Source organism: Toxotes jaculatrix, chromosome 5, assembly GCF_017976425.1.
Source record: "Toxotes jaculatrix isolate fToxJac2 chromosome 5, fToxJac2.pri, whole genome shotgun sequence".
Taxonomy (NCBI): domain Eukaryota; kingdom Metazoa; phylum Chordata; class Actinopteri; family Toxotidae; genus Toxotes; species Toxotes jaculatrix.
The window spans coordinates 17627683-17747628 of record NC_054398.1 but is presented as its reverse complement, the minus strand read 5'-3'; the positions used below and the strand labels follow the sequence as shown (position 1 = coordinate 17747628).

At 40.0% G+C, this 119946-nt stretch overlaps 9 protein-coding genes across 16 annotated transcripts; 4 read left to right on the top strand and 5 right to left on the bottom strand.

The window, feature by feature from the left end:
- The first annotated feature begins 2775 nt into the window (after positions 1 to 2775).
- Positions 2776 to 14660, top strand: LOC121181845 (anoctamin-9). Of its 3 annotated transcripts, none has more exons than XM_041038027.1 (25): positions 2776 to 2916; positions 3127 to 3175; positions 3857 to 3931; positions 4058 to 4180; positions 4268 to 4404; positions 4562 to 4611; positions 4700 to 4758; positions 5561 to 5640; positions 7174 to 7308; positions 7390 to 7483; positions 7564 to 7624; positions 9010 to 9092; positions 9202 to 9306; positions 9516 to 9680; positions 9762 to 9798; positions 10906 to 11017; positions 11167 to 11224; positions 11320 to 11417; positions 11530 to 11726; positions 11810 to 11962; positions 12087 to 12234; positions 12328 to 12450; positions 12710 to 12803; positions 12897 to 13009; positions 13900 to 14660. In XM_041038027.1, the coding sequence occupies exons 2-25, from the start codon at positions 3155 to 3157 to the stop codon at positions 13913 to 13915; spliced, it is 2337 nt and encodes a 778-aa protein (XP_040893961.1). In that variant the 5' UTR covers positions 2776 to 2916; positions 3127 to 3154; the 3' UTR covers positions 13916 to 14660. The 3 variants fall into 3 exon arrangements, with proteins under 3 accessions (XP_040893961.1, XP_040893960.1, XP_040893962.1); XM_041038026.1 differs by having other exon boundaries at positions 3124 to 3175; XM_041038028.1 differs by lacking the exon at positions 2776 to 2916 and having other exon boundaries at positions 2943 to 3171.
- Positions 14661 to 15264: 604 nt separating this feature from the next.
- On the top strand, positions 15265 to 22226 carry sigirr (single immunoglobulin and toll-interleukin 1 receptor (TIR) domain). The gene is made up of 10 exons (XM_041038043.1): positions 15265 to 15500; positions 16591 to 16857; positions 17155 to 17362; positions 17471 to 17598; positions 18578 to 18718; positions 18822 to 18965; positions 19103 to 19205; positions 19386 to 19536; positions 19700 to 19877; positions 20763 to 22226. The coding sequence occupies exons 1-10, from the start codon at positions 15431 to 15433 to the stop codon at positions 20930 to 20932; spliced, it is 1560 nt and encodes a 519-aa protein (XP_040893977.1). The 5' UTR covers positions 15265 to 15430; the 3' UTR covers positions 20933 to 22226.
- On the bottom strand, positions 22157 to 39917 carry pkp3a (plakophilin 3a). 2 transcript variants are annotated; one of them, XM_041038025.1, is made up of 14 exons: positions 39789 to 39917; positions 37218 to 37395; positions 32765 to 32856; positions 31526 to 32274; positions 30126 to 30249; positions 28997 to 29201; positions 27520 to 27694; positions 26213 to 26327; positions 25905 to 26069; positions 25624 to 25806; positions 25374 to 25527; positions 24742 to 24937; positions 24537 to 24624; positions 22157 to 23159 (listed from the first exon to the last, which is right to left on the bottom strand). In XM_041038025.1, the coding sequence occupies exons 1-14, from the start codon at positions 39795 to 39797 to the stop codon at positions 23118 to 23120; spliced, it is 2475 nt and encodes an 824-aa protein (XP_040893959.1). In that variant the 5' UTR covers positions 39798 to 39917; the 3' UTR covers positions 22157 to 23117. The 2 variants fall into 2 exon arrangements, with proteins under 2 accessions (XP_040893959.1, XP_040893958.1); XM_041038024.1 differs by lacking the exon at positions 39789 to 39917 and having other exon boundaries at positions 37218 to 37549.
- Positions 39918 to 42800: 2883 nt separating this feature from the next.
- Positions 42801 to 53347, bottom strand: LOC121181864 (CD81 antigen-like). The gene is made up of 8 exons (XM_041038060.1): positions 53181 to 53347; positions 51204 to 51318; positions 45610 to 45707; positions 45391 to 45465; positions 45076 to 45189; positions 44821 to 44919; positions 43774 to 43857; positions 42801 to 43598 (listed from the first exon to the last, which is right to left on the bottom strand). The coding sequence occupies exons 1-8, from the start codon at positions 53244 to 53246 to the stop codon at positions 43533 to 43535; spliced, it is 717 nt and encodes a 238-aa protein (XP_040893994.1). The 5' UTR covers positions 53247 to 53347; the 3' UTR covers positions 42801 to 43532.
- A 1971-nt stretch (positions 53348 to 55318) lies between these two features.
- kcnc1b (potassium voltage-gated channel, Shaw-related subfamily, member 1b) lies at positions 55319 to 65318 on the top strand. Of its 3 annotated transcripts, none has more exons than XM_041038036.1 (4): positions 55319 to 55882; positions 59691 to 60606; positions 61230 to 61403; positions 65209 to 65318. In XM_041038036.1, the coding sequence occupies exons 1-4, from the start codon at positions 55319 to 55321 to the stop codon at positions 65316 to 65318; spliced, it is 1764 nt and encodes a 587-aa protein (XP_040893970.1). The 3 variants fall into 3 exon arrangements, with proteins under 3 accessions (XP_040893970.1, XP_040893969.1, XP_040893971.1); XM_041038035.1 differs by lacking the exon at positions 65209 to 65318 and adding an exon at positions 62498 to 62637; XM_041038037.1 differs by lacking the exons at positions 61230 to 61403; positions 65209 to 65318 and adding an exon at positions 62473 to 62637 and having other exon boundaries at positions 59691 to 60584.
- On the bottom strand, positions 56068 to 75647 carry sergef (secretion regulating guanine nucleotide exchange factor). Of its 2 annotated transcripts, XM_041038050.1 has the most exons (12): positions 75585 to 75647; positions 75165 to 75303; positions 74543 to 74695; positions 73629 to 73723; positions 73402 to 73462; positions 73204 to 73317; positions 73016 to 73078; positions 72310 to 72468; positions 72037 to 72203; positions 70560 to 70596; positions 62251 to 62377; positions 56068 to 56194 (listed from the first exon to the last, which is right to left on the bottom strand). In XM_041038050.1, the coding sequence occupies exons 1-12, from the start codon at positions 75624 to 75626 to the stop codon at positions 56149 to 56151; spliced, it is 1203 nt and encodes a 400-aa protein (XP_040893984.1). In that variant the 5' UTR covers positions 75627 to 75647; the 3' UTR covers positions 56068 to 56148. The 2 variants fall into 2 exon arrangements, with proteins under 2 accessions (XP_040893984.1, XP_040893985.1); XM_041038051.1 differs by lacking the exons at positions 56068 to 56194; positions 62251 to 62377 and adding an exon at positions 64831 to 68056.
- A 1408-nt stretch (positions 75648 to 77055) lies between these two features.
- Positions 77056 to 82566, bottom strand: tph1a (tryptophan hydroxylase 1 (tryptophan 5-monooxygenase) a). 2 transcript variants are annotated; one of them, XM_041038044.1, is made up of 11 exons: positions 82377 to 82566; positions 80305 to 80439; positions 80007 to 80190; positions 79811 to 79911; positions 79646 to 79713; positions 79359 to 79555; positions 79091 to 79226; positions 78872 to 78998; positions 78675 to 78770; positions 78154 to 78287; positions 77056 to 78013 (listed from the first exon to the last, which is right to left on the bottom strand). In XM_041038044.1, the coding sequence occupies exons 1-11, from the start codon at positions 82464 to 82466 to the stop codon at positions 77839 to 77841; spliced, it is 1443 nt and encodes a 480-aa protein (XP_040893978.1). In that variant the 5' UTR covers positions 82467 to 82566; the 3' UTR covers positions 77056 to 77838. The 2 variants fall into 2 exon arrangements, with proteins under 2 accessions (XP_040893978.1, XP_040893979.1); XM_041038045.1 differs by lacking the exon at positions 80305 to 80439.
- Positions 82567 to 89472: 6906 nt separating this feature from the next.
- On the bottom strand, positions 89473 to 96804 carry saal1 (serum amyloid A-like 1). Its single transcript, XM_041038048.1, has 13 exons — positions 96671 to 96804; positions 95645 to 95844; positions 95335 to 95436; positions 94793 to 94876; positions 94577 to 94656; positions 94419 to 94478; positions 94227 to 94342; positions 93880 to 94054; positions 93504 to 93586; positions 93190 to 93375; positions 91210 to 91367; positions 90953 to 91045; positions 89473 to 90170 (listed from the first exon to the last, which is right to left on the bottom strand). The coding sequence occupies exons 1-13, from the start codon at positions 96672 to 96674 to the stop codon at positions 90093 to 90095; spliced, it is 1419 nt and encodes a 472-aa protein (XP_040893982.1). The 5' UTR covers positions 96675 to 96804; the 3' UTR covers positions 89473 to 90092.
- A 3475-nt stretch (positions 96805 to 100279) lies between these two features.
- LOC121181978 (mucin-2-like) lies at positions 100280 to 118112 on the top strand. Its single transcript, XM_041038226.1, has 46 exons — positions 100280 to 100355; positions 100478 to 100733; positions 100836 to 100950; positions 101434 to 101524; positions 101618 to 101748; positions 101853 to 102069; positions 102251 to 102376; positions 102482 to 102596; positions 102689 to 102839; positions 102955 to 103050; positions 103139 to 103208; positions 103307 to 103444; positions 103728 to 103892; positions 104038 to 104132; positions 104208 to 104334; positions 104420 to 104675; positions 104850 to 104902; positions 104993 to 105096; positions 105242 to 105393; positions 105524 to 105662; positions 106353 to 106463; positions 106598 to 106777; positions 107073 to 107312; positions 107417 to 107573; positions 107793 to 107921; positions 108090 to 109855; positions 110147 to 110557; positions 110951 to 111841; positions 112973 to 113090; positions 113242 to 113418; positions 113522 to 113769; positions 113941 to 114124; positions 114215 to 114425; positions 114534 to 114709; positions 114870 to 114939; positions 115123 to 115223; positions 115315 to 115346; positions 115445 to 115622; positions 115730 to 115834; positions 115924 to 115964; positions 116112 to 116234; positions 116339 to 116431; positions 117320 to 117448; positions 117534 to 117573; positions 117653 to 117776; positions 117902 to 118112. Exons 1-46 carry the CDS (start codon positions 100280 to 100282, stop codon positions 118110 to 118112), a joined length of 8919 nt encoding a protein of 2972 aa, XP_040894160.1.
- Positions 118113 to 119946: the final 1834 nt, after the last annotated feature.

Here is a 119946-nt window from a genome sequence, read left to right as displayed (position 1 = left end):
GACGGTTCGACACCTGCCAGCCAATCAGAAAGCAGTATTCTGCAGCCCATGGTTTCTTGAAGCGATGACCTGTCAGTAAAATATAGTAAATGTTAGATGCAATATAATAGTGCCAGAAAAAAAACTATATTTACAGATTCTGTGTTGTATTATGTGAGAGTGGTTTATACAGGATGTTTTACTGCCACTTCCTAGTTTCAGATTGATGAGTCACTCAGCATAAAGGATATCTAAACTATTATTAAATCATTGATCAGTGGTCCTAAAATAATCCATCAAGTCTACAGTTGCAAATGTGAATAAACTGTTTATATCCTCATCTTGCTCTTGATGGCTTAACTGGGACCTGAGTACCAATTTCGTACCATAACATGCAAATGTCCTGGTATGACAATAAAGTTCCTTGATCCTTGATCCTTAATAAGTGTATTTTGGTGCAGATATTCTTTTCTAGAATTTCGGTTGTCAAACAGTTAACTGGAGAGATCTCCCTAATGAATTAAATAACTACCTAAAAAAACAAAAGTGTCATATTGGAGGATGATTTTCCACAACCTGGAAATTCAAATGTTGTTCTTAACAATGGCTTATAAAGCTAGAAAGATGTATAAAACATAAGAACACCCTGGCTCAGGGTGGTGGCTGGTTTGGCAGAGTGTGGGAGCCGTCCCTTCTCCCAGCATACACCACCAGCATATGCATACAGCACCCTGACTACTGGATGTACTAATAAACCAAATGAGGCAATATTAAACAAAGAGAGACACCAAAGATTTGGATTTCTTGACTTTTGGTGCCCTGTCACTGTTCCCTCAGATAAGTTACTCACTCAGGTATAAATTCAATTTGTTTGTCCAGAGTAAGAACTTCCAGGAATTCCCTCACAACCAACCAACATTACTGTGTTAACTCATACTTTTCCAAGACTGTTTTATATCAAAGATCCCACAAGAAATGTATTCAATCTCAGACCTGAGAATTGTTTACACAGCTAAAGAGAAACACCCTTTCCTGTTAAAATGGGATAGTGGACCCTCAGTGATCACGTTATGCTCTCAGGTTATAACTGTCAGAGTCTTTAGTAAATAAAAAAAACAACGGTAAATATTCAGCTCCTTGCTGCAGTGCCCTTTCTAGGCCCCAGACCGTTTACTGTACTGTGTCTTTCAGCAGTCACTCGGGTGTTTAGTTTAGTGTTTTGCTTTGTTTAAAGCAGCTTGATGTTTGCTTTTCTCCCCAGTCGTTCACACATCTGTATGTCTGCGCCTCCATGACAGGAAAGGGTCTATCAGCAGCTGCTCCTCCCAGCCGCCTCTCTACTCTGTACTTCCACTCCGGTCAAATTTAGTAGCAGTGGCCCCCTCTGTCGCCCTTCAAGTGGTTTACACAGTCCTGTGCCGGTGTAATTATGTTATCCTACTCTGTGGGGTGTGGCCGAGTACAGAAATATAGCTGCTTATTTTCGCGACCACTTTTTCTTCAGCCTCATATCGCCTCTCTTCCTTGACATGTGGGTCTCTCTGGGTGTGCACTCCTTTTCAAGGTTTCCAAGACTAATGGTAAAAATCATGTTTAATAACAGGGCATGGTGGGCCACCCGTTTGACATGTTAGTTTTTCTTTCTTTACTGTCAAAGAGAAAGGATGAGAAACAGAAATAGGTCTGCCTTACTGTGCACTGGGATTCACATGTTAGATATGCTTTTAAAAAAATCAAGCCAGAAGTTCACAAAATTATAAAGCAGGTCAACTGTATAGAGAAGTCTCCTACTGCAAGTGTCAGTATGATTTAAAACAGATAAAAGCTAGAATTTATTCTTTAGAAATATGTAAACATATAACCACGTCAAACAGCAAGACACCAGTGTAAAAATGACTTGAAAAGTAACAGTCCTGAATTTGTCTCTTATGTTTCATAACTGGATTATTAACAGTTATGCATCAAGCATCCTTTCAGTGTAGTGGTGAAGGATAAGTAAAGTTTTACATACTGCTGGGTAGTTTATTCTGTCACAGTGCATCATATTTATTGGTTGGTCATATGTTTTGTATGTGAATTACTGATACAACACTGTAAAAACCTTTACCAAAACAATAAATATTGCTCAAATAAAGTATTGGAGTATTGAAAAAAGGGAATTGGTAGTAGAAGTACAATGGCTGAATCAGCAGTTTGGAAATCCAGTGTCACACTGTGAACTTTGTGGGAAAGAGATTTACATTTGTAAAGCTCCCACCACCGAACATCTAACAAGGTGAGTTTAATATTAATATCAAATGTTAATTTAACATGTAAGTTGTGTGCGTTTAAACTGATGGTAGTTTAATAATGGCTTCAAGGAATTATCTAACTCTAAACCTTTTGTTTATGATGAATTTAAGTTTTCATATTGACAACGAATGGGCTTTTATTTACTTGTTTATTTTCATGTTGGTTTGTTCTCTGAAGCCTTAATAGCCTGCGGGTATTCTGCTGTGAATAGTAATGAACCTGTTCAGTCGTTCCATTATGGACCTCGTGATGCTTTCAAACTGTAATTTAATGACTCAAAAGAGCAGAAGTGATGTTTTTTAACAAATGTCACAGCCGGTGCTGCCTGGTAGGTGTGGGATGATCCAGTCTCAGCCGAGCTCAGTGAGTAACAGGCGGTGGAAGTCAGTGTGTCTGCCTCCATCTAGCGGTGGCTAAATGCCATTTTGCATCAGTGAGGAGGAGGCAACAAAAATATGCCATTCCACTGCACCTGACAAGCCATCTCGAGGTTGTCTCCTGTTTGAATGCAGCTGCTGAAACATACGGGAGACTCTGTTTATTTGTTGACTCTCGCCTCGCTGAAACTGACTGAACGGAGGATTAAAAAAAAAAAAAACAAATAGGTGGAGGCTGGAAAGATACATGCTGTGACACCAGCAACAGGTAGAGTCGCTTTTACATTCCTTAGCTAGTAATACGACAAGCACGCTTGTTCCTAGAGGAAGTACGGAAGTTATCCGGTGACTGCTCAAGAGCCCTCATGTCATTATATAGTTTGACATATCGGTGAGCTTGACGAGCAGCTTTGGGGTCAGTGAATGGTGACAGAAGCTTTTATTATTATTATGGTTTTTTTTTTCTAAATCCGAGAAGTCGCATCTGCATTTAGCACCTCCTCATCATGTCCGGCCACAAGAGGCAGGTAGGTGATCTTATTCTTAAGTACTAATACAGAGATTGTATCTATACATAATGGAGCTGTCCTGAGGCAAGCTCCTACTTTTGTAATGTTACCTTAGGCCTGTCGTCTTTAACCCTGCACTTGTCTCAATAGCTCCAGCAGAGTCTAATCCAGTGCTGTACAAGACCCACCCTTACACAAATCAAGACTACATATGAATTTATTCGTCAGAACTAGGACTGAGCCTCATTCAGTTTCATAATGTTCAGATTGAATTTCTAGATGTGCCACACCTTCACTGTTCGGGCCTACATTGTGTGCGCTTTTCTGTGAGTGAATAGCACAGGTTGGCACGACGGTGAGTGCACATCAACATGCCATGCGGTTCAGTCAGGTTAGATTAACCCTCTCCTCTGACGGTCCTGCACAGTGAGTCAGGATCAGCACAGGTTTCTGTCACACCTCCATGTTATAGTTGGACAGGATTCTTTTGGAGATCATGACCTTTCGACACATTTTCACGTCTATTATTACATATCAGTGAAACCTAATTATCTCTGATAATAAACTCATTATACGTCACCCAAGCTTTCCATATAAGTTTAAAAACAAAACATATTATTCTCGATGTGTACATTTTCTGCAATAGCGTGGATGAGTTCTCCTTGTATTATTTTTATTTTTATTTTTTTTGTTTTCTAGCCCAGTATTGAGCTACTGGAATTCATGGGAGTGGTAAAAGAGAATGGTAATGAACAGACATCAATTCCTCCTGTGGTAAGATCATTTAATGTGTCCAATGTGAAACTATGCAGACTAGTTTTGGGCAGCCTTAATTTACAGATGAAGATTCATAAAATGTTTTGAAAGTCTGACTTTGTTGTATAATTTTTTTATACACAGCACACGCCATTATCATATGACTATGTCCTGGTTGCCAAAACAATTGATAACCAGGAAAGAGAGGCTTTCAAGAAGCAAACTGAATACATTGAAGAACTAAAAAAAAAGAACATGAGAGTCACAGTAAGTCTTTTATAATAAGCAAAAACGTGTCTTTAACGTTGCAAAGGATACACAATTTATTCATTCATATTGTCTTTTTCTGGTTAGAAAATTATAGATGATGATCTTGTCTTCTATGGGATACAAGCGCCTAAAGAAATTTTTGAGAAGTACAGGTACCTGCTCAAGGTGTCTGATGCTTGTAACTGGAGCTCAGATCAGAACTCTGTGCCTCTCAGCACCAGGTAAACAATACAGCCATAGCTATTTTTGTCATTTCAAACAACCACTCATGCTATTTGAAGCATGTGTTTTATATGATCTTGTCATTACAAATGCACTTGCTGTTGTGCAAAGGATTTTTAAAGCCTGTACATTTAGACAATACATTTCTGTTTTCAGGATAAGGATCGTCCACTTTATCTTGAACCACACCCCTATCCATTCAGGAGGTGAGAAAGACTTATTTAAAAATTCTGATCCTTCTCTTTTATTCTTCTAATATTTCATATTATTCCTCTTACCTGTTAATCTTCTCAGAGGGTCTGCGGGATCTCATGAAGATGAAGGTTTTTGAAGCGAGGTTCTGTTTACATGAGGTAAAATTCCTGAAATCTAAAATGAAACTGTTGTCTTTAAAGACTTTTCCTTGCTCAGCATCAATGTATTATCTCAGACTTTTAGAGATGTGATACTGTCACTCTATCTTTTTACAGCAGACAAATGAATAAATTAAGTCTTTAAATGAGACTTGAATCAAATTTTCCATAACATGAGATGTGAATGATTCAGTTAAACCATTATGCACCATTGTTTTCTCCATGGGGATCCACACATACTTATGCTAAAGGTAGTGACACTATTATCTACTAATACATCTTTGCTTTTCATCTGCTGCTAAAGTGTTTTGCTATTCTTAAGACCTTCCAACGTAATGAAGTGAAACTTGGCAGTGGCCTTCCAAAACAATACAGTGCTGCCAAATAAGTATTTGTTCACAGAAATCTTACACAAGTCATATTAATGCAGTGAGTCATCCAATACTGGGAATAAGTGGGCAGGCATATGTGTGTGATGGTACTGTACATTGCTTCATATGTACACTGTACATGTGGTTTACTTTATAACATCAAGGGTGAAGTCCTTTCACAAAATCAAATGTCCAGGAAATTAAAATCTAAAGAAGGATTACTCCAAATACGAGACAGCAATAATTTGGGGTATTTTTAATAGTATATATAAGCTAGTAATCTCTGTTATTATTCTTTTAATTTCTTTAGTATATATTTTTACATTGTAAGGTTCTGTTCCCAGAATCACTGTATTTTGTGTTAACCAGTTCATATAAAGCTCTTCATGTTGGTGTTTTCCTTTGATTTTTTTTTTTGCTCCTGCTCTCAGAAAAAGAAACAGCGAGAGCTGAAGGAGAACTGGGCACGATGGACAGCCTGTCTCCAAGGGCAACCCATAACTGCTGTCAGGTTTGGACTGCACACAACAGCTTATTCATTATTCTGCTTTGTATACAGTTGCAGATATTGCAGCTTTATTGTTTTCCATGTCATCTTACTGTGAAGTAGGTTCAAGGATTAACAAGACGGCAGCAAAAATGTCAACCCCCACGCATTATGCAGTCATTGTTTGGAATCATCATTTATCATTATGTACAGTACTTAATGCTGGTACTGATGAGAGTTGTCTGTGTCTTTAGATTCAGTTGAATACTGAGCAAGCAGCGGGACACAGTGCAAACAGGCATCATGCATCCATCCTTATTAAGTAAAATCTATGACATTTATGTTGTAAAATGTAAAATTTATAGATCTGTTATGTAGGAGTAGATGCTAATGTCCCTTAATTGTACACATGGGATGGTCAAATTGAATGGTACACTGACTGCATTTATAGCGCCTTCCTAGTCTATTGACCACTCAAAGTGCTTTACAATAACGCATTCATCCATTCATCCACCCTTTCATACACTGATGGCAGAGGCTGCCGTGGTGCAAGCTGCCCGCCTGCACAGTAGCAGTATGGGGTTCGGCATCATGTTCAAGGAGGAGGTCTCTGGAGAAGGTTGTTTCACTGATAGGTCCACAACACTTGCTGAGATTCATGGGAGATGTTAGGACAGCCTTGATGGTGAAGATCGCTCTGAATGCCTCCATTTCCCACGTCTCCAGGAGAACTTTCTCTTCTGCACTTCCTCCTGTCTCATCTTTTGCCCCTGTCTTGCCTGAACAAAGGGCTTTGCACACCTTACTGCTTCCTCCTGCGTCTCTGAGACAGAGTAGCCTTGTTCCAGACTGGTGTGCTGGCTCCAAGGCCAAGACATGGAAGGAGATACTTCTTGACTTGTTCGGCTTGATCTTCACCCATGCCAGCTCGATGCTCTCTTGAAGCCTTCTCAACAGCCATACAGTACACTTCCAGATATTGCCACGCTGTGGTGTAGTTTGCGCTTGTCACGTATAGCTGCATGTCCTAGAAGTGCTTGTGGTGGCCATTGGGACCCTGAAGAAGTCAAAAGCAGTTGGTAAGATCCCTTCTCTCCGGAATAACTTGTCAATCACAAGGTTTATTTGCAGATATCCTGCAAGCTTGTGAGCCACCATACTAAAGAAGACTTTGCCTTCAACGCTTAATAGGCTGATCTGGCGGAACTGGCCACTTTCTGATGAGTCCTTTTCCTCTGGGATCAGGATTCCTCCAGGATGCCTAACTTTACATATGAAGATACAGTGTGTTTGTTTATGTGTTAAGTTGTAAAAGTACAGCGTCATGTGTATGTCAGACACACCATAAAATACATGCATACAGAATACACAGAAAGTAGTACTTAATACATAATGTTACATGCAGGGTATGTGTATAATATTTGCAATATGAAATTGGCCAGTATTTATAAATTGTGTGTTTTTTTTTGTGTGTGTGTGTGTGTGTGTGTGTGTGTGTGTGTGTGTGTGTGTGTGTGTGTGTGTGTGTGTGTGTGTGTGTGTGTAAACGGATGTCAGGAACTACTTTGGGGAGAAGGTGGCCTTGTACTACCTGTGGTTGGGCTGGTACACATATCTGCTCATCCCTCCGGCTCTCATAGGAGTCGTTGTCTTCCTCTATGGCCTTGCCTTCTTCAACAGCTCACCCCTCATGTAAGTTTCTCCACAACTCCACAGTATCTGTGTTATTACAGAACATTTACACTGTAATAACTTAAGTTCATCGTGTTGTAGAAAGGAGGTTTGTGAGGCTGACACAATCATGTGTCCACTTTGTGACAAGGGATGTAAAGTTTGGCTGCTCTCTGACACCTGCACATATGCTAAGGTACATCATTGACTCACTATTAGACAGTTTAATTGTGTACTTGTCTGTTGGTCTTCACTGCTGCTAATGTCTGTTTACAGGTGAGCCAGCTGTTTGACAACAATGGCACAGTGTTTTTTGCGATGTTCATGGCAGTGTGGGGTGAGTTTTGTTTCTCTATATTAAATATTTACCCTTGTGTTGAAATTATGATATATTTTAAATACTCAGATCTATGCTTAAGATAGAACAGTGTGTTTTATCACAGCCATTAAAACTCATGCAAAAGCCACATTTAATGAAACTGAAAATGAGGTTGCAGAACTCTTCTTCAAGACTGTTTTTTATTCGCCTAAATGTCTTTGGCTACACGACAGCTTGTACAAACAAGTCTTTTATCTCCCTTTAATATATTTTATGCAACTGCCTGGATGTTTTTATTATTACTGAGAAACTGCCAAGGAGATGCCACATCACTGAGAGAACCTACTCGTCCTGGCTACTTTCATCCTAATCAGCCTGGACCATCTGGCAGTGGAGGTGGTCGAGCAGTCATCTATAAGAAGACATATAAATGCTCAATCATTTTGTTGTTCAGCTTTTTCTCTCTTGAGTACATCTGTGTTTGGTGGATTTTTACATTCTGACTGTCTGTTTTCAAATCTATTCACATGTCAGATTGTTACCATTTTTAGAAAAAGAGGATTTGGGAAATGGTGAGTAAAGTTTACTGGCACAGATGTGGGATGAGAGCAGTTAATCAGAACAGCCACTGCAAGAGGTGATTGCATTAGTATAGTGGAGGAAGTGTGTAAGGGAGGGGTGAGATAAAACCAAAGAATGCATCAGGGACAGAAAAGTGGAACATTGATATTACAGGACAGAATTTCCACAGCTAAATGGAAGTCCCCTGCCATAACTGTATGAGTTGAAAAACAATAAGAAATACCCCACAAGTTTGCATTAAACATGTGAAAGAAAATCAGTCACATGGTACAAGTCACCATCAACTGTACGGAAGTAGGGATCAGTTCTTGATTTTTTGGCAACCAGTTGAAGCTTTTGTGGACAAAACTGAGATAAAACTATTGGATCAAACTTCCCAAAACTTAACCCACAGTTGTTTCAGCACAATTACAGTTTTTTTGATTGGCCCTGTGTCAACATGATATAAGCAATAATTTTGGTTAAGGCTAAATAAGTTCATTTTTTCACATGTTCACTGAAAGAGTAATGCAAAACTGCTACCAAAATAAAATACAAAGAGGTGTTTCTGTTATTTAGCTTACCCTCAATGATATACATTAAATGAGATGGACAAAATAACAGAAACACCTGTCAGTTTACTTCAATATATTCAACATCATCACAAACTATGTCCTTCTTCAGTTGAATGAATAACTATGAAACAGTTTCAACTCAAACTGAACGTCATGACTTTCATGGAGGTAGGGTTTATTGCAGTGCGGTTGTACTAGACAACATTAGTTTTAGCTTGGTGTAAACTAATAATCTGGTAACTGAGCATTAGTCTCTTTTTTTCACAGCAACACTGTTTTTGGCATTTTGGAAGAGACATCGGGCTTCCTATGTGTGCGAATGGAAAGTGTCTGATTGGTGTGAGGAGGAGGTAGGATAACTGTTATATATTATGTTCCATTTCAATAATACCAGGTCAGTGCCCACTGTGGAATTCATGGCTATGTGTTTTTTTTTTTTTCTTTTAAATTCAATTGTAGGAGGAACTGATCCTGGAAATTGTTAACAACGTAAACTGTGAACCCAAGAAACATAAGCACTCCTACCTGCGCAGCACTTTAGTTTTGATCTGTGTCACACTTATGGTGGGTGACCGTTTTGCCACTCTTCACATATTTTAAACATATTTATAACAGTGTCAGAACTCTTATCTTAAGTGAGGTTAAAAATAATATTTTAACTAAGGTTAAAATAAAAATCAATATGAAGTGGGGCATGGTTCAGGTTTCAGGTTAAAAAATGTAATTTAGTTAATGGCATAGCGATACAAATGAATGTTTCTGTGTTTCCACAGATAATGGTGATTATTGGCCTGACACATGCCTTGGTGGTGTTCAGGGTGATTGCAGCAGTGCTCTTGGCTGAGGGATCATGGGAGTTCCTGAGCACCAACTCCAGCGCTGGAGCAATGATGCTGGGGGCCGTCCTTCATTACCTTATCATCACTGTCATGACACGGGTACACAGGTCTCTAAATGTACACCTCTGTGCCCTTTCAGTAGTGTTCTCTTTGACACTGACCTTGTCTTTGTCTCTGCAGATTAACAGGATTGTAGCCATGAAGCTCTGTGAAATAGGTTTGTTTCAGTTTTCTGTTTATTTTCAAATTTCAAATGGATGCTGTTAAACTCATGTTCAGGGGGATTTAAATATTGGCTCTAAAGCATCCTGTGATGTACAGCTTTTATGATTTTATTTAAAAATATAATGTGTTTGAGGGTAGAAATGTCTAAATGAGTGCAGCAGGAAGGCAGGTAATCAGGAAGCAGGAGAACAGACACTGATTTAAGACAGACTAGCTGCAGGTTCACACGGACAGTTTGGGTCTAGTGCACTACACCAGCTTGGCAACATAAATGATGTGGCAAAGAAAGATTGAAAGCTGTCCTCTATTCAGTAGCCTCTATCCAATGTTACAGAATCACAGACTTTGACTCACATACCTGATAAGTATGGCAGGTGTCAGGGTTGTCTCATTGTGAAAGAGTCAGCTGCTTATTTGTGTCATTTCTGCTAAAAGCAAATTATGTTTTAAAACAATGGCAGGAGAAACCCCAAATCATTTAAATGAACACTCAAAAAATAGCTACATATATGTATATGAACACTAAGTTTGCATATACAGAGCAGCAACTGCAGTGTCTTTATTATGCAGTATAAAGGCATTGTTCATGAGCAGGCATCTGGGTTCAGGGCTTAGGGTGGACATTGGAACTGGGTCACCATATAAGAGCAGTTGTAAAGATTTGTGACAGGTCAGGTGATATTCAGAGGAGGGAAGCATATTGAGGGCAGCTACAGGTCAGGCGGGGCATGACAGAAGGTAATCTATTACAGAGGATACACTAGAAATGTGAGACTCAATACAGCTGTGCTTTATCGTCAAAGAGCTTTATTTGATGGAGTGAAGTTCCTGTAGTTCATTGACTGGAGCTAATAAAAACTGACAGTAAAGATGACATAATTTTTCAAATGACATTAGATTTCAACACTCAGACAGTTTATCTTAATATTTTCTGCGCCAAACATACAATATTTAAGATAAATTATATGTAAACAGAGGAACTAACTATTTGAATTAGAAATTCTGTGTAGTAGAGCTCCAGTCAAGTGTGTGACACTGTGCCATCCACTGGCCAAATAGTGAAATACAGACACACTGACATGAGATCTGTTTTCACCAGAGAAAACAAGATCATTTGCTGCCACAGAGAAGAGTTTCACTGTCAAGATGTTCACTTTCCAGTTCTTCACCTATTTCTCCTCTCTCTTCTACGTGGCCTTTTTTCTTGGCAGGTAAGGACTTGAGACAGACAGGGCTGGCCAATACTTCAATATTAGTGTTTAATGACTTTTAGTGGTGAAATAAATGGTGATGTAATCACATTATTAATATTTTACAACAACGAACTAAAAGTGTCTTGTTTTTGTATCATACCTGACAGGATAAATGGTCATCCTGGTGGTTATGTACGAATCGCAGGGAAGTGGAGGCTTGAGGAAGTGAGTAAACGTTAATCTCTCATCCCACTTGTAACTGCTAAATTGCCAATTCTTTTACAAAAATATTGTATCTGATTTTATTCTCTTTTGTGCAGTGTCACCCTAGCGGATGTCTCACAGACTTGTTCATCCAAATGGCGATTATAATGGTACTCAAGCAAACCATCAGCAATGTCTTTGAGTTCACTGGCCCGTAAGTAGAAAACAGATTTATCATTAAATCATATACATGTCCAGTGTTTAATCCACTTTCCTAACACTGGGTTCCAGGCGTGTAGGTGAAAGCTGTCTCTTGTTTGTATCAGCTGGCTCTGCAGGTGGTTGAAGAGGAAAAGAACCCAGAAGCTCCAGAGGAAATGTGCCCACTGTTACCTGAAAGATGAATCAGAGGCCAAACATGGAGCTGAACTGTGTGATAATTGCAAACTCCGAGACTGGCTCAGCAACTACCGCCTTAATGATGTTGACTCCTTCAGCTTGTTCAATGAGTTCCTGGAAATGGGTATTTATTCTTCAGAATTCTTTAACAACAAAAACAGTAGACTGGTGTCAGCACATAATATTTTTTATTTGCTCTCTCCTCAGTGATCCAGTTCAGCTTTACCACTATATTTGTGGCAGCGTTTCCTCTTGCTCCTCTCTTAGCCCTTATTAATAATGTTATTGAGATACGTTTGGATGCCATTAAGATGGTCACTCTGGAGCGCAGACTGGTTCCCAAGAAAACCAATGACATTGGTGAGAATCACTGACAAACTAAGATAAATTAGTGTGTTAACTCTTAGTTGACAAAATGGCAGTTAAATAACCTGCAGGTCTTGTTTGCATGTTCGCTCTTCATAACAATCCTGCTTTCCCTCAGGCGTGTGGATAGAGGTGTTGGAGGCTATTGGTGTCTTAGCTGTCATAGCAAATGGGCTGGTCATTGGTGTGTCCTCGGACTTCATCCCTCGACTGGTCTACCGTTACCTCTATGGCCCATGTGCCAATGGCACAGTGACAGATATTGAGTGAGAATTTGCACTCTTTTAGAAAATATATTTGTCTTGCCATGTTATGCACAACTTTCTCTTTAAATAAATTCTTTTTTTTTTTTTTTCAAGCTGCATGGTTGGCTACATCAACAACACTCTCTCCATTGCACGAATGGGCGACCAAAACCTAAACAATGAGTTTTCATCTAATCAGATCCTCACTCCTGATGGTGTGAATGCCACTTACTGCAGGTTTGTTCTATTTTAATCATATTTTTGTTTAAAGCAGTGTTATCTTCTTTTGAGTGTTCACAGTACTCTCAGATGTTCTGTCATTATTCTGATAGTATTGCACTTTTACTGTTTCTGTGTTAATATACAAATAAAGTTTACATTCTTCCTAAAAATGGCTGCCCCCATTTGATCCCCACAGTTATCCACTGTTGATAAAAAAAAAAAGACATCAGCTAAAGGAGAAAACATCAGCATTCTTCTCTGTTCCTCTTCACAGCTATAAAGACTACAGGAGTAATGAGGACTACAGTCTTACCCCACAGTTCTGGCTAATATTAGCTATGCGCTTTGCATTTGTCATCCTCTTTGAGGTAAGCCATTTTGCACCCAGACAAAATAAGACACCGTAATTTTATGCAGCGAGAAAGAGACTACACTCAAAACATTTACCTCTCTGCTTGCAGCATGTCGTCGTCATATGCAAATTCATTGCTGCCTGGTTTGTACCGAGCGCTCCCATGCAGGTCAAGAATGACAGACTCTTTGATAAACTCAACAGACTAAAAGAGGAACTCAGGTGAGTGACAAATAGTATGTTGTTAGACTGGTGTGGCAGCTGGTTGCTAAAATAAGTTCAGTCTTGCTCATTAGTTCTCACACTGTGATACCATAACATAGTACATATATATGTAAATTCTCTTGCATTAGTTTCTGCTACTGAAAATGCAAAGTGAAGCTTTGCCTTTAGTGCCAGTTCTAACAAACTTTTGCTATATTTGTAGTGATCTTAGGGACAAAATAGGCTTAATCATATTTTGAATTTGGCTGATGTCTTTGGTTGATTAGCACTACTTACTTCCCAGTTAAAAGCCTATCTGTCCTTTTTTCACATGCCATTTTACTGTCTGTAAAAATCTAGCTAAGCTCAATCTTGATAAACCCTTCTAACGCTAGGAGCACTTAGTGTTCCCAAACAAACATTCACATTTCTTGTCAGAGCAGGAAATGCACAGGTGGAACTAATAACATTAATGATGACTCATGTCACATTAACCACTGCAATGCAGTGCCGCAAATTAGTGCTATTCTTAGTCGCATCTTTATTTAACAAGTCAAAATGTGTGCTGTAAAAAATGTTGTCTCAACACATTTTCAGTTGCTTCATTTGTCATATGAGCACACATACACATAATAAATGGCTGCACAATAGATATACATTACATCCAGAGTCCAGCATTACTCTAGAAAAACAAATAGAGAATAGTACTTTAATTTGAAACCAAATACTAAATGCCTGACTAAATGATGATTCATAAATATCGATGTGGTATTTATAGTTTGTAGCTCTTGTGTTTTTTCATATGAATGTAGCAGATTCATTTTGAAAAGTCTGTTTACTTCACTTTGGTCTTAGGCTCTTTGACAGACATGCTACAACTAACAAATCCTTGCTTTTATTTCTTGCAGGTCATTTGAAGTGTGACAGCATTCAGACACTTCAATGGGACACAGTTTTCCCTGAGAACATGAACCCAGTGTTGCCTTGTGCATTAAAGTGTCCAGACTATCAAAGTGTTGAGTCAACTTCAAAGTCATTAATTATCCCTGTGAAGAGTTCAGACAGAGGCCTCTCACTCTCTTTTATTGTTTGCATTCAGATGTTAAGTGCTGTCTATCTGGATTCTTATCCATGAAATGGACTTTGAAGACAGACTTCTTTTTCTTGGACAGAACAGGTGTACAGAAACTGATTTTACTGACCACCTCTATTTTCTATTTTAAGAATGCACTGACAACTTTCTGTTGGACCTCTATATTTGTGAATTGTATGTGAGTGTTTTTATGGAAAGCCTAAGGATAATTTATACTGCTACTGCAAATACAGTATCGATTGTGTGTTATGATGTTGCCTTATATTGTAAAAAGCGCTGTGATGATTGTTGCATTATTGCAGGTAGAATCTGATGGTGTCTTTTGTAAATCAGACACAGTGTTTTGCATTATAATATTTTATATTAATGAATAAATGAGGAAACTTTTGTCCTCGTGAAATGTCTTTTAAACTGAATTTGCCAAAGTACAGATTTCAGAGATTCATGCTGTAGCCATTTTGTCAAGTTTGTCTTTAGGGCTGAGGCTATTGAGGACACTGAGGTCGTGAATTTGGAGGATTTTATTTCTTTTTGTTTGCTTGTTTGTTTTTCTATAATTACATGGAAATCAGCTGATTCTTGTGTTTCTTAGTGTGATTGTTTGCACAAAATATTATAATAGTAAAATTTACATTGTAACCATTTATAAGGACACATTTGGGTTTCCTGGTTGTGAAAAAGCCCTTCAGCTGATTGGGCCGTTTGACTTACTTTCTGTAAATGGGCTGTTTGTAGTTTGGACTAAAATTCATTCATCAAGAACCTTCTAACACTAACAGATACAGACTTGATGATTAAAACCTTTTCTTAATTACATATTAACATTTATATCTGCAATATTCATTAGTTATTAGAAAGTGAGAAACACATGAGTACTGTCAAAAGATTAACAACATATTTAGCTGAATTTTAACCAAACAGAATAAACTCTAAAACGAGCCAACAGAATTTTTTGGCAACATTTTTTTCTTAATTTTAATGATTTCAGGTGTAACTGAACTAAAGCATTAAAGAATTACGGAACGATGTATCAACTATTAACAAAGCATTAAATACAACTTAGATAAACCCTTTATTAGAACATCATACCTTTAAATAATTACATTACAAAAAATAAAAGTTTCACTGAAACGCAGGTGAAAGCTCGTGCACGCGTCACGTGACCACGGGGAGCCTATAGCCAGGAGACTTTTTCCAGGTGAAGCAGATCAAGCGGAAGGCGGACGTCGCTCTCTCAGCTCTACGGCTCAACGCAATGTAACTAAACTGTAATAAAGTAAAACACTTTGTCTCATTGGAAGTCTCATGTCTCACCTGAGGACGGATTAAGAGGAGACACACAGCTCATGGCTGTGATTGTAGTCGCCTTCATATTGGTGTGCACCGGGTCATGGGACAAGAGTTTCTTCACTGTCGGTAAGTATGTACAAAATTAAACTTAACTGAATTAACCCTGGTGTAGAGGTGTATTGGATATGTTTAAAGCTGTAGGAGCCACCTTATTATTCTTGGCATATTTGTCCATTATTTAGTCATTGTCAGATTTACGGGTTGCTGGATGGGTAAACAGATCAGAGTACTCACAGTCACTGTGGACTGGGTCACAGTATGTGTCACGCGCTCACGTGCTGTTGCTTGGCAACATGAGGACCAGACACGGACTTTGGACCCGGATGTTTGTCCGTGTGTTTGAGAAACAGCTAAAACAAGACAGAGAGAGAAAAGAAAGAAAGCAAATGAAAAAAAGTCAAACAGGAACCAGTGAAAGCAGTTGTGCAGGTTAATTGTGTGTTTTTGTCCTGTGGTCTCAATGGGCGCATGCGCCGAATAGCTTGTGGAACAGGTTCAGATTTAATAGGGCAGTTCTCTTTAGTTAGTTTGATGTATTTTGGCTCTTCCCAGACAGAAAATCAATGAATAGGGCTCCAGAGAACATGTCCTCAAACTTTTTTTTTAAACCACAGTCAGCAAAACACCCATTTGCTCAGAGTCTGCCAGGGTGAAAAAGTAAACAGGTTCACCTTCATGCTCCATTGGACTCTCACTCTTTGCCAAAAGCTACACTCAAGCTGAGCAGTCTTCTGCAGCTCCATGGAGTTAATGCAGACTGTTCAAATATGCAGACTGTATGCAAAGTGTTTTCTCAAAAGGAAACAAAGCCACTTCTAGGAATTTGCATGGTGCATGTATTTGATCACATGACAAATTAGAGATGCCTCTGCCCCGATACTGTCCTTTATGTCCCTGATACTTTGTTTTATCTGTTGTTTTATCAGTTTTTAGTGGCACAGTGGTAGCTGATCTCACATAAAAATGATTCCAGTGACTTCCACACAGTTGGGTTTATGGATTTGAAATTTGGGAAGAAGATAGTCTCTTGGTGTGGGGTTGGTACTCAGATCCCTCATCTGAGGGATCAGAATCAATTTTGGGACAGAAAAAGTTGGATTGTTACATCCATAACCTAAAGAATACTGAGTAAACTCCCTCTGTCTCTATTTTGTAGCTCAGACTTGTGTGGATGAAAGCAAGTTTAAGGAACAGGTGCTCTACGTGGGGCAGCAGGAGCCTCCATATCGGCTGAACTGCCCTCTAGAACCTTTTCAGTCTCGGATGACCTGGCAGAAGGACTGTCAGGAGCTCCACAATCAGGTGGGGAAGACCTACCTGGAGTTTGCCAACCTCAACTTGGAAGACCAAGGGAATTACACCTGTGTGCAACAAGGCAACAGCACAAGCACAGCCTCCTTCACTGTGCGTCTCATAGTTAAGGGTAAGTGTTATTTATAGCGTAGTGTAATAGTGTAAGTGTAATGAAGTCACTTAAAACCTGATACCGTAATTGTGTGGCTCTTGCTGCAAGCTATTATTTGGCCATGCAGTAAATTTAGAGTGTGCGTGGGGAGTGAAGGGGCTAGTTGAACAGAGTGTCTACACCTGCAAGGAGGCTTTTTGTTTCCACGTGTGTTCCAGCAGCAGTCTCAGGCTCTACCTGGCAGTGCACATGAAGGCCTCTATTGTCTACTGCTCTTGCAGTTAACACAGATAACAGTGGTATGTCTTTACACAGAGTCTCAGTGCTCCAAAGCCCCAGAATTTATACCTAATGGAGGCCTGAACAGACTGTGGGGGAAGGTGGGATCCACTGTGAAACTGAACTGCACTGCTCTCCTCCTCTGGGACCAAAATGAGAAGCAATGTGACACCACACTGCAGTGGAGCAAAGATGGCCAACCCCTCACCAACCTCACACTTCACAGGCAGAATACCTCTTCATGGTGATTTTAAGCTTTTAAAACAGTAGATTTCCATTATTTATCATGTTTGTGCTTCAATCAAAGCATTTGACAGTGATGTAAGATCACATTTTCTGCCCTGCTTATCAGGTCTCCTGCTGCTGGCCAGCTGATGGTAAACAATCTGCTGCTGATTACACTCAGGGAGCTTGAAGATTTTGGGCTCTACAGCTGCACAGTGAGGAATGTTTCAACTGACTTCAGCCTACAGAGTTCAAGTAAGACACCTAAGGATATATGCTGAGTCTTCAGTGTTTTGTCCTGCAACTTCAGTCATTACCTAAAAATTGACCTACCAAAAAATAAAAATGCACACAAAGCTGACAAAGACACGCTTGGTACACAGACTCTGACTTGGCAACAGGCAAACTGAAAAGGACAGGGGATCAACAAGACTTAAATACACTGGGGCTAATTGACAACAGGTGACACAAATCATGGTGGAGAAGACAATCATCAAAGGCGTGGAACAAGACAAAGGCAGGGAAGTAGTCTAAGAACAGATACAGAAGGAATAGGACATTAAAATAAAACAGATACATAAGTAGCAGGACTTCACACTAACACAGGAAATACAGAATAAACTCAAGAAACCAAAACAAGAGCCCTCAGATTGTCCATAAAGAAATCTACAAAAGTTCAGAAGGAATTCAACATTCACCAAGGGCTGATCCAAACAAAGAGTCCACTACAGTCCAAAACCAGTTTAAAAGAACTCACAAAATTTAGACAGTCCAGAAAGAATTCCAAAACAATCCATAAGCGTTCAAAAAAGTCCCCCTTAGGGGCTCATAATAGCAGGTGGGAGAAAATGGGGCAACAGAAGACTCCATAAATAAAATGCAGTACAGAATATGTCCCTGTATCTACATCAAAAGTTATATAAAACTTTACTTGACATGATCAGTGTATATCAAAACCTTTTTCACAAACTCGGAGTAGGAAGGAGTCAGCCATCTCCATACAGTGTGTCTGTTGTCTCACACTGGTTAGATCTAAGAGAATTTTAAACAGGGATGCACCTTTTTAATTCCACACACAGATACACACAAAAAATGTGTTTTATTTGTTTTTTTTTTTGTTTTGTTTTTTTAGTTGCAAGGACCCAGTTGTACAGACACATATAGCTAATAGAATGCATCTGTTGGTTGTTGATTTTATGTTTATATTTTATTGTTTCTCTGTGTGTGTGCTCAGACGGACCCAGCCACACAGCTGCTGTTATTGCAGCCATTGTCCTTCTCCTCTTCCTCGCTCTAGCTGCTGTCATATACTCCAGGTGTCACCTGAACATCAAACTCTGGTACAGGAACTCCTACGGAGACTATGAGCTCAATGGTGAGACTGCTGTTGAAGTACGATAACATACTGCAGCCATAAACATGCGTAAGAAAATGCAGCAGTAAAATCCAATGGTATGTTTCTGTCTCTCTGTCTTCAGATGGTAAATTATATGATGCCTACATCTCCTTTGTGAACAATGACTATGACAGGAAGTTAGTCAACTTTATTCTCAAACCTCACCTAGAAAATAAAAATGGGTACAAGGTGCATCTCAATGACAATGACATCCTTCCTGGTGGTGGTAAGTTCACATTAGCACATTATAATATTGTAGCAGAGGCAGTTTGTTCTAATTTTTAACTATTACACGAACATTTTACACATTTTTTTACCTGTGACTTTGTGTTGCCAATTAAACAATACACAATGTGTCTCCAGAACCTTCTGCAGAACTGCTAATGAACATGAGTCGTTCTCGGCGTCTCATCGTGTTGCTCTCCCATGCTTACCTCGAGCAGGACTGGTGCTCCAGTAACTTCAGGTCAGACTCACACAGACTAATTGAATTTACAAACGTGGGAACAACACTGAACACATTACAGGCACTATAAACCTGGGTACAGTGAATGTGGTGTCATTACAATCCACCACTTGAGGTCAGTGTTGCTGCCATAATTGTCTGTGTGCTCTCATGACGTACTGTATCTGTGTGTGTTTTCAGACAGGGCCTTCTGCACCTATTGGAGTTAAGTCAGCGGCCCATCCTTATCATGTTGGAGGGTCAGTCCAAACGCATGGGGCCTGAGATAAAGCAGCAGCTCAGTGAGCACCAGCACTGCCTCACTATACTCACCTGGAGACACAACTCTGTGGTAAGATCCACTATAATGCTTGAAAGAGTGAAAGCTCTTTCAAAAGAACATCCTTATATAGTGCTTATTAAGTGTTCAATACTCAGCTAATCTGCTTCGGCCTGAGTCTAACAGCGTGGTGTAATTGTGTTGTGTTTGTTCCATGTGTGTTCGGTGTCCACAGACTCCCTCCTCAGTTTTTTGGAAGGAGCTGGCCTTGGCAATGCCTCGCAGGCTCGACTTCCACAGAGAGCATGCAGGCGACCCACAGACTGTGCTGCAAGATGACAAAGACCCCATGCTGACCCTTGAACCCGACTACCTGGACTGCCGCTCAGACACTGACCCCGCGGGAGATCTGGGTAAGAGCAGCAGTCACTGGACTTTAAAAGTACTTTTTGCAAGTAAAGGAAATACATAATAATGTATTTAAAGGTTTGAAATTCAGTACCCACAGAACATACTGGGGCAAGTAAGCTCATGTTTAACAACCTTCTGACACTGACTCTGATCCAGATGTGTAAATTCTTGTCTAATGTTTGCCATTTATTCAACTTTTTCTCACATGCATTAGAATAAAGAAAATTACTGCCAATATGCAAGTCTCAACTGATAGAGATGCCTTTCTCTCTTTTATCAATGTGCAACTGAACCCTACTGTACTGGATCTAGTTTGAGTCAACACTACAGTTAATCTTTAACTAAGAAATCATACCCCATGATGAACTTGTACATATACCAGCTTGTCTGTGATGTTTTGTATCAAAACATGACGAGCAGATACGTTAGATCAGAGGTGTCCAAACTGTTCCACAAAGGGCCGTGTGGCTGCAGGTTTTTGTTCCAACCAAGCAGCAGCACACCAGACTTGACTCATTTAATCAACCGATCTCAGTCTTCAGACAGTTGATTGGTCAAACTGTGTGCTCTTGATTGGTTGGAACAAAAACCTGTAGCCACATGGCCCTTTGTGGAACAGTTTGGACACCTCTGCGTTAGAGGAACAGTTCAACATTTTAGGAAATATGCTTATTTCCCTTCATGCAAAGAGTCGGATGAGTAGATCTTTCTCTCTCTCAGCTACCTTTCAGCAGGAAAACCTTTAAGCATAATTCCTAAAATGTTGAATGAACTATTCTCTTAATAAGTAAAGGTTTATATGAAGGTGTGGTGTCTTGTCACTGTATAGTAACAAGTATTCTTTTATTTTTTAGATAATTTTTCCACCTTTTCTCTTTCTGTTGCAGGACTTCGCCTCCCTGTGTACAAGGCTCGGGCCTGTAAAGCTCCTGTCCTTCCTGCTGCTCCCATCGCAGCCCCTGAGCCCAAACCCTCAGACATCGACGTGTCGGACTTGGGATCCCGCAATTATGGAGCTCGCTCAGACTTCTACTGTCTGGTCACCGAGGACATTTGAGCCCCACTCGCTGCACTTGTGTTGCTCTTTAAAAATGACCACCTACATGGACATCCCCACTAACGTTGCTCTGTATTTATCTGTGTTAAGTATCTAAATATGTTTGCTTCTGTTTTCTTTCTCTTACAGCGTGTTGTTAAAATCTAAATGTTAACTTTTTGTATTTCAATTGACCAAAGACTGATTTTTGATGTTTTTGTATTTTGTGCTGATATGTAAAATATTTTATGGGAAATTTTACAAAAAATTATCTGAAATGTTTGTTAATTAGAGAAAGAAGTCACTTACAGTATATAGTATATGATCTCACAGCAGTCTCCCAGCAGAGGGCAGAGTAAAATCAGATAACATGAAGGAATCCTGCTTTTTTTTAAGCGGTTTGTTCGCTTGTTTGTTTGTTCGTTCATTTGGCAGCTCACAGTACACAGATGGTTTGGAATGACAGAGAAAATACACAACACAGTCCTAAAGTCTAATCTGAACCTTGAAAACTTGTTTGCAGTCCAGTCATCTGAAGCAGCAGTATGCCCCAGACTGAAGAGCTCACAGTTCTTGGCATTTCTTGTGTGATGAAAACCGACTGATAACAAGGTGGCGGTCATGCTAATAAAACACTTTGACAAAATACCAGACCGTTTCTCCCTGTAAGGACGGATGATCTCTGTCCTCATGGAGTAATGATTACCTGCAGTGAAATAAGAGCACAAATAAGGGTGCAGTAGGGAAGGTTGGGCATTGTTCCTGTCTGAGCAGGAGCAAATATGTAAACAGGGAGCGGCCAACTTTTTACTATGCTAGTGTCAGTCCGCAGTCACACAACAACAAATGCTGCAGCACACACACGAAAAATGCTTATAGAATGACATTTCATTTCCACATCCGTCGCTTTATTAGCTGAAAAATATCCAGATGATACATCTGCCTGTATACAACACAAAAGCTAATATGAAAAGTCAGTGTTTTTAAACACCCACACAGACACACAACTACCATTTATGTTACAATTCAGTAATTTTTTAATTGAACTGTTTGAATACTAACAAGTTACACAGGTAGATTTACAATATTCAACTCGCCAGTCTATATGAGTTCAATCTGGTCACAACAGTGTTAAATTTTGCAACTGGTCTCAAACACTAAACAAATATTGTAATATATTTTCTGAAAACAAAGTCAGGACCATATCCTTTCACCTCTGTGTTTCACACTCACACTACAACAATGGCATGTTAAAAAAAAAAAACAAACAAACAGACACAACAGTACTTTATGAGTTCTCTTTGACAAAGTGATTCCTCTTTGACAAAGTGAATCTCCCTTGTCATACAAAATGCTGTGTGCATTTTGTATGACAAGGGAGATTTCGCAACTTTAAAAAGCCCATAACTAAATACAAAAGTCAACTTTGGAGGCACAATCATAATCCCCACGTCTAAATCAAAAGTATGAACATCCAATTTTCTTTAAACTGTATTTCTAGACCTCTCCTCTGGTGTGTATTCAGTTATAACTACATGTTATAATTTTGACTTGCATATAAACGCATTTATTCATCCAAAAACTACAAAAAAAAGCACATAGCTACAGTATATAAAACATTTAGTTTGATTTCTGTGTAAAAGAGAAAGCAATATTTACAAAAAATGATATCCTTTCTAGTCTACACTATGCTGCATTTATCCTGTAAATGAAGTGCAACAGTGAGAAGATAAGGCACAAGTGTCCACCATGTTGTCCATTAACAGTCTGACACTGTTTTTATATGGCAGAAACACAAACAGCTGCAGCTTCATCTGGATATGTGTTGCTCTGACAGAAAAGAAATCCCTGATTTCACACTAAACACACGCAGAAGTTCAAACAGAGAGTTAATGGTTAAGGTGCACACATTTGTATCAGAGTCCATCAACAGTCCATCATAGTGGATCCATGTTTCTTGCACTGTATTAATGTCCATCAAGTTTTAAAAAACAAAGGAAGTCCTTTTTTCCCCGATCAAGTCAATCCTGTGTCACTTGTGTGTTCATGTTCTTATCACAAAGCATGGCAGGTAAAGACTTTATTTGAGTAGTATAAAAAGTATATTTACTCCTGCAGACCTGAAAACATTTCTTCCACAGGGTGCTGGTACTGTACAGGACTGATGAGTGTTTTAGAAGTGAACTTGTACTACATTACCTTTGTTTTACATCGTCATGTCTGTAAAATCTGTTCTTGTAAACCCTTTCTGTAAAGCAAAGAAGAAAAAGGGAAAATGTTATGACACTGTATGGACATGAAACAGAAAAAATGGTTGTGTGTTATTTATTTAAGGTTTTATTCATTTATTAGTTATAGTGCACATCAGAGCGGTGTCTTTAAGTGTGAGCTCACTCAATGTTGAAATTTGACCTCTGACTTGACCTTTGAGTCACTCTCTGAGCTCACAGTACAATGTAATCCATTTCAGAGGTACACTAGTCAGCAGCTTAATTTCTGCATATGTGCACATTTTTTGAAACACGATGTCATGCAGGAATCTGAGTATTACATTCAAAACTGTATGTAAGACAAGAATTAATGCATTTTTGGTTGTGTTGTGACATGTTCTTTAGGAAACAAGCTGAACACCACACCTTTGGGAGGGGCAAGTCGTCATCTGCAGAAGGCAGTAAACCTACTTAGTCCCAGCCCAAGACATGAACCTGCTTGACTGGGTGTGTATGTGTTGAAAGAGCTGCAGTATGAGGAGTCAGAGATATATGCGTCCCAAACATGTGCCACTCAACTGGCGAGGGAATTGCAAAGCGCGAGGAATGTTATCAGTCACACATACGGTACATACACACACACATGCACACACACACAGTCTCTGTCACTCTCACTCTATTTTGCACTTTAACACACACACACACATACATGTAAGTATAACAGTGTGGGTGGGGCTCTTTCCATGGAGCATTGACTTTTGTGTGTCTGTCAACGTGCAGAATCTAACTCGTTCCTCGCTGTGAGAGGCCAGTCGACTTTTGAAAAAGAGTGTATGTTTAGGACTAAACTGAAGACACCGTCATTAAAAAAAGTTGCAAAATAAATTAAGACAAGGACATAAGACTTATTCTGGCGTTATAAGGGCAGAACACTTTGGTGTGGCTTTCTTTTTATGTTGATCTGAATGTGAGAGTTTAGTCAGAAACTGAAGGAAGTTGTTTTCTGAGAAAAACATGGATGAGAAAACTTCCCTCGATAAGAGAGTAGTTTTATATAAATGCCATCTGTGCTTTCAGAAAGTTTTCAGTGAGTTTCCTAAAACCACACAGCAAGAGGGTTGTGGTTGTCTGTCTTTGTGTGTCAGCCCTGTGATTGACTGGCGACCAGTCCAGGGTGTACCCCGCCTCTCGCCCATAGTCAGCTAGGATAGACTCCAGCCCCTGACGGATCAAGCGGCATAGAAAATGGATGGACGAACATTCAGAATTTGAGAGATCCTCTAGCTGGATGGGATCTGTACTTATGAGAGTACTCTCCTAAGACTTTTGTTAAATGATACAGTATTGATTTTTTTTTCCATTTGATTTTTGGCTGTGTTATCTTTAGTCATGCTTTTAGTCATACAGTCTCTTACCTCTTTGTACTGTTTGTGCAGTTTCTTGTAGTGGAACATGTTGCTGAGAACTGTGGCTGCTGCTTTGGAGGTTTTCATCTTCCCAGGGCTAGAAAAAAAAAAGAGATCCATCTTAGGTTAACACTTGATACAACGACCACATGTGAGCATGTTTGGTGTGACATTCAGCATCAAATGTCATGTAAATGTGCAAATGTCCACTCACCTGGAGTCACCTGAGTTCTTGATGGCGACCAGTTTTGTCAGGCCATCAAAGAAAGCGATGTCTCTGGCAGCTAAAGAGCTGCCGGTCACCAAGTTATTGAGAATACCACAGATGTTGAGCACCACATCGCTGGAGGGCTCCTTCTCGTGTGCATCGGCAGGCAACTTAGTCACCAGGTGGCTTACCGTCTTGGTCGCTGAATAAACCAATATGTATTGTTAGGCTAAAATGTCAGGCCCTTGTTTGGCCCTAAAAAACATTTTTCACACTCAGCTAATTACTATTAGCAATGGTATTTTACATGCACACACAATTTTCTGCCCAAGTTTGAACAGTTCAAAGTATTAAGTAATCCAAGTAATAAATATTTTAGTATTGTAGACTGATGAATAATTGATCCCATTATCATTCAATCAACCAATACCTACAGTCAAGTTTTTGAATTTGTACAACTTAAAATAGGACATTTTCAAGGGGGCAAATCACAACTGAAATCAACACTGATGAGAAGTGTATCGTCTCAGAATACATCAAGCTAGGGTTTGTCTCAAATACGACAGAACACGTTTTTTACACACACAAGCACACCTTTTTTTTTTTTTTTTAACAGGAAAGAAAAATGAAACACTAACCCATGTCGCCCTTATCCCTGGTATGGCGGGACAGATTTCGGAGGAAGCCTGTGAGGGAACGCAGCTCCAGGTCATTGGTGGTACGCAGGAGGTCCAGCACCACCGGCAGCATGCGCTCCTGCTCCAGAGCCACCCGGCTCAGCACTGATGCCCACTGCAGGACCAAGAGAGAAACAATTCATATCTGACACAAACTGAGATTATTGCATTTGAATGCTTTTAGGGGAGAACTGATGAATATGCTCCTTACCCTCTTGTCTCCAGCTGTGATGTTCTGCAGAGCTCCAGCAGCAGCCTCACGGGTGGTGGAGTTGATCTCACACTGATGCAGCAGGCGGTTGTACAGCGCAACAATCTGAGGGTGCCACAACCATTCCGCACCCTTTGGCACCCGAGCAACCTCGGTGAAGGTGGAGAGATCCTGGTTCTTGCTCTGTCAGGGGAGGGAACATAGAAGAAGACTGTTGAGATGGATGATCCAGTCCTTGCACACAAAATGCCTGCTGGAGGATGAGTTTGATGTGTGCGTACATTTTTGGCTTTCCTGCTCTGAGGCGTAAAGCAACCAATGGCATCTCCCTTCCCTGAGCTCTGAGCTCTGGTTGGTCCTTCCAGGCGCAGCAATACAGATGGAGGCATCTCACTGTAGAGCTGGTAGGAGAGGTTCCTCAAGATACATGCAGTATTTTCCACCCCCTAAGAATGAACACACACACACACACACACACACACACACACACACACACACACACACACAAATTAAAATACACAGTGAAGGTAAGACTTGAGTTGAAATAAGTTTAACAGTTTAAATTAGGCTCAATCTCTTCTTGTCTCACCTTGTCTTCTGCTCTGTTGTCATCAAGGGAGGCTTTGATGTAGGCCACCAAAGAGTCCACCAGACACGGTGTTTGTCTCATCTGCTGACGGACCTTGGTCACAGAGCTCAGATTCCTGAGCACACACAGAGCAAGTGAGATGTCAGATCGTGATTTCAAGAAAAAATCAGTCAGGAATCATACACTCCTTTAGTGGTGAAGACGAGGGAGCTCATTATAGACAAATTCCTGGGCCTCCACATCACATCCAACCTGAGCTGGTCAGAGAACACTGTTGCCACAGTGAAAAGGGCTCAGACTATAGACTATACTTCATCCGACTGCTCAGGAAGGCTGGGGTGAGCCCGTGCCCCCTCACACAAGCCTACAGAGGGCTCGTGGAGAGCATCCTCACTACAGGCATCACCATCTGGTATGGGGACACCACCCAGGCAGAGAGGAAAGCTCTCCAGAGAATAGTTAAAACAGCAGAGAAGATCATCAGAACTAATCTTCCATCCATGGACACCATTCACACAACACGCTGCAGAAAGAAGGCACTGAACATCTACAAGGTCACAAACCACCCAGCACATTCCATCTTCAAACACAAACACACACCATACAACCTGAGACACTGCACTGGTACCAAGTACCTCACTGAGTTTTCTCTACCCCCACCCCCCCCCCCACCCCCCATGTGAACTATGCAGCCTCATGTGCAATAATGTGAAGAACCGTATGGTTCATGTGCAATAATCTAAAGTGTCTATCCATGTGCAATACATAACCTATGTGCGATAAGTATAGGCATCACTGTGTATCTATTCCTGAGAAATACACAAGAAATCCCAAGAAATCCTATGTGCCCAGACTGTTTGAGTGTTTGTGTACAAATGGCAAATAAAGATCTTGAACTTGGTGCAAACGGAAATGGCAGTACAGTTTGGCTTGGCGGTTTGTTTCCAGTCCTGGCACTGTGCTGCAGCAATACATGATTAAAGCTTTGATTTCACAATGACATGATTAATGTCATGCAGAGAGCATTGTAAATATTCCCCAAGTGGTAATTCACTTGGAGATAAAACGCCTCCAAAGTGTACACAAACCAAGCAGAACCAAACTGCAAAAAGTAATGGGTGTGGTAAAAGCTGCAGTAGCTGTCAGCTGACACATGTGTTCCTGGTGGAGTGTCCTGCCAGAACAAGTTCTCCAAATGCAAATGTGGTCGTGGGAAAAAAAGCAGGCACAGAGGAACCAGAAAGAAATACAGTTTAATGAAGCAGCACGCTGCAAACAGAGATAAGACACAGATAAATGAGGTGTACCTGAGGCATCCTGTGGCGTTGTAGAAGATGTCTGTCTGAGAGGGAGACTGACTGATTTCCTCAGAGTCTACCCCGCCTGTCAGAGGAAGGAGGATCCACTCAGTCAGGTCAGACAGTGTCTCTCTGGCCAGTTTCTCCTTCAACTGGTCTTTGGATGAAAGGTTCCACAGGATACCTGCACACACAAACACCAGGGACATGTCAGCAAACATTTTAACTTAAATCTTGGTGATTTTTGTGTTTTACAGTAACCTCAGGTTAAAAACACAGTTCAGAATTTTTGGGAAACACACTTAATATGGTTCTTGCCAAGAGTTAGATGAAAACACTGGCACCACTCTCATATCTGTCCATTCAGTAAGAAGCTGGAGCATTTACCATAAAGACATGAGAATGGTATCAATCAATCTTCATCCAACTCTGGACAAGAAATCAATAAGTGCATTCCCTGAAATGCTAAACTACTCATCTAAGGAATAACTGTCCAGCATGAGTTGAAAAGAGTAAAACACTTTGACAGGAACTCAAAGAGCAGTGAACCTAAACTATTAGTTGGCACTTCATGGCTAAGATAAGACCTCTGTGTCACATTTTGGCAAACTACTCAGAAATAAAAATCACACAGGTACATTTGCTCTGATATTTATCACTTTCCCCCAGTTTTGTATTGAACATGAGACGCTGACATGAGCTTCTTAGTCATCCAACAGTTTCAAATCAAAGTGTAACGGCTCAAAGGTGACGAGGCCTTCAATCATAAAAGGGAGTGGCAGATACACTGTTCTCTCACAGGCCCAGACAACTCCCTCACACTCCTTTATCCCCCTCTTCACACACCCTATAGAAAAGACAGCAGCTCCACCTCCTGCTCTTTGTGTACTCAAACTCACTACATGTCTTACAGATCTCCACACTATGGAGTCTGGGTTGCAACATCCATTTTTCTTCCCATTTTCGAGAAGTAATGTAACAAGAAAGCATGACTGTCAGTTCTGCTGACAACAGATAATGACACAATGACAGACTCAACTGAAAGCTGAGCCAAAAGGAAATTAAACTTATTTAGACTTGAACTGCGAACGTCTGCCAGACATGAATCAAGTACTGGAGAAATGACAGCACACTGACTACAATTAAAGAATACTGTGATAAAGAATTTGGTTTCTTACCATTCCCTCTTAAAAATAAAACTAACCCAAACTATAATTTAGTTACAGTAAATACAGACAATCAGGATTCTCCTGCCATTCTCTTGGTTACAGGCTGCCATCTTCCTGCTATTTGTTTGGTTGGGAAAAATACCAATTTCAAAGGCTACAGATTGTTCGAGGACACCACTGCCAAGATCATGTTGCATCCAAATACTAACCAATGTGCATTCATTTCCGCTTAAGGCAAAACGTTGCTGCCTCAAGCAACAAAGTGCTTGCTGTGTCATGTTTTGTTATTGTAATGAATAAGATTGGGGATTTCCTACCTGTGATGTTTTTGCGGACCTCATCGTCTGTCTCCTTAAGTGCCTCGACCAGTTGTGAGATGCCATCCTCCTCAATCAGGGCCACTTTGTTGTCCATATTTTCATAAATAAGGTTGCGTGCGGCTCCGGTGGCATAACGCTGCACTTCCAGGTTTTCACTGTTGAACAAGCGCACCAGGTCATGAATGCCCTTCAAGCGACGCACCTGGAGAGGAAAAAAAAAAGGTTTTCTTAGAATTTGTGCATTTTTTTTTTTTTTTTTGTGGATTTTTTAAAAAATTCTATTAGGATTCATTACCCTTTTACAGAAACTATAATTTAAGAGATGTACATTTATTAGCATTCTAGAGAGCTACATTCACAATCACTCTCATGTCTGTACAGTAAATATTTCTGAGATGATTTGGATACCTTTGGCAAGCAGTTTCTATGTTTCCAGTCTTTATGCTAAGCTAAGCTAACCAGCTGCTGGCTGTACCTTCATATTTACTGCACCGTAGAACTACATCATCCTCATCACCTAACTCAGCAAGAAAATGAATAAGTGTATTTCCTAAATTGTCATTATGTTAGAACATTCTTTCTTAATATAAAATCATCTGGATATCTTTTCAGAGGACACATTACACAATGATTCTGAACCAGCTCACAAGAGTCTGTATCCCTAGAAGCTTAAAGTGCTAGGCCAAACTGAATCATGATAAGAGTTTTAATCTCTACTGTATGGCTGCCTTTCAACACCTATACAGGGCAGGGTTCAGATAGATTTACAGCAATGATAAAAATTAAGCAACATGTGGAACAACTGGAGCACATCAGAACAGAAGAAAAGCTGTTGCTAACTTTAAGGGCTTGTTCGTAGAATAACTGGTAGAGTTTGAGTTTCATCCCATTCATCTCAGTGTACCTGGGCTGGATCCATGGTGCACAGGAGTGCACTGATGTCAGCAACAGTATTTATTTTTTATACAACTAACGCTACTTTATGCCAACAGAAATGGAGAAACATCCATCAATGGACGTCTACACTTGAAGGCAAACAATTTTCATGACCGAGTTTCTTAATAGGGACTGCAGAGAAGAAAGACCCACAGGAATTCGAACCACAAGTTTAATCTGTTTGAAGTACCTCGTTTTTGGCCTCATTGTCATTGTAACACTCATGCTGAATGTAGGCGGCACCCAAGACCTGCAAATCCTTGTCGCTCTCTCTCAGGTGTTGCACTGCTGTGGACATGTCCAAGGAGTGAATCCTACCAAGAGAGACATTTAACAAATGTGTGAAAAGACAGTATGTCATGACCCCGCTGTTGTGAATGATAGCACAAAATATGTCTTTTAGATGTTGAATGAAAAGCAACAGAGTAGCCACAGTAATTGCAGTAATTATTCATAAATGATTTGTTTGTCTGAAAAATTCAGCTTGTTGAGTTTCCTCCAAATCACATAGTGGTCTGCAAATCCGCTCGGCTAACCACGCAATGTGGGATGTGTGAAATGCGAGGACTGTTGCCACACCCAAAACCAGTCCTGCCACTATGGAGCCACCTCCCAATCCACTGCGCTTAGGAAATACACTGCTCACATCACACACTCCCCCCACTAAAACCTCCTGGCACACAGTAGTTGTGACACCACCATACTGATATACTGAGCTCACTCAAATGTGAATAATACTCAGACTAGAGATGTCATCTCTGTCATTGAGTAGTATAACCTAATTTTAGGATAAGGTGTGCATTACTCTATATCTTTCGTAATGCCAATAAATTCCCCATGAAAAGACCACAACCAATAATACTTTAGTACGTCTGTGGCCCTCAATCCAAAATCCATCCAATAAGCCTAAAAATGCTCTCAAATATCAGGTTCCATTTTCAAAAGAGTTTAAGTAATTTTCTAGAATATCTGGGCATTGGAGTTTTTAACAGACATTGCTCAAACAAGGGTAAAAAGAGCTTTTCTTGGGAACTATTTTCAGCGGTGGATCAATACATATTTGGTGCGCGAGTGTGCATCTGTGGCAGCAGGGTGGTTCAGAGTGGTGAGCAGGATGTGGGACTGACAAAATTAATGAAAGTGCCCGTGTCTATCGTAATAAAGGAACATGTCACCCAGTGCAACAGCGTGGCTCTATATGTTTTTAGTCATTTTGGAGGTGCAGAGGATTAAGTTACTGTATATATGATGTTGGACACTTAATATTTGCAGTTGGATTGTAATAGGAATGATTCACTCTTGTTTTTGGCCTTTATCAAAATTATACAACAGGACCAGATTTTTTTAATCTCATCATATCAGTCAACACCAACATGTACTCAGGTTGGTTGTAGAGGTTAAAGAGGTTGATGAGTTCTAACCAGTCAAATGTGGACATTTTGCTGATACTGATTTGCATGAACAGCCTTTCATTACACACTGAACACCTGTCAGTAACAGTATGAGAACATACAATTTACCCAGTGCTTCAAATGAAAACATTTTCGTGAACGTGTGCAGAAAAAATGTGTAAGCATGTGAGCTTCTCACCCGCTGAGGTTGCTAATGCTGGCTCCTAAATCCATCTGCCCCACACTGTGCATGCTTTTGATTGACATGGCACGAGAGAGGGTCCCCGGACGACTCATTACTAGGTTCCCCTGGGAACCAGAGGACAGCCCGGCTGAGATGAACCCCCTGTCCACCACGTCCCCTCCCCTACCATAGGCACACCCAATTGCGGAAACTGGGCGCTGCAGGGTCCCAGACACGGAGCCCATGCCAATCCGGTTTCGGTTTGCAATCCTGCTGATGGTGCGGTGGGCTGGGCCTCTGAAGGATTGTTGCTGGATGATCTCTGTCTCTCCTCCTGTCATCCCTCCGCTGCGGGAAAGAGTGCCACTAAGGGATCGGCGAATGGGAAAGGTCATGGAGCCTCCTCCTTGCCTTGCCTGGCTGGTGTAGCCGTTGATTGTGCTCTGAGCATACTGGCGGCTGTAGGTGGCGTCCCGCTCAGAGACTAGGCTGCCAACATCACTGCCATCGACCATCCAGGGATTCACAGGCACTGTCTGCAGCCGCATTGAATGTACAGAGAGGGTCTCTGGGTCCATTTCTCTCTGGTGTCTGGTGTTTCCTTGGTAGTTGCCCATGCGCACTTCTTCTCGATAAAAACCTCCACCACCACCAACCCCACCAGCTCCAGCTCCTCCACCTGCAACACTGATCCCTTGGAAATGGGCCAGGTCTGGGCCAGCAGACTGGCAGCTGAAGCCCGACCTCTGGGATACACGTGGACCCTGAGGATGCAGAGAGGAATAACTGTTGCAGTCAAAAGTGTAAGCACACTTGCACATTATGTTCTAGTGAACTGAATTTGTTGTGAGTCACTGCATATCAACAAAAGCGGTTTATAAATTGGATCACAGTGATGTAACTACCATGACGGGGAAACAAAGGTCATGGCCTCAGTGTGTTTGTCAACTTCATTTCAATTTCTCATACAAAAATGCAATTCATCTGGGAGTGGACAGTATTTAGAAATCTACCATGTAACTTCAGGTCTCTCTTACGTTCGAAGCCAAAACTGTCCTCTTGAATCAATAAAATGAAGGAATCTAGAGGGTAGACTTGAAAACCCTGAGCTGATCTCGTCACAGCCTACTGTGAAATACCACACATGCTGAGTCCTGAATGACCCAATGTGACACTAGCAGAGGGTCAGTGATGATGTTTCCATGATATGTGCAAATACATGCTGAAACAGTGAGATAATGCTATTGTACTCACCATTGTTCTGGAGCCTGTGTACACATAGGATGATTTAGAGCTGAAACTTGGGTTATAGGTTTGATATTTCAGTGTTGAGGAACCACCATAGTCTGTAATAGAGAAAGAAAACAGAATAACACATGATTACTACAGATATCACATGTACAGCAGTGATACATCCGTAAAATTTTGTATAACTTTCCTGAAAGACTAAAAACTGATTGCAATTCAGCCTTTCTGCAAAAATACAGTTATACATTTAATAAATAAATACAAACATGGGACAATAGCCTGGCACTACTTGTCAAACATAAACTAAAATCTGTAAAATTACATTCCAAACGGACAGAGTAAAGTGTTTTTGCCTGGAAAACTGCAGATGCCAGCATGATTAAAAAATAAAAAGAAGAAGAAGAAGAAGAACATGCCTACCCTTAATTCTTTTCAAAACCTCCTGAGTTTCATTTTGATTTCAAATGTTGAGATACTTCTTGCTTACAGGAAGAAGCCCTTCTGAGCCTATGTTAGCCATTCGGTACTTAATTAATCAGCACTTTCTGGAGATTTTATGACTAAAGAAACTCATGAAAAAGTTTATGTGTTTATTCATTCTGTACGCTAAGAAAGCTGTAAGCACTTTGAAGTGTTGTTCTGCTTGAAATCTGTTACCCACATTTCCCACAGTATGTTAGAGCCACTCCATTCATCTCCTGTTGTCTGAGCACTTTTGTTGAAATGAATGCATCAGAGGCGTTCCTCAATATTTTCACCTTTTGCAAGCAAGGAGTTCCCAATTGTCTTTATTCTGAAAGCAGACTCAGCCTTACTCAGCTGCAGAGTTGTGTTCCTGCACCTCCTACTAAGACGTCAAGTTTGGACGGAAAATGTGACAAATGCCTTTTCTCTAGTTTTACACTTGTGCTGAGGTCACCAATCAGCAATGACAAATGTAGGGACATTTTTTTAATCCTTTTAGATTTCTAAAAACACTGATCAATGTTTTTTTTTTATTTTATTTTATGAAGAAGCAGTAATGCTGGCTATCCTGGAAATGCCTTGGCCAAGAGAATAACGTCAAGTCCTTCACATGAACACTGGTAATGGTGTTTGCTCTGTCAGCTGATTACTAAGCTGTGCTACACAGAAATAATACAGAATTAAGTCAGCTTTGACCTTTGAAATTAAAAGTAAACAAAAAAAAAAAAGATACCATGAAATAAGCAAAATTATCAACTATAAAATTATCACAGTGAAGGATTTAACCACAGCTTGGAGGCCACATCACATCTCTTTAATTTACAACAGTGATTTGCATGAAAGACAGGGGGTTTGAATGGCAGGTGTCGTGTTGCACTGAAGACCGAAGGTTCGATTGCACACACAGTCTGTAACAGAAGGACGTGACCAGTCACCGGGTCTGATGTCTCTGGTTACCAGTCGCTTGGGAAACAGTTTACATCTGGCACACAAACACGTTTTGTTCGTCTCTCTCTCAGAACAGAGAGCGTGTGAATGTTTTGCTCTCGTTACACTGACGGGACAGGTGAGTGTAGCAAAGTGTTCACTATGGCAGAAGCCTTGAGTGGCAGCTCATTAACTCAAACATCTGGGACAACTGGAACATGAATACTTCTTATTATGGGGTTTGTATCGTCTAAGTGCGTAAATATGTTTGTCATTTCCTATCATATGCCAAAAGATTATTTTAGAAATTGTACACAGTCATTTACTTTGAAAGAATTAATCTGTTGTTCCAGGTTTAATGCAGTGACGCAAACAAACATTACACAAGACCAAGAGTCTACACCCATGTGAATCTGTACAGGCTGTACACCAAAATCAGTATGATTCATCCCCTGAGGAACATTAATATCTCTGCAAAATTCCACAGCAATCCATCAGACAGTTTTAAAGATATTTCAGTCAGGACCAAAGCGGTAGATTTACCAGCTTTTCTAGATTCCTAGGGCCACACCACTACTCAGTGATATCAGACTGCAAGTAAAAGAGCCAAAAAATAAAAATAATTTTACATAAAAAATTATTTGTACTGTGAGCAGAAGGGAGGTTTGCTGACACCCATTTTTATAGAGCACCAACATACAACAAACCAGGTGGAATAGCAATAACCAGGAGAATGACTGATATGTCCCTTGGCATGGCCCCAACCCAACCCCGGCACCACCCAACACACCTGAGAGTCACAGCCTTTACAACACACAGGAAACACGCCCTGAAAACTCCCTCGCTAAGGAAACTGAACTTTTTTTTCTTCCTCTGTTGTCTTTTGAAAAGTGAACTTTGATCATAAAGCCAACACTCAACACACACACACACACACACACACACACACACACACACACACACACACACACACACACCCTGAAGATATACTCTTTTTTTCCACTCTCACTTTCTGCTGAGGCTTGTCCACCTATAAAACACCAGTATGTCATTGTGATGAAAGCACAGTTTATGCAGCATTTAGATACGGAGGCAGAGGCGTTCTTGACATCGTCTGGATGTTTTCCTCATGTGTGAGCACTCATACATTCATAGTGAACTTCTCTAAAAACCACAAACCACTGAAATGGCAGCATTCCCTGTTTTGTTGTCAGGAATTCTTCTCTCTTTCTTGTATAGGTTTCAAAAGAGGAGTGATGTGATATGGCAACATTTTATGACTGTACATTGTCCTCCTTGCAAAGTCCCCGGGCAAAGGATGGGCAGAGATACCAGCACAATCCTAATTTTCCAAACAGCGTGGTTATGTTGGACTTAAGTGTTCGACATGTATAATGTAGGTAAAAACAGACTGACCCAGTTAGCAGATGAGTTATACCTCCCTCAGCATTCCAGCCATCAAAAAAGGGACATTAGCATGTCTTTCTGTTGAGGCAGGTATTGTTGGCGCCTCGGGGAAAAACAGAAACTAGAAGAGTGAGAAAAAGATTGTTCTTCTAACACCACACAACCCAGAATTTAGAGGTCACGTTAAGCCCTGACGTAAAGCTGCTCTACCTGCTCCCTGTAGTTTGGTTTAACACAATGAATTATGGGACTGGAAGGAACGCGTAAGGCAGTGGCAAACAGGTGCACAAGTTTTAGTCCACAGATTTCTAAAACAACACAAGACAAGCCTGCATCCCTGTACATTTGGCAGCCATTCTGCTTCTTAACTGCATCCGCTCATCAAACGTGTCAAAACAACTGACTAAACTAATTCCCAACTGTCCTGGAAACCTTTATTTCCCCCCTGTGGGAGTCTCACTACTGCTTGCGTAACAATCCCACCTCAACTCTGTCTGTGTGCCAAGACGACGCAGACAGACACCTTTTGACAACATGACGTCTTTGAAAAGACGAGACAACAGCTGGTTCTCACGACACTCCTGTCATCTCCTAGGTATCTCTTGAACCCTCAGCTCTTAAAGCTGAGTAAGACCTGAAACCCAATCCCACAGAGAGAGGCTTTCACCTCAGTCTGCTATCAGGCAAGTTCATGAAAGCAGCTCTTGTTTGGGCCTGTTACACATTAACCCTTTCTCATGTGCAGATACACGACAGACGCTGCTGGATGAGGCTTTGGCTCATTTGCTATGAACCTGCAGAGCAGCTGCATGGACAAATTTGCTGGTGCGAAACAAATCCACAGGAACACAGCAGGGACAAGCAAACACACACACACACAGCAAGAGCATATTAATACATGCACACACTTGAACTTGAAAGTAAAAGCTACTCATCTGATCTGAGTAAGGTTGGGAAAATTTGACGTGGGTTCCAGTTAAGTAAGAGGAAAGATAAAGTAACTTCCAATAATCTCAAGATCTGAAGGCACTAAATCAATCAGTCGATCAACAGAAAATTTATCCTTCATCTCTCTTGAAACTGGATTAAGTGTTAGTTCCAGCCCCTTAAATGTGAATAAATTCTGGTTTTATGTACAGACACACAGATATTGAAAATATTCACTCACTCTCACCCTCATAATCCCCATGTTCACAAACAATGAATATGCTTGTGTGGTGTGACTCAAAAAGGGGAAACAAGTTTTGAAAATGTAAACAGGAGCAGAACAGTTCTGGCACATGTGGTGTCCAGTATTTAATGCTCAGTGTCACAGCTCCTCACTCGGTTCAAATTAAATGTGTTATAAAATTTGGAATAAGGCCAAAAGAAATATGATTATAGGGCTGACTGGTCTGATAAGGGCTTCCATTCACCGCCTACAGCACAGACAGGTGACCAAATATGTTAGGCCATAAACACAGGACTATTGTCAGACCGTGCCAACTGCACCTGTACCTGTACCTGTACCTGTGAGGTGACTTTGAGTGTTTTCCTTTAACTCCCCCACTTCAACCCAGACCAGCTCATGGCGCTCAGCCGTACGGAAATATTACAAAGCAGAACATAAATCCGGTGAAGTTCTTTGTGGAAATGAGTAAAGAGACTTGTTGCTGTTTACCTGACATGGCGTAATGTGAAACTGATCCATTCTGCCGCGGAAGTGTGGGCTTCTCGGCCAGTCTCATCTGGACTTGCTGCTGGACGCGGCGCGCTCTGCTCACCTCGTCCGACACGGAGCACCCGTTCCCGAGCTGGATGTCAGACGGGAGGGCGTAGGTGGTGACCGTGCTGTTGGGCTGTAAAGCGGACAAAAACGCGTTCTCTGAGACCACGGCACTCATGGTGAGAAATTATGAAGCGAGACGCTGGTGCGGCGCCTGAACGGAACACTGGCGTGAACCGGTTGTTTTGCGTCGTGGCAGCTGAGTGTCTGCACAGAGCCGAGAGAGGAGCTGTCCTCTCGGTAGGTGGAGTCTCAGAGACCACCTGACTAGCAGGTGAGTCGTCTGCTCTTAGATGAGAATCACATCGCGCCCGACTGACTCAGTTAAAGTCATATTAAATCATGAGCGTAGATCTCATAACCTGAAAACGAGTCATTCAGTCATCATTTGTTTTATCAGAAAATGAATCTGCCTCTGAAATGAGTCACTAAAACCAGTCTTGAAAGGTCAAGTCATATGTTGGGGGTTTTTTTTGTTTTTGTTTGTTTGGTTTGTTTTGTTTGTTTTTCTGTCGCTGCATAAGGTTTAGGAGAAATCCCCGAAAACACACTTTCCCACAGGTATAAAATTTGAAATTCGACTTCAAAACGGTTTTGTTTTGTTTTGTTTTGTATGTGTGTGCCTGTGAGAGTGCGGAGGGAAAGTTTGTTTCACTTTTACTTTTTTTTAAAACGTTTTGTTTGTTATTTGTTGTTTTTGTTTTGTGTGTCTGTGGGTGTGTGTGTGTGTGTGTGGGGGGGGGGGGGGGGGGGGGTTTGGTCTTGTTATTGTTGCTGTCTTATTGTTTGTCCTTGCAAAATAATTTTAATGCCTTGAAAACTGAGGGCTATGCTATACTATGCTATACTACTATGCTAGAAAAAAATATATATATTTATATATTATTGGAATAATATTAATTGAATAATAATGTTTGTGTACATGCAAGCAGAGTTTTTTAATCTTGTCAAGGCAGAGCAACACATGCTGGCGGGTATAATGATCCATATTTTAGAAACTTATGATATGTTTTATTGCTTTATAAACTGATCATATGATCTGAGAGAAGCTGGCAACTAGAGCTGAGACATAAAACATAAAAATGTTTTCTTCTGAATTATTGTGCAGTAGAAAATGGAAACACTCAAGTAAAGTCCAAGTACCTTAACACTGTACTTGAGCACTCAGTTACTTTCTGCCACAGATTTTATGTTACTCATACTTATATTCATCACAGTTCAGCGGGAAATATTCTTCTTTTTACTCCACAACATTTATTGGACAGCCTTAGTCACTATCTGTTTCTATTTTTCCACAGCAAGAACTTTTACTTTTGATACCTTATGTCCCATTTTGCTATTTTGCTAATACTTTCATATTTTTACTCATGTAAAATCATGTAAAACAGCTCCAAAATATATTTTCATGATATCTTAAGTTGACATTTGTTCCATCTTTGCACAACAGAACAGAGGGCTTACAAATCTCTATAGTATATGTATTAACACCTATTCTCAGTTTCTACAGTCTTGCAGAAACATAATGGAATATATTTAGCTATGTTTCTACAGTCTTGTAGATATATATTTCAACGTGTACTGTATGTGGAATTATTTTTGTATGTTATTATTACCATTATTTCATTGCACAGCTGTTCTGTTTGCAAGTGCATCCCACAAACTCAACACTTCAGTACGCAGCACAGAAGGCCTTTGAACTCAAAGCAGTTCAAGAGCTTTGTCTCTAATGTCTTCACAAATTGGCACAATTCTAAGTTCAGTCCTGCAAACAAAGCTAAATATGAATGGAGAACTGTTAAAAGGTGTGGCACAGTCTCACTCTATTATTAAGTCACAGCCACACCAAAGCTTTATCTGGTTTGTTTTATTGGAGCTTAGCAACTGTGAGTCATTGTTGCCAATACAGAAGTGATATAACATGTGGGAACAACGCATGTTACAAGCTGCATGTCTGCGGTATCTGTCTACCTGTCTGGATAGAGACAGGATGCAGACAGGCAGACACTACAAAGTTTGAAAAAATCATCTAACTGGATCAAACATCTACCCTAATCATTTTGTTTCCTGGATTCTTGACTGCCTTCCTTTGTTTAAAAACTTTTGAGCAGAAAAACAAGACAAAACCTGTCAAAAGGTTTATTGAATTCTCCACAAGGAAAGCTGGGAATTTAATGTCCCCAAAGCTGATCAAAATCAGTAGATTTACACTGAACTAGATGCAGCAAGAGATCTATAGAAATGTGACATCTTTTCTCAGCTTATAATGAAGATTTCAACGTCACAGCATATTTGTGTCTGGAAACAATCAAACACAGCTTTTGTGCATTTCACTAAAAACATACAGACGCTCAAGGAGATTGTGATTAACGTTCTCTGCGAAATTAATTCTACTTTATAATCCAAATAGCAATAAATATATTTATGTGGTAGAAATATCTCTAAAAAGATCAAAAAATTCTGACTCACCTGAACCATTGAGGCTGAGTTGATGGTGGATGTTCTCCTCCCTCTGAAGTGGAGTACCTGCTTGTCTGATCAGGTGGCCCGATCTGGTGAGATATTAGAAAGCATTAAACCTTATAGAATATTTCAGCAGTCGCCGCCCTGAAAATTACAGTTCTCTCTCTTTTCACTTGCAGGTGAACATGGGGCATATGAAAAAAAAAGAGAGAGATGATTCAAAGAGTATGACGCCATAGGGTGTGTTACAGAAGAGGGGGGCAGACAGGATGACTGTGACAAAAAGGATGAGAGAAAGAAGACAAAACAATTTTTAGTCGAACTGTTGCTTTTCTACTGAGACAGAAACACCTCTTTAGAAGTGAGGGGAGTTTTTTATGTTTGCAGAACACAGTATTTTATTTACTGTATGGTGTGGGATTCGATGTCTGTGCTGATTTTTTTTTTTTTTTTTTTTTTTTGGTATGTTGCAACATTTCGTTGATGACTCAATCTGTCGCCACAGTAGCATCCGAGCAGCTGTTTTACTCATCTCCCAGCCCAGTTCACGATAGCCGAGTGACAGAAATGAACCTAAAGGTCTCTGACTCAGAGCAATGTGTTTGTGAATGTGTGTGTGCGTCAGGGAAAGGGATTGCATGAGAGAGTGAGAGTGACACCCTTGTTCTGCCTGCTGTCTCATGCATCAAGAGTCAGCCGTCTGTCTTTCTTCAGAAAACCACACTACATGGCCAAAAGTATGTGGACAACCAAACGTTACAAGAAGATAAAAAAAAAAAATACACAGGAACAACACCCTCACCCTGAAGGCTTGGAACTTGTCCTCACAAAGTGAGCTTGCATATTTGATGGTGACAAAATACAGAACTGAGTATAAAGCATTGTTTTGACACCAAATAGGGACTTATGTCATGTATCATATAATTTATATATTATACACAAACAAACATTCAGAAACAAAGAAAGGGATTCAGAAACAAAGAAATGTAAGAATATTATTCTATAATGATGTTAGGTTCTCTATGTTAGACATCCAAATAGATTTATTTTGGATTAGGTCAACACCAATCACAGATGTAGCGCAAATAAAATAATTGTATTCAACCCTGTTTTATGGCTGATTGTGATAAACTGTGTTGAATCATGTTCTGTAGTGGACTTCTGAAATAAGACATTAGTTCAAAATCCCACTTACAAGCAATTCTCTTGAAATTAGAAAAAAAGTCATGCAGTATCAAGTGGCAGTGTGAAATGAGGCCTGGTGTCTCCAGGAACTCAAACTGATCATAGGGCAAAGGCCTAAAAATTATGGCTAATGCCAAAATATACAGAGTTGCAGTAATCGAGGCAGGTGGATATGAAGGTGTGGCTCTGGAGCTGACTGAGTCTGGATTTGATGGCCTGATTTATTGGTTTGCCGAACTTTAGTGCTGAATTGAAAATGTTTCCAAGATTCACAGCCCATATGCGACTGATGATTGCTGATTACAGCCATATGTGTGCTGAATATTTCATGGGGATTAGTGTGCTGCTGTAACAGCCTCCACTCTCCTGGGAAGACTTTCCACAAGGTTTTGGTTGCAGGGATTTTCATAAACTCAGCCTCATGTGTCCAGTGAGGTTGGACACGATGTTAGGTGATAAGGCCTGGTGGCTTTCAATTAGTGTTCCAGTTCTGGGCTGACTCCTCACTTTGTAAGTCTAAGTGTAAAGTGTATCAGGAACCCAAAATACAAGAAACTTGGAACTGGTGCCTGTAAAATTTAAAAATCTTTAGTAATTACATTATTTTAGAACAGTTTAAGGTTGTACAAAATATTGTTTCCTTATTTATACAAGTAAAGAGTGATCTTTAACAACTGAATGTTGCCCATTTTTTAAAAATGCTTTCTATGAATTACTGAAAATATGAATACTTCAAAGTGTTAAAAAGTTCTTTAAAAAAAACCTGTTACAGTCTGCAGACATAAATGATATACTGTGTGAAAGCCCCACATCAGCACTTTCTCAGCTTGTCTCTACATGACTTATAATAAAGTCATGTTCACTCCAGTGGGTTACACCAAATAAACTCTGTGCAAAATCTTAATTCAAATCAACACTCAATTGCCAATTTATTAGGTACACAGAGCTAAAACTAACGAAGTCTAAAACAACAGTCCTGCTATAAATCCTCCCTTCATGAAGGTTATAACATCCAGTCTTTCCTGAAGCTTTTTAGAAAGGTGTTGATTCAGTTGCAGGCTGTTGAATTGCATTGCACTATACTGAGAGTTGGTTCTTATATTAAATCTGTATTAAGAAAGGAACAAACAGGCATGAGTGAGTAAATGAGAGAAAGTCTCATATTTATGTGTTGAGTGGCATTTTCTTTGATTTTGATCTGACAAAGTTTTGTTTTCAAATTATCTTTCCATCATAAAACATATAACCAAACATGCTGGAGCATCCTGTATGAAACCTAAACTTTCTCACAAGTGAAATCAATAAATAAGTGCAGTTTCCTCTGTTGAGCAGGTAAACCTGTTGGCAGAACATACGTTTACTGGGTGTGTCTGCATCGACAGTGCCAGAAATACAAGTCAGGTGAGTTATTAATGTGTTCAGCTCTGTGCTGTGGGAAAAGATTGTGCTGACTGAGCAAGAGGGGTGGAGATGTCACACTGCCCCCCCGTGGTGACACAAGGCAAAGGCAAAGGTCTGCACTGAGTGTAGTTTTGAAATAAATGAATTATAAGGGGGAAGCTGAGAGAAACACACAGTTGAAGTAGCTTACTGTAAAACAGAGGACTGATAAAATCCATGCATCACAAACACTGAACCTCATCCCGTTTTTCAAACAACTTCCACTGAAAGGAAACAAAATTTATTTGAAGGTTTGGATAATTATGTGCAGTCTCAAGGTTTGTATATTTAACTCCATCTGTGTGCCACAGAGGTTCCCAACCTGGGGGTTGGAATCATGAGATGATTGCCCCGATTGAAAAAAAAAAAAAAAAAAAAAAAGAAACATGAAACTTATGATAAGAAACTATTTAACTGAAATAGATCACAAGCAAAATAAGATTGGAAATCAATGGTATAAGAGAGGTGACATAATTTATTAGAATTATTAAAACAGGTTAAGTAATAAAACCTGACTGTTTTTGTTTTATTTGAGGAGGGGTGTTTCATGTGTTAATAAAGATAAAACAGCATGAGATGGTTCATTGGGCACAAAGAAGAGACACAAGGTTGACTAAAGAACACAGACTAAATCATCATCTGGAAAAGTACTAAAGTAAGACAGAACATTACCTTAGATCACTGAAACCCTGCTTCTTAAATTATATTGTAACACTGCAGCAAGATGCATCTACAAACAATCAATCAGGGAATACATGGACTCTCCTAAGAGTTATTGACATATGACAAGTATATATATATACAATTTATACATCCATAAAAACAGCATTAAGTTCAATGACTTCAGAGAAATATTTCACATACATACTGTAAATATAAAAGATTCATATGAAGTGTTGTGTGATAAATAAAGGACATCTGACAGATAGAAGCTAAATTGCTGTGTAAGAAAACTGAGTGATGATAGATTAGCAATGTTAAAAACAATTTATAGTTTCTAATCTAAAATAAAAAGGAGAGATTTCCATCTTGCGTTACAGTCAAAAAGGAAAAGGAGCTGAACCATAGAAACACGTAATAAAATTATAGGCTGATGTGGACTGTTGCTGCTTGTTGGCTAGATTCCTAATATACTCCAGGACTGTTACGGATCCCACAGCAGAGCACCATGGTAAAGATCATCTCGAAGATCTAAATGGGAAAAAGGACAGAACAATTTATTTCAATGTGTCTCTGTTCCAGTATCTGCATCCTTATCACAGCTAAAGTGATAAAAGGAGTTTCGGGGAAATGTGGGCCACGTCATCAGCCTTTTTGCACCACTGCTGTGTGAAATGTATGCCTGCGATTCCCATGTGACACTCACCATGATGACAGCAACCACCAAGGCGGCCAGACCAATCAGGTGGAGCTTCTCGGAGAACAGCTCAATCAGTTTATCATGACAGCTCTGCGAAGGAGACAAAGGCAGAATAAAGATGTCGAACATGCTGACATGATGAATGAGAACTTTTTACCCTTCACACTGTGCAAATGCTGCAATGAATTACATGTAAAGCTGAGCTGGGTCTGCTGTCAAAACAGGGTGCTGAATATCAGCTGGTTCTGCCCACACATCAGGATAATTAATTATGTTATATTTTATCAAATACTAAATAGGAGCTGAAAAGGATAAATGTCTTTATTGCTTGTATAAGTAGTTTGGGTCAATTGGCACAAAGACAATACCAGGTGAACTTTACCCAGCACTCTCGGGCAGTAAACCAATCTAGACAATGTGTGTTTTTATCACCTAACCTAGTGTTATTTTTTTATATTACCATTGCAGTGCAAAGTGTCAAATGTTTGGACATTGTTTTGGCAATACACATGATATTCAGTGTGTAGTAAAGTCAAAATTATGTGAGAAACAAATAAAATAATTGGACAGGAATGGCTGATTCATCTGACATATGAAGTTACATCACCGCATCAATGTGTACATCATATAAAAATCTAATATTGTATAATATAGATATACATAATTTAATAATGAACATGGGAACTGTCCTCAATTTTCCTTTCCATTCCCCCTTTCTTAACAGCACTGGCAAATCCATTTCACATCCAGACATATTTGTTTAATAGTGATATGTTTAGATGCTGTAATTAATCAATCAAAACAATTTCTTAAAATAATAGAGATGATGCTAAATTCAAATTATGTCATAAAACCTGAAATTTATATGTATCCCTCTGTCTAAATATATAACTAAACAGTCTATTTCCTGTCTATTCTTCAGCTACTATTAAATATTTTAATTTACATTTGGATGGCAAACAAAGCCAATAAAAACATTTATATTGCAGGTATTCTAGTCTCCAGCTTAATCAAGTGTTTATGTTATCAATTTTAGTATGAATTTATGTGTACCTGAGATGTCAGAAAATCTTCTGGGGACTTTCTTGGACACAAGGTGGTGGCAACTTGTTTGAAGAGTGGAGTGTCATCCCCTTTACCACAGCAGTCGAGCTGAAGAAGAAACAAGAGGTTACTTACTCAACAAACTGCTTGGTTCAAATATATTTTATCTCTTATAAACACATAATAAAGCAACTGTGTATGCTAATACCACATCACCAAACAAGAAAAGAGAAGAATTTATCATATATATATATCATAACATACTGTAGTGTGGAAAACATCCAGGATCTTGATGGCGGCGTCTTTGCTGGGAGAGCCAGAGACGTCCACGGCCTTGATGTACGCAGAGTCGTAGAAGTTGATGAGTTCTTTGGAGATCTGTGGACAGCAGGGAGTCGAGCAGGTTGGTTTAGAGACACAACAACAAACAGACAGAGCAGGTTCACTGGAGCAGAAAATCAATGCAAACATCGGACGTGCAGGGCTGCATTGAGCTGTGTGTACGTGTGTGTTTGTGTGTGTGTGTGTGTGTTTGTGTGTTTGTGTGTGTCCAAGTCTGCATACGTGCATATTACTTACAGTGTCCCTGTTCATGAAACCCCAGATTGCTGCAGCCACTTCACAGGCAAAGAGGATCACCAAAAAGAAGAAGAACTTAAGAAAGAAAATGAGGAGAAGTGTTTGAATCTCAAAGTCTCTGGCAGATTAAAATAATTTAAATGTAAGAAAGTTTAAAGTTCCTGTTGGATAAAGTTCACAGGTGCGAGAGCTGCAAAGTCAAAACATAGGGACGCTCACCGTCCCCAGCAGACACTGAGATTCCTGAATGGCACCGTAACATCCAAGGAAGCCAACAAGCATCATCACAGCTCCAACAGCTATCAATATGTACACACCTGTAAACACACACACAATAGAAAACTATCAAACATTAGAGTTTAAAGAGATGTTGTCCATCTTGTCAGCACTGTGTCCTCAGCACCACTAGAGGGCAGCAGTGTCAGTGCAGCGTGTGCCCGCTGCACATTCATTGATCAGCACATTGTTTGGTAATGGACTTCCAGGATGTTTCTCTTGCCTTCCATGAAGGATGACATGACATTATTGACATCCTGGAGATAAACAACTCCCAGATGGGTGAGGGGGGGGTGAAGCTGGCTCTGTGCAACTGCAAGGCCAGGAAATGCCTCCCGACAAAAAAAAATACCCTCAGCACTGACCTCTGACCCCAAGCATTATCCTTCCCCAGGAAACAGGGGGAACCATGTGAATACACAGTCAGCCACCCACATAAACACACATCTTTGTGTGATAAAACTGATATAAAGAGAAGGCTAAAATTATTTATACTGAAAGCTCAAGCAATGTATTTACCTTTAAAAATCTATGTTTGGTCATTTTCTATGGTGATGACAAAAATACACAGTTTCACATGACTTTTAAAGGCAAACAGTAATGTGCAACAGGCACCAGAGCAGGTAGTGCTGTTACAAGAAAAAGCTGATGAATAGCAATAAAGTGCCAGTTACAGCAGAGTCCTGAGATATATTTTATGCCTTAAAAAAAGTCATTCATTAATGGATTAAGAAAAGTATTGCAACATGCCACCTATCTGCTGCAGCCTCCTCTAAATGTATCTGTCATTGGGCTTAAAATGTTAAATGTCTTAAAAGGATCCCATAACATACAGTTTTAATTATTTTTTAAATTTGCAATAGTGGAAGAAATATTCACACACTTAAAAGTAAAATCTCAGCACAGACTCCACAACAGCAAGGCAAACAAGTAAGGAAATGAAGGAACAGGAAATAACAGGACATTTAGTTTAGTCTATTTATATGCAGCATATGTATTGTGAAAAGTTTGTGTGTAAATGAAAGGCAGGGGCAGGTGAGTAGAACTACACTGAGCAACTGACAAGCAACAGCTCTACTTAAAGGTCCATTTAGTGGCTGTTTTGAAGCTTTTGATCATATTTTCCCACATTTGGCAACTGTCAATGTTCCAGGGCGAGGGCAGAATTTTAAAACTCAATTTTCAGTAATGATCTTTGAATGTGTGGGCTGTATAAGGAGGCCAAAATACAAATTTCTGAATCTGGGTTCTTTTTGTTTCATCAGAGTCATAACAGGAAAGGTTGATGTGGCAGATAAAAGGGGTGGGTGGTGGGTGGCTCAGCTACAACATGAATTGATAAACATAAATAACCTCCATAAACTGCAGTTTGAGAATAATCTAATGACTTCAATCCATCCCTCTCACTATCTCTCAGTTGTAACACTAAAAAAGTAAAAAAAGACATTTATTGCTACTTTGTACTTCATTTCTATTTGCTAGTTACTTTTAGGATTTTGCATAATCAAATATATTGATTAAACTAGCAGTTCTCAATAGAGTCTCAGTTTAGTTCATGACACCTTACAAAGAAGCTTTGTAAGGTTCCCCTCATCATGTTTCAGACGTCTCTGAGTAGAATCACCAAACAGACATAACTTTTTTGTTATTTAAAATCTTGTAACCCTTTGGAGTGGGCCTAAACTACCTAACACTGTATAAAACAGTGGTACTTTCCTGAAGTAAAGGATGGGAATATTCCTTCTACTGCTGCTTTTAGCAAGACGGCCTGGGAGCAGCCTGTTTCAGGGTTTTCTATTCTTACACACACGCGAACAAAAACACACGCAGCCTCTAATGTAGGCTGACAGAGCGGTCTGAAATGGACAGACAGTAAGAGACTCTGACTCTGTTGCGTCTGCAGGCCTACAACCAACACCTCACACCATACCCCAAATATCACGCACAACCCTTCCTCATACTTACATCTACACTCTCTTTTCTATCTCCATCTCAACTCAGCACCCTCCTCCTCTATCCTCCCCCCTCCCTTGTTTCTCTTTCTCTTTCAGGACTTGATGTTTTTGTTGTAGAGAGAAACGGCTAACGGGGCCAGTAACCCGGCAATGCGGCAAAGCAGGCATTATTTCCACTGCCTTCCATTACTATGGCAACACCCTTTGAGGTCTGAAGGCTATTGAGACTTTAAGGGAGACAGGCAATTTTATACCACCGGGGAAGTTCATTTATTTCTTGTCTCCTTGTGTAATCTCCAGAGGGGCAAAAAAAGGGAGGTGAACACCAGCTAAAAGCCCCACTTGGACTTCTCCCTTTTCTTCTCATCCACCATTAAAAAACAAAAAAAGACAGGAGCTGTGAAGCCATGTCCACGCTGTCAGAGCTTGACACTAATAAACTGAGATGAACCCAATAATAATGTACATGGATAAATGATGAGGTGATTAATCAGTGACAGTAATGTAAATGTAAATGTAACTTGAGATTTTGGGGAAAAATATTCATTCTCTTTTTTTTGCCAAATGTTAGATGAGACGATTGCTATCCCTCTCATGTCTGTACACTAAACATGAAGTTGGAGCTGGGAGTCACTTAGCTTAGTTTATCATAAAGGTTAGCCATGAGTAAATAGCCTGGCTCTGTTCAAAGGCAAACAAAAACTACCAGCACACTAGCTAACAGACTGTTTCATTTGTTCAATCTGTACAAAGCCCATAGTGTAAAAACAGCCCTTTGTGAGCTCAAGAGGTGCAGGGAGATAGATTTTGTTACTCTCAAACAAAGCCAGGCTAGCTGTTTCCCCGTTTCCAGCTCTTTATGCTAAGCTAAGCTAACCAGCTGCAGACTCCGCTCCCATACTGATTCCATTTTCACATCTGTCTGTTAAATATGAAGCTGAAATCTTAGCTTAGCATAAGGACTGGAAACAGAGGGAAACAGCTAGCTTAGCTCTGTCAAAAGCTACTGTAATAAAATCCACCTACCTAGCACCTCTACAGCTCACAACTTCTCATTTTTACACATTTCTCTAGAGCTTAAACACATTAGATATAATGTGTTAACTGGTGAGCTTTAGATGTACTGATGGGTGGCTTTAATGTTGGAAAAAGCCAGGCTAGCTGTTCACCCCTGCTTGCAGTCTTTATGCTAAGATAAGCTAAGCTAAGCTAAGCTAACCTTTCCCTGAATGTAGCCACTATTTACCTAAGAGATATGTGTGGTATTGAGTTTCTCATTTCTTTCTTGTTAAGAAATGTAAAACTATTTATTTAAATGTCCTTTAGACTAGTTGAAGTGCCAGACTTTAAGACTAAAAACAGTAGAACAGGTAAATACCAGCTGCAGTGTTAAATAGATGAAGCGCAGCAATTAAAGTGGTTGAAGTTTCTGCTGCAGAGGAAGCGCTTCAGATAGTTGAAATATTTGCACTGAAAGCAGCTGAAGTTTCTGGTAAACACTGAGAGCAGATGAAATCTCAGCCGAAGACTGACAGAAGAAAACAGCACTCTCATTTACACACAATGACTGAGAGAGAATCAGAGCTACTGAACCACTTAAGTCTTTGGTTTGAACTTGCATAAACAGCTTTATTGCTGAATAATACAGCAAACAGAGCTGCAATAAATAAGACGTTAAAACCCAGCAGATCTTGGTTTATTGCCATTTTCATGTGGGAGACATTAGAAATTTCCTGTTTAGACAAAGTGGTTAAAGTATCAACAGAGCAGGTTTCAGTAGCTTTTGTATCCATGCAATTTCATGCCAGCATTAATTTTGCCTTCCTTCACAGCCTGCTCACCCACAATGTGACCTTTATGTATTTTTTCAGTTATGAAATATTGCAGAAAAGCTACAGTATTCAGGCCAAGGTTCTGCATTAAACATACAGAATAAAGCAACTGAAGTGCTGTCTACTTGTGTAACAAAATCTGTCGGCCTTACTGTATCTCCTACAGTATAAGAGGCTGTAGCACTAACCAGGCACTGGTTAAGAGGTAGGAGACAGTGTATTTTCAGCCTTACATAAATACCACTTTGGTGTGCCAGCATGCTAAAAACATCCACTCCAAACTCTAATTTGAGAGGTAATGTGCAGATGTACAAGGTTATTTGAATTATGCAAGGGCGTATGTTCAAGGGAAGGAAAAAAGAAACATTCCCTTGATCTCGCTTGGGTGGGCCTCTCTTGCCGCCCTGCCTTTAAAATCATGAGTGTGCCTTTCCTCTATAAAAAGCAAGGCCTTGCCTTCGCTCTGTATACTTACTGAGGAGTAAGTATGGGAGAGCAGCAAGAGCCCAAATCTAAATTAATGGGCTCACTAAAGTTCACCACCACAACAAACTGAGATGATGGACCTTTGAAATTTTTCAAATATCATGTATTGTAGGTTTTAGTGCCAATCTCTGGACTGCTGAGGGCAGTGAAGGGAACATGATGATGATTTATGACTTTTGTCCATGCAGTAAGCACAACATGAGGCACACACTGCGCTTTCTGGGATTTGGTTGAACCTTCAAGTTTTCTGCACAACTATGCACTGCATTCACACAAAACTCCAGAAAATTTCTTAGGATCAAATACTTTAAAGTGTGTGAGAGAGAGAAGGCACATGATGGCTTTATTTGTGCACTGTGCTCACGGACTGTTAGTTTTCTCAGAGCCCACATATGTCTCAACATCTGTCTGAAGCATCTGCTCTCTCTCTTGAAAGAAGCTCGGGGCTGGGACTTTCAGAAGTTCATCAACATGTATATTTATCTGATTTAGAGATCATCACCTATATTTCAGAGTGACAGCTGAACAAAAACACTGAGGTGTAGATGCTGGCTGTGCGACTCTTAAGTCATGCAGATTTACGTATTTCCTATTTCCTGGTCTTTTCTTAGAGGTCACAATGCCTACTATTTTTGGACATTACTCACTTGGTCCCAGCTGAATGTGGTAGACAGGTATTTCTGTGAATTTATTCATTTCCACCTCTCTGTTAACTGTGAACTTCCTCTCATGTGGAGAACAAGGTATGAGGATGGAAACACTGAAGAGGCACAGAGGAAGAACAACTACTGTCTCAGTTAGCTTATAGGGAATAAGGTGGGACACAATATGATGACTGAGCAATTTACGGGAAGTGAACAAATTAGTTAATTCTATGCAGCATAATGAAATTAAATTTAGTAGCACTGCTCCTTTTCAAAGACTGGAATTTAGTTTTTTTTTTGTTCAGACTGTGACAGTGAAAAGGCCCTTTTATGGTATTTTTGAGCCCATAGATTCATAATGTTGTAGTAGAAAAATAAACAAAATGTAATGTAATGAAATTATAAAAATACTCTCCCTATTTTTAAATCCACTTTAAATTAGATATATTTTTTTTAATTTTAAAACAAAATGATGACGAACCACAAATAAAAATGTACTTTTACTTGACCAACTCCGAAACGTAGATTTATATTAGCTCTGCTTCAGGAAAGACTCGCTTTTTATGCTGTTTAAACACTGGTGTGATTGGGAAGCTCTAATGTTAAAGGTTTATACTCACTGATATAGAAAGTGGCCGGTGCCTGCTGGCCTTCAAACTGAAGTATGAGGAGGTTGCTGGTTTGACTGTCATGGCGGAGCCACAGGGCCACTCCTAAGATCACACCTCCAGCCAACTGTCCCAAGGAGAAAAAAGTTTTAATTATTCTCTTTCATGTTTCTTTGGAAAAACACTGGGGAGAATCAGAACCATTCAAAATGGCTGATATTCAGGATAGAAGCTGGTATGAATGTTCAAACAAACCTGTAGTTGTAAATTTTTAAGGCATTTTAAAAAGACACATCAATGTGTTTTTCATATGACAGCAACAGAGAGTGCTGTGACATCTGGGACGGCTCAAAACCCGACTCTCCTAAGATCGAATCAGTGTCCAAACCTTTCTGCTAATGTTTCTTGCCCTGTGTGTCGAGCTGTGCCGTGAGGCAGTGAACTGTCCGCTGTCCTTTAAGAGAAGTGATGAAAGGATATCCTGACACCTCAGTGACCTTTGGCACAGACTGTGTCCTCACAACATTGTTTAAAGCTAACTCAACAACTTTGTTGTTCAGCTTTATCTCCCTCAATCTCACTTCTATTTTATATCTAATAAAGCAAAAATATCCTGATTGTTTTATCATGTAAAAGCTTATAGCATAGGCCTAACTACTGAGGGATCACATCCAGAGCAATTTATTGTTGACATCCTGATGCCTTTTTTTTTCTGTCAGTGTTTATATTAAGATATCGGCACATTTAGAGCCATGATTTCACTCTATTGTTCTCCAAGAAACAGGAAACTGAATCCTCAACAAGAAAAACAGCAAAATGAGGAAGAGAGGGCTCAGAGTTTTCACAATGACAGGGACAGGAGCAAAACCAACAGAGGAAACACTCCATCAAGTGAAGCAGCTGCAGGATATGGTGACTCTGTGCTAAGCCTACCCGTGGAAAGATGAGTGTTCTGTACAGACGAACCAAATGGAAATTCCCAAAAAAGTGATCAGATTGCGTAACACCACAAGTGAATAGAAAGAGTGTAAGACACATCTGTAGAAAGTCTGATGTGATGTAATGAAGCGTAAAAGGCAGACAGTTGGATTAGGCCACTGAACTACTGTGGCAAGTCCGTTATTACTGAAATAACTTTTCAGAAGATGAGATGGACTTGGGGAGAGGCTGCAGGTTCAAAGGACAATAAATAAATTAATATTAAAACTACACATCGGATGAGGTGTTTCCTGAACTCTTCAGGTTCAAAGGCAGCAAATCCTACAGTCTGGTGACCAGGTAGGAACAAAGGAAATGTCAGAGAGAAACAGCTTTCCCCTGTCCCAGAAACTCTATTGGCTCTGTTTAGTCTCTCCCTTTATGTGTTTTTAATTTGGGGAGAGCCAGACTCCTCTAAACAGCTAGAAATCACCCACTACTGAGGTATAATTTGTTCAGTTTCTCCCCCCAAAACAGCTGCAGAAAGCAGACTTTACCATGTGGGTTTTTGAAGAATAGGAGCACAAGTTCATTCAATGAGATGATGGATTTGAAGCAAAGTTAATGTCAGATATGCTACAGGAAAAAAACAAAACAAAAAAAAACACTCCTTTTGCAGTGAGATGCCCCCCCAGCCTAGAGTGCTCTCCTCTCTTCCTCGCTCTGTGCTCGGCCACGCAGAAAATTACTGTTGATGAAGGGTAAGAACATTTTCAGCTTTGCCTGGCCGAGCTTTTGTGTGCTGTGCCTCCTCCACTGATGCTGTTCTCCTAACTCAGAACAGCCGCAGACAGAGCAGCATAATTAGTACAGCTGGGCGGGAAACTGTGAGTCTCCTCCAGGATTTATCATTTAAGAATTTAAAGCCCTGAGCTACACAGATGAGCAACTGTTAGGCCGCTTAATCAAACAAAAAGAATTAAGAAAGCTTCAGGAAAGCAGAAGTATCTTACTGAAACAACAAAGGCGCAAAATATAAATCTACTTAGGAATAAAATGTGTTCAACTCACCCAGAAAATAAAGTTAAAGAAGAATAACATATATTTTATGCATTTCGTGCAGCCTGCCACAGCCATGTTGCCAGTTTTTATCAGCTCGTCCTTTTGCCCTTTGTGAGGCCAGTCTACTGTCAAGGATCACACAGTCTCTGCCAGACAACTCCGTTTATTCAGGCCAGTTGGGGTACGAGCGTTTCAATGCTGGAAACTCCTCCTTTATAATCAAGAGTGAAAACCGAGACGAAGAACTGCCCACCGAGCGAACCGGACAGGAGGAGGAGAAAGAGGGGAACAGAAAGCTCTCCATCTGCAAGGGCGAAAAGGGAGCCCTACTTTGTTCCACAGCAAGTCTAAAAATGTGTTTTGGTCAAATTAAATGTTGGACGTATTCTTATGGCTTTCCTGAGAAATAAATAATATAATAATAAAAATAAACAGATAGATAGATAAATTGATAAATAAATAAAGAATCCCACCTTTTCTCTAATAATAAAACAAGTTTAATTTTTTAAAACCGTGCGTCACCGTGATAAAACATCATGGCGTATGTTTATCTTTTCTTATACAGGCAAGTGCTTCATTTGAAAACATAAATGAAGCTATAAATCTGGTAATATTAAAGACTCCTTCATCCTGGATCCGTATATATACACTAAAAGTACACTCGCTCTTTAAGATTATGGCTCAGTTTTCAACATTTTCTTATCCTGCTGACAGGTTTTTGAGATGTCACGATAACCATCAAACTTTAACAAACAATTTTTTTTCAGCGAACAATGGCGCCCTCTGCTGATATGTTAAACACAGGTAGAGGCCCTGCCTATTGGCTAATTATTATACAGATCAAGTGCAGAACGCTGAGCTGCGCAAAAATTCAATTCTCTCAACCCTTTGTTTCAAAAATATTTCCACAGTCTGTGCAGTGGCACACACGCACAGTGTCAACAAGGCGATTATCGTCTGAATTCTTACACCGCAACAAATCACGACGCCATAAGAAACTATACGATCAGACTGCTCTTGATCTTATGGGCGGATGTGAGCGTTCATGGCTCAAGGGTCACACCTTCCTCAGCACAGATGTGCATGGAGACGATGAGTCCCCAGTGACCTGTTACAGCCGCTGACCGACCGTAACCCTCCGAGCGACGACGTTAAATGAGGAAAAGAAGAAAAATTGGGCAGCGATGACAATTTCAACAGCCTTAATTGGAGAACTTGACAGTGCGTTTTAACAAATGCAGGCGCCTCCACTGGGCATGCTCCATCTGATAGGAGAGGGGAGATAGGCACGGTGTGAATAACAGGCAGTTTGGGCGTTTTTGAGGAGGGTTGTCGCCCTCTCATCTCTGATTTTCTTTCTTTAATCACGCAGCTCAAACAACAACATTTTCCTCCCGGGCCCTACAGACAGTGGATGTCTTTATTCTCCACAATGCATGAATGAAAGGGAAAGTCTGTGAGCAGGAGCGCGTCTCTGTGCTGAGACAAAGACCTGCTGGTATCGTGGAGGAGTGTCGGTAAACGCAGAGTGAGGAGCGAGCTGAGCGTCGGTGTGAAGGAGTTGAGTCTGTAGGCAGCAACAGAGGAGGGACTGAAGCAGCGCCGAGTCTCCATAAGGATCTGCCGGACAGGCGCTGTCCGCTCAGCACCACCGCAGTCACCTTGCTGTGAAAGTCATAAACCTGCTCAGGACTGATCTGATCAATTACTGCAACCTGGGGAGTCCAATGAGCTGGATTTATTCTGCTGGCGGGGGGGAAATTGCCAGCGTTTGTCCTTTTATCTCGACATCTTGGATTTACCGACTATGTGACGTCCATTCTTAATGTGATGCCATTGGCTGCAATCATTTTGGATTTCGATAACATATCCTCCAGTGAGTCCGGCAGCTCTACGTGTTCATGATCCTCCACTCGCATGACAGGTGCGTGTAGAAAATACAGGGTTTGGAGGGAATGTAGCCTGATTCGTGTCAAGCAGCCCTGATTTCTTTCATAGTTGGTGAGAAACGACAGGTTGCTTTGCGAGCTGATTTTCTTATATAATTGTTTTCTTCAGTCTGATCACTGCTGTGCATGGTTGCACGGTGCGCATAGACTTACCTTTGCGATGAAGGGAACTTATTGGAGAAATGCCTAAGGGACGCAATGGGCCTGAGCGACGACAAGGATCGCATTGTGATAAACGTGGGAGGGATCAGACATCAGACATACCGCAGCACCCTGCGCACTCTACCTGGCACTCGCCTGTCCTGGCTGGCCGAGCCTGATGCACCCAACCACTTTGACTATGATGCCAAGATCGAGGAATTTTTCTTCGACCGCCACCCTGGCGTTTTTGCACATATCCTTAATTACTACAGGACAGGTAAACTGCACTGCCCGGCTGATGTCTGCGGGCCCCTCTATGAGGAAGAACTGGCTTTCTGGGGCATTGATGAGACAGACGTGGAGCCATGCTGCTGGATGACCTATCGCCAGCACCGGGAGGCAGAGGAGGCCCTTGATAGTTTCGGCGGGGGGGGCTTGTTAGACCTGGGGAGCGATGATCCCGAGCCAGAGCCTGAACATACCGAGGATGATGTGGATGAAATGACAAGGAGGCTGGCGCAGGGAGACTCACCTGATGCCAGGAGTGGGAGCCTGTGGAGCCGGTGGCAGAAACATGTTTGGGCCCTGTTTGAGGACCCATACTCCTCTAAATATGCAAGGGTGAGTGGCCTTGTAAGATCTTTGCTTGTCCAAATAAACCATGGCTTTGTTCTTCCTGTTTCACTTATGATTTGTGGTCCCCATAATGAGTTATCCTGGGCATACTCTGTGCTAAAATAACACTCTAAAATGTTTCATTTGTTTGAAACTGTCAGTGCTGCATGAACAGGAAAGTGGCTGTAAATTTGTCTACCTCTGTCCCTTGATGGTGATACAAAGACTGATGGATCTGAGGGGCTTTAGTGAAGCTTTTGATGACCTTGAAATCACTCTCCCAGGGGTTTCCACAGCAGGGATGTCACGGGGATGTCACTGTACAGAGAGGGAGGGAGAAAAAAAAAATCAACCCAAGACCTCATCTGTCAAAATCATTTACATGCAAATTATTACTCTCAACAGCCTCTGTCTCACAGAGGAGGATAGGCTAAAGAAACTCACTCTGACTCTCACAGGTCTTTGGATTGATATTTGCAGGGCACAAGGATCCCTGGGCAGGCTGGCTCTTTGGTTTAAATAGGTCAGCTACACATAAAGAAACCAGATCTTTGGCACCACCAGAAAAGCAGTGGCACACCTCCAGACAAAAAATGGGTTGCTGTTGGAGGTGACATGTTTGGCTTTTGTCATGGGCACTTTTCCATCTGGGCGCAATGCCTCTCATTGGTGACAATGAAATGACTTTACACCTTCTGACTTTTTTTTGTTTTTTGACCAGTGCCCCCTACAAAGACCGCTGCGCTGCACGCTGCTTTAACAGCTGTAGCAGCCTGATTGGTGTAATTAGTTATCAGGCCCCATTCAGCAAGTGTACATGGTATTGACATCCCCTCACTCTTACAGCGAAAATTAGGGGAAGGGGTTTAACCATCATACACACACTTCTTTCACATTTCACCTTTTGCATGTAGGGAAATTTCCCAAAGGGAAAAACCTTTGATTTTGTCCTACATTTAACAGTGAGCAAGGCAAAAGCAGAGAGAGGATTGACAGAGCTCCACAAAGCCTGGCAAGAAGATTAATTAGAACTGAGCCTCAGAGTTAATTACAGACTCTATTCACAGTGGATACATCAGTGGAAAACCCTTGTCACTGCATATCACTGTAGGCCTGTGGTTTGCTAGCAACAGTGAGAATTAGCCAATAAGGAGCAAACCATCTTCGCTTGTCACCCTCCCTCTGGGCCACACTGTTCCTAACTGTCACAAAGACACATAATTTAAGAGGCAGTCTGATAAGATGCAGCATTTGTTTAACAGTTTGAAGGGTGGGATGTTCAGAGAGCTGACCGAGTCAGTGTGTCAGGAGGCATCAGTGGTGGTCATGAAAGTAGCTTATAAGAATGGGGGTTTATGAGATTGGTGGATGCTGGCAGTGGTGGTAATGTAGATTTTTTTATCTCTCTTGCTAATTTCTGAACAAGAACATAAAAAACTAACAATACAATAGAGCTGCTACTAAGGATTATGTGGTTATATTCTCTGGCTATAAAAGGCCCACTATGATTCCTGAAGTCTAAGTTTACATATTCAGAGAGCTTGTTTTTTCCAACCAACAGCCCAAAACCCAAAGAGATTCAGTTTGCAGTCATAGAAGACTAAGAAAACCAGCAATGATTTTCAGTTTAGGCACAAGAAAATTTTAACCAAATTGCTGCCGGTTCATATTTTGTTGATTGACTTGTCAATAAAGCTTAAAATATAAACATTTCTGTTTACACTGCATCTGTAATGTGTAGACAGGGCCAGATCAAGTCACTCCGGTGCCACAGGGCAAATATGACCTGTGGACCTTCTTTATATGATATTTTAGTTAAACACAAACTTATTCATGGATATGCACCATGTAAACCTAGACACAGGTAGACAAGACATCCCCAAACAAAACCGAAATTAATCAAATATCACAAACCAACTAACCATGTATCTGTGGCTTTTTGGGCCCCCCAGGACAGTTGCTTACTTTTGCTAACTTGGTAGCCCAGACTGTGGTGTTGATTCTACTCAGAGTTATTCATTGAGGTCATAGTTTGCAGTGCGGTTGTATTGGACTTTATCATAGCCTAGGGTGTACTTGTTATTTTGCACAGTACATACTGTAGAGGGGGTGGACAAAACAACATTATGCAATCTGATAAAACAACACCACATACTAATGCCTCAAAAAATTGACTCAAAATCTCTCTTAATCCATATCAACCCAAGCTGAGCATTGTTAACTTAAAGGAGCTACATTTTTAGAGAAAGTTTGCATTTGATTGTATTAAAAGGTCAAGCTTCCCTTTTGCCCACGCTCTATTTGTATGTTTAAAAGATGAACATTTTGTACTGCATTTAAAGCAAATTCAAAAACCCACAAAACCACTGACATGTTACGTTCCAGTGTGCAAACTGCAGTGACTCTTATAAACTGATGATTGAGTTCTACGATTCAGATAATGAAGAAAGATGTCTCTCTCCACAAAGAGAGAAGGACATCAGTGTGCTGTAGTCACTGCTAAAACACAGTTCCCCTCTGTACCATCGCACTAACATGCAAGGGAAGCAGACATTCATAAGCAGCAGCGATTTCCTCAACACAATGCGATGAATTGCCAGTGATGAGATGTTATATGGGCCTGTTTTCCATCTAATGCTTCCTGACACACTGTGAATGGACAGGGCTGACTAAGACGCTGAGTTTCCTTTACTCAGTGGAATATATATGACTTCCTCATGCCCAGACATGCCCCACTCCAACTTATGGCCTCCTCAATGGCATTCATTTCTTCTCCCAGCTACTTAGCAATGCTATGCATTAGTCTGAGAAGCACTATAGAGCCTTACTTAGTCTTATAAAGACATCTTCATGCATGAACAAACTTCTATTGATCCAACTTTTGTGATTCACTGGATGATTAAGTCAATATCTGGTCATCCTGTTTTCACCTCTGTCCATCTATTGAAGATCTGTTGAGGATATAGCTGTTTTATCCCTTCAAACTATGGTAAAGCACTGGAGCAGTAACAGACTGTAAACCAGAACAGTATGATCAGAGGAAGATAACATGAGGACAGGGCTGGCTGCAGGCAATACCCAGGAGAGAATACTGTATCTGTTACATCCATGTAGTATGCATCAGAAATATCAGAACCTAAATGTGATGAAACATGATCACCCAATCGATAGATAATGAAGGCTAAAGTACTCTTTTGCCATTAAGGGAAACAGAGGTTTCTCATAAAAGTCTGTCCTCAGCTCAGCAAGCCTCTCAGCTCACTACGATTCCCAAGAGTTGATCATCCGGGCAGTATGACCTTGTGTAGGGAAAACCTACTATACCGATGCTGCTGAAGGGAAGAGCCCCAGCTAAATTTAGTCATGGGGGTTGACACTAATGTCCTGGCTGCTACTGCTGCTGCTGCTGCTGCTGCTGCTGCTGCTGCTGCTGCTGCTGCTACTTTCTCTTTGTAATCCTGCATGTAGCATACCCTTGAAAATGCCATGACCTTGAGATACAGCAGAGGGAAGGGAAGGAAGAACAGCAAGCGTGCATTGATTGTCCCTTTTACAATGACACTTGTGAATCAAGACACACAGAGAGCACAGTGTGGGGGGCGGGGAAGGGGGTAAGTGAGAGTGTGTCAGTGCCACTGTCACTGTCAAACCAGTTGCCATTGTCTAAGATTGAATTGCATTGTGTCGTGCTAAGAATGGCTGCTGTGCCATCTAGCTTGATTACATTGCACATATTACTGTGCTCAGTCTCCTCTCTGTCCTTCTCCCCCACCTCTATTTCTTTTCCTGCACCCTTTTTATATTTCCTGCTCAGTGGGTGGCTCTGGCCTCGCTGTTCTTTATTCTGGTGTCCATCACCACCTTCTGTCTGGAGACCCACGAGGCCTTCAACCCCATCATCAACCGCACTGAGACGGAGCTGGTGGACAACGTCACAGTGGAGCGCACATACCAGGAGACTGAGACTGCGGCCTACCTCACCTACATTGAGGGCGTTTGTGTGGTGTGGTTCACTTTTGAATTTCTAATGCGAATAACTTTCTGCCCGAGTAAACTGGACTTCATTCGGAACGCCCTGAACATCATCGACTTTGTGGCCATCCTTCCCTTCTATCTGGAGGTGGGTCTCAGTGGGCTCTCCTCCAAGGCAGCTAAGGATGTGTTGGGTTTCCTCAGAGTGGTCCGCTTTGTGCGGATCCTGCGAATCTTCAAGCTCACACGTCACTTTGTGGGGCTGAGGGTGCTGGGCCACACATTGAGGGCCAGCACCAATGAGTTCCTGCTCCTCATCATCTTCCTCGCTCTTGGTGTCCTCATCTTTGCCACCATGATCTACTATGCTGAACGGATTGGAGCTAACCCCAACGACCCTCGAGCCAGTGATCACACACACTTCAAGAACATCCCGATCGGATTCTGGTGGGCCGTGGTGACCATGACGACCCTCGGCTACGGAGACATGTACCCTCAGACGACCTCTGGTATGCTGGTCGGAGCCCTGTGCGCCCTGGCAGGTGTGCTGACCATCGCTATGCCCGTCCCTGTGATTGTCAACAATTTTGGAATGTATTATTCGCTGGCCATGGCAAAGCAGAAATTACCAAAGAAAAAAAATAGGCATATCCCTCGGGCTCCCCAACCAGGTTCTCCTAACTTCTGTAAGTCAAGCATCAGCTCCCAACACCAGAGCCCCATTGCCCATGACGACGTTTTCGAGATAAAGTTTCAAGGTAAGAAACAAAGATGATGTATATTCTGATACACATTGTCTCATCACTTCTCTGTCCTCCTGAAACAACCACATAAGAACTCGGCTGTTTCACTGTTTGTCTGTACCCACACTTCAATGAGCTGATGATTCCCACAGAAAGTAATCAGTGAGATATGTAATGAAAAGCATAATTGACATATTTGATTGGATAGAAGAATAGAGAGACTGAAGCAGACTGTGAGTAATCTTGCTATTGATTTTGCACTGCTTAATGCAGCAATTCACTCCTCCTCTCTCTTCAGACTAACTGAGAGTCTGTTAACTTGTATTTGTAATGTTAAGAACATGTAAATACACACTTTGGTCACTGAAGCCTTCTTGAATTCCTCTGGTGGCATTAGTGCAAAGAGATATTGACCTCTGATGCAATTTCAGCTCAAAAACAGAACAGGGATGGTGCGAGGCAAATATCAGATAGCAGCTATACATACAATGTTGTTATACGAGTTAATCCCTATGTGCATTCAGATTGTAGAGCGTGAAAATAGCAGATATATTAAAAATTATAGCCTTAAGCTGGTGTATGAAACCAGATTTTTTTTCGTGTTTTTTTTTTCCTTTTCTTTATTGTTTTCTTATAAGATTCCAAGCTGAACGGTGAGGCAGCTAACGCAGCTCTGGCCAACGAAGATTGTCCTCATATAGACCAGGCCATATCTCCGGAGGAAATCTTCAGCCCCAGCGAGAGAGAGCGGCCCTGTTTCCTGGTCACCACTGCTGAACGCCCTAACCATACAGGGGGCAGAGTGAGGAGGGGTACGTACAGTAACAGCCAATCACAGGCCCCCGTAAGACACTGACACGCTATAGACCATAGACAGGGCATGCTCCTTTTTCCCTCTTTACTGAGTGTTACATCTCAGTTTTATACAGGCATACACACACACACACACACACACACACTTAAATACACACAACTTCAAACCTCTTATTACAACCTTCACACACTTTCACAGCAGCTGATTCTCCTCAATCATCCTGCTGGGAATTGTAAATATTCCAAGTCACAATGACATCTGTTAAGGCCAAGCACAATCACCACAAATGTCAATAACACTTGTCCACACTGACATAATATATTTTTTGATACCATGCATAATGTAATACCCCTATTTATTTACCAGTAAGAAAGCTATTTTCGAGATTTATATGATCTAGAATGTGTTGTCTTACATGCCTAAAAAAGTATTTATGTGCTATGTGTGTACCTTGTATGTATATGTGTTTTAATGATAAATATCATGCGGGATCCTGACCTATGAGTACATTGCTCTTGATCATAACGGTGCATGAAGTGTCTTGCTGATGGGTGCTATCAGTATGGTGAAGGAGCACAACACAAATGGAGGAAGGAAGGCTAATGTCAAATATTATCATTAATATTATTAAGAGCCAAATTCTAGATTACTGATTTTTACACTTTACTACCAGGGTTAAACCCTTGTTGTTTATTTTTATTTATTTAATATCAATGTTCAAAACATTCCTAAGAAAGTCACGTTGGTCTCCAGCTGTGTGTGCAGCCAGCACATCAACAGAAAATGGTGTACAGTACGAAATTCTACCTGTAGCTGAAAATACATTCCCTACCTGAGGTGCCTACCTTTTCGAGTCTTTTGTAGTGTTATACTCCAAACCATTCCAGTACCACCCGGTGCATGCTGTTGTACTCCTGATGCACTCAATGCATGGAGAATAATAATCTGTCTCAAGTCTGTGTTGACCTGTTTCTTTGGAGACAAAAACAAGAAAGCAACAGGTGTAGTATTAGCAGTGAGGAACACCAAAACATTTTGTCATGGATTCAGTGCTGCAGTGTACTCAGAACGTTCTCTGTTTTTCAACTGAAGGTTATGAAAAGCCTTGGAGCCTTAACAGCATGTCTGGCATGAGCGGGGATGCCTCTGGAGTGTCCTCAGTGTCCGCCCTGCCCTGCAGCCCACCCTGTCTAATGCAGCACTCACATTCTCCCATTCCATCCATTATGTAGCATGGTTGAGTAGCAGACACAATGCCATTGGAAGGCCAGTCCACACTCCTCCTTCTTATCTTTCCTGTCAGATTTTGCTTTTACACTTGCCTTCGCTCCTGCTTTTTTCATTTTTATTTCTTTTTTTTTCTGGAAAACTGTATCTTAACTGTGCTAATACTCAAGCTTCCCAAGTGTTCTCCTTGGGTGTGTCATCATATCCTAGACTAGAAGACATTGGCACATGCCACTCTGCATGGGTCACCTCAGTTGCAGACAAAGCACTGTTCTACTTCTACCACAGGCTAAACCCACTCTTTCCCTGTGTTTACATCATTGCCTGTTGCTCTGTTGCTTTTGATCTCGCATACTCTTCTGCCAATAACTTTTATCTCATCTGCTTTTTACAATTTTGTGAAAGAAATTTTCATAAGATGTAACCCCTGCTAATAATATGCTGGACATTAACAATACATGGCTTTTAAACATATCCAAAAGGTACCATTGCCAGCTGTTAAGGAAACTCCTCTTAAGTGCTTTGTACGTTGCAAAGTAGAGACGTTATCATTCTGAAAGTGCAATCCAGACAAGACTTAATGTTATCTGAGTGGCCATCAAAAAATATTTTAACATGATGTTCATGATGTCCAATGCAATATGGAGATGATGACAATTCCTATGATACTAGTGATGAATACATCTAATGTCAAAAGAACTAAAACTGTTTGTTCATTTGCATGAACTGCATGAGAAATTATGTTCAACAAGAAGCTAACTGTATCGCAGTACCTGTAAGAAAAAAAAAAACATTTTTCTTTCAAAAGCTTCTAAAGCTTTGTCGTTTTTTATGCATTTTGAGACAGCTTTACAAGAGACTCAGTCATAGCAGAGATTTTTATGTAGCTGCCATTCTTTGCCTTTCCCCAAACTCATATATTTATTTTCTTGTATTTATTTGACAGGGGCCTCCAACTAAAATAGTGTGATTTAACTTGAACGATCTGTCATAAAGCCAACTAATGCTGTTATGAGCATAAATAGTTTTTATACAAATATATTTACAGGTAGTTATCAGTTTTTAAACAGCATCAGTAGTTTGCAGCAATTTCAGTGGCTGCTGTGATGCCTAAAAATTAAGGCAGGGACTCATGAATTATTAAACAACGGTGCCTTCATACCTGGTGAGGCAAAGTAAAAGTGAGTAATAAATTGACATGATTTTACATAACTGGTCCCAGTGTAGCATCAATACACTTTATACCATGCTCATAACAGTGTAACGAAAGCTTTATTTTACAAAGGTACACCTTGTACCTTTTGTACCACCCTCGTACCCTTAACAGTAAAATGCCCTCTTGGTTATTATTATTACACCATACAATGCACACTAGGATTTAACCTTTAGTGGGATACATAAATCCAAGCAAAAAAAACAACAAAAAAAAAAAAAAAAAAAAAAAAACCCATCTGAAAACACTGACTTAATAGTCCCCAACACAAGAAAAGTTTTGTATGATAAAGCACAAAATATTACAAAGGGGACCAGGCAACTCTTCAGAGCCAAAATATATCAAGTTATGATCAACCAGAGATGTCATGATGACTCCTGCAGTATGTATGTCTATTGATTTAAAGCATCAATACTGTTACTGTTACATGTATTGATACTGTCCCAATAATTATGCACAATTTTTTCAGGGCACTTTAACAAAGTTTATGTTAACCAATCGGAAATGTTAATTTCTAGAATAGGATATAAGTATAGCAAGTCATCTAAGTTTTGTTTTTATTCTGAATGAGCAGAGTTTTACATTTTGAGTCATGTCTCTTGTGGTAAGTAATGGACGTTACATATTTAACAAAAAAATAAAAAGAAAAAAAACCTTGTGAAGATTTGATGTGAAGAGATGCAGGTGAATTATATGCTCATGCAATTCAAGTGAAAAAAAAAAAAAAGTACAAATCGACAGTATGGGATGTGGGTCTACTTGGGGAAAGGTAAATGCATGTATTTTACATTTATGCAACAGAAAAGTATTCAAATAAAATATGTAAATATAAGTCCTTGCATGAAATAAATTTTATACACAACGAGCGTTTAGACTCCGTTTTTATTCAACAGCACTATGCATACATACAACCTTCCTTTCCCACTAGCTTACGGCTAGTGCTTTCAACTGCTGTTTGACCCTCTTATCTACCTGTGTTCGGGTCAAAGAGAGCAATAAAAAAACAAGGTGACTGTGAGAGCATGACGCAAAGTATACAAACGCATGACAGTGACTGAACTACTGTACATCAACCTGTAAAACGCAGCATGATTGGGCATGTTTATTAACCGACTCAGAGTCCAACCTCTGCACACAGACAGTACATCGTTGTCTGATGCCTTGGCTAAGCATGGGAAATACATGGTAAACCTGTCGTTTACCATGAGGAACTAACGGAGCACATTTTCTTTACTCTCCAAGCTAGTGTCATTTCTCACCTCTCCTCGCACATCAGAGGTATCCATTATCGCCATCATTTCCACCATTATACATAATTTGTGTAATAATTTATTTTTGTTATTGTTTTTTTATATGTTTATAGAGACCCAGCGACAGCACCGGAGCAGACAACCAACAGAGTCAGTTTGTGTTATGAACCATGGTGTACCAACCACTATGTGTATGACCCATAATGGCCCATCACCCACCTGATAGTGCTGTAGCATTGTTGTGTGTATTATGTAGTATTTTTAAATGGGTGTGACAGTGACAACCTGTACATCACAAACTCAGCATAGATGTAGCACTGAGGAAGTTTTGTTGTCAAGCCTTATGTAGCTCAGTATCTGTGACTGGTTACTGTGTTGTAATTTGTGTGCCTATTTTTGGTGTGTGCCAGTGCTGTAAATATGCTTTTTTGTGTGCTGACGTTGTGTGTACCAATGTTTTGAGTGATCATCAAATATTTGTGTGCTTCTTCTGTTGAAAGAAAAAAAAAAATGTTGCTCCGATTTAAAATCCCCCCACCCCCCAGCAAAAACCTGTCACTTGTCATGTCAGCCAGACTAAACAGTTGAAAACAAATCGTTAACTCTGCACTGTCATGGTCACATCTTTGTAGACTTTTTGCACTGTTTTGCACCAGTAAACTTTTAACATTCCTTTGATATGTTTTCAGGCTTCAAAGAGATAACATTAACAAAAAAATGGGGAAAAAAAGGTCATACTTTCAAAAAACACCACTCTTACCTTGTATTAATGAGGGATTAAAATGGCAAAGTGTGCCGTTTGAGATTGGTGAATTATTTAGCTGGTTAAGCAAATCTTATTTAAGGTTATTCAGAAATGAATAATCTATATTCAACATTAACTAAATGTTGATATAACTTCACATGTAGCTGTACTTTGATTAACAAAGAAAGCTTATGTATAAATACATTAACTCATGTCATAGCTCAGACATAATTATTCAGTGATACATTTTAATTGACAATCATGTTAAATTGGATCATTATTCTTTTTCTACACACATGCAAATTGGTATATTAGTAATGTAATACTAACTAATGCCAAAACTTCATACGCCTCATACTGGACAAGTGCCTCTGTTATGCAAATTCTTCTTACCATCCAGGAGTAAAGCTTAACCAACATGATGAACTAATCTACATTTTATTTTAAATTAACCATCTGTCACAAGCCATTGAAAACAAGCATCAGTTCAGTACTCAAACAACACACGGATACAATAAGGACCCCCGTACGGATCAGTTTCTAAAAGCAAGCAGTGAGCATACCTAATTAAAAAACAGCCATTGGGTATAAAGTATAGATTGTTTGTGTGGAAAAGTTAGTGAAAAGGGACCAACTTTTTACCAAACAACTGCAAACACACTGCCAACAACTTGCTGACGCCTGTGTAAAGTCAGGTACAGCAGATCTGGATCTACCAACAGAACTGAGCACAAATGGGGAGACAGTGTGCTGAACAATATCTCACAGAACTAAAAAAAAGAAAAGAAAAAACAGCAGCTGTTACCATCAATGGAATCAATAACACAACTAAGAGGCAACTAATGTGTGCCGTTTAGTGAGACTTCAGAGTGTGTATTTTGGACACCGTGCAATTTGTGGTTAGTTATCTCAATGAGGTGTTCGGTGATCGTTTTGATTGGTTTGTTGTTTAGGGATTTTTTGTGTCTTTTTTGACCAATACAGTTCAGGCTTGTACAATAAATAGTGATAAATAAAAAAAAACACAGAAATGATCCTTTTTCAACGAGTGTTGATTTTTTTTTCTTCAAACTAATCCAGGTAAAAATACATTAACTTAACTTTCATTAATGCATAATTTCAGTGACACAGATGGTTTCTACATTGCATAAACTTTAATCATAAAATTAAAAATTTAAAAATAAAAAGGTAAATACAATACAAACATCTCCTCCCTAAGCCATTCTGTGTCCTGCTATCGCCCTTGACCAAGGCACTGGCTTAAGACCTGCAGCTGGTCCCTGGGTACTGCACTGCGGACGCCCACAGCTTATAAATATGTAGGTTGGGTCAAATGCAGCGGATGAGCTTCTCCCAAGAGGGGTTGATGAAGTATTCAGTATGAAAGTGGTGCAAATAAGATAAACATAATATCAAAGAATATCACACAGACTGACAAGAATATGAATAAGTGATGGACAGTTGGCAAAGAAAAAAAAATACTGTCCTGAATGTGTGAGTGGTAAATCATGAGATTTTCACTATGAAGTGCAGAGATTGACTGCCTCCTGACATTCAAGATCACAGCAATAAAACCGCTGACATGGGAAGATGGAGCTTTAGCACCAGTATAGCCCATCCCTCACACTATCCATAACGGCTTCATTCAGGAAGACAAACATGGCAGGTGGACCAGGAGCCATAGGCATGGTCATGTCCTGCAAAGCCATCACCCCCAATCATGTCCATCAAAATGACGGGCTGGTCAGAGAAATGATGGCCTCTGTCCACATGAAACATATCTCAGCCTGTGTCCAACCACACAACAATATTTATGACAACTGCAGTTTGAAGTGTGACCAGTTCAAGCAGCTCAGGTAGCCTTACAGAAGGTGAAAGTTACTATACTATATATAAATTCAAAGGCACTTAAAATAACCATTGAGGGCTTTGCAAAGCACCAATAAGCCACTAAATCAGTCAGAAACACGTTAATTCAGAAAGTCACTTTTTCTTGTTTCCGACTGTTGCACGCCAAATGAATGCTCCTGTTGGAGCCAGTGCAGAGTTTTATCTTGAGCCAGTCGTTGCAGTGCATAATGCCATAGAATGCCCGGCTCCACAGCCAATGAGAAGAGGTCTGAGACCAGATATGAGCTGAGGCTGAAAGACATCAGTCTGTGAACCGTCTCCACACATTCCATGTTCGTTCCAGCCCCAGGAAAGGAGACACTCCCCTGAAAAGCAGAAGGGTCATGGGTCAGTGGAGCTGACAGGAGAGAGATGGGGCTGCAGCACTGTAACATGTAGGCTAAAATTAGCAGCCTGAAGAAAAGGCGGTCTGCAAAGAACAAAAAACAGAAGGCACGCAATCCCTCTCACACACACACAGTCTCTGTTCCCAACATTGACACTTGGCCAGTAATAAAGCCTCCCTGCTCTTCACAGCTGGTGAGCTTGTTGGTGGGTGTGGTCAGGTCTGCATCACCGCGGAGACACGTGCCATGGCAACATAGTTACCTAATAGGCTCCATTGCCATGGCAACAGAAGCGAGCTTGCTTTCTCAAGGGTAACACATCTTCAAGCTTTCCCCATCCTGCAGTTGTGTGTCTTTCATGCCATTTTTTCATTTGATTCATCGAGAGGTTTCTTTGTCTTTCTGCCTTTTTTTAGCTCGTCTCTGAAAATCAGGAGCATCAAAGATTTGGATTCGCCAACAGACACATATGTTTTCACCAGTTAAGAGACCAAGATATCATGCCAGCAGCTTATGTCAGTGTGACAGTCTGCCAGATATGGCTTATGCATTACAAACAAACACACATAGCTCTGTCTTTAAGATACTGCATGCATTTATAACTGGACTGCCTCCATCTCCATCTTTGATTTAGGTTATTCAGTAAACACTGTGGTTCTCATTTATCAGTGAACTTAATCTGTTGAAACATTTTGTTCATTGGGGAAAAAAAGCCTTATTTTGGTGCTGTGCTTAATTCATGGACTCACTGACTGGAGTACAGCACCTCAGTGTTTCCATGGCAACAAAGTGCCTGCACAATATCCTGCACAACAAAAGGGTAAAAATCAAGACACTCAAACCAAAAGCCATTTCCTTGTAAACAAATCCTGTCATTTGGGTTTACATTCGACAGTTTAAATTTTCACACCTAATTAACAACACCACAGTGATACAATCTGTAGGAGGTGCCTTTTTTTTTTAGCGTGGCTTACATGATACTTCAGGTACAAGTTAAAAGGAGCTAGTATAAGGTGTTTTTCCTTCTACAGTCCTATGAAGTTTGAAATGTTCACATTAACAAAAATCTTTCCTCAGATTGGATGAGCTGTGCCCACAGCGTCTTTGGCCTATCTCCCACCTCTGACCACTGATGATGAATCTCATACATGAGGAGCACTTCCTCAGGTGCAAATGGGCAAAGGCTGAGCAGGCAACAGATACCATGAGCAGCATGCAATGCTCTCCGTTCCTTTCTGCCTGACCTACTTCAGCCCCAGAAATAGCAGCACTCAGGTCTCTGCTTCAAATCCTGTTTTGCTATTTCATTGCTCCTGCCACCAAGACAGGAGGAGAAAATGGGGGCGAGCATGGCAGAGGAGCGAGGTTCACATACCAGTTCTGCTTTCTCATCGCATAGCTGAACTTCTGAGAACACAGAGCAGTGCTTTGTGAGAACTGTCATTATGACAGATGGACGATGTCTTAAAACCTTCCTAATTATAATGGCAGATTGAGTTAACTGGTTAAATTGGTCAGAACATTAAAAGTGGATGGCTATTTGCTTGCAGAAATACCAGTGATGTTCAGCGTTTCCTCTCTAATGGAACCCTGTGCTTGTGTTTCATCTGTTCATGTTCATCTACGGTATTTATATTCATGCTGATGTAAAAAAAAAAACTGGGTCAGTGTTCAAAATTTAATGCAAAAGGTTTTACTCTCAAATTGTTTTATAGTGCTAGTTGGTAACTATGGGAAAGCAGGATACTTTTGGCAAGCCTGGACAGAATAATTCTTTGTAAGTCTGATGAGAAATCACACACTCAGATATATCTGCGTTTATTTAGTATTATTTCAGGGATGTGTGTGCTTGAACTGTCTGTGTTCTGTTCTTAGGTGGATAAAGGGAGATTTCTCTCTAAACATGCAACTGGAAAAACATGACTGTAAATGTGTGTGTGGTTAATTCAGCTCTTTCACAGGCCCGTTTGGGTAATTGCTTCTGTCAATGATACCCATGTATCCATGCTGTAATAACTTCCTGATGCAAAGGCCATAGAGCAATGAGCTGACCTCAGAAATCCTTTTCAGCATTACCAGAAGGATTAATATTTCACACTGATGTCTAACTGTAATGTCTTAGTCAGATCCCTAACTAATTCCTCCTCAGAGGATGACTTGAAATAGTTTAGCCTGTGTATTCTCTATTCCTTTATGTAGTCTGAGCAAGAGTCATGTCAGGTCAGAAACTATGTCTCCTGTTTAATAAGTAAGCTTAATTTCTCTCTTCCTCGATCTACCATTTCAGTGCAGTTGTGGATTATGTTGTCAGATGTTTCTGCTTATCTGTTTTCCTTTTCAACAAATTTTACTGGCATATTGGCAGAAATGGCTATTTTTGACCTTAACATACAAAAACTAAGTCAGAAGACAAGTGCTATATAAGCTAAATGAAAAGAAAATCTAAAAAAATGTAATGACGTGTTTGAGAGAATACACTTACCTACAATGGCAAGATTATGTTCAGCTCCACATGCAATCTGTAGAGAAGAATGTTTAAAATGCATGTTGAAAGCAGACAGATAATTTTTAGACTGTAATATCCATGACTTGTTATGCCATGATTACTGAGATACTCTGTAAGCAAACCTGCTCAATAAATAAATAAATGAATGAATGAATAAAATTACGTGTCAAGATGAAGTCCTTCAGCTTTTATTCAAAAATGCATAAACATAACATTACACATAACATTAGGGATGATTTCACCTGCAAACAAATTAGATGCTCCGATATAAAACAACTCACTCCACAATGCATCATTAGAAAGCAAAACAGGTAACTGTAATATAAATGCCAGCTCATTCATAAAAGCTAAAACCCACTGCTGGACTGAATAGTTCCATAGACTTTCTCCTTCATAACTGCTACAGGAATTGAGGGGACAAATTTAAATGCTGATCCTGAACTCTACAAAGCTCAACAAGAGTAAAACATGAGCCAGAGCTCTCTAGATGCCAATTTAGATTGCTATAGCTTTCTTACTAGCAATAAAAGTCATCTCTCTCTCTCTCTCTCTCTCTCTCTCTCTCTCTCTCTCTCTCTCCTTGGTAACACAGTTAAATTGCTCTGATGAAGCAATGTTTTTGAAGCATAAAGCATACAGATGTGGCAAGCCATGAATAAAAACACACACCCACTGATTCATAAACCTCTGACAGGTTATAATTTGTTACTCTAGTAATGTTTATAAGCCTCATAAAAATGTGACAGTTTACTAAATATTGACTCTGTGAGTGTGTATGTACAGTGTAAGGAGGACTAACATGGTAGGGTGGGCTGGGAGATTCATAGTCCACTCAGCTAATCCATCTTGCCTTTCGCTGTACACACACACAAGGTGACTATACCTTGACATATGCCAGTGCTGCAGCAATGATCTGTGCGCAATGGAAGAATGATCCAGAGCTTGCCCTTGTCCGTCCCTGACATCCACTTTACTGGCAACAATCTCCTACCATATAGCTGCCATTTAGACTACAGGTTAACTGCTGCAATCCCGTGATGCTCACACATAATTGCTCTCGTGGGAGAAGAGACCTCTGCCTTCTCGAAATATAAGTGGTTCTCTCCCAAGTGGATGGTAATGGCAGTGAGTGTGTGTGTTTGTGCCTGTGTGTGCATGCTTCATAGGCTAGATATTGTGAAGCAAATCATTAAGAACCTACTCTGTGGGGCTTGACTATCATTCAGTAGCACTGTGTTTCACCTCATACTAAACAATCTTCAGCTACCGGTTTTATTTGTGGTTGTCTGCTGCCCCCTGCTGGATTTACTTGGACATTCAGACACAAAACAAGGTTGAAAAAAATATTAATAGTCTATTAAGTATATTATCACTAATAACTCTAAATCTCATAAACACCTTTCTGTTACTCATGTTTAGCCTCTAGGCCATTCAGTCTGCAGAGACATCTTACCTGTGTTGCTCCACTGAGGACTTTAACCTCTGCAGGGAAGCAAACCTCCTGGTTTCCACCTTCTGCTAAAGGACCAGCTGACTGCTGCTCTGGGTTCTGACTGGTTGATGCTTGTCGGCCCAGCTGTCCATAATCTCCTCTGCCCCATGTGAACACTCTTCCACTCTCTGAAAATAATTATGGCCCGATTCAAATATGGTAACTGTCCTTTAAATCCTGTTAAAACTGGTGAGTATGATTGAAATAATTTGTACTTTATATGTTATGTTTCACCTGTTTGAGCAACAATGTGTGTCCAGCCGCTCCACACATTTCTAACTTTCTCTCCATCCAGTAGTGAGCGCTTCAGAAGGGCTGGGGAGGACAAGAAGGGCTCTGTGGTGGTCAGCTGACCATGTTTGTTGCTTCCCCACAGAAACAAATCACCGTCTCCTGAACAGAAGACAGGAGCAACATTACTCTTCATCCAGCAGAGGCAGCAGCAGAAAGGCAGAGCAGTAATTGAGTGGTACTGGCCAACTAATTACAAGACAGAAGGGAGCCCTGCCATGATGATTTATGTACATGACGTGGAAGGCAACTCACTAGCACAACCTGAAAGTATAAATGCTCCCTGATGAGCAGTATGAAATGCATTATATATCTGCTTTAAATTATCTTGTCTTCTGCTCTTTACTATATACAATCCAGTGACTTTATACACTGCTAAGGATTCAGGATTCCAGAAGCTTCCAGTCTTGTTTATTTTGGAGGCACTCTGGCCAGTTTGAAAGCAATTTCCTGTTGTTTCTCGTGCAAATAACTTGCTGAAATGCTTATAATCTAAATAACATTGTAAAATAAAGCAGTGAGGTTTTTGTTGGAAATTTTGAAGCCTACACACACTTCCAAGACTCACTCAGTGGCTCATATTTATACAAAATTAACAAAAGATAACACAAACACACCACAACAGATGTCATATATACTAGGGTTATACCTGTAAGGCACACACAGTGTGCTGAGCCTGCAGCTACCAGGTGTGATGTTTTCTGGTCCAGACCTGCAACAAAGACACAATAACACAATAATCTGGCTATATTTATCAAACATTGGTGGCTCTGAAAAATCACCTGAGGCCTACAAAAATGTTTTCTGTATTTTTGCTCAGAGTAGAGTTCCACTTACCTGGTACCAGACAGGGGACCTTAGAGCAGAGGTGTGATGGGATAGGGTGTGGACTGAGCGCTCTCTTGGCCTGACTGAAAAGACCAGTTCCCCACTGATACACACAGCCCGAATCTGAAGGCCAAACAGAAAATTAGGATTTGTGGATTGATGGTCCAAATGAAAACAGACTGAGCACAGTTTAGGTTGTTAACTTACCAGTAACGGCGAGGGAGTGTCTAAGTCCTGCTGCTACACTCACCACTGGACCTTTCAGAGACTAAGAGCAAATAGCACAATGACATCTGCTTCAAAGAAATGACTCAAACTGATCATGATGTGAAATTGGTTTGTAACAGACATGACAAGCATTAGAGAGGCTTCCAAAACTTGTGGCTATATTTTACTATTAAATGAAGTAAAAGACGCCCCTGCTTTGTGCTCACCTCAACAAACAGAAGATCTGCAGAGTGTGTGACTGTCGGTCCAACACCCAATTGTCCAAATGCATTGGAGCCACATGCCAGGACCTGACCACAATCTGTCAGTATTACATAAAAAGAAAAGAAATTTCTCTATAAATAAAACACACTCAAATATTATGAATGGAAGGTAGTGCCAGACTTTCCAGAAGGTGTGGCCCATAGGACACAAACAGTTAGCATGGCTGCTTGTAAGACAACACTGATCACTTGGAATGTGAGTCTAATGCTGCATTTATGCCATATGTGATGGAAAGTAGTCAAGGGAAAGATTCCCCCACTGATAACACGTAAGGGTTCATGTGATCAGACAGTTCCACAAAGCTAGCTGGTTGTGTGAGGCTTTTAAAACACTGTGCACTCACAATGTAGTTTTATATTCATAACGTTTCTGTTAAATTACCTTTAATGGTGGATCTAAGTAAAGATGTCCATATTTTTTGCTTTTTCAGAAACTTCTGTGTCATTATTTGTCACAACAGATACACCAATGCTTCCAGGAATATCTGGGTCTCCCCTGGTCTAATTACAAACTGGATGTTTACATGAGTGGTATTTACAAGCCAGAAACTGGTTATTAAGGTAACTTCTTACTCCTTATTTCTAACTCACTACTGTGTAAATCTTTCACATCTAATTCGTCTGCTCACATGTATTTCCAAACATGTCCTGTGTAATTTTTGGCCACTGTGACGTCCAAATTGTTCCCTCAAGATTAAAAATAAAAAAATAAAATGTCATCCTATCCTATCCATAATCCCTGCCTATTACCACTTGAGGAAATGCTTTTTATTAACTCTCCTAAAATGTCATATCCCTCTCAGCCTTGTGTAAGTGAAAACAGAGTGTCACTTCTTGGTCTTGGAAATGGTGCTCACCAGTGAGAAGAAGAGTAAAATCCCAACCACAGGATACATTTGTGACCCTCTGATTTAGGCTGGGACAGAGCTGGGGAGCTGCAGTGTCTGCATTGTGGCCAAGTCCCAGCTGGCCTCTGTTATTCTGTCCACACACAAACACCTCTCCATTCTCTGTCAAAAACAAAATAAACGATAAACATTTGAACATCGTGCAGTTTATTGTTTAGTATGCTAAACACAGATAGATTTTACGCTCAGACAATGCACAAAACATAGCTGACAAAAGAGAAAGCGGTGATTTAAAAGAGCACCACCTGTACACTGAGTAGCCCCAACATTTCATGTGAATAAAATTACACTCCTTCTAAATTGAGGGAGGGGGAAATGTTGTTTGACGAGCTAAAAAAAAAGAAAGTATAGACATTATTATTATTATTAGGAATCTGTTATCTGGCACCACTGTACACAGAAAGAAATAAACAGCATGCAGCTCATCTGGCCGCAAGGGGGAGCGCATGACCTCTGATAGACTTGTTCAGACTTTGTTGACATGACCAAACACGTTAGGTACCAGGTGGACAAATTTTATTATTATTTTTTTAGATGAAAAGTGTCGTTTAGGAAACAACCCGTAACCTACCGGTGATAAACACAGAGTGACCCCCGCCGCCGCTCACAGTCTGGACTGCCCTGCTTTGTAGAGCAGCGGTGTCAGAGAGACGAGGCACTGACTGGTCTTCCACATGTCCCTGTCCCAGCTGCCCGTAGCTGTTGGCTCCCTGACATAAACGACATTTATCACTAACTGTACACAGCGACAACCGCGTTAACGCTCAGTGAACAGCTGACCGGATTTTAATGTCCGTTTGTATTCGCTGCACGTGTACGTTGGAGCTAGTTCTCTGACTGTTAAGCTAACGTTAGCAAAAGTGCTACGTTACCGCAGCTAAGAGAGGTGTCACTCTGATGGTAGTGAGCACTGAAACCATTAAACCACATAACCGGACACACACACAAATTTAACATGTTGACACTATAACTGTGAAGATAACAAACTTACCCAAGAGAGTAAACAAAACTCCAACAGGGACCTCGTTTCCATGGAGTAGCTACCGGTGCAGTATGATTTGCGACACTGTCGTGAAGCAAACTACCATGATGCTGTGATGCTGTTTTGGTGTGCCAGAAGCTGAAGAACAGATGGTACCGCTCTCATTTAAGGTACCGTTTAAAAAGTCAAGTCAACTTTATTTAAATAACCCAATATCACAAATCATTCATTTGCCACGGCGGCCTTAGAGTCTGTGCAACATAAAACATCTTCTGTCCTAAAATCCTGTAATTAATGACTGCTGGTTAGTAAATAATTTATTAATGCTTTATAGATCAGAGATAAGCTGTTAACCAGAAACACCTTTGGGTTTCGAGGTTGTGCAAAATCCTTCTCCAGCATGACACCTGTTGGAAAAGAGCTGCAGGACATCTGGCCCAAAATCTGTTTATTCTAATTCAGAATTACAAATTTGATGGATTATTAAACTTTGTTAATGATCTAAGAACATTTATGGGTGACTAACAACCTTTTGCCAAAGGCTAATTAGAAAAAGAAAAACCCATTACCTTTCCGTAGTGACTTATTTACATTTGTAAGTGCAGATTTGGTGGCTTTGAGGAGTCTCCTTAATGAATTTAAGTGACAGCAAAATGTCATACTGGAAGAGGGTTTTCCACAATCTGCCATTAATGTCTTATGACTAATCTGTAAAGCATTAAACTATTTATTAACCATTAAAATTAATTATAGCTTATAAATGGTTCTTTATCAGAAAGCAGCACCCGAAAATACACTTAGTTGCCAGTTTAGTATTGTCACCCAACTAGCTAAAACTTTTTAGATTTAAACTTAAAACTCTTTAGTCTACTCTGAGGGATATGAATGGGGTGGACAAAATATTTCAAATACTTCTAAGTATAACACCACAAGCTTCAGACTGCATTAGTTTTAGATAATTATAATGGTTACCTAACACCTACTAACTAGCAACTGGGTCTATAAATAAGTTATATTATTAACATAATGTGTTAATTTCCTTAAACTGGATAGAAAGACTACGTGAGAACATTCTGGAGGTGGGACATAGTGGACCCTTCAACACTGGACATTGTCAGCCCTGCATTTAAATAAAACGTTTTGGGATGTCATATGTCCAAATATGAAAATTTTATGAGAGCACAGAGCCAGTCAATAATCCAGTGTCTTTGAACCATCTTAAGGTGTGAGACCATCAGTCAGGTCTTTATAGTATGTTGTGCAGCTTAGAGAGACGGCTGTCTGTCTGATTAAGTTTGGATTTCTTTCTGAGGTGATGGATGTGGCCCTCAGATAAAACAACTATTATCATCCTCCTCAAGATCTTCATGGTCATCATTCTGTATCTCTGGGATCATAATCAGCCATTAGGACATCAAAAAATAATAAATCAACAGGTAACAAAAAACTGACACACTGTGAAGACACAATGACCGTTTTTGTTTATTTTTTTTCAATAGTTTGATACATAGCCTACTCATAATGTCTATATTTCTTTACAGTAGAAAAATAATGTTTTGATTTCAGGAGTACTACAATTGTATTCACTTCAAGAGGAGGTATTCAAAATCATCACTGTAAAATAAAATAGATCAGGGTACATGGGCCAAATCTGTCATAATCAGTAATGAAAACATTCAAACACACCAGTTATCACTTTCAAAATTTCCCTCAACAGCACACAAAAATGAGCATGATACATACACCAAAAGAATACAAACAAGGTACATTTTATACATATCACTGAAGTGAGGAAGATTAAATGTGAAGAAGAAGAAGGAAATGCATTACAAAAAAAATTTCACATGATCATATACAACAGTAGAGTTAACAGTAGGAGGAGGAAACCACATCTGTGTTTGTAACAGCTGGGTACGCTTTTAAAGGATACTAACTTACCATGAAAGCACATTAACTGTTTGCAATACAGAAGCCAATTCAGACAAGTACAACTGAAGCAAAACTGTGTCTCAGGTTAAGCAGCTCTTTGGGTTTGTGCAGTGTACTGATAATCAGTGGCTAAATATACCTAACACGCCTCTGTAAATTGTATATGTCATTTACCATGCAGTGAGGACAACACAGCATTTTGCCAAAAGCAGTGCACATTCATTGTACTGACGAGGGCGGTGCACAAGCAGTATTTCTACAGCGGTGCTGGGGAGTGACACAGTAAAGCGCTGATGGACTGTAAGGTGGTTAACTTCAACCAGAATGTGGGCAGTCAGATACCCAGCTGCTTGTTCAGCCGGTTGAGGGCGTCACCGACAATGTCAAGCTCGTGGCGAAGCTCCTCCACAACGCTGTTGATGCTGGGAGTGTCTTTTAACACATCCACACTCTGGGTGTAAGGGTTGTATCGGACTGTAAAGGGACGCTTGATGGTCTTGGCAAACTCCCTGAAATAGACATAATATCAGTTGTAGCAGATTTAAATACATATAAAACAACGGTGTAGTTTATAAATAATTTTCATCTGTCTATACAAGGTGTATTATCATAGATATTGTATGTTAAATTACTGAGCAACAGTGCTCACCTCATCTTTACTTTGGCCTCCTCAAAGCTGTCTGACACAAAGTAGACATCCTGAAATGTTGTGATGATGCATTCTTGTTTGGATGTCACTTTGGGGTCAAAAGGCATTATCCTTGCATTACCAGAGAGTGCATGCTGTAAAAGAGAAACGTGATAAAGATATCGCAAGTATGTCACATAAACAGGAGCCCACATCTGGGTCATATGATTAAGTGCAAATCAATCTGTATTTTGAGTTCTACAAGATAAATGATGTAGTTCCTTTATTTATCTTGTAGAAAAATAAAGGAACGACTTTATTTATCTTGTAGAACAAGATAAATAAAGTAGTTCCTTTTTTAGAAGAATTTTTAGAAGAAAGGTGTTTTGGTTTTAAACAGCTCTTCAGCCATTGTTTTATATATATTGCATATACATTTATACTTATTATAAAGCATAATATTCCATATAGATGTAAGATGTCAGAAGTAAGGCTGTGTTAAGATGTCCCCTCTTTGGACACCTTGTTTCAAATATATTTACCTTAAGCTCACTGATAGATGACAGCAGTCCTGCTCCATATGCTCGCAGCTGCCCTTCTTGTTTGCATAGGCCAAACTCCACCGTGAAGAAATAGCACTGTGACAGAGGAGCAGATAAACCCCGGAAACAATTATTACAGTTCTTGTGGATTCACTTAATTTGATTTGATTAAGTTTGCCTGAGGGAGTGTCACTCACTGTGGCCAGTTTCTGAACTGAATCATCTGAGGCCCCAAGTGAAGCAAGACCAATCTCCTGGGAAAACTGGGCGAAGCTCGGCTCTGCTAGCAGCGGGACATGACCCAGCAGCTCGTGGCATGTGTCCCTAGATGATAATAGACCACAGAATATTAGGCCCAATAGCCTTATATGAACATTAATGTCACTTTTCTTAATATAGCACTGTATGTTACTCACGGCTCTGGGGTGTATAAGGGGTCAGAGCTGTGCCGCACATACTGGGTACAGTGGAAAACACGGAAGGCCAAACCAGCAAGGAAGTCGCGTGGGGACAGATAACCTGCCACAGGCCTGATGGTAAATCCAGTACGTTCTGAGAAGATAAGATGTTTGAAACACACATGTGAGTAATTACATTTTACAAAACTGAAAAATCAAATATATAATTTCCAATTTTGTAATTGAAGCACAAAGAGTATGTTTTATTAAAGGAATTTCAACATACCCCTGAGGAAGCGTGAAACATCTTCCAGCTGAGGGATGTTGTCCTCCCGACATTCACAGTATTTGGACAGCAGTGGCAGGTTCTTCAAGTATTCGCGGCAGGCGTGGGTGGGGTACAACTTGTTGAGCTCCCTGTACACAACACCCCAAGTCTTCACTTCCTCCTCTGTGAACTCAATACGAGGAATGGGATCCCCACTAGAAAAAGACGACAAAAATCTGTCAGTATCAAGTAAAAACTTTACAGATTTCTAAAATGAATATTTAAATATTACAACAAAAACCTACTGTTTGTAGGCCATGGCAAGATCTGCAAAGTACTTTCTCCTCTTCCGGTAGACATTGTCCTTGAAACCCTGATGGAGCGGAGCATACAAAGATATGAACATGCTTCATATTAAAGGACTTTGTATTTTTGAGTCAATCCCTACAGGTTTATCTGGGCCTACATACTGGATGGTCAGCATCCAGCTCAGATCCGTACATCAGGACACGGTTAGCACACTTGTCCAAGTCTGAAATTTTCTTTGGGAACCAGGGTACGTTATACATTTCTAAGAAGAGATGGAGAAAAAAAGTTCTTGTTTACTTTTAATCAGGTTTAATCAGATATGGTATGGCTGCAGCATTTCATTCAGTGCTTTCCTACCTTCCTCTTGTAGACAGGAGTTATCTGGAGGGTCCATGTCCACCACGTTCACATGCTTCCGAAGCAGATGGATGATTTCATTCAGTTGTTCGTGGTTGCTGTCGCAGTCCACAAATATCTCAAACTCAGAGTTGCGTCTTTTGGATTTTCTGGACTCTATGTGTACAAGGTTGACATGGTTTTCCTGCAAAGAAACAATGAGAATAATTTTGTTATCATCTGCAAGTTAACTTCATCCAAACACAGAATAAGTTAAGGATAGATACTAAATGTAAATATTATATAAGTTTGTGCATACTTGGAAGAGTTTGAGTGCCTTTACAAGTCCTCCCACTTCATTCTTGAGGGAAAAGATGATTGTTGCTCTCCCTTTCTCTGATGTATTCTTCTTTTCAGTATTTTCTTCAATTTTTGTGAAGGTTGATTTGTTTATCTGAAAATAATAATAAAAGATTGATAGATTTTTAATTTGTGTAATAGGACGATATCATCATCATTCAGCAACCAACAGTGGCTCACCTAACTTTAGTCCAGCTCACACTATGCATTTCCCCCGTGACTGAAGCATATACTCAGGACAGGTAATGACGTGAATGCACAACTTCTAATCACTTAAGAGCATCCAGGAATCCAAGAAGCCTGTGAACATCTTATCTTATGAACATGCATCACTCCTAACAAGTAGTGAGCAGAGAGGGTAAGAGTCACAGAGAACTGCAAACTCAGCCAAGCGTGGGCACCCAAATGTTTCAGTCACCCAGAAAATGAAACACGGGTCGCTTCTTTACATGCATATAGACAAAATAAGCAATGCAGCAGACACATGTGGAGAGGGCTGAGATTAGTGACCACCAACCCTCTTGTCCATTTCAGCACGTTGGACAGCGCTATCACGTTGACGCTGGCGTGTGCGCGCTGCTCACGCCAGGGGAAAATTCATATAATCCTGCATCAGATTTTAGAAGTAGGACTATAAAGTGCCAACAGCAAAGAAAAACTAATCTCTTTCACTGAGTGCAACGTTTCCTCGTTCATTCTAGTTGTAGCATTTCGACACTATGTTGTGCGCAACTACATTAGGTTGTAATTTGCTTTAGAAATATTGTCTCTAGTCAGTCTAATGCGTACAAGTGGTTTGTGGAGGGGGAGTAAAGGAGCGGGCCGGCTCACAAACATCAGTTAAATACAGTTCAGTTACTTCCTACCATATTTCGCCCTTCCAGCATTGTGTAAACCGCGCGGCAGACCAGTTTTCGGTGGGCCCTTGTCGGTAGTATCCCTGAAAGCATTAGTGCATGGAGACTGGATCAGGACGCTCCCCGGGGTCAACTCTTTGCGTCTCGGTTTAACGAAGATGAACTTGTCTCTGTCTCAAAGAATCGCCTTACTGCAATCTCATTTAGACAGCGGGGAAGCCTATTATTAGCTGCCTGCATGTTGAAATCTAACCAGGCATTAGGCAGCGCTGCAGCGCGCACGTTTTAGGCTGCAAAGTTGGCCGATTTCACGCGGACCTCTTCCCCATCCACTAGCCCCCCTTTCACGGTGTCATTAATGTAACATTACACAGCTTTGCATGTATTTTCGATATAGCCACACATTGAAAAGTTCATGTGAGTACTCCAAATGCTAAACAACAGCAGCTTAAGGAAACAGATGTTTTTCCCTCGTTGTGAGAAAAAGGAGATTGTTGTTTCACATGTATTTATCAGTTTTAGATATTACTCAGTTTGCAGCAAACATTTGTGCAGTATACTTGTTTGTGTGTCCTCATAAGGAAAGGCTTAAAAATGAACTAAAAAATGTCTCGGGTTAAGGTCACAGACACAATAGGATTTGCTGCTAAATCCACAGAAATTTTGGTCACAGCTTATGCAACTCTTTTTTTCTTCGACTTGATCCATATTTGGCATCTTCTTTAGCTGTTTTTGTGAAACATTGTTCAAACAAAAACGTTTTTATCTCTTCTGTCTTTTGCTATGGAAATCAATGAAGAATGATTTGAGCAATAATGGGTCTTTCATGACACGAAATTCGGACATATCCCACTTTAACCCTCTTAACCCTTTGACGTAAATTACACTATAACAAAACGGCTTAAATTAATCTGCGCTGACGACAAAGTGAAGGCTTATACATTAAGATGGCCGGACCTGTCTCCCCCACCACTGTCAAAAAAAAAAAAAAAGAAAAAAAAAGAAAGTGGTCTTAGAATATCACGGACAAGAAAACCTGTGCACCTCGTTGGTTTAAAAGCCGCACTCGAGCTCTTATCACGGGACAAAACGCCAGGACAAAGCATCAGTAGTGCTGACAAATGCCTGCTCAAAATTATTTATGCTACTTTTTCTTTTCTTGAAATTACCTTACCTCATTGTTCAGCAGTTTCTCTTCAAAGCCAATGTTCATGGAGTCAAAAGATCTTCCTCTACGTGGTCCTTCGATTTTGTTTGAGTACATGTTAAAGTGCAGCTGTTTCTGTTTCTTTCTTTCTTTCTTTCTTTCTTTCTTTAATTCTTATGTAGCTCCTGTTGGTGGCTTATCTAAATAACCTCTGCTATGTAAAGTAGGCTGTCTGCCCCGGGAAGCAGCGCGCTTTGCTATTTAACCACAGAGAGAAATAGGAGGGGGCAATAATCTGACCCACAGCAGCAAATGGAAAAAGAGCAGCACCGCTCACGTCATTGGGAAAAGGGTATCTTTTATTTCCCCTAAAGGCCTGAAACAGCTTCAATGAGATCAATCACAAAGTCTGATTTTACTGTGAGAATAAAACAAATCATTAATCTGTTTTTATGATCACCTATTTCACTCAGCGTGTTTGAGAAAAATCTGAGGGCATCCAGAAAAAAAAAGATATATAATGGAAGTGTTGCTGTTTTTACTCATCTGCAAACATTTAACAGTTGAAATATGGAAAATGTGTCATTGTACTGACATTGAACAGGTTTAGCTTGGATGCAGACCTGAGAATTTGCTGTGGACTCCATATTGGCACAAGTAGTTCATTCTTCTTGTTTGTTGACACCTTGAGACTAAGAGGAGGTCAAGGTTTAAGAGGATTCAGGCGTAGCCCACCTGCCTTCATTGTACAGTGATCCATTCCTCTGCACTGTAAGCACGTCTGGGTTCTCGTGCACATAACAGAAATAATCTGCGTGTTTTCCCTTCTTTTAACACCATGAGCCCGTTAATAAGCTCAAGACAATCAGTGGAAAAGGCCTCAGAGGCCACTGCAAGCAGAATCATGATGAGGGAGAACTGAACCTAAGAGACCTCATTACTTTAAACAGATAACACCTCTGCTCTCTAAGCTTTAGTCACCTCACAGAAGACAGAGGACAAAAAGGACAGGTGAGATGTCTTTGTCTGTTACTTTCAGCTCCAGACAGCTCTAATGCAGTGATACATGTGGCTGATGAGCGTGCCGTGTGTCTCAGGTGGTCCTGGCCTGTGCCACTCGTGACACAGACAGATGCTTTACACAACCGAGGAGGCAGTGAAGGGAACTTCCTCCTCTCAGGAGCTGAACCCAGATCTGCTCTCAGATATTGTGTTAGGCAGAGCAGTAGCAAGGTCCAGCCGTGTTTCAGGATGGTAAAGCATTTTTAAAAAGAGATCAATTTAAAGGTATAATTCAGCTCTAATTATGTGGGCGCCTGTCTGTTCCGGTGCTTTCTGTAGTCCATTAAAATACATCTGGCAACATTCATATTGACAGAGGAATCAGCGCTCTCCTGCACAGTAACTACATGTACTGGTGTGTTTTGCTCATAAAGTTTGCAGCAACAGGACCCCTGCCCCCCTCCTTAAGATCATGACCATGTTTACCTGGCTGTTAGCTTAAGCTCCTTATTACCTCCACCTATAGAAGGCAACCACTTCTGCTTTAATGCACAAACACAATATACATTGCCTGAGCAACAAAACACAACAAATGCACACCCCCATGTTACCTCTGCTCGTTTATTTGTAGTCACATTTGGAAATAACAACCACAGCAAACAAAGTATAGACGTACTAGATGTATATATTATCCTAAAGCTGACTCCAGAAAGACATGGGCTGGGTTACAGAAAGAGTACAGCAAAGACGCCAAACATTTTCTGGTTTCAAGTTTTAAAATGTGATTTGACACTTTTCTATTTGCTATATAATTTTAAATTAAATATGATAATTTTTGGACTGTTGATCAGATAAATCAAGCAGTTTGTGCTCTTTTTTTTCATTTACTTTTCTGACATTTTGCAGGCTAAATAATTAATCTTAATAATAAAGTTTTATTTATATAATAAAGTTAGTGAGCTGACAAATCTGACTTGATGAGATCTGGCATTAGCTGCTGAAGAAAGTTTTACACTGTCTGCTGTCACACGCCATTTCTGTCTGCAACTAATAGACTGAAAGTCACTGATGCATAATGGTTTTCTTGGGCAGGTGGAACAACTTGCTACAGCTGGACAGCATCAGTTACAGCCTAAACCTCTGATTCTCTTTGCCACAATTTCTCTATGTGATGGACTCACTGGACAAATGTGCTATGATTTTGACATGTTACAAAATAAAAAGTAGCTATCCCATACCTTTGGAGAGGGAATTTGGCTATTCAAGATTAATTTCAGACCTCTGACAGGAAATGAAATGAGGCTTCTTTCACACAAACTCTCCTTGTAGTTCTGCAGCAGTCCACTGACCAGCATACGTCAGTGTACGTCACAACCAGGCTGCTGCTGCCTAAAGCAAAACAAAGAGCATTGTGGAGTTTATAGACATGTTAACTCTATGACTAATACGCAGAAAAAGGTTGAATTTTTTTTTTCCTAGAATAGGTATTGAGGCTTGCTTCTTTAACAAAAGGAGAGAAAAGGCAGGAAAAGGACAAAGCCTACTAAATGGTATGGCCATGTTGTTGTTCACGATTCAGCAATGAACTGTTCCTTTCATGGCACACTGAAGTGGGCTCCTACTGACTGGGATCAAGCCCATCCAAATCTACTTATAAATACATCTTCACAACATTGCTTTTATGCTGCAGTTGCTCTGGCCATGTGTTTTGATCTCCTCATGTCTTGACAGCTCCTGGATCAAATCTCCTTCATTTAATGTCATTTTCAGAGGCTCATTAGATTTCATGCTGCATCCAGTTTACAAATAACGCTTTTTTTTATTTCTTATCCAACCGATGGGTTTTCAGCAGTCTCTATGAATACACCAACTCTAATCTTATCTTTTATATTGAATTAAAGTATGTTTAAACAGTTAGTGCTGACTCTAATAAATAATGTGATGTGGCTTGTTCTGTCTCTGCCATTCAGAGGGTAATTGACACAGGTGCTTTGAGATGCTTTAAACCAATGAGTACTTTGACAAGGGTGACAGAGTGCAGCATGAATAAGATGGCTCATTGTGGTTTGCTCTCCTGGTGACCCAGCTACCTTACGTGGATAGTGGTCTCTGGATAATTAGACTCAAGGATGAGATAATATGACGCAACAATTCAGCCATTAATAAACATTTTCCAAGTGGAAAATTTAAGTCATTCCCAAATTCAGTAGTTCACCTACAACACAGATAGTGTTTCACATGAAATGTGCTCAGTAAAAACAATAATTAGACAAAATGCTCACAAGCCACAAAGTAAAAATGTTCTTAAAAATACTTAAACGGAAGGGCTGTAGATGGGCTGCCAGGCTAAGCGGGCAGCCACACTGTCTTTAATGTTTGCATGACATCTGTAAGGAGTAAACACTTTTTTCATAGAAGGTTTTATTCATCTAAAAAAATCAGGGCACAACCTCTCATTTCTTGATCACTCTGTGGAGGCTTGTGAAGAGCAGACGCTGGGTTACAGATGTGTCTGAGTGTGTGACAGAGCAGCCGTGACCACTCTGCCCCAGTTCTGTTCACTTCAATCAGAGGGATTTACTCACAGTGTCTGAGCATCAAGCTGCGAGATCTCTCTGGCTAATCTCACCCATGGTACTAAGAAACTGCCCAACATGAGCATTAGCATGTGTCTTTGATAGACATTTGGTGTCTTGCTCAAAGACACCTCAGCAGGGCAGATGCTGTCTGTCAGGGCTCAAGTAATCAACTGCATTCACACTAATTACTGTAATCGTGTACTTGTGCAAATCTTTCAGCATCAAATGAATGTGAACACTACAGTTAATGTAATGTAACCTTAATGCTTGAATTAATCTGTGAAAGTTATTTAGACACCATCTGTCCAGCTACATTTGTTTGCGAAAAACTAAAAACAAAGGAAATATCAATATATCTAGTAGATTTTGTTCTTTTTTTTTTCTTAATTACAGACTGAATGACATCAAATTCAGAAACCTTTTCTAAAGACAGCTATCTGTTTTAACACCATATTCATAATGTACACTTCACTTATGTTGTGCATTGGAAAGATCATATGTACAATTGAGTATTTTAGGTAATTCTGAGTATAGTTTTTTTTATATCTACTTAAGAAAAGTCCCAGTGTTTCAGGCAGCCTTTCCACTCCTGACCGGTATTATTTGAATTTCCAGAAAATTCAAGGTCTTCTATTAGCACTTCATCAACAGAATTCCAGTCTTTCACCTGATCCTGAGCCATGTTTGAACAACTAACTAATCAGAACAGTGAATGGTCTGCCTATGTACCCTTCCTGTGACAGGACTTCATCTCTTTAATTAGCTCCAATTCTTTCATTGCAGAACAAACAGCAACATATGCCACTTGGTGACAGGTGTCAGTGTACACAAGGACAGGACAGGATAGAGCTGCGCCAATAAACACCTGCCACATTCAAAACAGAGATGTTACGTTTTATGCAGAAAAAAAAAACAAAGATAGTGATTAAAAATGGGTCATTGACAGTATCGTGCAATAATCAGGAATTATTTGTGAACTTACATGACATTTGCATGTAATGCACTAGGTGTATTATTACATTCTTTCTCCACTACATGCAATTAATAACACAATTCCAAATTTACATAAAGCCACAAATTTACTTATTTATTTAGTACAATTGTTGTACAATTTTTTTGTTGTTGTTTTTGTTTTTTCTTAATTGAATTTCCTGCCTTTAAGAAGAAGTCAACTGGTAGAACCTCCAGAACTAAACAGGGTGAAGCTGCATTATGCTATAACTATTTCAAATCTAAATTAAAAACCTCTGTTGTTCTCCTATGCCTTTAATTAATTTGCATTTTTGACTGCACTGTAACTGTATTTTTCCATTATTTAAGCGATTTTATTCGTTTTTTATTACTTATTGTTTTTGAATGTCCTTCAAATGCTATTCTTTGCCTTTCACTTGCCTCTGTGTTTGACGTGCTGTTTAAATAAAGCTGTCTTGCCTTGTATAAAAAAAGTTTTCTTTTTTGTCATTGTTGCATAGACAAAAAATTATATCTTTAAAAGATGTTGCCTCGTGGGATATTATTGTCGGAAATATAAATCCTTTTATCCTCTGCATGAATTAGAGGGTGATGGTAACAATGTGAGAAAAATATTATTACACCGCCACTGACAAAGGTCTCGCCCTGTACAGCATCCTTGATGTCTAGTTTATCATTACAATATCCTAACAGATAAGCTAGTTGAAGCAGCAGTTAAGGCAAATGCAAACATCAACGTCACCACATCACTTTTTGCGAGCAGGAAACGTCAGAGTCTTTGATATTCAGGGATCACGAAGGGGAAAGTTTCATTGTGATTCTGTTGACAAGAGATAGAAAGCCAGGGAACTCAGGAAATGAGCTGAAGGGGGCTTTGATTGCACCCAACAGCATCATGTGTCTTTATTAACACGCCTTGACCAGGTGGTTGTGAATAGGCCAGGCCTTGGAATCAAAGGAGAGGGAACGTGACGCTGCACACGCATTCTTCATCCCTTCATTATCCCTCCTGCTCGCCCAGCAACAGGTACTACACCAGTGTCAGGGACATTATACGCAACGGGGAGGGCTTAATTCAGACGGTCTAGTGTGGACAAAATTCTACATTTTACATCAGTTTCTTATTTTTTGTCATTTAGGGCAGATCAGTCTAAGTCTCAGGGCACGACACAAAAATTATTCAGAGAAATTCCAACAAAAAAACCCTGTTCATGTTCATGCTCTGTTCATGTTGAATGACAGACTACCTTCCACCATGAGAGCTCACGTCAGTTGAGGCTTTTTCATCCCACCTGGTCACAGGTTAAAGTTTATTTCCTGTTGTAGAAGAGTTGTTTATTAGCTCAGATATAAATCAAATATTCATCCACTACACGGGAATGTCATGTGAAAGGAAGTGTTTCTTTCTGGGTTACATAAGGCGTTTAAACAGATGTGAATTTTTACACAAATGTAAGACCAAAATAGAACACATTTCTCTGCAAGGCAAAATGTCAGGTCATTTAAAAGAACAGCAAGTTAGTTTGTGTGGGCAGAGGTGAACAGAAAAAGAAATAACTGACATCCAGCATCAGCATCAGACAGGCCTGACATGCCTCGGCGTCACTGATGTGTATAAAGCACCAGCCACATGGAGAACGGCCTGCTGTGTTGTGTTCATGGAGTCAGATCATATCAAGCTGCTGTGAAGACTGGCAGACTGACAATGAAGTTTGGCAGGGCAGCAGGAAACATCTGGACTTCACCCTGATCTCTATGACATGACACGCCTGGGAGCGAGGCCCGAAGACAGAGCAGCCAGCAAAGTGCAAGTCACTGGCCACAAGCAATCTTGAAAGGCCAAGCATGATTGCATCTACATCATTCCAGTCATTTACAACACAAACATAACATGACTCGTAGATCAAGGCACCGGCCACCTATGTGCATCATGGGTCTAGTCAAGATTCAGAGCATGTCTGGAGACTGCAGGATTAAAAAGACTTTTTTTTTTTCCCATAGGGTGATCTCTGTCCTGCATACACTCTGACCATCTCGGGATTTCCATTAGAAAGAGTGTTCTACATATCAATCCAAGCTTTAATTAAAAAGCTGCTATATTCACAGAGCCTTCGTAAGCTTGCTGGAAATGCGCAGGCTGTCCTGCTCTTCTCCATGAGTGGGCGAAATGGTGCATTTGTAAACCAAATGAGTTCATTGTTGCCAGGCTCAAGCCTTTCATCTAATTTTATTGTCCTTACCGAGTGACTGTCACCCTCTGGTAAACACTTGATGCTGTCATCAGCATTAGCACCATTACTCATATGCTTGGAGAGGTGACTCAATACACACTTACTGCAATTTTATCTTATACAGAAACGTATAATTACATTATATTAAAAAAATAAAATAAAATCAAGGGATTTTATAAGTACATGAAGGTATGTAATGTTTAAGGATGGAAACACCATTGTTTATTTTGGGTTAAAAATGGTTCTAGTGCCAAGATACAGTGAAGACTCATGTCTCTTTTCTAAATTTTCTGGAAGCATATCTGGCAGAGACACTGCCTATATGTGGCAAATAGATGAGTTTGGGAAAAAGTAGAGCCAATATCAATGTGATTATGAAAGGGAGTGTATATTTACAACTGTAAAATTTACAACATTGCAGCTTCATTGTACCAGTGTTTTATTTACACTCAAAAAAAAAAAAAAAAAAAAAAAGGTTACATGGTAATGAATTTTGGATGTCACCTGACTACCTTCATACAACTGCTCTGTAATATTTCAATGGCATTTGATGAAGACTATTAGTATTATTATTACAATGATAAGAAGATTACATTTTCCTGTGTCGATTCTTTTGGTTGAAAAAGTGAAGCACCTCTCTACAGACTGTTCTGCTGTTTGTTTGAGGCTTGTGGTCCAGCCATGATAATGATGTTTAAAAGCTCATAAACACAACTTGATTTTAATAAAAGGACAATATTTAATTAATACAAAAATAGCATTGTCAAAACAATTAAAAAGAATTTTACAGACTTTACTCAGGAGTGGCTCACAATAGTGATGGTGTGACATCTGAGTCTTTCCAGTGGAAATGCAAATAGTCTGACTTGAGGCAGGATCTTTGGAGAGGAAATAGAGTCCACTATAAAAAGCAGTGCTGAGAGTCTGGATGAGTGCCGAACACTGATCTGCTGGGCGTCTCAGTCAGGAAACTGTTTCCTCACCATGTCTGCCAACTGGGGATCAGTCTCTGACAACATGAACTGCAGGTGCTGAAACTGCACAAGGGGAAGAAGGTTTGGGTGGAAACATGATGTTTATTTTCCACAGGAGCTGGTCGTGTACAGTAGCAGTCCATCACACGTCCCAAGCTGACACAAGCTCTAAAAATAAATCCTTTATGTGAAACAATGGTGTTACCAACAGCAGTTTGCACACGTGACCACTGAGTTACTTGGGGGGGAAAAAATATGTGGAAAGGAGAAACTTGAAGAAAATTCAATGTCAAATGAATCTAAATAAATAAATAAATAAATAGGTTTTTTTTTTCTTTTTAAGTCTAAAAAGCAGCAAAAACAGACAGTTGCCCATCAGAAGTTACCATGATATTTTAAAATAGCTTATTTTATCTCACCAACAGTGAAGAAACTGAAGAAGTTACTCCACTTATAACAATGAAACAGAAAATTTATTACCTTTAAGAAGCTGTAGCCGACAAATTTCTGATATTTATACTTGACTTGAGTCATGAATAAATTACAGTCATACAATTCTGTATCAATTTACTAATCTATTAATATCTACTAACTATTTCTATTCCTCAACAACTCAAACTGTTACAGCTGGAGTTCGGCTGTATTGTACGTTGCTTGACAACCTTAGGGGTTTGTGAAGCATCGGTGTGTGGCTCAGGAAGCGTAGGTGATTACAGTATGTACAAGGAAAAGGAGCCTCACTCCTCATGCTTATATTAAAATAGTGATTCTTTCATTCTGTTTACTCCATAACTGAATGTAATGTATACTTTCATCTACTTCAGCCATTTAGAAAAAACACTTACTGAAGTCTTAAAGTTGGGAAGTAAACTGCCTGCAGCTGTGAGACAAGTCTTCTCTGTCAGGAAACCTTTCTTCACCAAATCTGCCACAGTGTCCTATAAAGAATAGTAAAAACAGCATGGACACTTCAGTGGCCTTTAATAACAGAAAATTCGAATCTGTATTTTTCACAATAATTAAACAGTTGCATTTAAGAATGTCAGTAAGCAATGTGATCCAACAGGAAAGTGAGCAGTGAGTGTTCCTTTGGTGGCATTACCTTGTGAATCTGACTGCAGATGTCAGCTAGAAACTCAGCTGTGATCTCTGCCAGAGTTTGGAGCTGTACATCTTCTGTGCCTTCTTTGCTGGTACCATCATCTTTGCACTCACTGTGGTACTGGAGCACTCGCAAAATGGTTGCAATTAGAGGCAGATCTAGAAACAAAAGATAGAAGACACTTACAGAAAAAAAAAAAAAAAAAAAAATCAGGAAATTATTATTATTATAAAAGGAAGATGAAGGAGGGGGAAGTACTGTACCTTTAGCCTGTCAAAAGCCTATTGTATTTGTTAATACTGAGTCTTAAAACATATTCCTATAATATCTATAATTATATAATTCCTTTATGTTTTTATGTATATTAATGTCCACACAGAAAGGAGTGTCACTGTGAATGTTTTGGACAGCCTATCTTATTTACAGTTGTTACGGAAAGTATTCAGACCCCCTTAAATTTTTTTCAGTTATATTGCAGCCATCATCCCTCATTAATGTACACACAGCACCCCATATTGACAGAGAAACACAAAATTGTTGAAATTTTTCAGATTTATTAAAAAAGAAAAACTGAAATATCACACAGCCGTAAGTATTCAGACCCTTTGCTCAGTATTTAGTAGAATCACCTTTTTGAGCTAATACAGCCATGAGTCTTTTTGGGAATGATGCAACACGTTTTTCACACCTGGATTTGGGGATCCTCTGCCATTCCTCCTTACAGATCCTCTCCAGTTCTGTCAGGTTGGATGGTGAATGTGGTGGACAGCCATTTTCAGGTCTCTCCAGAGATGCTCAACTGGGTTTAAGTCAGGGCTCTGGCTGGGCCATTCAAGAACAGTCACAGAGTTATCCTGAAGCCACTCCTTCATTATTTTAGCTGTGTGCTTGGGGTCATCAGAGAAGGTTTTCATCCAGGATATCCCTGTACTTGGCCACATTTATCTTTCCTTCGATTGCAACCAGTCGTCCTGTCCCTGCAGCTGAAAAACACCCCCACAGCCTGATGCTGCCACCACTATGCTTCACTATTGGGACTGTATTGGACAGGTGATGAGCAGCGCCTGGTTTTCTCCACACATACCGCTTAGAATTAAGGCCAAAAAGTTCTATCTTGGTCTCATCAGACCAGAGGATCTTATTTCTCACCGTCTTGGAGTCCTTCTGGTGTTTTTTTAGCAAACTCCATGCAGGCCCTCCACCAACTGGTGGAGGGCTGCAGTGATGGTTGACTTTCTAGAACTTTCTCCCATCTCCCGACTGCATCTCTGGAGCTCAGCCACAGTGATCTTTGGGTTCTTCTTTACCTCTCTCACCAAGGCTCTTCTCCCCCAATTGCTCAGTTTGGCTGGACGGCCAGCTCTAGGAAGGGTTCTGGTCATCCCAAACATCTTCCATTTAAGGATTATGGAGGCGACTGTGCTCTTAGGAACCTTAAGTGCAGCAGAAATTTTTTTGTAACCTTGGCCAGATCTGTGCTTTGCCATAATTCTGTCTCTGAGCTCTTCAGGCAGTTCCTTTGACCTCATGATTCTCATTTGCTCTGACATGCACTGTGAGCTGTAAGGTCTTATATAGACAGGTGTATGGCCTTCCTAATCAAGTCCAATCAGTATAATCAAACACAGCTGGACTCCAATGAAGGTGTAGAACCATCTCAAGGATGATCAGAAGAAATGGACAGCACCTGAGTTAAATATATGAGGGTCACAGCAAAGGGTCTGAATACTTATGGCCGTGTGATATTTCAGTTTTTCTTTTTTAATAAATCTGCAAAGATTTCAACAATTTCATGTTTCTCTGTCAATATGGGGTGCTGTGTGTACATTAATGAGGAAAAAAAATGAAAAATGATTACATGATTTTAGCAAATGGCTGCAATATAACAAAGAGTGAAAATTTTAAGGGGGTCTGAATACTTTCTGTAGCCACTGTACGTGGTGCATTTAAAAAGAACAGTTGAGCTGTTGGAAAACTTACTTGTGTCACTTTTGCTGGGCCACTGATCCTGGCATCTATAAAGAGCCTGAAGCACAGAAAACGCCTGAACCAAAATGCTCTTCTGCTCTTGCAGGACCACTGGAAGATCATTTGGCTGGCAAAGGTCTTCACATACCACCTCACAAACAAAGTCCCATACTGCTTTGCCAGGTCCATCAGGGGCAGCTAGAAGAAAGAATAAAACATTGTCCTATCTGTTAAGAGTTCATTTACTGAGTCAGTAACTACTGGGAAAACCTTTAACGTCTGAGATGGTAGGCCAACATCTGAACAAGTGTGATGACCAGCCTTACCAAAAACCTGAATTCCCTCATCTGTGGTGGTGAGGAGTTGGAGGGCATGAAGATAAACCTCTAAGCCATTTGGACTCTCTGGTCTGTAAAAGCAATTTAATACTGTTGAATACTGAGGGTCGACTATAACATCAACATCATGTATTTATTTTCTCTGCTGGATCAGACCAATAATAAATAACAGATCAGTTTTATGAGACATTAGTTACAAAAAAAATTACCAGAGCACTGCATCAGCTAAAAATGAGACTAGAAGTCATTAAACTGGTTCATTTTTTAACATCTTTCATGGAAATCATTATGATTCCCACTGCTAATAAACATAACCATGAAAATTCAACTAACATTCTCCTGAATTACAATTACAGATTCCCACCTAAGCTGCTTGGATGCCTCAAGAAAGCACGAGACCACATCCAGGGGGCTTTCACCATCCTCCTCCTCCTCCTCCTCCTCCTCACTTGGCTGAGCTGTGATCCAGCTCTTCATCAACTCTTCATCAAGGTCAAACAATTTGTCAACCAGCTCCCCGACCTTCTCAAGCAGGTCCGCTGTAAAACACACAGAGTATCTACTTATAATAACCATTTTAGATAAAGAGTTTGCAGGCACTTTGAGTTAATGTAGTTCATCTTGATATGTTAAACAGATGTTCATTTTTTTAAACACAAGTAAAACTTCATCAGTTCATAATATATAAAGAAATGAGTAAAAGCAAAATACTATTGGTAGAACTGGACATGATGAAACAGAGGTTGGAGCGCACAGACATCTGCTGTCGTATTCGCTGAAGCCACAGGGAACAAACATCTTTCTGAGAGACACAGGTCAGCAGCAATCTGCAAACATCATCAGAAAACATAAATACTTCTCTCTGTGTCCGTCTAACATATCTGCAGAAAATGCAAATGTTACCTGCTTGTTTCCAGAAGGGTCGGAGGATCTGTATCTCCAAGAAGAAGCAACAGCACAGCACTGTGGACACACAGGGAGTTGCAATAAGTAGAGTGACTCAATCACAGTAATGTTCAAAATCTATTTAAGGACAAATACACATGATGACTTCTACCCACCCTAAGTCTTCATTTTGGCTGAGAGTCATACAAGTGTCAGGAAAACACGCAATGTTCCCAAGGATTCCCACACAAATTTCCTAAATAAGCACAAGAAAAATCTATGACTTGTCCTGAAGATTCTCACAGCCCAGAAATACAGCATCAAACACCAAACATAACACAGATGATTATATTCTGACACGAGAGGCCTTAAATAGAAAGGATTTCACTCACTGTGAGACGTGGACAACGAGATTTGGCTATCACACCAAGGAGGATATCTGTAGCTTTGAATTCCTGCAGAAAACCAGCCACGTCCTATACACAGTTGGATATTCATTAGCAAATATCTAAACCTTTCCATTGTTCACTGTCCACTCCATTTATATCAACGAATGTAGGCTAAATAACAGAAACACCTCTCAGTAAGATGCAATATTGCTTGACAGTATGGCAAACATCCAAGCATCCAGCATCCAAAACTTTAACTCTATAACTACAGAATAGTAAATTATCAGAACAGAATGTACATTTGGTTTTTATTAAATAATTAAAAAAAACATTAAATAACAAGTTTTTTTGCACAGCTACAATCTAAACTAACAAATTTTGATCTGTTTCTCCTTTTTTATAAGCTTGTAGTTCCCTTTATGAATACCATTCATTCAGTGAAAACTGCATTGTTCGTGAAAAGCTCCATTAACTAGGTGACAGATTTTTATAACACAACACAAATTCCCCTGGTAAAGAAAATCAGGTATTAAAAAAAACTCTACCTTATCCATTGCCATATCCCAAACTTTACATAGAGCTTCCTCATCATCTTCAGGAAGCTGCATTTGACCTTCAGAGTCCTCCTCTGAATGCTCTGTGACCATCTGCAAGACATGACCATTGTAAGACACGTTAGCTGGAAGAATTAGAATCAGAATTAGCAGACTCCATCAGCTTTTCCAGACAAGTTTAGAGTGTGATTAGATGCTATTTTCCACTGAAAAATACTACTACATGACTTCCCACTTCCATTTCTTTCAAGTGTTTAATAAAATGTTTCATATTTGAGAAGAGCAACAACAGCCTGCCTACGTGGATGAGATGAGTCAGAGTGCTGAAAAGCCAGTGCTTGCTGTACACAGTGTCTCCAATAGCATCCAAATCTTCATCCTCCTCTCCATCAGCTGTTTCTGGGGGTGGTGAGGGGTTACGGTCCATTACAGGAGACTGACTTCCAGTTGGAGATGTTGATCTCTCTTTCTCCACCTCCTCTGCACCATCAACAGTACAGTCTGGGGAACAAAGGGGGAACCTCATGTCAGGTGTTTAATTGACTCGACTAGCAAAAACACAACTCCTATTTGGTCCTTTTAGCTTTGGGGTTAAATTTTTCAGAGTATGTGAGGATTTATACTTAGTGACTGTTTATTACTTACACCTAGCTAAACTAACGCTACCTAAGATCCCTGAAACAACTCTTACCTTCATTAAGGCTGTAATACTCAAGTGTTACTGCAGCTGTTTTATTGTAGTGTTGATTAAAAATGAGTAGAAATACTCTGTTATTAGTAGAAGAACAAACGTTTTAAAATCTAATTTCAAGTAGCAAAAGTTAAAGTACTCATAACGCACAGTGATAAATTTGGGAAGAATATATATTATACTTAGGGATTAAGTATAATATATAAGCATCACTTTAATGTTGCAGCTGGCAAAGGTTGGGCTAATTTTAAGTACTTTATATATTACTGGGTAGCTCAGAGTTTATTTGCTGATTATATTTCGTATTAAAAATCTGTATCTGCAATGTGACTAGCAACTAAAGCTGCCAAATAACTGTAGTGGAGTCAAGAATTTTCTTTTTGAAATATAGTAGCGGAGAAGTATAAAGCAGCACAATAATGGAACCAGTCAATGAAAATACGTTACTACCTCGAAATGATCCTTTAGTATAGTTCTGTAGTAAGTATACTTGTCATTTTAGCATTCAGCTTTTTAGCATTCATTTTGGCTCCCAATAACTTACGATTCAACATTTTTAGCTAGCAGCTACAAATGTCGCACTTATCGATATGTTGCTATCTATCCGTCATACTGATAAACTTCTTGTCAACTCACCCATAGTGACAGCTCTCTGCAAACGTAACTAGCTGCTAAACATTAATACCATTAGTAATATCACTATAATCGCGTTTCTTTTTCTGTCACGATTCAAAACATTTCAAATAGCCTCCATTTAACACGAGTCACCGACTGCGCATGCGCCAAAACTGTACACACTACTTCTTGTGGTCAAATCCCTCAAGTCGAAATGAATCTGACGCCACCTGTAGGACGCAGGGGGGATGACAAAGTGTGTCTCTAACGTTTATATTCCAGCACATTTCAGGGGCATGTATTAGATTTATTTGATTAATCACAGGGTTTTATGGAAACATGATACTTCATTCATTAGGGAGACTGTGGGCCCAACGGAAAATGGCTGCAGGACATCTGGACTGAAATATGCTTATACACTGCAGATTTACTATGGTATAAGAATTTACTAACTTAAACATAGACCCAGCTGTTGATATGTGTGCAAAACGTAAAAAATAGTATAAATATGGAGGGTCAGTGCAGTAAATATAATTGGTAAAAGCTGTTTTTATTACATTTTTAGTTTATGAAATTCCCATTCTGTTGTTTGAATAAAGACTCAGTTGAAAGAGTGTGTTGTTTGAATAAAATATTTGGTAATAATATTGTTGTGTGTTTCTGTTCAGTAATAATGCAGTCACAGATGTTTGTAAAAAATAAATAAATAAATTAGCACTGAGAGGTTTGCACTTTCTAACAAGTTACCATGTTTGCGTTTACAAATGTTGGTGTGACCTGTGGTCAAATAATCATATCAGAACATAAATGATTGATATTTGCCATAACAGAACCCATGGAAAACTTTCTTGTAACTAAAGTCCTCATTTTAAGTATAACTCTGAGTATAATGTAAACCATGTGCTAAATTTTCGAAACACTATAAAGCCCACAAACATTTTAAATAAAATACAGTCAAAAAGAAACAATATTGCAGCAAATTATGTATTTGTATTGTATTTGTATTTGGCCTCTTTTTCAGCTGTCCTTACATTTCTGTTATTAAAGACCACATTGTGTTCTGAGACACTACCTTGTTTAAATTGTCATTTCAGTCAGATTAATTGGAAATGACGACAATTGTTGGATGTTAAACAGTATTATGTCAACATGTGTCGCAAAGAGCTTCCCACCTCTTATCAGAATTGTCTTGAGGTATTTTTAATACACTACTGTCCTCCCTGAATCAACACAGATACATGCTGTCAAGCAGGAATGACTTTACTCATCATGCAGCTGTCCTCTTCTGGGAGTGGTACAAAGCCCTATTTGCACTTGGAGGAGCTGCCACTGAATCAGAGAACCTGCAAAATAACTTCACATATGTTTCCATGATACCATCAAAGATAAGATAAGTAAAGAGCTTTTGTAAAGCTGAATGTGTGAGATGGGATGTAAAAGACCAACTCACCAAGCTGGAGTGATTGATGACGTCTGAAGCTGTATAACTGCTTTAAGTTTTTTCTGTCTCTGTCGTTTTCATGTGTCAAGTGAGGTTTAAACAAATGGTTATTAGAGGCACAACACTAACTAAATGTCATGAATTTGTCTCAGAGCTGGAGATAGTTGCAGCTTCTTATGATGCCAAATCTTTTGTGTGTTAACGTGACACTGAAGGTAGAGGATGACTGCAATCAAGGATGTAGGCCTGGTACAGCCATTTGCACATCCTGCGCTGTTCATGATCCAGACACAATTTAGATAATGGATCATACACTTAAAACAAATATTAACTTTTAGTATAATTACAAAAACTAAGGGCGCCCTTGTGATCTAAGCTGAAGCACTGACCCTGAAATGCCACATGACCTTCGCTGCATCCCCATCTCTTTCCTCATTTTCTGTCATTTTTGCACTGTACCATGCACTACTGTCAAATAAAGGCACAATGCCAAAAAAAACCCGAAACTACATATTAAACAAACACACAAAACAAACAAGCTCAACCTTGTTATTCTAGTATCTAGTTAACTGACATATAAACAGTGATGTATCTTACATCCTGAAAGGTTCGGATTACCAGTTTAAAATCTGGAATTTCATTTCATTTCATTTTACACAGAGCTCATGAATCATATGGTTTTGAATTGGGTGAGCTTTTTCTTTTCCATAGCTATCGTTTCTATAGCTACTGCTTTTTTTCATACTGAAACAATAATTGGCCTACATTTCATTTTTCTACTTTTGTAATGTCCCGGGGAAGGTTAATTTCCAGTGTTTAAGTTTACATTACCAAAAAAAGTTGGTGAAAAAAAGAATATTTCAGCTCCTCAGATAGCTCACTGTCCTGTTATATATTCTGAATGATTCTAAATGATGCATTACACTGGAGATTCACCCCTTATAGCTCTGATGACCAACTCTTTTTAACAGTTTTGGAAAGGACTGATTAATGAATCTGTAATCTTACATTTAGTTCTCTGATGTACTGATATATTTAACTCACATATAACATACACAACATAGTTTATACATTATTTTGTGTGTTTTTCGTGTTAGGTCTATCAGTTGAACCCTAAGACCTCACCTGGAAACTGATATCATTAATTGGTTAATACATCAATCAATTCAGCCAAGGCACATTCACCTGATCAGTATACATCATATTGATGCTGGTTGTTTGTCCAACCCTGCCCTGAAGGTAATTTGGAATAAAGGTGAGTCCCCTAAAATGAAAGAGATCTTAATGGAAACACTGATTCCTTATATATATATATTTTTTTTTTTAAATTGTACATTCAACATTGTAAATTTTTTGAGTTTGTTAATGATCCATCTGTCTATCAAATACAAAGCAGATGGCAGGTACAACGACCCAGGCTGTGTTTTTTTTTTACTGCCTTGCTTGCGGAGTCTTTTGAGGTCATTGTTAGGTGATTCCTGTGTTGCGGTCAGTTTATTTATTTTCTCATTAAAATGCCTATTACCATGATTATATTTTATTTTGTTCCTGTTTTACATTATTATAAGATGTTATCATTATCATCCATTATTAAAATATATACTGTGATGCTTACTGAAAATAAATCTCTGAAATTTTGCATTGTTGAGACAGGCTGTTCACAGACATCATTTTGTGCAGGCTCAGTCATCTACCAGCTGAATTGGATGTGACTGGTCTGGTCAAAAATCCAGTAATAAAAATAATTTATTATCATTGTATAACAAATATCATGGATCAAATGTTTCAATGACCAAATTTAAAAAGTTAATTTTTACTGAAATATGTCACACCATCCTCAGCACTTGCTCTTGTTGCCATTTATTAGAAATTTCACTCAAATGTATAATTAAAAAACATGTTTAGAACAGAGGATGATACAGGCAGTAAAATTATTCTATTGATGCCCATTCCTCTAGAAACATTCTTGATTGAAATGCAAACATAGTTGTTCATTCGAGCGCTAAGGAGGATGTAGAAATTGTGCAAAGGCGTCAAACAGCCATTCAGCACATGTTTGTCATGTCAATAAAACTTCAATTCCCACTAAGACAGAGGGTGGGCGCAATAAATTGTGCAATCTCTATATAAAGGGCTGTGGAGAGCAGCCTGACTATTTCCTGCTGTGGTGATAGCAAGGCACGCAAAGGATGGGGTGGAAATGTGTGTGGCTGTGTTCTCTTGCTTTGTCTGTTGCCATTGTCTCTGATGTCCAAGCCAGACTGGGTAAGATATTTTTCAGGGCTTCACGAATGGATTATTATGCTTAAGTTATACTTAAGTTTCCAATATTGTGTAGAACATTTAGGAATTAAAATTGTTTTCTACACTCTTTATATTTTTCTCAGTTCACAACCATGTCAGCAGCATCTGCAGCACATGGGGCAGAGAGCACTTCAAGACCTTTGATGGTGATGTGTACCACTTCCCTGGTATGTGTGAATACAACCTGGTCACCGACTGCCACGAGTCCTACCAGGAGTTCTCTGTGCACATGAAGAGGAAAGTGAGTGATGGATATCCTACAGTCAGTTATGTGGTGGTCACCATCAATGGCCTCTCATTCCACCTCAGCAAGACCTTGATCACAGTGAACGACCTGCCGTGAGTAAAATGCCATGTAGCCTCTGAAAGCTGCTCTGTTTCTCTCTTTTCGGATATTTGTCCATGATGATTTGAAAAAAAAAAACACTCTCTTTTTCCCAGTGTCAAAACACCATACTTCAACGCAGGGGTTCAAGTGGAAAAAAATGCTGTTTACATCAAGCTCCAGTCCAAAGTCGGCATCACGGTCATGTGGAACAGTGAAGATGCAGTCATGGTAAAAACTTAAAATAAAGGTTTTCATCTTCTGCACTCAGCGTAAAACACATTGTTGTGTCATGTAGAGAACATCAGAGCTCTCATGGTATGATACACCAGGCAGAGATATATCCACTCTGTTTTCCTTGTAGTCTATGATTCACACATAAAAGACTCGTTGATGATTGGAACACATTTTTCTTTTATTAATATGGAGAAGACAGACCCCCAGAGACAGAGCTATATTTACAAAGAGTTCTGAGAAAAAATTAATTACAGTGTCAGTCAGATTTCTGTCTTGACTCAGTAATTCTCGACAAAAGCAAGAAATACAGTGTTGGCAAAGGCAGAGCATCAAGTCACTATGAAAGAATAAATTCACAATCAGTTAAAGTTTTACAATCAAGCCATTTTACACTGAACACTGAAGTGTTTCTATTATTTAATAGTGTATAAAAGGTTTTTTTTTACTTGTTTCTTATGACCTCTTGCTGTGTTGTAGGTGGAGTTGGATCATGACTATGCAAATCGTACCTGTGGACTTTGTGGAGACTTCAATGGTGTTCCAGTCTACAATGAGTTCATTCATGAAGGTATGTATGGCTATTCACTTTATATCTTCATTTATTTTCATCAGTCATCCACTGCACCTTTTGTATGTGACACTACATATAATTAATATGCAGGTCGCAAAATCAGCCCTATTGAACTGGGCAGCAAACATAGAGTCCATCATCCCAACGATGACTGCGAAGACCCCTATGAAGAAGAGGAATCACTGGAGGCTGGCAATGTGCCAGATTCATGCAAGGAGTTTGTGAGTTCATTATGCACTGACTTTTAGCAACAGTGATCCAGCAATTTATAGCATTTTCAACAGGGTAACTTTGTGTCCATCACCTTCCTCAATTTTCCTTTCAGCAAACCACCTGTGAGCAGATGTTGCACTCAAACTCATGGAGCTCCTGCACCAAACTGACAAAACCTGAACCTTACATCCAGGCCTGTGTGCAGGACATGTGTGGCTGCACCAACAGTACAAACGACTTCTGTGTCTGCAGCACACTGTCTGAATTCTCTCGACAGTGTTCCCATGCAGGAGGGCAGCCTCCCAACTGGAGGACACCTCAGTTCTGTGGTAACGTTTGGTGTTCTCGTTTCGGTTCTGTTCTGTCATCATCTTTAGATTTTATACCGTTTGGGGTGGAGGGAGTATCAAAGTACTGAAATCAGCCCATTGAAAAGCAACTTGTTTAAATTGTTTGTTGAATAAAACGCCTCCTTCCTCTGTTAACTTCAGTTGTACCATACCTTCACAGCTAAACAGTGCCCATACAACATGGTTTATGAAGAGAGCGGTTCTCCTTGCATGGATACTTGCACACACCAGGACACAAGTTCACTGTGTGAGGACCACAAAATGGATGGATGCTTCTGTCCCACTGGTAAGTGCTCTTCACTTGTGAACCTGTGTTTCTCAGTACGTAGCACACTGTTGACTGGTTCCTGTTTCACTTCTAATTATCCTCAAATATAACTGTCTGCTTCAGGAACTGTGTTTGATGATATTTCCATGAGGGGGTGCATCACTCAGTCTGAATGTCAGTGCAAGCACGGCAAAATCTATAACTCCAATGAGGTTTACCGACAGAGTCAAGTTGAATGGTACATCAAACTCTTCACATCATAAATAGAATGTATTATTTGGGGTGTGTTGTTGTCTTTTGTGATCTTAAATTATTTGGGGTTTTTTTCAGCACATGTCTGGAAGGTAGATGGGCTTGTAAGAGCCTCCAAACACCTGCTACATGCGCAATTGAAGAGGGTTCACATGTAACTACCTTTGATGGGAAAACCTACACCTTCCATGGAGACTGTTATTACACCTTAGCCAAGGTGGAGAGCAAGGTGAATGAGTTGTTGCTTTGTACAATTAAGGCACAAGAAACATTATCAGCTGAAAAATATTTATTGTTTTTAATTGCACTTACATTGTATATTTCAGGATGATGCAAGTCCAAAGTTTACCATCCTGGGCCAGTTGGTGCCATGTGCAAGCCAAGACTTTGACACTTGTCTTAAAACCCTTAAAATCCTGCTGAACAATGACAAAAACAATGTGAGTTAAAACTTGTCGGTCAAGAAGACTACTATTAGTTCACACTGATATCAACAATACTCACATAATCAATTTTGTTTTTATTCAGGTGTTATTGTTCACTTCAGATGGAATGGTAAAGCAGAATACGCAGACTGTTAGCTTGCCGTACCACTCAGGTGCGTCAGACAATGGGAAATATACTTTTGTCTTCTTTCATTTCTGCTATGACATTGGCAAATGAGTTTAATGTTTTTGTCTTTCACTTTATTCAAAGGTGACATCAACATATTCCACGCTTCATCCTTTCACATCTTGCTCCAGACAAGTTTTGGGCTGCAAATTCAGATCCAGCATGTGCCTATCATGCAAGTGTATATCAGCCTGGACCAGAGCTACAGAGCAAAGACACGTGGTAAGTTCATGTAATACTCTTCATTTAATAGTTATTATTTGTTGCACTGCTTACTCCCCCAAAGCATATTGAGCAAAAATATAGAACAATATCCAGAAAATATATAAACACATGATGTTCGTATTAATCTAAGTTCATTAACTGAATTAATGATTCTTTTACTAATCCTGTGTTGTCATCTCCATTTTGTAAATTTTATTACAGTAATCAACACCTATTAATGCTTTTAGTGCTGATACTCTTAAAATTCTCATTTAATTTCTAAACCTTTTGGCTTCTTCAGGGTTATGTGGGAACTACAACAAGGTCCTGTTTGATGACATGAAGACACCTCAGGGGATTGTGGAAGGAACAGCAGTAACATTTAGTAACTCCTGGAAGGCTAACATTGTGTGTCGAGACAGAGAGGAAAGACTTGATGACCCCTGTTCCCTCAGTGTAGAAAATGGTGAACAGAAGTGGTTTTGTTTTTTTGTTGGTCAAATGTATTTATTAGATTAACTCTCTGCTTTAAACACTTATTTCTAGTCTGCAAGTTTCTTATATTTAAGTCAATGGGACTAAAACAACTGTTGCTGTTTCTTCATTCTCAGAGTGGTACGCCAAACACTGGTGCGCCTTGCTGCTAAGTCCAAATGGTACCTTTGCACAATGTCGTTCAGTGGTGGATCCTGAGATGTACTACAAGGTACAGCAAAAGTCTGTCACTGAATCAAAGTTTGATGGGGCTGTAGTTCTCTGAAACTGTTTTTCTCCTCTACAGCGATGTATTTATGCTAGCTGTAACTGTGAGAAGAGTGAGGCCTGCCTGTGTGCCGTCTTCTCCTCTTATGCACGGGCTTGTGCATCAAAGGGAGTGTTCTTGACAGACTGGAGAGAGAATGTGTGCGGTGAGGATTTCTTTCATTATGGTGTGGTAAAGGATCTCTAGGCATAAACTATTTAGTAACCATCATCATATTATGCACAAAACAGATAAATATGCAAGGAGCTGCCCAGAATCTCAGGCCTTCTCTTACAAGAATCAGAGATGCCAGCTGACTTGCAGATCACTGGGCTTAAAGCAGCAGAGCTGCACCTCTGACTTCTTGCCTGTGGATGGCTGCTCCTGCCCCGAGGGTCTCTATCTTAATGAAAAGGGCGCCTGTGTTCCCATGGAAAAGTGCCCCTGCTACTACAACGAAATGTACATTAAGCCAGGAAAGTCCATCAGCATCAAAAATGAGCACTGGTGAGTAAGTTGTTTCCAATTTGATGACATTTGACCTTAAAGTAGCTGTCCTAGTCTTTAGCTGATATTGTGTGACTGTAAAGCATGCAGGATATAAGGTTTATAGCACCCAAATGGTATAAGTACCTTTGTGTTGCATCTTATATCTTTGCCATCTGCCATCTTTTTCTCTAGTGTGTGCACAAATGGAATGCTTCATTGTCATTCTTGGAGAACCCGCTCATCAAGTATGTTTTATTATGTTTGTTTGTTTTTTGTACCTCAACACAAGCATTTGGTTGATATGTATATTAACTTGGTTTCTCCTCTTGTTACAGCATGCCCTTCTCCAAAAGTATTCTTCAACTGCTCCACTGCGGGCACAGGAGAGCTCGGAGTGCAGTGTGCTCGAACCTGTTTAAATCTGGACAACGATGATTGTGTGAGCTGTTTTTGCTCAGTCTTAAATAAGACATTTAATATTTGAAGATGTAACACACTGTGTATAGTTACACTAGTTTCTACAGTAAGTTCTAGACAGCTTTGAACAGTATTTACATTAATGTTTTCTCTTTCTGTCTTCCCAGGACTCCACAGAGTGTGAATCTGGCTGTCAGTGTCCTGGTGGCTTCATTGATGATGGCAAAGGTTCCTGTGTGAAAGAAAATGAATGTCCATGTCAGCATAATGGACATCTGTATGCCCAAGGGACACAAATTCCTAACCAGTGCAATAACTGGTATGACCTTATTTTTACTAGATCTATAATATAACATGGTAAACAAATATTATTTTATTTGTCCGTGTGTTCCGCTTAATTGCAGTATTCAAAACACTGTATTATATTTAACCCTCTCTGATACATTTAGCACCTGCAAAAGTGGAAGGTGGAAGTGCACAGAGAAAAAATGTCCAGGAACTTGCATTATTTATGGGAGTGGTCACTACCATACATTTGATCAGCGAACATATGCCTTTCAAGGACAATGTGCCTATGTCGCTGTCAAGGTAAACAAATCATGTAAACATCATCCAAATGACCGACTGTCACTCCCTTTTCCACTCACCCACTTCTCCCTTTAAAGTAGACACACTCTGGTTTACTCAACAGTGAACAGTATACTTAAATTTCAGACTCTTACTCATCATCATCATCACTTTGTATCATCACTGACATTTATAAAATGCAATGTAGTGTAGTGTAGGATTATTAGCAGGAGGTATTGTACATGCCATGTGGAATTTTTGAGGGAACTATATAGTGGATGTATTTTCACATTCAAAATTCAGACACACGGATAAAAATGGTGGACAGTGAATGTAGTGCCTCAGATGGCAAATAGGGAGTGATTTTGGACACAGTCAACATGCTTAACTTATTATTCTCTGTCAGGTCTCATATCAGAAATTCTTTAATATGACATTTGTTTTTTTTTGTTTTTTAAGTTACTGCTGATCTTGAGCATCAGTGTAGAATTTCACTATGTGATGCTTAAAAAAAATACAAACTTCAAAATACAAAGTGCAGATTACAACATGCTGTCACTCTCCTGGGCAACAATTACACTTTTATCTTATTTTTACTTCTAGCTTTTCTTGTAGACTAGCAATTGCCAAGCTAAAGTTTGATTTGATCAGTGGTCTCTCTGTAATATAAAGCAAACAGGGTAAATGTTTAATAAATCTCTCCCTTTTAAGAACAAATGTGGCAATAAAACAGTGCAGGACAACTTTGGAGTTATCACAGAAAATGTACCATGTGGATCTACAGGCACCACATGCTCCAAAACTGTCAGGATCCAGCTGGGGGTAAGTTCTCATACCAATACCTGTGATGTATTCTGGTTTAAAAATGTTGATCAGAATTAAATAAATGAAATCACATATCAAACTGCAGTTTTTCCATGACAATGAAAGCAAAAGAAATCTCCTTAACATTACAGCGAATGGAAGTCAAACTATCAAAGGGTAAATATGAAGAGCAGGACCTTGGAAATGGCACTGAGATTCAGTACAAAATAAGGAAGGTTGGCTTGTATCTGGTGATAGAATCTGCCATTGGTCTGGCAGTGATGTGGGATCGCAAAACAACTGTTCGCATCCTACTGGAACCACAGCACAGCGTGAGTCACAGTAATTGTTTTAGTGATGATGACTGAAATCTCTCATCTTAAGAGCTGAGATACTGTGTACCATTCTGCTATTTCTTCTGTTCGGTCTTTGCAGATTATCTTCTTAAACCACTTATAAAGCTTTGGGACAGCATTCGTATTGATATACACTACCATTGCCCAAAAAGTTAAGATGTAAATACAATAAAATATTAAAATATACAGGTATCTTAAGGCCTGGAAATGCCTGTCTGTTGAAATGCCAAAGAGGGAAAAAAAAGTCAAATGATTCCTTCTGTTTATTCAGGGAGAGGTATGTGGCCTGTGTGGAGATTTTGATGGTGATGGCCAAAATGACTTCACCACCCAGGGTCAACTGGTGGTGAGCAATCCTATAGAATTTGCAAACAGCTGGAAAGTGTCCAGCAGCTGCCCAGATGTGGAAACGAATGTTGACCCTTGTGTAGCAACACCCAATCGACAACACTGGGCAAAAATGATGTGTGGCATCATAACTGGAGATACTTTCAAAGATTGCCACAATAAGGTAACAGATTTGATTCAAATGCATCATTATTATCATAAGTTCCATGGTTGGAAATGTTAAACACATTTTTAAAAGTCTACCATCAATTTTGCTTGACTGAGCAGGTAGATCCTCTTCCATTTCATGAAAACTGTGTGAAAGACTCATGTGCTTGTGACACTGGAGGAGATTGTGAGTGTTTCTGCACAGCAGTTGCTGCTTATGCTCAAGCTTGCAATGAAGCTGGTGTCTGTGTTGCATGGAGAACTCCAGAGATCTGTCGTAAGTAAACAACAGTTTTACCCTTTGGTCAGACTTGTCATTTAGTTAAAACTAAATGCAGTCCTCGGGTCTAAAAGCTATACTGTGAGGATGTATTTTGTGGAATTCCTGTTTGAGATCTCTTTAACTGGTGACACCTTATAGAAAGAATAATGTAGTTATTTGAATCAACATTTCCTTTATTGAATACATGACATATCTTATTTCTTCCCTTCGTAGCTGTCTTTTGTGATTATTACAACAGTCCAGATGAATGCAAGTGGCACTACAGGCCTTGTCACACACCTTGCTACAAGACCTGTTGGAATCCAGAGGGAATTTGTCACAACCCTATACCCAATCTGGAAGGTAAGAAGTTAACTCATGGTGTCTCACCTTACCTCTGGTCAATGTGCAAGTCAAAATTTTGGTTTTCTCAATTTCATAAAATAATATAAAAGATTCAAAGATCACTTGGCTGGCTTCAGTATACAACATTTAAAAACAATGTTAATAACAAGGCTTTTACTTTTATAGGTTGTTACCCTGTATGCCCAGAGGACAAGCCCATATTTGATGAGGAAAGCCAGATGTGTGTGGAGGAATGTGAAGGCTGCTTTTACAACGGGACAAGATATGAAGAGAATGATGTTGTTTACAATGTGACTGACAACTTGGGAATGTGCTACTATGCAATCTGCATCAATTCAACTGTGATATTTGGAAAGGAGATTTGCTTTCCACCACCAATTACCACTACACCTATTACCACAACAACCACAAAATCTACAACCCCCCCAACTGAACCTCCTACCACAACAACTGAGGAGCCAACCACAACCACAAAATCTACAACCCCCCCAACTGAACCTCCTACCACAACAACTGAGGAGCCAACCACAACCACAAAATCTACAACCCCACCAACAACTGTGACTTCTGCCACTACTCCGTGTATTACAACATGTGAGTGGTCAGAATGGTATGATGTGCATGACCCAAAAGTGGACAAGAGTGACTGGGAAACATATGAGACCATCACAAATAGCGGTAAACAAATATGTGAGAAACCTGTGGAAATTGATTGCAGATCAGTGGATTATCCTGATACAAATTTCAATGACTTTGTGAGTCAAACTGGCCAAGTTGTCACTTGTGATGTTGGATATGGCTTAATATGTCGAAGAGAGGACCAGCTTAGACCTCCACGAAAGTGCTTCAACTATAAGATCAGAATATGTTGTGAAACACGGATATGTCCACCCCCATCAACTACAACGCCAGAGCCAACCACAACCACTAAATTTACTACAACACCAAGTGAACCTACTACAACAACTGAGGAGCCAACCACAACCACTAAATCTACAACAACACCAACTGAACCTACTACTACAACTCCAGAGCCAACCACAACCACTAAATCCACAACAACACCAACTGAACCTACTACTACAACTCCAGAGCCAACCACAACCACTAAATCTACAACAACACCAACTGAACCTACTACTACAACTCCAGAGCCAACCACAACCACTAAATCCACAACACCAACTGAACCTACTACTACAACTCCAGAGCCAACCACAACCACTAAATCTACAACAACACCAACTGAACCTACTACTACAACTCCAGAGCCAACCACAACCACTAAATCTACAACAACACCAACTGAACCTACTACTACAACTCCAGAGCCAACCACAACCACTAAATCCACAACAACACCAACTGAACCTACTACTACAACTCCAGAGCCAACCACAACCACTAAATCCACAACAACACCAACTGAACCTACTACTACAACTCCAGAGCCAACCACAACCACTAAATCTACAACAACACCAACTGAACCTACTACTACAACTCCAGAGCCAACCACAACCACTAAATCCACAACAACACCAACTGAACCTACTACTACAACTCCAGAGCCAACCACAACCACTAAATCTACAACAATACCAACTGAACCTACTACTACAACTCCAGAGCCAACCACAACCACAAAATCTACAACCTCCCCAACTGAACCTCCTACCACAACAACAACTGAGGAGCCAACCACAACCACAAAATCTACAACCCCACCAACAACTGTGACTTCTGCCACTACTCCGTGTATTACAACATGTGAGTGGTCAGAATGGTATGATGTGCATGACCCAAAAGTGGACAAGAGTGACTGGGAAACATATGAGACCATCACAAATAGCGGTAAACAAATATGTGAGAAACCTGTGGAAATTGATTGCAGATCAGTGGATTATCCTGATACAAATTTCAATGACTTTGTGAGTCAAACTGGCCAAGTTGTCACTTGTGATGTCGGAAATGGTTTAATATGTCGAAGAGAGGACCAGCTTAGACCTCCACGAAAGTGCTTCAACTATAAGATCAGAATATGTTGTGAAACACGAATATGTCCACCCCCATCAACTACAACGCCAGAGCCAACCACAACCACTAAATTTACTACAACACCAAGTGAACCTACTACAACAACTGAGGAGCCAACCACAACCACTAAATCTACAACAACACCAACTGAACCTACTACTACAACTCCAGAGCCAACCACAACCACTAAATCTACAACAACACCAACTGAACCTACTACAACAACTCCAGAGCCAACCACAACCACTAAATCTACAACAACACCAACTGAACCTACTACTACAACTCCAGAGCCAACCACAACCACTAAATCTACAACAACACCAACTGAACCTACTACAACAACTCCAGAGCCAACCACAACCACTAAATCTACAACAACACCAACTGAACCTACTACTACAACTCCAGAGCCAACCACAACCACTAAATCTACAACAACACCAACTGAACCTACTACTACAACTCCAGAGCCAACCACAACCACTAAATCTACAACAACACCAACCGAACCTACTACTACAACTCCAGAGCCAACCACAACCACTAAATCTACAACAACACCAACTGAACCTACTACAACAACCGAGGAGCCAACCACAACCACAAAATCTACAACAACACCAACTGAACCTACTACTACAACTCCAGAGCCAACCACAACCACTAAATCTACAACAACACCAACTGAACCTACTACTACAACTCCAGAGCAGACCACAACCACTAAATACACAACAACACCAACTAAACCTACTACTACAACTCCAGAGCCAACCACAACCACTAAATCTACAACAACACCAACTGAACCTACTACTACAACTCCAGAGCCAACCACAACCACTAAATCTACAACAACACCAACTGAACCTACTACTACAACTCCAGAGCCAACCACAACCACTAAATCTACAACAACACCAACTGAACCTACTACAACAACTCAGGAGCCAACCACAACCACTAAATCTACAACAACACCAACTGAACCTACTACTACAACTCCAGAGCCAACCACAACCACAAAATCTACAACCCCACCAACTGAACCCCCAACTACAACAGGAGTGGCAACCACCACAAGTTCAGTGATTGAATCACCTGTCACTGGTCCAACACTGAAGCCATCAACTGCCCCTCTTCAATCTCCTATCACAACTGAGGAACCAACCACAACCACAAAATCCACATCCCCACAAACAGAACCTCCGACAACAACTCAAGAGTCAACCACAACCACTAAATCTACAACAACACCAACTGAACCTACTACTATATCTCCAGAGCCAACCACAACCACTAAATCTACAACAACACCAACTGAACCTACTACTACAACTCCAGAGCCAACCACAACCACTAAATCTACAACAACACCAACTGAACCTACTACTACAACTCCAGAGCCAACCACAACCACTAAATCTACAACAACACCAACTGAACCTACTACTACAACTCCAGAGCCAACCACAACCACTAAATCTACAACAACACCAACTGAACCTACTACTACAACTCCAGAGCCAACCACAACCACTAAATCTACAACAACACCAACTGAACCTACTACAACAACCGAGGAGCCAACCACAACCACTAAATCTACAACACCAACTGAACCTACTACTACAACTCCAAAGCCAACCACAACCACTAAATCTACAACAACACCAACTGAACCTACTACAACAACCGAGGAGCCAACCACAACCACTAAATCTACAACACCAACTGAACCTACTACTACAACTCCAAAGCCAACCACAACCACTAAATCTACAACAACACCAACTGAACCTACTACAACAACCGAGGAGCCAACCACAACCACTAAATCTACAACACCAAGTGAACCTACTACTACAACTCCAAAGCCAACCACAACCACTAAATCTACAACAACACCAACTGAACCTACTACAACAACTCCAGAGCCAACCACAACCACTAAATCTACAACACCAACTGAACCTACTACTACAACTCCAGAGCCAACCACAACCACTAAATCTACAACAACACCAACTAAACCTACTACTACAACTCCAGAGCCAACCACAACCACTAAATCTACAACAACACCAACTGAACCTACTACTACAACTCCAGAGCCAACCACAACCACTAAATCTACAACAACACCAACTGAACCTACTACAACAACCGAGGAGCCAACCACAACCACTAAATCTACAACACCAACTGAACCTACTACTACAACTCCAGAGCCAACCACAACCACTAAATCTACAACAACACCAAGTGAACCTACTACAACAACCGAGGAGCCAACCACAACCACTAAATCTACAACACCAACTGAACCTACTACTACATCTCCAAAGCCAACCACAACCACTAAATCTACAACAACACCAACTGAACCTACTACTACAACTCCAGAGCCAACCACAACCACTAAATCTACAACAACACCAACTGAACCTACTACAACAACCGAGGAGCCAACCACAACCACTAAATCTACAACACCAACTGAACCTACTACTACAACTCCAGAGCCAACCACAACCACTAAATCTACAACAACACCAACTGAACCTACTACTACAACTCCAGAGCCAACCACAACCACTAAATCTACAACAACACCAACTGAACCTACTACTACAACTCCAGAGCCAACCACAACCACTAAATCTACAACAACACCAACTGAACCTACTACAACAACCGAGGAGCCAACCACAACCACTAAATCTACAACAACACCAAGTGAACCTACTACAACAACCGAGGAGCCAACCACAACCACTAAATCTACAACACCAACTGAACCTACTACTACATCTCCAAAGCCAACCACAACCACTAAATCTACAACAACACCAACTGAACCTACTACTAAAACTCCAGAGCCAACCACAACCACTAAATCTACAACACCAACTGAACCTACTACTACAACTCCAGAGCCAACCACAACCACTAAATCTACAACAACACCAACTGAACCTACTACTACAACTCCAGAGCCAACCACAACCACAACCACTAAATCTACAACAACACCAACTGAACCTACTACTACATCTCCAAAGCCAACCACAACCACTAAATCTACAACAACACCAACTGAACCTACTACTACAACTCCAGAGCCAACCACAACCACTAAATCTACAACAACACCAACTGAACCTACCTGTCCTGAGTGGGATGCAGTAGTAAGAACTTAAATATCTTAAATATCTTAATCAACATTATCAACATTTCAAAAATAACGCTGATTTTCCCAATTTTTTTCTGCATTAGCAAAATGAGACCTTCTACTTGTGCAACTGCACTATGGCCAGATGCATTGAGAACAATACAATTGAAATAATTCCATATGAATGTCCACCACTTGAGAACATCACTTGTACCAATGGAAAGAAGCCCGTTCTTGTTTATGATGAGTACCACTGCTGTCAACATTATGCCTGTGACTGTAAGCCGTTTTGTGGTTAAAGGATGAATGACATAATTATTGCCTTACATTTCTCTTTTATGTAAACATTAGATTTTTAACTTCTTTTTTTGTTTCTTGTCAGGTGTATGTGAAGGCTGGGGAGATCCTCATTACATCACATTTGATGGACTCTACTACAGCTATCAAGGAAACTGTACATACACTTTGATGGAAGAGATTATACCACTACATAAGCTGAAAATTTACATAGACAACGTCATTTGTGATCCCACTGAAGATGTTTCTTGTCCACGATCGATAGTTATATCATACCAATCAGTAGTTGTCACACTCATAAATCATAACCTTATTGGAGCAGCGCAATTGGAGGTAAAACAATATGTGGCCACAAGAAAGTTTTCATTTAATTTAATGTTCTGAAAAGCTTACAAGCCTGAGTAGATTATTTCTGTCAGTGTAGATAGAATAGTAATGATGGATCGCTTTGCCATAGTATATTATATTTTTGTGTGTCATGTAGTGTATGTTTTTTCCCTGTAGGCACTGACAAACGGAGTACGTCTGAAACTGCCTTATTCACAACATGGTGTTAGGATCTTGAATTCTGGCATTAATTTGGTTTTTGAGATCCCTCGCCTTAAAGTGGTCATCACATTTGGAATAACTGGCTTTAGCGTTACCCTTCCATTTCAATACTTTGGCAGAAACACGCAGGGCCATTGTGGTAAGAGCATCCCTCTCTCCAGTGGCCATATTAATAAATCATTAGTTTGAGGTTGGACTGTAAAATTAACTGTTTTGTGACTATTGTCAGGAACATGCAACAACAACCAGGCTGATGACTGCATGTTGCCTGGAGGCCAGCTGGTGAAAAGTTGTGCAGTGATGGCCGACTACTGGCTTGCAAAAGACATTTACCAACCAAGCTGCGAGATGCCGTCTGTACTGCCCACCAACAAACCTGAACCTCCACCAACTCTAACTCCATGCAAGCCAGACAGCATGTGCGGCCTGCTTAAGAGCAGGTAGACATTCTCTTATCTCTAATAATTCAGATAAATCCCCATAACCTTGACATATTTAAAACAGAACTTAATAGCGTTTTAATTTGTATTTTTGTTTTACTTTCACAGTGTCTTTGCAGCATGCCATCCCTTTGTCTCCCCCGACAATGTCTACCGAGGTTGTGTTTTTGATAGCTGCCATGTTTCCAACCCAGCAGTGGAGTGCACAAGTTTGCAGACTTATGCCGCTGCCTGTGCTCAGGCTGGGGTTTGCCTTCACTGGAGGAACCACACCAAACTGTGTGGTAAGCAACCCCTCATTATTTTAACGTAAATGCTGAGATCAGTGGAATCAGGAGCACAAACTAAACAGCCTATTTTGCTATATATTTTTTTTTATTATTTACGATACGTAAGCATTGTGCCTTCAAAAAGAACGAACTGAGTTCTTTTCTTCATTAACAGCAAGTGACTGCCCTTCAGAAAAAGTTTACCAGCCATGTGGTCCTGCAGAACAGCCAACCTGTGAAGACAAGTAAGAGTCAACAAAAATTGAGTGTATTTATTTTGTGGTTCACTGCGCACATTAGCATTTTCAAAGAGTAGGATCTTACATTTCCTACAACATAACAACACAGTGGTGGAATAGAGTCTAATTAACTCTGTGAGATCTGAAAGAAATAATGTAAACTAACTTCTTAATGATTCAATTTAACAGTCCTAATGAACCCACTATGAACTTCACCACTGAGGGCTGCTTTTGTCCAGATGGAATGAAACTCTTCAACAAAGAGTCTGGCATTTGTGTTAATAAGTGTGGTAAGTGTGGTGTATTTCTTCAAATCTTATTGCTGAGCTGATTATGTTGCATTAGTCATGGAGTTCTACAGGATTGCTTATTTTCCAACAGGATGCCTTGATCCTGAGAGCATTCCTCGTGAGGTGAGCCAAGTCTTCTATTCATGCTCAGTTAAAATCCAAACTTGTATGGTTTACTTGCAAGAGACAATTCAATCACTGCTGTGGTCTTATTCTTTCAGTTTAATGAGAGTTTTGAGTACAACTGCCAAAACTGCATCTGTGAGGAGTCCACCAAGACTGTGACTTGCAAGCCAAAGGTGTGCCCAGCACCATCTGTAGCAAACTGCACTGGTCCAGGGTTTGTCCTTGTCAACCAAACGGACCCGTCAGACCGTTGCTGTTCTGCCTACGTTTGCCGTAAGACATCAATTTTCCTTTAAGAGTTTTCAGAATGCTATAAGTTGATGATGATTGTTGAAGATGGCCCTTGACTATTTACTGTCACTGTTTTGTCACCTCCACAGAATGTCAAAGCAATACTTGCCCAGTTAACAACATGAAGTGTCCAGTTGGATATTTGCCAGTTCCCAATGTCCCTGAGGGAAAATGCTGTCTAGAACATACATGTGGTGAGCTCACTGATTCATAGCATTATTTTATCCTAATGATAAACCTAATGACCAAAGTAATTTTAATAAATTGCTTCTCTCTTTTCCAGAGGCTAAAAGAGTTTGTGTCCACAAAGAGCGTGAATATGAGGTAAATTAGAAATGGAAATGATTTGTGGATGATTTGTCTCATAATTTGTTAATACGTGACTTTGGTCTTTTAATGATTTCTACTGCCCTTCAAATTCTGTCTGGCCAAAGACACAGAGTATGAACACATTTCTTCTTTATTTGCAAGCTTGGTGTTTCAGTTCCTGGGCCCATGTGTCAAGATTGCACCTGTACCAATGAGATGGACCCCCACTCTGGTCTATTCAAAATAAATTGCGAGTTTCAGCAATGTCAAGAAAATTGTGACTTGGTAAGAGAAACAACACTCGTTATAAGGTGACATTTAAGTGTTTCTTCGGAGTGAGGGTAAACTTGTAAAACTGGACTTAAACTTAACTTTATGTTTTCTCTCAGGGATATACATATGTGGTGGGTGACGAATGCTGTGGGAAGTGTGTACAGACACACTGCACTGTCAGTGTTAATGGTACCAAAAAACTGTTGAAGGTGAGTTGCATGATCTTTGACAGACAGACAGACAGACAGACAGAAAACTTTATTAATCCCCAAAGGGAAATTAGGTTGTTCCAGTAGACCGTGAAGAGTAGATAAAATAGGATAAAACAATATGAGATATACAAACAAGAACTCCAGTACTAAAAATATGTATAGATAAAAATAGAGATAAATAGAAATAACAAGAAATAAAAATGAAAAATAAAAATCTAATACAATAGAAATAACGAGGTGTTAGAACATATGGTATATACATAGGAAGGTGCTGTGAGTAAGGTGCAGTGGAAGGATGGTGTTTAAGGCTGATGGTAGTGTAATGTTACTGAAAATAGCACAATGTAATGACATAATAACAGTATATAGTGCAATAACATAATATAATAACATAATAACAGTATATAGTGCAAGTAGTATATATATAGTAGGATATAGTAGGAGCAGTAATAATAATAATAATAGTATAATATACATTACGATAATTATTGTAATAATTATAGTATAGCATTCTATGTCTAGCACACATTGTGGCAATGGTATATTATAATTATGATAATAGATAATAAACACAGTAAGAGTAATAGCAACGATAATTATAATATGTGCATGAGTAGTGCAAACTGATACAAATATTGCATGGTGATACAAATATTTATGATATATAATATCAATATCAATATAAAGTGTAGTTTGTTTGTTAAACAAATTACTTGTACCAAGTTGATGACTGTATTTCTGCTTGTGTGTGTGTGTGTGTGTGTGTGTGTGTGTGTGTGTGTGTGTGTGTGTGTGTGTGTGTGTGTGTGTGTGTGTGTGTGTGTGCGTGCGTGTGCGCGCATGCATGTGTGTGTGTGTCTCTGCTCCCATCTCACTGCTCTCCAGCAAGGAGAAACCTGGTCACCAGCCGACAATAAGTGTGAGCACTACACCTGTGTTAAGAGTGGTGAGACTTTCTCAACAATCAGTTCACACACTGTATGCCCACCATTCCAGCAGACCAACTGCCATCCTGTAAGTATCACTTACAACAAATGAATCTAGATTAATTGTGTTTGTAAGGGCAAATCACATTCATGTTGTATATTTTCCTCCTTAGGATACAATTCAGACTGCAGCAAATGGCTGTTGTAAAATTTGTAAGTATGACATTCTCTTCATTTTTAGGTAGAATGTATTTTTCTGAAAACAAGCTAACTGTGTTTCTTCTCTGAAAAGGTGTGGAGAAAGAAAAAGCCTGCAAGTTAATGACCATGAAGATCCATGTTTTGCACAAGGATTGTGAGTCTTACGAGGGGGTAGATATGCCATATTGTGAAGGATCCTGCAATACTTTCAGCAAGTAAGTGTGAGATTCCTGATAGTTTCCTCTGGAAAGTCACAAACCCATGAAAATTTGGAAAGTTAAAAATGTTTAGGTATAGATTTTAAGTTTATTTGATTTATCCTGCTGTCTTCTGTCTTCAGGTACTCCGAACTAGCAGCTACTATGCAACACTCTTGCTCCTGCTGTAAAGAGACACGCTTTAGCAATCGCACCATTGACTTGCACTGTCTGAATGGAGACGTGGTTCCCTACACGTACATGCATGTGGAAGAGTGTGGCTGTGGCCACACTGACTGCACCATAGCTTCAGGGAAACCTGCTCGCAGGAGGAGAAGCGTCATACTAGTGTAAAAAAAAAAAAACATCAGTTATGACAGAAAATAATGTGGGTTGTAAATCTTCTTCCCATGAAATTCTAATAGTCATAACATCTCTTACAAAATAATTGTAGCAAGAATATTTATCATCTGATCAAATAAAAAGATGCAACTCTGTTCACGTCTCTTCTAATGTTTTGTTTATGCCGGAAATCTAGTACTGTTAACCTATAAATACTGTTTAGTTTTTCCTTATTTGTTTCCTCTTTAGTTTTTTGTTGTTGTTGTTGTTGTTGTAAAAATCATCCTGTTGCACACTGTCTGCCATACATGTGTACTGTAGGCTATAGTTTGTATCTACCTGTTTCAGATCCTCATTGAAGCCATTAGATGCCTACATTTACTGAAACAGTCAAAGCCAGAGTTTAGTTTGAATCAGTCTGACGCACTTATGACACCTTACTTGGCAATGTGTTTATGGTGACCTGATCCTGATCCTAGACAGTCTAGACAGCATAGAGAGTGTCAGCAGAGGTGGATTTCTTCACAGCGCTGTACATATTGACCCTAAAATAGAGACTGTTGCATTTTTCAGTCCTGATATGTGTGTGTGTGTGTGTGTGTGTGTGTGTGTGTGTGTGTGTGTGTGTGTGTGTGTGTGTGTGTGTGTGTGTGTGTGTGTGTGTGTGTGTGTGTGTGTGTGTGTGTGTGTGTGGTCCACTCAGCACAGCGGGCTGTACAGATAAACAGATTACAGATTTTGATGCAGATAAACTTATCACAAACACTACATAAATATTTCAGTAAGGCAGTGAAACAAATTGAATAGATGAACATAGTGCAAATTTATATATCTATTTATACTTCCTTATACTGAGGAGAAGCCAAGCACTGCAAACTAACCAGGCCCTGGCCTTTGGAACTTTGCCCTGCTACTATGTTCACCAACACCCTTACTGAAGAAACTGGCCAACAACAATGTTTAAACAGAGCACTCATTTAAGCATATCAATCATGCACTTTGGTTGGGATGCTCACGTAGCCAGTCTCCTATCCCAATATGTTTAGCTTAATAAATCCGTAAATGCTGTTTACCCATTGTTTTATCTGCAGTTCTTGGAATTGAACGCAGAATATGAAGTTATTTGGCATGTTGTCGAATTGCTACTGAAGTGGGAGCTCCTCCAATGGCAAACACTTTGCCACACTTGGCTTTGTGCCTCTCCCACAGGTGGACAGCTGTATGATGAGGAAGGTCCATTTCTCCGTGACAGCATGCGGTGTGTTGATTCAGGGAGGGAAGTCGATTGGTCAAATTCCCCTGAGAGAGTTTTTATGAGGAGAAGAATTGCTCAAGATGTAATCCATATTGACATAATACTATTTAACTTGTAACACTTTTCACAAACAAACTGCAATGACTGTCACTGAGGTGGTGGTTAAACAAAGTGTGTGAGTACTTCACAGGCATTTATGTGGTGCTTAGTAACACATAAAAACACAACAGATATGTAAGCCATACAAGAATTGTTAAAACTCATGAATATGGCCAGAATATGATTTCATATTTCATAGTTAAACACGAAAAGAATGATGCAAAGACATAGTATTCATTTTTAACCTCTGCTAATGCATCTGAATGCATTTTATTTAATATGTAAGCCGGCTTTATAGTGTTCATGTGGAATAGATAGCCTACAATATGGACAGAGAACCTGAGAAACATGTTTGAGCTAAAGAAAGACCCTCTACACACACACACACACACACACACACACACACACACACACACACACACACACACAAATACAAATCCATGAATACTCCCAGCTCACCTGGTAACCTATTATGAGGTTCAAACTAAATTT

What these genes read in the sequence shown, in the direction of transcription:
- LOC121181845 (XM_041038027.1), top strand. Translation starts at nt 3,155, where the DNA reads ATGTCCGGCCACAAGAGGCAG. An exon ending in AAAAGAACATGAGAGTCACA is followed by an intron (nt 4,181 to 4,267) that starts GTAAGTCTTTTA and finishes TTTTCTGGTTAG; the next exon opens with AAAATTATAGATGATGATCT. An exon ending in CGAGGTTCTGTTTACATGAG is followed by an intron (nt 4,759 to 5,560) that starts GTAAAATTCCTG and finishes TCCTGCTCTCAG; the next exon opens with AAAAAGAAACAGCGAGAGCT.
- sigirr (XM_041038043.1), top strand. Translation starts at nt 15,431, where the DNA reads ATGGCTGTGATTGTAGTCGCCTTCATATTGGTGTGCACCGGGTCATGG. An exon ending in TGTGCGTCTCATAGTTAAGG is followed by an intron (nt 16,858 to 17,154) that starts GTAAGTGTTATT and finishes GTCTTTACACAG; the next exon opens with AGTCTCAGTGCTCCAAAGCC. An exon ending in AGGCAGAATACCTCTTCATG is followed by an intron (nt 17,363 to 17,470) that starts GTGATTTTAAGC and finishes CCTGCTTATCAG; the next exon opens with GTCTCCTGCTGCTGGCCAGC.
- pkp3a (XM_041038024.1), bottom strand. Translation starts at nt 37,440, where the DNA reads ATGAGTGCCGTGGTCTCAGAGAACGCGTTTTTGTCCGCTTTACAGCCC. An exon ending in ACAATGAGGCCAAAAACGAG is followed by an intron (nt 29,202 to 30,125) that starts GTACTTCAAACA and finishes TTTCCTCTCCAG; the next exon opens with GTGCGTCGCTTGAAGGGCAT. An exon ending in TGCACAAACAGTACAAAGAG is followed by an intron (nt 23,160 to 24,536) that starts GTAAGAGACTGT and finishes TTTGCTTTACAG; the next exon opens with AAAGGGTTTACAAGAACAGA.
- LOC121181864 (XM_041038060.1), bottom strand. Translation starts at nt 53,246, where the DNA reads ATGGCTGTGGCAGGCTGCACGAAATGCATAAAATATATGTTATTCTTC. An exon ending in CTCAGTGTCTGCTGGGGACG is followed by an intron (nt 45,466 to 45,609) that starts GTGAGCGTCCCT and finishes TTCTTTCTTAAG; the next exon opens with TTCTTCTTCTTTTTGGTGAT. An exon ending in TGGTGGTTGCTGTCATCATG is followed by an intron (nt 43,599 to 43,773) that starts GTGAGTGTCACA and finishes TTTCCCATTTAG; the next exon opens with ATCTTCGAGATGATCTTTAC.
- kcnc1b (XM_041038035.1), top strand. Translation starts at nt 55,319, where the DNA reads ATGGGCCTGAGCGACGACAAGGATCGCATTGTGATAAACGTGGGAGGG. An exon ending in TTTCGAGATAAAGTTTCAAG is followed by an intron (nt 60,607 to 61,229) that starts GTAAGAAACAAA and finishes TTTTCTTATAAG; the next exon opens with ATTCCAAGCTGAACGGTGAG. An exon ending in AGGGGGCAGAGTGAGGAGGG is followed by an intron (nt 61,404 to 62,497) that starts GTACGTACAGTA and finishes TTTCAACTGAAG; the next exon opens with GTTATGAAAAGCCTTGGAGC.
- sergef (XM_041038050.1), bottom strand. Translation starts at nt 75,626, where the DNA reads ATGGAAACGAGGTCCCTGTTGGAGTTTTGTTTACTCTCTTGG. An exon ending in AGTTTTGTTTACTCTCTTGG is followed by an intron (nt 75,304 to 75,584) that starts GTAAGTTTGTTA and finishes CGTTTATGTCAG; the next exon opens with GGAGCCAACAGCTACGGGCA. An exon ending in ACACATTGTTGCTCAAACAG is followed by an intron (nt 72,204 to 72,309) that starts GTGAAACATAAC and finishes AATTATTTTCAG; the next exon opens with AGAGTGGAAGAGTGTTCACA.
- tph1a (XM_041038044.1), bottom strand. Translation starts at nt 82,466, where the DNA reads ATGTACTCAAACAAAATCGAAGGACCACGTAGAGGAAGATCTTTTGAC. An exon ending in CTCCTGTCTACAAGAGGAAG is followed by an intron (nt 79,912 to 80,006) that starts GTAGGAAAGCAC and finishes ATCTCTTCTTAG; the next exon opens with AAATGTATAACGTACCCTGG. An exon ending in CAGTTCAGAAACTGGCCACA is followed by an intron (nt 78,771 to 78,871) that starts GTGAGTGACACT and finishes CCTCTGTCACAG; the next exon opens with TGCTATTTCTTCACGGTGGA.
- saal1 (XM_041038048.1), bottom strand. An exon ending in CTCGTTGTCCACGTCTCACA is followed by an intron (nt 94,657 to 94,792) that starts GTGAGTGAAATC and finishes GTGCTTATTTAG; the next exon opens with GAAATTTGTGTGGGAATCCT. An exon ending in AGCCAAAATGAAGACTTAGG is followed by an intron (nt 94,479 to 94,576) that starts GTGGGTAGAAGT and finishes GTGTGTCCACAG; the next exon opens with TGCTGTGCTGTTGCTTCTTC.
- LOC121181978 (XM_041038226.1), top strand. Translation starts at nt 100,280, where the DNA reads ATGGGGTGGAAATGTGTGTGGCTGTGTTCTCTTGCTTTGTCTGTTGCC. An exon ending in CTACTACTACAACTCCAAAG is followed by an intron (nt 111,842 to 112,972) that starts CCAACCACAACC and finishes GAGCCAACCACA; the next exon opens with ACCACAACCACTAAATCTAC. An exon ending in TCCTGCAATACTTTCAGCAA is followed by an intron (nt 117,777 to 117,901) that starts GTAAGTGTGAGA and finishes TTCTGTCTTCAG; the next exon opens with GTACTCCGAACTAGCAGCTA.